At 33.2% G+C, this 144,179-nt stretch overlaps 1 pseudogene; it reads right to left on the bottom strand.

Annotated features, from left to right (window-relative positions):
- Positions 1–140,062: 140,062 nt before the first annotated feature.
- On the bottom strand, positions 140,063–141,340 carry LOC149569190 (monothiol glutaredoxin-S11 pseudogene; annotated as a pseudogene).
- Positions 141,341–144,179: the final 2,839 nt, after the last annotated feature.

Raw genomic sequence — 144,179 nt, forward strand, 5'->3', positions numbered from 1 at the left:
CCATATTTTCTATGTGGGAGTTATTCTATGTGTTCTTGTACCATAATGCACAATAAATAAATGCCTTAAAGATGTGCCTTAAGACATGAAGATGAAGCCATGCACAAGGCCCATGGGTTATTTGGCACCAAGTAAGAAATTTTGAACAATAAACATCAAGACATGGTGTTTCATTGATGATGATATGGTGATCTTAGTAGTAAATTAGAGGCTTCTACATGGCATGTTCTTCAAGGTGTGATCCTAAGCAAGAAGATAAGTGCCTTCATTTTGTGAATTTGCAAGAATATGATGAAATTAACCAAAGATAACATAAAACACAACATGATTCCATGTGTAAAGGTGGTCACAATAGATAGAAATGAAACCAGAGTGAAACGTAGATGAATCATGTATTTTTGCAAGAGTTTTGTCAAAGGTTGTAGAAAAATGAAAAGGAAATATGTGACATCAGTGGGCCTAGTGAGTGTGCAAGTAGAGGTAGTTGAGGTGGCAATAATGTGGTAGATCTAGCAAATGGGAACATGACATGTGGTATATTATCAAGTAGGTGATGACATTAGCTATGTGCAAATGGAAAAATCTCATGATTTTGTAAGAACCTGTAACATCATCATGAAAACACGAGAATATAACACATGTCTATAAGACCCAATCAGATGACTCTAGGGTGCTAATCATGTGTCTAGGTCAACCAATCAGGTGATGACACATGGCATGAAGGTGATGTAGGAGATGGTTACATAGAGACAACTGGATCTGATAGTCCATTCACAAAATGACATGTAATTATAGTTTCAGTGAGGGTTTGATCGGATGATAAAATTGGAGGAAAATCCAAAGTTTGAGATAAATATTCCTCCAAAGGTGTAGGTTTAATTTATTAATTCCCAAGAAAGTTGAATTCTCAGTATGAAGCAAAGACATATTAAGGAGAGGTGTGTCCCAAAAGAAATGTAACTAATGAAAAATAAGAGTTTTCTCCACCAATAAAAGCACATGTGTAAACCTATCATCACTTTCTTGAAGGGAAATGAAATTTAAATTTTTTATAATTCATACTATACAATAAATTGAAGATATTTTAGTAAGAAGGGCCTAAACACAATTTTAAGTCTTCTTGACTTTCTGGGGAGGATTCCTACTACAAAGCTTGAGAAAATATATGAGTATCATTTAAAGTCAAAAATCTCTCAAGACCAAATTTTCATTTTTTTTCTTATAAAAAAAGTGTAGGTCTCAATGGTAAAAACATATTCTTAGGTTTCTTTAGTAAGGGTTTTCTACAACTATTCTTCTTCTACAATTTTTTTGACTCACTAATGGCAATAGGAGACATCCTTTTAAAAATTGTCATCTTGATTGTCCCAAAATTTGGAGAGGAAAGTGACAACACCATTATTTTTTGGTTGTAAAAATTTGGTGGGGTTTTTAGATTTATTTTTAGAAGCATTTTGATATTCCTCCAAGATGGTTTTTCATCATTTTGGAGATATTTTTTCAAGTTTGTTGCAACAATGATGAAGATCATATTGGGTTTTTAGTTTAGGAGAGAGGAGAGAGTATTTTCTTCAGTAAATGGTGATGAATGAGAACACATGGCATCATCATATCAAATTTTATATTATCTTCTTCTATTTTTCTTTTTCTCTTCTCTCATTCTCTTGGGTTGGTTCCATCTTGTTGTGAAATTTTCCATAGCTTGGTTTTCCACCATTCTTTACCATTTTCTTGTTTTGAACAACACAAGTATTTTTCCTTGAGAAAAATAATAAAGAAATCATTACATTATTAATTTTATTTTTATTTCTTTGAGTTTTCATATGCATCTTGATGTATGTAGTTTCAAAGAAATGAATATCAAGCAACTATTAGAGTGTTTTCATCTTGAATCTTGTCTCCTATCTTTAAATTATACAATTTTATGTGTTATGTGGACAAAGAGCACATATCATAGTTGAAACATGTTTTTATTTGTATTCCATGGTGTGTTTTGTTGTTAATTCAAAGAGTTAAGTAAATTCTTGACATACATTGATAAAATTGTATATCTCATGGAAGCATTGTTATGAGTAGAGGATTCATTGTGAGAGTTGATGCCTCATTTACAAAGAGGATTCATTGTGAGATTTGATGTCTCATTTACAAATGAATGAATATAAGGGTCATGGTGTATGTTTTGGCTTACTGAACACCCAATGGATAGGGCACAAAAAATAGATGTGGGATTTACATTTTCTTATTGTGTGGTTCATGATTCATGTTGAAATCTTAAAATAATCAAAATGAATTTTCCCTTTTTCTTTAAGGAGCTAAAAAGAAAACCCCCACTTAGCTTGTGAAACATTATATTATGCGATTATATATTGCATCCCATTTTTTTTTTATCAAAAGTAAAGAAGATTCAAGGGCCATATCTTCTTTGTTTGGATTCTAGTACATGTTTTAGCACTAATGTTTATGTGAATCCAAGATTTACTCACTTAGGTTTTGTAGAGCCCGAATTGTAGGAGGAATTATTCCCTTTTAATTAGTTGGCCTAGGTTCTATTCAAATGCATTCATCATATGAATTATCTACCTGTAGATGTATTTTTATTTATCTTCCTAGTTATTTAAACATTGTTAAATTAGGAGGCAACAATAGGTTTCCATGAATATGTATGAATTTTTGTTTGAAGTTGATGGGGACACAACCCAAGCACAGAATGGACACAACAGAAAAGAGGAAATTGTATTAACTGGAAAAATAAGCTAGTACATACAGTACAGAGAAAATAAACTTCAAAACATGCCCTAAGGGCTTACAATAGCATAAATCTGGAGATAATTTCTCCTTTCAGTACCTCCTCTCAAACTCCACTCCGAACTGCCTTTTACAATGCTAGAAATCTCCTTAAATAGACCCCGGAGGGTTAAGGACTAGGAATACATTCTTGAAAGTGCTAGTAGGCATCCACCGACCAAATAGAAGGCTCCACAAGCTATGTTAGAAGTCGACACAAATCTAGAAGAATCTAGAAATAGTAACCGAACTTCCAAGAGGCATAATTTTTGAACCATAGCTCTGATTGACTAACCGTTTACATTTCGAGAAAGCTCTTGAAGCGCTCTATAGCCCTATGGACCAACTTCACTCGTCCTCCATTTTTCGGCCCTTTTTGAGGTCATTTAATGTCCCTAACCTGACTTTGAAGAATTCTTAGGAGGTCTCCAAAACTCAAAAAACTGCAATAACTTTCAAACCGTGGGGCCTTTTGACTTGATTCCTTTTCTGCAATGCTCTAAATTACAATTACATTCATCTAGCCAATTTACACCTTCTAGTTTACCAAAATGATGGCCCAATTACATACTCCTATTTTTTTGACATTTACACGTATCCCAAGGTGTTCAAATACTCTATCCTAGAACACTAATAGTGGAACTGTGAGAGTTGGAACCTTTATTTGACCCAAATGGGTATCCAAAAATGAAAACACATGAAATAGAAACTAAGTCTAAGTACATTTTTTTGGGTGACACAGGATTGCCCTTATACCTCTGGATGCTCCTGCATCAGAAGTCTATCATACATCTAATCATGGAATTTCCCAATTGTGTCTTCTATAAAGTATCATACAATTCATTATATTATTTTAGTTGAGTTAATTTTCCCTTTTTTATAATCATCTAATCAATTCTTCATATTTCAAGATTTTAACTCTTATTTGTCTTATCACTACCTTGTTCTTGTTGTGGTTCTTGCTATGGTGGAGAGATTTGACCTCTCATATTCTTCATTAGCTTCTCTTCATCTTCTTTTTCTTTACTCTTCTTACCAACATATGTAGCTAGTAGTTTTGGCTTCCTCCTAGGTCTAGGTCTAGTTAACATTTCCTTAAACCTTTTAGATATTTTAGGAATTTGTTCATGTTTCTCTTGTTTGACTATGACCTTAGATGGGGTGATTTTTGGTGATATCCTTGTAGATATCCTTGTCGAAGGTGTGGATAGAACATAAAAATTATAACTTCTTCATCTTCTATAAGTTGATATGTTATGGTTATGGGTGCTATAGGTATAATTTATGTGGAATAACTATTGAGGAATTTGATTCTTGTGCGGAAAAACTATTGAGTGAAAATGATGATGAAAGTTATGAAATAGGATTTGGTGCTATTAAGGAAGAAAGCCTTGGAAAAGAAGAACTTAGAAAAGAAACAAAATTAGTATCACAAGTTGAAAAGAAGAAATCAAATTGGATTATTGGCAATGGTTGTTCTCATATTATGACTAGAGATAACAAATTTAGCGAATTCAATAGCTATGATGGTGGAATAGTTAGAGTTGGAAATAATGTAGCATGTCACATTAAGAGAAAGGATCTATTACTCTTGATGGAAAGACTAACACTAATAAAGTTTACCTTTTTAATGGTTTAGAACATAATATTTTGAGTTTTGGACATCTATTTGACAAGGGATATCAATTGAAATTTATAGAGAATACATGCATTATCGAATATAAATATGGTAAGTTGATTGGTATACGTAAAAGAATGAGAGGTTATGTTTTTCAATTGAATCCTACTAAGATGACATGTTTAGTTGATAATATTGATGACATTTGGTTATGGCATAAAATATTTTTTCATACAAATGTTGATAAGATTGTGATGATTAGTACTACACTTGTTGTTAGAGATTTTCCTAAAATTGTGAATCCTACTAACATAGTATGTAAGGAATGTGTTATGGAAAAGAAGAAGAAAAGTTAATTTCCAAGAAAGAAGTTTACTACTTCTACAAAGTTGGAGATTATTCAAAAATATTTGAGTGGTTCTACAAAGACAAGAGTTTTCTATGTTGAAAGGTATTTCATGATTCTTGTTTATAATTTTACTACAATGATGTGGGTAGCATTTGTTCAAGATAAGTTTGAATTATTTGAGAAATTTAAGATATCAAAGAATAGAGTTGAAAATGAATGTGGATGAAATATTAAATATTTGAGATCTGGTAGAGGATGAGAGTTTACTTCAAATGAGTTTAGCATTTTTTATGAAGAAAATGGAATTAAGAGCAAGTTTCAGCACTTAAGACACCTAGGGAAAATGGTATAACAGGAAGGAGAAACATATTTGTAACAAAGGCAACAAGAGCTATGATATTTGAGAATAATGTAGAAAATATATTTTAGAGAGAAGTTAGTCAATACAATAGTATACACTATGAATAGAGTACAAATCAAACAAGGAAGTGGTAAGACCCCCTATGAACTTTGGTTTGGAAATGCACCATTAGTTAAGTATTTCAAAATATTTGAAACTAATTGTTAAATTAAAGGGGATGATGACATTGGAAATTTTGGTTCAAGGAGTGATGAAACTTTATTTTTGTTTACTCATTGAAAAAAAAAGCTTATAAATGCTTTAACCTGAGATCTAAGACTATTGTTGAGAGTGCAAATGTTAGAGTGGATGAGGAATTTAGAATATAGGAAAGAATAATATATTATAATATTGATGAAGAGACTAATACAAAGACTAACCAAGAGGATATTGAGTTATTTTATGAAACTGAGACTAATTTGCAGAATGAGATACAAGTTGTGGAACAAAGGGAATAACCAAGAAATGAACCTAGAGAAGAAGTTAACGATAAACTAGTAGTACCTAATAAGAATTTGATAAAGAACCACCCTATTAATCATATTATTTGAAGAAAGGAAAAATGAGTTATGACCAGGAATAAGGTACATGAATAACTATGTTTGGTTTGACAAGTTGAACCTAAAAGTGTTGATGGAGCTAGTAAAGATGAATTTGCAATTTAAGTTATGAGAGAAGAACAAGATCAGATTAAAAAGGATAAGACTTGGGAATTAGTTCCTAGACCTAAGGATAATAATGTTATTGGAACTAAGTTTAGAAACAATATTAATGAACAAGGTGAGGTTGTGAGAATTAAAGAAAGACTAGTATGTAAAGGTTATTTATGGCAAGAAGGTATTGTGTGTGATGAAACATTTACACTTATTTTTTATTAGATAAATAGGTTTTTCAAGGACCCTGAATCCCAAGAGGTAAAAGATAAACAAGGCTGATAATAAGCATTAAAAGCCTAGCCAAAATAGAACAAGTTTAAAGGCTGATAATAAGCACTAGGCCCAGCCGAATCCACAAAGGCCAAAGGAAAAGTCAAACAATTATATTAAACAACAAAATAGGAAAAAGCTAGGACAAAAATCTAGAGAAAAAGGAATAGATAGAACCATAGAAAAGAGCTAATCTGCATTCTTTCTTTCGAGCTCTTGCATGTTTTGGGCAGCCTCGTAGGCCATCTAGTTCTCCTCAACCTCTTGCTGATGAGTCATGTGTACATCCTAGTCTAGATTAGTGTAAGTGATACCTATGGAAATTTCATCATCAAATATAGCTTTTCCCTTGTCTTTTCCTTCCTCATCCCCCTACATACATCTATCTTTAAGCCAATCAGTTAATGACAAAATGTTGTCATTAATCAAGTTGAGTAGTGCAATCATCTAGCTCGACAGATTGTGATTGTAATTTTCTAGGTTGTGGATCCTCCTTTTCGCTAGGCTAATTCTATCATCCTCATCTATCCCCTTCTCAAGACCCGTTGAATTCCTAGCTCCATCCATTTGACCCACTTTCCCCTTGACCTCCTCCAGCTCATGAAAAAGCCACTTGATTGACATAAAATTGTCAATCATATTGTTGCAGGTGTTGTTCATGTTGGAATTATAGATGGAGTAACTGAGAGGGGGAGAGGGTGAATAAGTTACCACAAAAACAATTCATAGATCCCTTAGATGTCTTAATATTAATTTACTGCTGATACTCAGTAAACAATGCAAGAATATTGTAGCTCAGTAGATTAACTAGTTACTAATCATCTAGCATTCATAATTATTAATATGCATACAAAAAGTAAAATGAACACAAGAGACACCAGATTTAATGTGGAAACTCAATATGGGAAAAACCACCAAGTAACTAGCTACCATTTTTTCACTCTTCTGAAGTGAGCCCTATTAGGAACCAACCCTATTAAAGGTTACAATACACACTATTAAGTGTGACCCTATTAGAAGATTTAATCACCCTATTAGGAGTGGCCTTGCTAGAGGTCTTTAGAACAATTCAACTAAACTATCACCTTATTAGAGGATTTACAAAATGGTTATTAAACCAACTCTGTTGAGAGATTTGAAATCACTGCTACAATTGTTAGAAAGCAACAATGAATTAACTTGAACAAGATGCAACTGAATTTGCTAATAATAGGTCTTTTTTCTATGCCATTAAATCCTTCTTGATCAAATATGGCTTTGCTATTCCTCAATGATCTCTGATCATCCTTTAAATTTGCTTCCACAATAATTAGTCCTCATATCACATTAATTCTATACTTCTATCTCGCACGCACATTTAGAATTCGCAACTTGACCTCTTAATTATACCATTTAGATTGTCAAGTCAACTCAGTCACATGTTACATTTACCAATAAACCATACATCAGTCGGCTAAAAATATTACTCCAAACAAATAAATGTTATTTTATAAAACTATGAAATCCTTTACTAGCTGATCTTGCTCGGTAAATACTACTTCCAAAAATTTTCTATGTTAACCATCTTGACTCGGTTAACATTGCAATATCTATAAAATCAGTTGGCTGCCAAGTTTACTTGGTAAGAATTGAATTCCTTCATGAGAGCTTGATAAGAACTGCTTCTACCATATTTCCTTTGATGACCGAGTGAGCTTGGTAAAGATTAAATTTATTTAATTACCCTGAAAGCTCAGTAACAATTGTTTACTTGGTAGATACTGTAAGTTTTCTTTTACTAACCTTCTAAGCTCAATAGATTCTATCCTTTGCTTTGCTAACCTTCTGAGCTCAATAGACTCTATTCTTTGCCTTGCTAACCTTCTAAGCTCGGTAGACACTATTCTTTTCCTTGCTGACCTTTTGAGCTCAGTACACTCTGTCTAATGACTGATATGACATTTTTGTGACATCAAAGACAAAACACAATTGAAAATTTGTATCCAATAGTTCAAAAGGTTCATCTCAATTTCTCTAGTATTATTAGAGATTGTCACAATCGCAGGGTTAATTAACTCTTCAAGCCGCAACTCCTCCTAGTTGTCCACCAGAATCTGGGGATTCATCACTTCTCTAAAAATATCCATTTTTGTTGTCCTCACATTAAAATTCCTCCAGGATTTCCTCTTGTCTTTGGCCAACACTCCCCCCCCCCCCCCATCTCTAATATTGTCCTTTATCTGCTCATCTGGATGGGCTTGAGGATGGATAAGAGAGAGAGGCAGTGAAGATATATCTGGTTTCCACTAGGACCTCTCATCCTCCATCCCCACCCACTTGCATTCCTTCCCACCCTGATCTTCCTATTTTTCCTCTTGCTCCTCCTTATCCTCATCTTCAGTCTCCATGTCCTCCTCTTCATCACTATAGTCCTTCTCCTCATTCCCAAGCATCTTCTGACCATGACCCCTAGGGCTTTTTCTACTAGGGGTAATGGGAGATGACAACTTCTTATCATGATGTGTAACATTTTTACCAGAGAAAGTTAACCCCCCTTCCTCAGAGCTAATGCTCTAAATTTCATCTGAGTTAGAGGAGTAGCTTGAGCTTCCATTTTCTTCTTTCCCAACCTATGAGGGGATGTTACTTATTGTCTGATTCTTAAAGTGCTCATAGATAAGCAATAACAACCCCTCATGTAGAGAGGGGTTAGCAATGGGATTCTTTTTGAAGCTAGACACTGCCTTGCTCATGGAAGTCAATAGATAGAAAGGAAAAGAAACTTTACCATCATGCCAAAAATGATTCAAAAGAACAAAATGGTGGGTGTGAAAATGATCAAACCTAGGGTCAAGAGTAATGTACTCGATGACAGCGCGCAGAACATACCTCCATAGTTTCATTATAGAATTTGGATCATAGAACGTATCACTCTTTTTTAGGGCATTCAGCTACTTAGTGTTGTCCACAAAGTCCACTACATTGGACGAGATCTTTTTTTCCCTAAAGAACTTAAAACCCTCCATCTGAATCTCAATAATAGCCAAAATCACCTCCTTCGTTATCATAAATGAAACCCCATTCACCTTGACTCTACCGTCCTTCCATGAGCTGACCATGCTATTTGTCACATTTTGATAAAAACCATGTAGCTTCATGATAGATCTTGTAATCCCACCCTGTTCCAACTTCTCCCACACTTTTTCCCTACTTCTCCATTTTTCCATCTTTCCCACCGGTTCTTTTCTGCACCTTTCACCCACCATTTTAGCACTTTGCACTCCCACAATTCTCATAAGCACAACCCTCTATAACTTCACCACCTAGTGGAAATCTCTATGTTAAAGAATAAAGCCAAAGAAATTAACCTTATTGTTGCACAAGTTGCATATGCAAAAAATGACCCATAATGTGTGCCGAATAAACTATAGTAAATTCCACCTCTTGCACTTTCCAATACAACCTTTATGAATCATAACCTTTCCACAAAAGCCTTTCCTAGTCATAATTGCAAATTGATCTCCTCTATACTCCCTTGGATCTTATCTAGCTCGATCAAGCTCTTAACATTGACCGAAAAACTTTTTCTCAGTTGCCAGGTTACCTTTTGGTCAGATTTGACTCCTTTACTTGCGAACCAATATGCCATCGGGTTTGCTTCCCATAAAACATGAGTGACATGGACTCTATTAAATTTAGCAAGAGCCTCATGAGTCTCTTCAATTAGATTTGCAATCATCCACAAATAATGAGAGTTTCCATTTATATATTTAATAATGTTATTCAAGTCCCCTTCAAGCTAGAGATTAGTAACTCCAACTTCAAAAGCTAGTTTCACTACATGGCAAGCCGCACTTGCTTCCACAAAGTGATTAGTTTGGAAGCCAAGTGGAAGAGAGAAGGCTGCTACTCCCTCCCCAAATTCATTCCTTATTATGCCTCTACATCCTAAGGAGCCAGGGTCTCCCTTGGAGGCCCCATCAAAATTGGCTTTATGCCATCCTTCTAGGGGGAGAAGCCACTTGGCTTCCTATCTTTTTAACATTCTTTCTTTTTCCTTCTTGATTTTTCTACCACCTGCTTTGATATCCCCCCCTTCCTTACTAGGTAGTTTTCCTTTATATTTTTATAAATCTTCTTCTCGAACACTACTATTGGCTCCTCTCTATCTCTAAAGATTCTATTGTTCCTCTCCTTCCATATGCACAAGCAGTAGTGAGGTAAGATCTAGATACTTAATTCCTACAAGATAGACAAATTGGACAAATTTTTCCATCAGCTGAAAAAATCCAGGAGATTATCCAGCATGCACCAACAAATCCCTAAGTCTTGGGTAAGGAAATCAAAGCTCAAAGCGTACACTAGAAAGTTCTGAATGGTGGATTTAACCAATTGGCAGTTTTCTACTTGACTAAGAGTAGCTCCTTTCCAGCCAACTAATTTTTTGCTAAACCTATCCATAATACTGTTCTAGAAGGAGTCAAGAGGAATCGGTCCCAAAGGAAGCCCAAGGTAAGTAGAGGGAAACTTTCCCACTCCACAACCCAGAGTCCTAGAAATTTTTCTCTATCTGTCCTCTAGGATATTAATAAAGTAGAAAAAACTCTTATCCCAGTTAATAAGTTGACCCAAACCTCTAGAGTAGATATCCAGGACATCCTTCATAGCTTTTAGAGGAAGGTTTTATCCATTTGATTCTACCTTCCTTCTTCTTTCTCTCAATAAGCCTTCCTATATATTCAGCTAGGATAATGAAGAGAATAGGTGAGAGAGGATCCCCCTAACAAAGAACTCTTGAGGGTTTGGAAAAATTTGAAGGAGATCCATTAACCAACACAGCTAGAGAGGAAGTAGAGACAAGCTGAGATATCAACTTACAAACTTTTAAATCAAACCCAAAAGCCTTAAGCACCATATTAAGAAAAGACCAGTCTACTCAGTCATATGCTTTAGAGACATCCAGTTTAAGAAACATCCCTTCCCATTTTCCAACTTCCATGGAGTGGATCACTTCGTGCACCATCATGATCGAGTCTAAAATCTGTCTACCTCGGGCAAAACCTGTTTGTTGCTAAGAAATGATCAAAGGGAGGAGCTTCAACAACCTAGATGTAAGCAACTTCAAAATAATCTTGTAAAAGGAATTGCATAAACTAATAGGTCTAAACTTGTCCAAAGAATTAGCCCCAGGCACTTTAGGAATGAGAACAAAAAAAGTGGAGTTAATCTCCTTAAGAATGCTCCTGGCTCCAAAGAATTCTTGAATAGCCTTGACCACATCTTCTATCACCACCTACCAATACATCTAAAAAATGAAGGTAAACCATAAAGTCCTAGAGATTTATCCGCAAGCAAAGAAAAGAGAGCTTCATGAACTTCAAAAGCTATAGGAATAGCTTGAAGCATTAAATTATGGTGGGGTTGGATGATTTGAGGAATGCAAGCAACCATGTCTTCTTGATCCACCTTAGATAGTAGAGGGTCCCAAGACAAGAGAGAGGAGAAGAAGGAAATAGCTTTAGCTGATATTTTATTCTCCTTAGTCAAAAAATCATGCCCTTTCATGATACCAACAATTTTTTTATTAGCTCCATGCGTGAGAGTGGTTAGATGATAGAACTTCGAATTCTGATATCCATCTTTAAGCCAATTAACCCTAGATCTTTGTCTCTAGAAACTCTCCTCTTTGTTGATGATATTATGTAAGTCTGAAAACATTTACACTTGTTACTAGAATAGAAGCAATAAAAATATTTTTGGCATATGAAACTAATAAGAAATTTAAAGTGTATTAGATGGATGTCAAATCAACATTTCTTAATGACAAATTAGAAAAAGAGGTTTATATTAGACAACCTAAAGGTTTTCCTTTAACTGAGGAAGGACATATGGTTTGTAAGTTGAAGAAAGTATTGTATGGATTGATACAAGTACCTAGAGAATTTTATGTGAGATTGGACAAGTGTTTGGCAAAATTGGGATTTGCTAAAGGTACTGTAGATAGTAATTTGTATTTGAATAAAACTAAAGTTGGTTTACTAATTGTTGAAGTGTTTGTGAATGATATAATCTTTGGAGATGATGATAAATCATGTGAAGCATTTGCAATAGAAATGAAAATGAGCATGATTAATGAGATAAAATATTTCTTGGGATTGCAGATTGTGTAGAACAATGATGGCATTTTTGTATCACAAACTAAGTATTTGACAAATTTCTTGAAAATATTTGGTTGAGAGAGTTACAAAACTGTTGGAAGACCTATGGTACTAGTTACAAGTTATCTATACAAAATGAAATTCCCACTATTGAACAAAAGAAGTATAGGTCTATGATTAGAGGATTATGATATCTAACTCACACTAGACTAGATATAGCCAATGTAGTTGGTATTGTTGCAATATTTCAAGATAATCCTAAATAATTACATTATGCAATAGTAAAAATAATTTTCAAATACTTAAAGGGTACATCTAATTTTTTATTATGGTATGAAATCAAATGATTTTACCCTATATACATACACTGATGTAGATTTGGAAAGAAATTTGGATGAAAAAAAAAAATAAGTGGTGGATCATTCTTCTTGGGAGGAAGATTGGTTTCTTGGCTAAGCAAGAAATAGGATTGCATTTCACATAGCATAGCAAAAGTACAGTATGTAGTAATAGAGAATGATTGTAATATGATCATTTGAATGAAACAAATATTGAAATATATTGGAATTTATTTTATAGAGCCTCTTATCATACATTGTGATCACACAAGTACAAGAGTATGTCTAAGAATCTTGTTTTACATTCAAAGACAAAGAATATATCAATAAAGTGTCACTTTTTTAGAGAGAAACTTGTAGAGAAGGATATCAAACTAGAGTATGTAAGTACAAAGGACCAAATAGAAGAATATTTACAAAGCCTTTTCCAAAGGATAATTTTGAGTACTTGAGAGGTATGCTTGGAGTTATGTCCTTGCCTACTTTTGAGTAGTTGATATAGAGATTGTATCATTCTCGTAGTAGTAGAGTAGTATTCTAGAATGGATACTTGATGCTTCCTCTATGGGGGAGTATATATGTTTGAGTTGAGTGATGAAGAACTCTTGGTAACTAGTACTTAATAGTGTCTCTGGACACGTGAACTTATTTCATATCTTATGTATTTGTATTGACATAATGATGTCATGTCATTGATGTCAATGGGAGAGAAATAGCACATGAATAACATATTTTGCATATGTTTGGGAAAGATATATATGTTTGAGGGAGAGTAGAAGATATCTTATGGGGAGAGTAATACATGATATATATATATATATACATATATATATATATATACATACATATATATATATACATATATATATATACATACATATATATATATACATATATATATATACATATACATATATATATATATATATACATATATATATATATACATACATACATATATATACATATACATATATATATATACATACATATATATATATACATATATACATATATATATGTATATATATATATATATATGTATATATATATATGTATGTATGTATGTATATATATATATATATGTATGTATGTATATATATATATATATATCAATGGGAAAAATGTCAATTGGGGAGATTGATATTCTTGTGAGAGAAAGATTTTATTGATAAAGAGGATTTAAAAAGTTGGTTATACTAAAGTGGACATTCATGGGCAACATGAATGGGGGAGAAAATGCAACAAACATAGTTGGTATTCATGGAGGGGCAAACCCACAATACTGGGTACCACTTTTGGGGGATGAAGGAAATCGCAAAATGAGGAAAAATTCAAATATTGAATTTTTTGTATGTTCACGCGAATGCGCTCACAATGTTTGCATGAACATAAAACAATTATATGTTCGCGCGAACATATTTTTAACAAAAATTTTGCAATTAAAATTCCATTTTTTCATTTGAGTTCTTGATAAATTTGGTTCTTTTGTATGTTCATGCAAACACGAATTATTTTACATGTTCGAGCAAACATGTTAACTTAAATTTCTGACCACTAGAATATTTTTTCTCATATGTTCATGCGAACATGTGTTTGCACGAACATGTGAAATATGTTCATGAAAACATTATGTTCAGGAGAACATGTGTAATATGTTCGCGTGAACATTATGTTCGGGTGAACATGTCAAATTACAAATTTTTGGTGTTTTTTCTAGAAAAAAAAAGAAATTGGCTCTTTTGGCCCCTAAAATTGAGATTGAATGATCTCCTATTGTAAAATTAAAAATGCCAATTTGTGTTGCTTAGAGCAAGCTTTCCAACAACTATAATTATAATACATATTATATTCATTAAGACTTTCAAATATGTGTTTAACTCATTATAGGTTCATTACCAATTGAACATCAACTAACTTTGACACTTCAAGAAAATTAGTAAATTAGGTCAAAAAAATTTTGAAAAATATCTAGGAAATAGGTTATTGAGATAGCTTTCTATTCAAAAAAAAAAAAAAAGATTTATGATAAATTAAGTTCAAGTTGTTTGTGTCAAAATGAACATATGTCTAAATTACAGTTAGTGTCACTTCAAAACTTCATAAACTATACAATATTCAACCGAATTGAATCAAACCAAATGCATCCTCTAGATATTTATGTTAAAAATCCAATGGAAAAAGAATTACCTAATTATATTTTTTTAGAAAAAAAGTTATGTGTGTCAAACAGACTATGAATCTTTAAAAATATTGAATTTTAACATGTACCACTTTTCGGAGGAGAAGAAAAAATTGACATAAATAATTTTTTTTTAAAAATTAAAAATTATGGTTACAAAGTAGGAATAGAGTACTGAAAATCACTAGTTTATGTCATCTTGAAATTATTCATATTTTTAAGGATATAGTCACTCAAATGTGAGGTTTGTTTCAAAAATATTGATTTCAGTGTCAAAATTGGTCAAAAAGTGGAACCCATTACTGTGGGATTACCCGGAGATTAGATGGTTTTTATCTATGTTGTCATCAATGCCAGAGTGGTAGATCATTATCATGAAAGCTAATGATATTCCTATGGGGGAGTATCCTAAAATTGTTGCAGAACTTTTATAGTGATCATATGTTGCATTCATGGTAATATTTTTCATTGATGTCAACATAGATGTCATTTTGTGAGATTGACAGAGAAGCAAATAAAGATTGAGATCATGTAGTTCAAATATCAAAGATGAAGCTATGCACAATTTGGGATGTGTTATATAGAATGTCATGATGATTTGGTTAAGTACACATATGGAAATATGAAGACAATGGATAGTTATTCAACATTTATTGAAGATAGTGATTAGATAGAATCTATGTGTAGAAGTTACTAATGTTTTGATTTTATCTCCTAGTAGAGATGGAATTTGGCTAACAAAGGTTGTACAATGATATAAGACAAGCTGAAGATGATGTGTTTAATTTATAAAAGTCAAAGGTTACACATGCAAATAATTATGAAGTTTGTGAGTTAACAGTTTGGTTATGATTGTGTAAAGATGCAATATTGTAATGTAACATGTAAATATAATATTTTAAGATGGACTAATATTATTATCGTAAATTGAGAAAGCCCCAAGGTTGACTCAGTAACTTATTCTAGGACTTAGTATAAAGGAAATTGTATTTCCTTGTGGTATAATTTGATTTAAGTAATGAGATTGTGTAAAGTGAGTATGTGAACTTGTATGTGAGATCTAGTGAACTTGATATTGAATATCTTTTGATTACATAAGTGTTTGGTGTTTGGTGTAGTTTAGGTAGGATGAGATGAAAAAGAGAGTTTATTTGAAAAATAAGTTGTTATGAATAGTTGGTTATGTTGTTTAGTGTGGAGCCTAATCAGACCCCAAGTGGGAGATTGTTAGATTGTAGCGACTTATCAAGGAAGTATTATACATACTCCATAATTCCTTGGCGAGGTTCAAGGGCAGAAGCCACCCATATAGTCAAGGTCATTAGGCCATGGTTGTCTGGGGGTTTGGGGGTGGAGCCCCCGAAAAAAAAATGGGCCCTATTTTATCAAGATTTTGGGCCGACATGTAATTATTAATTATAACCCTAAAGTAATAAAAATACTTCTATAAAATGGCTTAGGGTTAGGGATTGTTTCAGTGTGGTGTTGCAAAAATTGGTTGTTGTGGTGGTATTGAGTTGTAAGAGATTATAGATTGTAATTAAGTTGTAATCATTGGATTGTAATAATATCAGACTTGTTGTTTGGTAGACATAGCCCAAGGATTGGGTGAACCACATTAAATCTTGGTGTCTTGTGTGGAAGAAATAATATAATCATTTCCACATAACCCATAATAGATCTGAAATAAATATGCAATTGAAATTCACATGCAAGAGAATAGACTACATACCAACAAAAATGTGACACAAGATATACCCTAGGAAACCCGCATTGAGGGATAAACATAGCCTCTAAAAGCATCCATCATCATGTATTATTTAGCAAAAAATACCATTGCAATACAACCATAGAAGCCTTTAAAGCCATAGTCACAACTAAGCAATCCATGTGAACAAGTATGAATCCACACATCCCATGTTATGCTTCCAACCTTCACAAAAATGCTCCCTTGGCTAACTTGTCAAGCCTTGTCCCACTCGACTCTTTCCCTTTTTGCCTTCTATCTTTCTCACCCTTCTCACATAAAACAACTACCCTTGTGGCTGCTTGTCTAGTAGCAAGTCCCACAAAACTACTAAATGGTATTACATAAACCATGTGCTAAAACCATGTGCTACCTAACCCATTGACCCCACCTTTAATATTGGAATTGTCATTCTTTTCCCCAATATTAAATTATTACATAAAATATTATCACAATGTTGCAATAAAACTCATCAAGTATATCCCATGGGAATCTTTACATGTTGCACATCCATGTAGGTGCTCTTAGATACAACATTACATAATAAAATAAATTAATATAATATAACAATATTATGCAATGTGTGCAACACCCATTATCTCAACAATCTCCCACTTGTTGTATACATTGCATAGGGTCAATCTATAGCCACATAAATAAATAAGGGAATAATCTCACCTAGCACATTCACCATCATGGATCAAAGTACACGAAGTGCTCCATCCTGGTACCCACAACAAAATCAAAGTATCCAACATCTCAAACATGAATGATCTCACCTCCTATTATGCCACTACCACTGGACATGCATACAAGCCATCCAAAGAGAAAGCCACCCAACGTGTCACATTAGAAGATCATAAAATCTTGTGCCAATTGAAATGACAAGCACAAAAAACCTAATCCAAAGGTAATCCCATGTATCTGTAGTTGTCAAATGTCTATAGCTGAAATAGAAGCCACGGCAAGTGCCAAACCTATCCAACTATCCATACCTCCAAAGGTATACCAAGTGTATCTCACAATCATCAATATATCCAATCTATAACTTGCATCACAAGCCTCAAGAGAAATACCTACCATATATATACCAAGAATTTGCCACTACAAAAGATAATGTCAAATATATAACCAATCCACTCACAACATCTCAAAGAAGTGAATCCATGTAGTATCAAGGACATCCACAACATATAAACCAATAACTTGCAAGAACAACTCTCATTACAAATCTTGAATACTCTCCCAAGTTCTCCACAACCAAAAAAGGAAAGAGATAAAGGAATAACCATGTCATCTCTCACATGATATACATGAGCACAAACTAGTGATCACAATCTCTTAACCAATCTCAAATCAAATGTAAGCAAAATTGAACATCCAAAAAGATAACCAAGACCAAAGAGAAAGTCATGCAAATCATAACCTGTATCATGTCTTTCAACACACACCTCTAGATGTAAACTATGTAAGTAGGATCTACTCCATAAAACCCCAACAAGAAGTTGCAATAACACCCAAATAATACCATATAACTAGTCATAGATGTAAGCCTCTCACAAGAAGATCAAACTCATAAACCATTTCTAATCCAAGGAATATGCCCAAAATAAAACCATCTCCTAATCTAAACCAGCATAACAACATATGAAAAATGGAGATAACCAATGCTAAACCATCTCTCAAATGAACCCTCCAAAACTAACATATGTACTATAGCTCAAGACCCATATCCATGAAAGACAAGAATAAATGTAATGCACCTAAGAGAAATAATGGGCTATACCTCTCAAGTAGCAAACCGTCAAGTAGACCAAAAGTGGGTAATGAGAATGCTTATCAAGATATCCAAGTCTCCAACCAAGACTCATCTAAGAACAATCTCCTCTCAAGTCCATATCAAGTGAATGCCCCTTAGTCTTCTTGTTGAAACCATCAACTATCCCAACAAATACTTCTCTATTCATAAGAGAAATCAACATCACCACTATCTCTAAGTATCCATGAGCACCTATAACCAATCAATCCATGCCAACTCCAAATGAAACATAGCAATATCATGAAGTATCCAACTTATGATCAATGTACTCAATACGGAGAAACTATACCAAGATCAATGTAAAATTTCCAACCATGGCCTCAAGAACATAAACATGATAACATGATATAAACCATCTCAACCAATGAGATAACATGCTCCATATGAACATACTATAACATTTCAAAACTCTAAATGCATATCAAGTGTATACCATGACATAAGAATGAAACCATCCTCACACCAAGGATAACCTATTAAATGAAAGCATAAACCACACCTTTACCAAGAACCTTAGGAGTCCTCAAGATGCAACATCTCCACACACCACCAAGAAAACCATCTTGACATACCATGAAGAACCATCTCCACACACCATGAAGATAACCAAGAACCCTAGGAATCCTCAAGATCTAACCATCTTCACACACTATGAAGAATACAAGTGCACCATGCAAATGGCAAAGATGCTTCTGTAGCAATAGGATCTAAGACAAATCTCCAACATCTGCAAACACTCAATAAATATATCAATGCCAAAAAATCCCACTCAACCATGGTACCAAGGCATCATAAAATCCATCTTCTACATGAAGATCCTCCAAGTCTACACTCACACAACCAAAGTGTCAACACCAAGTGAAACCAAGATCTCCAAACCCAAGAAGGTACAAACCAAACTAGGAACTAATCCTACATTGTCACCTCATCACTATCACAAGCTCCCACTAAACTGTGTATCCAATTTATCCATGACATCATGGTGAAAAAATCCATCCTCTAACCATGAGAATCAACCAAGGCATCAAACCATCAAAGAACTCAAAGTGCACATCATGAGCTCATCAAAAGAAACCAAATAACCATGATCCTCAACCAAGAAGATATACCTATTTATTCAATCATGTCATGCCAAAATCCATGGCACCATGATGACATCCATGAACCGAGCAACTAACTCACAATGTGTCCAACCTATGAGCATAAAATAGTCAACCACAATCCTTTACCATGATTGTACCTAGTAACAACATTTCATTCCTTCCACATGAAGAAAAAATTAGAAAATCATGTGACTTAAGGCATAGACAACTCAAACCCAAGACATCAATTTGAATATGCATTAATAATGAAATATCAATGGGCAAATACAATCCATAACCAACCCATAAATTCAATTTATAAATATAGACCGCTTACAACACTGCACAACTTGTAGACCCAACAAGTCATCATAAATATCCAACTAAATACGAATAATCATATCATCATGAGACCAATCTAAAATATAAACTGAGTATATAATGACATCAAATCCAAATCTCCCAAATATACAATGCCATTAACTCACAATGTTACCATCATCAATATATATTATAAACTGTTCAGATCAATATATCACTAAATAAATCATGCCAAACCTACACCAAATCTAAACCAATGTGTAGAGCTCTCCAAGAGCTTTTTGTTGACTATTCGAAGTCCAAAATCTGACTCTATATGCCCAAGTTATGCCTTAATATGTACTCAAAATAAACAAAATCTGACTTTCATGCTCTTAGAACCTAAAAAAAGGTCAAAATCATAGAACCAAACTTACACCATATTGTAGTGCTCTAAATTAGCTTTCCAATGCATGTAAGAAGTCTAAAATCCAATATCCTGAGAGAAGGTTATGGCCATTTTACTAAGTCTTTTTACCATTTTCACTGGAGAAAAAAAAGTGACAAAAGTTCCAATGGGATTAAATTTGACAACCATCATGGGCTGAAACTAAAAAACTCTTTCATTTTCTCTGAACATGGCCAAACTAGGGCATATTATATATCAAAATTTATGGAAACATTAACCCGAATCCAATGGTGAGGTCTATTTCTACTTGGGAGGTCATTTATGCAAGCTCCCCCTAAAACCCTCATTTAAACCAAACATCTAAAAAATCCTTTTGTCAAACAATTTTGCATGCCCAAAATCTACCAACATCATAACAACAAATCCAAAAGCCTCAAATTTGCAATAAACAACTCATATATATTGCCCTTTTTTTTATCCTATCATGCATTCCCATGGATTCAATCTAGGGTTACAATAATAAAACCAAGGCATAATCGAATGCTTCCAAGTGTCTTTCTATCCAAAAGATTCCAGTTGTCTTTTGACATAGATCCCTGATTCTTGGTTTTGCTTTCCAACAGCTTACATAAATTCTTCTGATAAAGATAGTCTTCCATTTTCATCTTCCATAACTGAAAGTTTTGCCCATTAAATTTGTCTACCCTCAGCTTACCCTCATTTATCATCACTCCCACTCAACCATGAAACTTTCCTACACAGAATAACTGAGAAAAAAAAAACTCTCTCTAATACCACTTGTTAGGACTAAACCTCAGACAGAAATAACAATTACATGCAAATATACCCAATATCATAAAATAATAGATCACATAGAAAAGAACACAAGACACCAAGATTTAACATGGTTCACCCCCTAGGCTACATCCACCAAACAAAATTTCTAATATTATTACAACTGAAAAACAACCTCTCTCTAATACCACTTGTTAGGACTAAATCTCAGATAGAAATAACAATTACATGCAAATATAACCAATATCAAAAAATAATAGAGCACACAGAAAAGAACACATGACACCAAGATTTAATGTGGTTCACCCAATCTCTGGGCTACGTCCACCAAACAAAAAGTCCTATATTATTACAATCCAGTGATTAGAACTTGATTACAATTTGTAATCCCTTATAGCTCAATATCACTACAAGAACTAATTTTTGCATCACTACACTGAAACAATCCCTAACCCTAAGCCCTTTTATACAAGTATTTTTACCACTTTAGGGTTATAATTAATAATTACATGTCAGATCAAAATCTTGATAAAATAGGGCCCAAAAAAATCTTGGGGGCTCCGCCCCCAAACTGTTGTTCAGGGCCCAGCCCAGCCCCGAACCCCACCAAGGAATTATGGAGTATGTATAGTACTTCCCTGATCAATCACAACAATCTAACAATCTCCCACTTAGGGATTGATCGGGATCCACATTAAACCCTTGGTAGGGTTCAAGGTCGGGTCTGGCCCCGAGCGGGGGTTTGGGGGTGGCATCCCCCATATAGCCAAGGTTGTTAGGCTGCAGCTGTCTAAGGGTTCCCCTCGTGAAAAAAAATTTTGGGTCCTATTTTATTAGGATTTTAGGTTGACATGTAATTATTAATTATAACCCTAAAGTGATAAAAATATTTGTATAAAAGGGGTTAGGGTTAGGGATTTTTTCAATGTGGTGATGCAAAAATTGGTTCTTGAGGTGGTATTGAGCTATAAGGGATTATGAATTGTAATCAAGTTGTAATCATTGGATTGTAATAATATCAGATTTTATGTTTGGTGGAGGTAGCCTAGGGATTGGGTGAACCATGTCAAATCTTGGTGTCTTTTGTTCTTTTATGTTGATCTATTATTTTATGATATTGGTTATATTTGCATGTAATTGTTATTTCTGTCTAAGGTTTAGTCCTATCAAGTGGTATTAGAGAGAGGTTGTTTTTCAGTTGTAATAATATTAGACTTGTTGTTTGGTGGACGTAGCCCAAGGATTGGGTGAACCACATTAAATCTTGGTGTCTTGTGTTCTTTTCTATGTGATCTATTATTTTCTAATATTGGTTATATTTACATGTAATTGTTATTTCTATCTGAGGTTTAGTCCTAAGAAGTGGTATTAGAGAGAGGTTGTTTTTCAGTTGTAATAATATCGGACTTGTTGTTTGGTGGATGTAGCCCAAGGATTAGATGAACCACGTTAAATCTTGGTGTCTCGTGTTATTTTCTATGTGATCTATTATTTTTTGATATTGGTTATATTTACATGTAATTGTTATTTCTGTCTAAGGTTTAGTCCTAATAGGTTATTGGTATGATTTTGAAAAGGATAGTACTAAGGTCAGGTGGGTAATGAGTTCAGTGGTCTTTACCCAGAATTTTTTTGGATAGTGGGTCCTTCTACCTTCCACAACTCCTAACAAAGTTGGAATCTCCTAATAGGGATTCAAACTCTCCTAACAGGGACCGATATGTGCTATATGTATTTATGTTGGCAATATGGCCAAGTAAGGCAAATTAATACAGTAATGAAGTTTCCATTTATGGAAAATATATCTTATGTCAAGAAGAAAAAATGTACATATAAAGATTTCACAGCTAGACATAGAAAATTATCGAAGTATCAGATAGTTTTACTAGCAGTATAGAGTTAGTTTTGGTATGTGTAGTCTACATAGACATTTTGGGTACATGTGCACTCTGATATAGATAGAATGGAGTTTCATGATGACGTGTTCAAGAGTGTAATATAGTATGGATAGCACGACATCAAATATAATAGTTTTGTCAATAAGACAGTGTACAACACAAAATAGAGAATAATAGAAAAGAATGTATTATGGGTTAAGGAATTCTTTCGGATACAAAATAATTACTTAATTAGGGATGACATCCTAGATGTTAACCCTAAGAGAGAAAAGTTAATTTTATATATTTTTAATTGTGTAAAGCAATAAAGGCGGACTAGACAAAGTTTTGTAAAGTGTAAAGGTAGAAAGGAAAGATCATAGAATGCAAAGTTGTAAAACAAATTTTTTTTAAATGATATGCAAACTTTTGCAAGGACTGTATATGTGTTATGAAAACTTTATGTGATATGAAATCCAATGTATGATCAAAGGTGTACAAAGAACAATAAAGGAAAGATCAGATGTTGGAGATATAAGCATTGTGAAAGAGATTTTTGTATCTATCTCTTTTTGTATCACATAACTATATTGTATATTGCATGTTTGGGCAGTGGACTCATCTTGCATACATTGTAATTGTAATACCGACTCCTAATAGGGTTGAGGCTTTTAACAGGGCCTAGTCTTCTAACAAGGACCAATACATTATATGTATTGAATAGACTCCTAACAAGGTCAATATTCTTAACTAGATGCTTTTTTTTTAGTGGATCCTTTGTGGCTACCATACCCACTAGGTTTTCCCTAGTTAACAAAATATGGTGTTATGAGTTCTCTTTGTGTCTGGTTATCATTATTGTCTAGCATTATCAATTTATTTTCTTGTACATGTTATAAGGCAATTAATAATATCTAGTTTTGGGCTAAAGTGTATAGAATATTGATTCACTTGCCCCCACCCCGCTCCCAATATTTTTTATTTCTAACAATTTCATTGACTTCTAATAGGGTCCATCCTCTTACAAGGAGTTTATATATTAGTACATAATTTTTTGGGTACTTTCCGCACTAGGGTTTTCTCTTTGATCAAGGGTTTCCCTAGTTAAAAAATCTAGTGTTATTATGTATGGTAATATTTCAATGCTTGTTGCATCAATTGTTTACATGTTATGGATTTAATAAGGATATTGAGAGTCATTTTAATCAAATAACTGATTCACTCCCCCCCTCCCCCCCCCCCCCCTCCAATTATCTTGGTGTACTTTACTTTCTAACATATCCTTATAGATTTTATTGCAAACTCCTAACTGATTAATTCATCAGAAGTGACAAACCATTGTAGCCCTAACAATGCACCCTCTTACTATAGTAGTGATGGATTTATGGGTACCACCCCCATTGCAAGTTTCCCTCTAATTAGGGATTTTTATGATACCAAATGAATGTGTTATGTGTTATGTTTCATGAGCTTATTTATATTAGTTGATGAATGTCGAATTAGTTATGTTATTTTCATTTTAAAAGTATTGTGATAAAATATTTGTGATTACTATGTTGTAGAAGGGAAAAGGAAAAGTTTTAAATATTTTTTAAAGGTAATTTTTAGGATACTTATTCACCGCCCGTTTCCCCCCCCCCCCCCCCAAAAGCATCCTATCTCTCCTTATTGTTCCAACAAGCTATTTTTTTATTCTACAAAATCTTATTTTATGGTCCAAATTATTGCAAATCTAACATGTTATAGCTATCTTCCATATCTAGGTCCAAATTTATTAGTCTATAGTCTACAATCCCTAACAATATGCCCAAAATTGTTTAACTTATGAAACATATCTCCATTTCTTATGACATTTATTCTTGTCAATGGTTTACAAGTTGCATGGTTAGTACTCTCATACATTCTATTATCATTATTATATCTAGTTTTCCTACATTCATTACATTTATGTTCATAAGAAAAGAGGTTATAGAAATAATTAGAAAGGGTTTAGTATACTTACCTATGGAGTCCTTCATGTTTTCAAGCTGATTACATGTAATGCATCTCCTATTGAATTGTTTCTTTACTTCTTCAAGTTATTCAAGTTGATTAGGTACTTCTTTGTTCATATATTCTTATTGCTTAGGTTGTTGGCTCACTAGATCTTGTTCCTTAGTACCTTCAAATCCAATAGATGATTCTCTGTCAACATATGAAATTCTTGTTTTGTCTCCAACGGATCTTTGTGCCATAATTTTCTAATCAAGTCTATCAGTTCTTGAATATAAATTCTAAAGATGTTTCTTTGTTTGTGTAAGTTCTCCTTTTACAATTGTATTGTACTTATCAAGTTTTGTATACTATAACTTTTTAGTCTCAAGTTTAGATATCACTTTGGTAAGTTTGGATTGAAGATATGCATTCTTTGATCTCAAATATAATTGACTTTTCTTTTCATCTTCCATCATGCTCATCTTCAAAATTTTAATTCCAAGCTCATGTTTTAGAATTTTATTTTCTTTTGTAAGTCTTGAAATTGCTTCATTATCCTTGATCTGACCATGTGACTCTTTATTTTCTAATTTAGATGATCCAATCTTCTCTTGAAATTTTTTAATAAAGTCTTCTGCATCTATATGTTTGATTTTCAATTTATTTATGTACTTTGTAACTATACCAAGTTCCTTAAGAGATTCCTCAACATTATTTTACAATTGATCCATATTCATATATATCTAACTTAAGATGCTAAACCTCCTTTGAATAATTGTTCTATAATACCAATTGTTAGAAATAAGGAATATTGAGAGGCGGGTGAATCAATGTTCTATAAACTATTTCCCAACTATTGATATTATTAACAATCTTTAAACTTGCATATATAATCAAACTAAAAATTAAACATAACCATAACATAATGAAACTCGTTACATCATTATTTGTTAACAAAGGAAACCCTCACCAAGGGAAAACCCTGGTGGGGATGGTACCCACAAAATGATCTACTAATCAAAAGTATCTTGTGAAAGATGTTGACCCTAGTAGGAGTCGGTTACATCTGTATGGTGTATCTATCCTTATTAGAGGACTAGTTCATTGTTAGAAACCTCAACCCTATTAAGAGTTGTTAAACAATATAAAAATATGCAATATGAGATGACTACTCAAAAAAGCAAGTACAACTTTACAATGCTATCAATAGATATAGATAGCAAAACCTTTATATAGTAGATATCTTCAATATTTGATATGTATTTTGGTTCCTTCTTCAAAACTAATCGTACAACCATACTCCTCTATACTAGCATCGAATTCACATCTATATTGATCATAGAAAGTGTACATTCAAACATTATATCATTACAATACAATGTCATAATTTGCTAAACCAAAATGTTCTTCCTTTATACAAATTTTTTTGATATGTTAGCCTTGTTGCTTGATACTTTTGTAATTTTTTTGTATTATCTTTTTCCACATGTGATTTAACATCTAGGATGTCATCCCATCATTGTCAAGTAATTATTTTGGTAAACCAAAAGACCTTTATTCTACCTTTAACTATGTTCTATCTTTTTTACCTATACCTAGAAAAGTTGCAATAACTCCTATACATATCCAAACTTTAAGCTATTTTACCCACACATCATACACATCATGTCCTTCCTTTCTATAAGTGTGAATAAGCCCAAGTGCCTCTAGTTAATTGTGCTAAACAAAATAGGTTGACTGTACACTATTTTGTTGATATGTACTTAGATAATACTCTAAATACATATGATTCAAACTTATCCTTTCATTTTTCCTTCTCAAAATAAGCTATATGTTTCTATAAATGAAAACCTTAATATATATCTTTATCCAAATTGCCAACAGATTTGAGTGGGATAATTTTAGGATTTTGATACCTAGATCAGATGAGTAGATTTAAGGACACTTGAACTTCATTTTAAAGATGTTGGTGCTAATTTTATGATTAGATATTTGTGGAAGGTAGACAGAAGTAGAAACAACTAAGAACTAATATCAAATTGGTGCTTATCCATGAGAAAGAAGTATTCAAAAGATGTCGTTCACTAGAAAAGTCAGGCTAGAGGAAGGAGATTACATAATCTTCGTGGAGTATCATAGTGGACTATAAGGAAAGTTTTTTCACATCTTTATATCTAATATTTAGTTTTATTTGTTAACATTAAAACTATATGAAGCCTTTAACAAGGAAGACTTATAATAAGTCTTTGAAAAATGCTCACATGGTATCTCTCCAAAGGGATCAAAATCCTCTAACAAGGTAACTTGAATAGAATGTTGTAATCTTAATAGATTATGTCCATTCCTAATTAGATGAGTTCTCAAAAGGAACATATATAAGCCTTTAATAGGAACCGTTAGTATCAAGTAGTGAACAAGGTTGTTCTCAAAATGGGTAAAGTGGTACTAATTCACCCCCCTCTCAGTACCAATTGGGAAAAATAATTGGTATCAAAGCACATACCCTAAAAGTAACAAGCCTTATAGCTTTAGGAAAGATCAAATTATAGCCGCTAGACTTTAGAGACAGCTTGATGATGCTTGAGATAATATTGAAGCCTTAAAATACAAGTTGAGAGAACCCCTAGTAAAAAGAATGAAACTGGTGAAGAAGATAGGTGAAAGCCAAGTACTAATAAAGAAACTTGAAGAGCAAAGTGGTTATGAATAATTGGAGGACGCAATCTCAAAAATCATGGCTAAGCATGGAAAGTTATCAAGAAATATTAGGACAATTAAAAAGGAACGAAAACATTCAACGGTAAGAATGAGTGAAGCACGGTATGAGAAAGGAATGGCATCCTTGCAAGAGAAAAAAGATTATGAAGAATTAGAAATAGCTCAAGAAGAGAAGTAATAAGCTAAAGAACTACTAAAAGAAAAAGAAGAAGAAATATCCATGATGGAAGAATAACATTGATATAGAAAACAAGAACATAGCATTCTTACAAGAACACTTTCATGAAAAACAATTAGTTAGAAGTTCTAAATGAAGAAGGGAAGTAGGTGGAAAAGTAAATACATCAACTAATGGATGAGGTGAAGAACATCAAAGAGGGGGGGAAAAGTGATGAAATCCAATGAAAGCACAAGGAAACTAGAAGAGAAACTTAAATCTCAAGGGTAAATCGCAACCTCAACTAGTCTAGGATTTGAAGGAATCAGCACAACAGAGAAAGGAGATATTTTAGGAATAAAAGACTCAAACACAATAAATAATAAGAAGAAACCAAACAAAGATATTTCATTCAGAAAACCTACTTTTTTTATTGTGGTAAAGTTGAACACATTTTAAAATTCTATTGGCATGGGAAAATAGTACCAAGTATTCAACATACCTATATAGGCTACTACAATCTTTGTCATTAGGACAATGAAAAGGGAACAAGAAAATTCAGTGGTAAGAATGAGTGAAGCACATGATGAGAAAGGAATGACATCCTTGCAAGAGACCAAGCCTATGAAGAACTAAAATAGCTCAAGAAGTGAAGCAAAAAGTTGAAGATTTAGTGAAAGCAAAAGAAGAAGAAATATCCATGATGAAAGAAGAACACTGATATATCAAGAAAGAAAATGGTGTCTTACAAGAATACTGTCATGAAAAAATTGAATAGTTATAAATTTTGAATGAAGAAGGGAAGTGGGTGGAAAAGTACATTCATCAACTAATGGATGAGTTAAAGAACATCAAAGAGGAAAAAAAGGAGTAGTAAAATCCAATGAAAGCATAAGGAAATTGGGAGAGCAACTTAAATCTCAAGGAAAATTGCAAGCTCAACTAGTCTAGGATTCGAAGGAATCAACACAAAAGAGAAATGAGAGATTTTAGGAATAAAAGACTAAAACACAATAAATAATAAGAAGACACAAAAGAAAGATATTTCATTAAAAAGACCTACTTTTTATTATTGTGGTAAAGTATAACGCATGTCAAAAATTTGTTGGCACAAGCAAACAATACCCAATATTCAACATACCTATAGAGGCTACTACAATATTTGTCATCAGTGTGGACATCGTGCACATGAGTGCATAGATCTTGTAAATGATGCAAGAGAGGAAGGTTACTATCACCATTGTAATAGGTATGGTCATAAATCCAAGGACTGTGGATTAAAAAATATTGAATGAAATTGTCATCTCCCAAGATGGGGAGAAAAAGTAAAAATAACAAGTGTGTATGATAGGTTATCTCTACCTATACAAATGATGGTCACTATGCATCCCACTAAAATCTAAGGATGGGCTATAGGAACAACACTAGACCATGGAAAAATACAGTCATGTCATAATACATATGTCATAAGATTGGTCAAATTGCAAAATATTGTTGGACCAATAACATAAAAGTGAGGAATGAAAGGAAAAAAATCATTTTATTGCAAAATTCAGCAAGGAATTTGTGAAGGTTTGGACCAAGATGAAAGAGGAAGGAGCTGAGGTCAAACCTAGAGAGGTTGTGAACTCATTGGTGAATGGTGAGACTTCCCAATCAGATTAAACTTGAAAGTTTTAAAGGGTTGCATGAGAAAATTAAGTCTTGTACCGATCCTCACATGCAAACTAGTAGGTTACAATGAGTGGTGTCTTAGAATAATGCAAGGTGGTCTTGCTTTTCCTGTGCAGACAAGGCATCAAATGTGTGGTCAGAAAAGCTTTTTTTGAACAAAGGTAGAGGTAGGTAAGAATTGTGGTTACCTTTAAAATCTCAACATTACTTAGACAAGAAAAGAATAACACTAAAACTTGACTGTTGGATGCATGTGTAACGCCTCGCTCGGGAACCCAAGAGAATTAAACCTAACATGTTACAATGTTTACTAAACTATTTTTTTTTGAAGTTTAAACAACATCAAGATAACATTAATGCAGAAGCAACATGAACATACACATAATCAATTACAGATATAGTTTTAATTCCTCAAGAGTTCCTTTACATTGAGTCACATTTAATGATTTTAAATTAATAAGTTTAAGTTCCAAGTACAATGTCTCAAGATCATAAAGAAATAACAAATACATAATCACATAAGCAAATGCATAAGTATAAACAATACAATGAAAGTACATCCAATTAATAACATCCACTGCACATGTCGCAGGGTATGTGAGAATAGATTCAATACATCAAAATACATGATAACATATATACATCATCTAAAAAGAAGTCTCTAAGATATGAAATAAGAATGATAAAGGTACATCTTCTGCAACAAACATCCAACAACTGGCAATGTGAAGGGGAACCCAAATGGTAAGAAGACACTACCTCTTGACCACGTGGTTACCTAGTCAGGCTTCCACTCCCACCGTGCAGGGAAGATAATGAACGATCCACATACAACTATCAAACATAAAACATTCCTAGGCAAGGTACCCCTAATAGCCAAAACTACCTCAAAGGTAACACATGCTACTCAAGAAGATAAGATAATCCAAAAAGAAAGAACACTCACTCAAATACTGACACCACATAATCAAACATCATACACAAACCAAGTATAAACCAAATACCAAGATCATAAGATAAAGTCAATAAAAGATAATCATCTCAAGTCAAAAGCCACATGTCAAAAGTACAACATCATGAATCACCAATCATCATCAATGAAAGCAAATAACCATAATAAACACATCCGACAATAGATACACCACCAACAATAAGTACGCCACATCCAACAATAAGTACACCACTAGAGATACACAAATCTATAGAGGAGACTCAGGCTACATACTAGGGAGTGTCATCACATGGCTGCTTGAGTTACCTTGGACTGATCTCTTAATAGACCCTGGACCCTCAAGCGTTGAGTTACCCTAGACTTGTTACTCTGAACCCCGGACCCTCAACATCACACATATGGAAAACTAGAAAGCCCTCTCAAGAAGACGAGGCACTCATCTCATTCCCATCCTTAGTCTATACAAGCACTAAAGGCATGGGTAGATCAAAAATCTCTAACTTATCTTTTTAGTGTGTTCCCCCCCCCCCATAAATTTTAATTACTAGATTATCACTTATTACATAACTTGCATTAGGTTACCCTGGTACTGACCACTTTGGGTCCCGGATCCCTATGCAAGCCACTCCCAAGTCACGTACCTAGACAACCTCTCCTAAGCACATAAATCCACAGTTGTGTTCCATACCGCAACACCCATAAAGATCAAACTCGGTTCCTTAACAAGCAACCTGATAACAAGATGGTTCTCCCATCCAAGTACACATAATTTCTCCACAAGATAAACCTCATAAATATAATCCCCAATATGAATCACAAAACACATCACAACATCTAGTACCATAAATAGTATACAAGAAATCTCACAAAACCTCTGGTGTACATCCTAGATTGGTCAACACCTACTCGACTCCCAAAATTCGAATGCATAGATATTACAAACAAACAATACAGTTCATAGTTGGGTTTGATTTGAAAAGACATAATAGAGTCAAAAATAACATTTTCAATTTGCATTTCAATGAATGTTTAAGTGTATAAGATTCTCAGTTTATCCCACCCAATAACCCATTCAACTATTCGACTCAAATATATAAAGTTATGCTCATGATAAAAGTCAATTTTCTTAAAAGAATAGTCTGAGTGTGCCCATTTATTTCTTCAAGTTATAAAAGTAACACTTTACTAATTTTAATCAAGTCATAATCATTAACAATAATAGATAAATTTACACATTCATAAATAACTCTTGATATTAATAATTCTTAATTAAATCAAATCTAATTAAGTTAATTAATAATCTTTTTAACCCTATTTCATTCTTTAATAACTAATTTAGTTATTAATAAAAAAATTTAATAATAATATAATTTTAAAATTTAATAATTAAAATTTTGTGTAATTTACATTTAATAATTTAAAAGTTTAATACTATTAAAATTTAATAAACCCAATGTATAATAAAAATACAATATAAAATAAAAATTAAAAAATATATATATTAAAAACGTTTTAAGCCCGCCGACTTTTAACACCGACCGCAGCCCTTTTAAATCTGCGGCAGCTTCTGCCGTAGCAGACTGCTGCTATTGCAGCAGTCTCTGTTGTGACAGCGGCTGACCACTGTACAATGGAGGACACAGGGGTAGGGGGTGGGTAAAACCTACCCCTCCCCATATTTATTATATATATTTTTTTTAAATAATATTAAATCGCCCTCGTCCACGTCCAGTACATTAGTAATTTTTTTCTTTTTTCAAAAATTATTATATTAGAAATTTAAGAACTATTTTATGATTTGATAAATTTTTATTTTATTAAAAATTTATGATATCCATTCAATTTCTAATTAAAAATTTTCTTTTTATTTCAAACCTTTTTCTCAAATGAATATTCGTTCTTAAAATCTATAGAAAGAGGACGTTTATCTTTTAAATCTCAAGCTCGATTTCAATATCCAAATAGAATCCCATATTTGTTTGATTTCTTATTTGGTCTTATGCATATTAAAATATAATTCTCTAAAATATACTCAACAAAGCATCCATCTAAGCCATGAACAGATATTTCTCAAACAAGAACAATATTGCATACCAGAAAAACAACACATGCAAAAGACACGGAGCAAACAGAAATTTGAAAAGTGAAAATTACTATACAATTTAAACGACGAGATCCTACCTGGATCTAATGCTAACCTTTGACAACTAGATACAAATTCCTATCGCAAGCAAAATCTTTCAAGCCATGTAAAATTCTTTTCTTTCCAAACCCTTTGAGTTGCTCTCCATAAACCTATTTGTGCCTTGAAAACTTGAAACTTGTGTCCCTAATAATGACCTAAAAACCCTCTAATATAGAATCTAATCACCTTTTTGGGTTTCTGTCTCCACAACTCTAAATTAGAATAATTATTTAATTTAATTAATTCTTTCATGCACAATTGATTTCCTTTTTTAATTAAGATATTCTTTTATTATTCCTTTCATGCATGTTAAGTGAGTCATTAAATTACTTTATTTAGCTTTCCACTTGACTTCACTTTTAAATTAATTTATAACTTTAATCTCATGCGCACTTTATTAAAATATCTTAATCATGTGCACATATTTTATCTTTTAATTAATTTCTATATTTTAAACTCATTCATGCAAACTTAAATCATTTTCATAATTTAATATCTTTCAACTTCTTAATTTATTTTTGAATGTTTTAATTTGATAAATATTTATTAACTTAAATAACAATAATATTTAGCATTTATCTAAAAATGAACTCTAAATATATTATTATTAAATTAAATAAATATTATCTCGTTCTAAATTTATTCTTAAAACTTTTATCTTCAATTTAATTCTTTATATTTAATTAATTTCTCAATTAATTAAGTATAATTAAATATTCATAATATCATAATAATTTTCCATTAAATTAAATTATTAATTAGACTTAATTAATAGAAATTCATCAAAAACTCACAAAACAACATACACACAAAATGCTCACGGGTTTAAAAAGGGTAGATAGTCTGTTACGAGTCCTCCTTGCAGGACAAGTATTATAGGCTTATGGCTAGGATTGGACCTGATCACTATCTTCCCATTCTCACCATTTGAGTATTTGTAATAGGGCACGCTCATCTTGGCAATTCAGGGAAGTCGATGCCCGGTACCTGCATCCTGAATAAAAGACAAGCATGTACATGTATATAATATATCTAAACTAAACAGATAATGGCAGGGAATGGTTCATCGTGTAGATCCCGACTAGTAGGTGACTACGACTCCCTCCCTTCATCACATCAAACATGTCAGACAGAAAGATAAAATAAACACGCACACCATACACATGCAAGTATGGGGTAAGTATCATAAAAATCACAAGTCTAACATCAAATGTGTACATATAATAATTGCATCTCTATCAATACAACATAATCATCATTAAAGACATCATGTTAACATTTTTATGAAAGAAACCACATTTACTAACTAGGAATCATTAAAATATCATTAACAACACATGAATGAAATCAACTAAGCAACAATAACTGATACATTTGTGATCAAAGTCATGAAATAATATCATAATATTACAAATCTAGTATCTCTAAAACTAATCAATGCATAAAATCAACCTAAAGCAAATTGACAATGATAACAGAAATGCGAACTAGGGGCAGACACTACAGCATGGTCAAAAAGAATTTTTTGCACAGAGGAAGAGGTAGGTAAGAGTTGTGGTTACCATTAAAATCTCAATGTTACTTTTTATGTTGGATCTATAAATGGGCACATTGAATAGTAAATATTACTTTGCAAATGTGAGAACTTGAGAGCTTTTTATATTTTCAAAATCTTAGCTATCAAAAGTGTGACTTTCATGCAAATCTAAGCAAGAGAGTGATCAGCAAAATTACAACCAAATAAGTGTAGTCGAGTGTGTAAAAGGAATCATATTAGTGTGTATCAATTCAACAATGGAAAAGGAACAATATTCCAAAGTATATGATGTTGAACTAGTATATGGAAAAGAGAATATATGTTAGGTTATGAACCATTAATTAAGAGTGCAGATGATAAAGGTATGATAGGATCCCTATCCTCACTCTTAAATAGTGTATTAATAGTTGAATATGTAAGTGACTATCTAAAGGAAAGGATAGTCGAGTTGGGGGAAGTATAAGGAGTTTTGTCATGACACAATAAAACTAGGTTCTAAAGATCTAGAAGACACAACCCTAGCTCATGTAGTGGACATCCCAAATTGTTTCAAGGATTAGTGGGTCAGGTTTGATCTCAAAAGGGTGCACAGTGAGTAGATGTGACTTAAATACCCTACAACATCACAAAGTTTAGCAAAACCAAAACATATTTGACCATCAAGAGATAGAAGCCATTTGAAGTGGAAAAATTGATTAGATGTCATCATAAGGATAGGATGTGTTCATTGAAAGACATCACAAATGTAAAGGTTAAATTTGCAACAATGGTGATTTCTCACTAGCTATATCAATCAAGTTGGATCAATGACATTCCAAGTGGAGCGATGTATGGGGTGCACCAAATAATCACTAAAAACACTTCACTTAACCTAAGTGGGTGCTTATACATGCAGATGATGGAGGATCAGAAAAAGATTAAGAGGGAGAGTAGTGCACACATTCAAATATGGTGACATATTAGTTTGTATATTCTTTTATTTCAAAATTGAATTTCTTGGATTTGTAAAATTTTAGTGGAAGTCAAAGAATGACATTGCATCACAAAACACTAATATGTATGTAGTAGGTTGGCCAATGATACCTCTAATCAACTTGAAATGTAAATCAAGAAGTTTTTGTAAGAAATGTATAGAAGAAGGACAATACCCTTAAACTTGATTATGGATTATAGAAGAGAAATTTATTTCTTGGAAAGCATAGGCATGTGTATATTACAAATGGTTCAACCACAAACTCATTGGTTGACCAAATTGTGTTATTAGGTTGATGAAGAATAAAAAAGGAAGCATATTGATCGACTACTGACAACACCAATTAACTAGGAATAATAAAGCTTTGGCATATCTGAGAAGAAAATAAAGGAGCTAAATGAGCAACAAGAAGCAATTGCAAAGGAGAAGAGGTAGAAGAAAAAGAAGAGCATGAGTCAAACAATGAAACAAATCAAAGAAGACATATTGGAATAAGGTGATGAAACTCATAGAGGATATTCTTCACCAAAGCTAGAACTAGAGAAGAAAGCCACCAAGATGAAGATCCCCGCTACTATAAAATATCCAATGGCAAAAATGTACAAGACGAAAGCCTCAAAGAAGGACAAGAAGAAACCTCCAACTTCACTAAAGGAAGAAGAATTTGAAGAGGAAATAGAGATAGAGAGTCTCAAATCACCGAAAGATGGTAAGAAACTTGCATTTAAGAATATTATTGATGATATGGAGAATAATGACAATTATAATGCATTGAAAATTAGTTTTTTTAAGTTCACCGAAGAAAATAAGAATAAAATTGCAAATAATGCATTAGTAAGTTTAAGAGTGTTCAATAGAACACCAAAGTCCATCGAAACACTAGTGTCCAGTGAAGTTTATGCAATGATAGGATAAATATGGTCAAAAGGAATACTTGAGTGAAAGAATATGCTAGATGATGCTCTGGCTAAAATAAGAACTAACTTAGATGATGATGAGAGAGTCGCATTATTGAACTCATGCAAAAAGGGTTTTTACATGTTTGTTCTGATTATGGAAAAATGGGTTTTGAAAGGACTTGAAACCTTGTACATCAAATCTAAAGATATAACAATATAAGGCCCAAATACAACAGTGTGAGTCACCAAACAAAGATGGGGAACAACCAACAAATTCTGACCACAACAGGCAACAATCCTCAACAAGGGAGCTTAAGATTTAGATTTTTGCATGTTTGTTAATGTAGTACTAATAACAATAGGTATGAAGAAAGAAGCATTTTAGAATGCAAAGAAGTTTTTGGTCAAAAGTCTATGCTAAAAAGGAAAAAATCTTGATGATGAATAATGACCAAAAATAACTGACATGGGAGAAGCCAAAGGAGAAAAAGTCAAAAAGAAAACAAAACTAAAGGGTTCACAAAAGCAATCAATAGAATAGGATGCTGCACAAAATAAGAGGACTTAGATGAGTCAAGATTTGAACATGGAACCCAAGGAGAGTGGAGAAGTTCAATGGGGACAATCCAACACAACACAACTAGAGATGAATTAACAACAAAAATATGACATACATACTGATGAAATTCATCCAAAGATTTTTAATGTCTTGATGATGGACTTAAGTTCAAAGGACATTGAAAAGAAGAAAGGTCAAATTGTGACCATTATTTCAGATAAGGTACATAGAGATAAAAAGGAAGGAGAAAAGACCAAAGAAAATAGTCAAAAGATGGGTGTTGTAGATGAAGAACAAAAAGTGCATGTAATGGAGACCCCAAAAGATACAACGAGACAGGCCACCCAAGAAGAAGAAATACAAAATAAAGATATTGTCTAGCAAGAGACATGAAAGGGAGAGAACAATGGTCAAGTCTGAGGACATAGTTCAATAGAATGCACCTGAATCCTAATTCAAGAAAGAATATGATTTGATAAGTCAAGTCAAGATAAAAATAGGTCTTTGAATAAATGGTTCTAATGAAAATCTTGTCAAAATAAATAAGTCTTGTTGAAGACATGAAAGGGGAACTAATATCATTGAAATACAAAATGTCAGGTGCATTAAAAGATATAATCCATGTATTAAAAGTCCATGCACATCATACACCTTAACTAGGGATCATGAGAAGATAAGAAAGAAAGCTCAATAGGATCTTGATGAATCCAATCAATCTGAAAATCCTTTTATAGGATCAGCCTCATAGAAAACAACAAATATTTAGTATACCATGTTTTTGGTACATCAACTGAGAGAAAAAGAAGAAAAGATACTTTTTCAATTGATGGAATTTCAATGTTCCTTATCTCCACTGATAGGGATCATTAGTGAACATCTAACGGATGCAGAAGCTCAATTAGCCAAGCCATTGATAAAGACAAAAAAGGAGCAATTGATCGAAAATTGGTCGAGCTCAGGAGTGTAATACTCACTTCTACTCACTTGAAGGAGTCATGGGAGACTCAATTGAACACAACAAGAAATTGATACAAGGAAATATTTGAGAATCTATAAGCCACTACAACCTCCATACTCTTTGTTAGGATAATGTACCAAAGGTAGGGAGAATTTAAATTTACCACTAATGTGACAAGACTACAGAGAGTATGATAGCGATGTGACATGCATACAAAGAGAAGTAGCAGAAGTGATAGAAGGCAAGGACACAAATCTAGAAGTAGACTTATAGGTGGGAAGATTGGCCTGTGTAAATAGGAAGCTATGAATAGGTAGTCATAGGTATTTTGTGACTAGGATCACTTATGTATTTTAAATTTTGAATGGATGATTTGAGAGATAATTTTATAGTTTTGACACCTATATTGGATGAGTGGATTTAAGAACACTTGAACTTAATTTTGGTGAGGTTAGTGCTAATTTTATTATCAAACATTTGTGGGAGGCAAATGAAAATAGAAAGAATTGAGAGCCAATAGAAGATTGGTGCTTATGCACAAGAAAGTAGTGAACAGAGCTTGTTCACTAAACAGAGCTAGATTAGAGGAAGTAGATTAGAGAATCTTCGTAGTGTATCATAGTGGATCTACAAGGAAAGTTGTGCCACATATTTAGATCTAATGTTTTTATTTTCTTTCTTACCATTGAAACTATTGTAAGCCTATAACAAGGTAGACCTTGTAAGGAGTCTTTGAAATCCTCTAACTCAGTGTCTCTTAGAAAATGATCAAAATCCATTAACGAGGTAGCGTTAACAAGTTGTTGTAATCTTAATGGATTATGTTCCTTCCTAACAAGGTGAATTGTCCAAATGAACAGATGTAATCCTTTATCAGAGAACCCTTTTACTTGCAAGGAAAGGCTAGTGGGTATATAACTCCCACTGTTATTTTCATCCTTACATTGGAGGTTTTCACATAACACTATTTGTGTCATTAATGCATGCTTCTCCATGTGATCTTGTATGGTTTTACTATTTTATATTCGTTATTATTTTGATTATAAAAGAACTAGTATCAAGTAGTGTGAATAAGGTTGCTATCAAAACCAATAGAATAAGTCATATTGAATAAGATTACATGGATTAGCCAATTGGAAGTGTAAAACTTGTCAAAATTCCTAAACGTCCAATCCTTTCCACTAGGGAACCTCCTGGATTTAATTGGGTTTAGCCAGAGATGGTATCCAACATTCACTTCCTTCTTAGGTAGTGTAATATTATAAAAAATAACAATGGCCAATAGCTCAAATCCTTTTACAAAAAAGATAATCTAAATATTTTATCCTCCATAGACTTTTTAGTAACCAAAAAGTGTATAAATTCATCCTTCCTAACGTTAAAAATCCTAGGAAATCCAAGAAAATATCTCAAGGTTCATCGTTAGTAGCTAGTACTTGCATTAAGGAAGATGAAGATACGGATGAGGACCTTACTATATAGTCCATCACCCTAAAGCATAGAAGGATTTTACTTTGGTCAAAATTTCTTTCATACTCTAAAGATCGATATTATTAGCTATATTTTTTGGTATTTTAATATATTCCCTTCATCAGAGATTCTGACCTTTATTAAATATATCTTTTGGCTATAATTAGTTTTTTGTAAACATATTGTACTTGATAGATCTCTAAGTATGATTAATATGATTATACTTTCTATGGTTTTTAAATTTAACTTATACCAAATGGTTTACTTCAACATTTTTGATGTGATATCCCAATGCCGAAAGAGAAAGCCCCAAGAATTTCGCATATATGACCGCGAATGTGACAATGAGTCAAACCCATGAAGCCTACCGCCTAGCTCTGAAATTAGACCCCCGGCACGGGGATTTGTATGAGAGAACGTCCTTGGAAAGGTGTATTGTTATGCTGGAGGATTCTCTGTCTGCCATAAAGCTCTTGCTAGCAGAGGGGCTCCAGCCCTCAAATGGGCGCCAGATTGCGAAGCTTCAATTATGGCTCTATGAAGTTGTGAAGAACCACGACACCTGTTAGGAGTGGCTTCAAGATTTTGGCAGTGCACGAACTGTTCCGCTACAGAAAAGATCTCGGCACTTGTCCAATTCCATAACCAATGCGATGTACCTCCTCAATCTCTCCTTTCCCTTAACCACCCAGGAGGCCGAAACATTTTATGTCCCGTATCAGGAAACCAGTAAGCAAGTGTTTGTGCAATCTCACAGGCGGCACCCACAGGAAGTAGCGAAACAGGGTATTCAGGAAAGACTTCCGGAGTGGATTAAAGATTCTGGTGCTCTACTAAAGAATGTGAATGTGACCGTGGCCCAAGATGGAAGTGGGCATTACAAGACTATCACAGAGGCTCTCCATAATGCGCCATCCTACAGCAGGGAACCTTATGTTATCTTTGTGAAGCAGGGGATTTACAACGAGAATGTCAATGCGGGGCTTTGCAAAGAAAAGATTAATGTGGTGCTGATTGTAGAGCGAAAGACCAAGACCACCATTGCCGCGGATACTCTCCCTTGTGCAACTTTAATTGGTATGATCTTGTCTCTTTTTTTCAACTCAATTATGCGAATTACGAAAAAGAAGTGGTTGCAATTATATGCTTTAATGTAGAGGGAGGAGATTTCTCGTCATCTCTGCTCCTTCGGCCTCCCTGCCTTTCCTTGCACATAATTCTATTTCTTTGGCGACCCTAAGATTCTTTATATCTTCTTTAACCAGGAAAATTCTGACTAGCTGCTATTTGCTATATATCAGAAAGATTGCTGTGTCTTCTTTTAAATTCTATTTTGCATTATTTCATAGTTACTCGAAGGCTTAGTACCGTACTGTTTCAGCTTCATTCCAATTTTGACAGTATGGATTTTCAAATGATAGGCCATTTCTTTCTATTGAACTATGATGAAACAAATGGAAATACTCCAGATTTCTCTTATCTGCTCTATCAAACAGTGAATTGATAAGTAGGAGATGATTTCCACAGCTAGTCAAATTGTGATGTGAATATCAGGATTTAACTGTGTGATTTTGAGTCAAACTCGAAGACTCATGTTTCATGAGTAGTGATTCAACATGAATCCATCTCTCATGAGAATAAACGGAACACTTAGCACTCATTAGATCTAGGTGATGCTAACAGTGAATTTCTTACAAACTTTATTGCGGTAAAGAAACTCTCAACTTTTCTTTAACAAGTGTTCGTCTTCTCCACTTGTTTCGGACAGATCAGAAAATCGTCCCAATCTTGTTAATATTTTGTTTCTTTTAAATTGAAAAGGCAATTCGTTTTCCATTCTCTCCTCTTCCTTATTTCCAATGTCCATATCTTGTTGCAAAAATAAATCTAATCCGCTATATTCTGCTGCCTCCATAGCACGTTTTAATTAGTGAGAAAGATTTCAAACCTGCCTTTCGTTTCACAAATTCTTTTCCTCTGTATTTTGTGGAGTCACGTTCAATTTAATGAAGACGCACAAGTGTTTATTTATTTCGAAAATGAAGAATAACTAGTAATCCGTTCTTTAAGGTTATTTCAAATTGGACAGTGTAGATTTTAAATTGAAAAGGCAATCCACCCTTCTAACTAGATTTATTGTTTCCAATGGAGATATTTCAGGTCTAATCTCACATTCCGCTGCATCGTGATTTAGATGAGAGAGACTTAAAACCTGCGAAATTGTTCATATGATTTAAATGAGAGAGACTTCAAACCTGCAAAATTATTCATAATTTTTTTTCTTTTTGTAAAAGAATTCCGTTATCTTGTTATCGGTTGCTCCTCCATTCTGGTTTAACTCGTTTATTTTGAAGTTAGAATAATAAAATATGCATGGACATATTGTTCTCATATATAATACTAGCATCTGTTTCTGGAGATTTTCAAGATAACTGTTTCTCTTCTTTCAAGGGTTATTTGATTCGCTATCGCCACGCTACAATCATATTTTTGTAAAAGAATTCTGTTATTTTGTTATTGGTTGCTCCTCCATTCTGGGCTACAATCATATTTTTGTAAAAGAATTCCGTTATCTTGTTATTGGGTGCTCGTCCATTCTGGTTTAACTCGTTTATTTTGAAGTTGGAATAATAAAATATGCACATGGATGTATTGTTCTCATATATAATATATAATACTAGCAATCACACCCTAAGGTGCAATGGGTTTACCGGAGTCAAGTTTAGCGGGTCGTTTTATAAATGTGCTGAGTTATTTTGGTGGTTCGAAATGAGCATAAATACTGAAGATTTATTGCTGTCGATTGTAAAAGTATAAATAATTAATTATTCAACTCTGATGTTTTGAGAGCAATAGATTAGTTGATTTGTTCCCTCACATAGGGTGGTAAATCAATGCAGAACATGCCGTAAAGTTTGGCCTCAGCAGAAGCATTTTCATGTGAATCCTCATTCTAAAATAACAACGATTCAAGCGTAGAAACCAAAGAGCTCCAAAATGAACCACAAATACACCTTTTAAGCTGTGAAACTTAAATGACTAACAACTTGGATCCTCAATTAGTCATAGTAGCACAAGAACTATACCTCTAAATTCTGCAGAGCACATTAACTTCTATATAGTTCCAGATTGGTTTTCAAGAACATCATTACTTGCTTGTTCCAGATTGGTTTTCAAAAACCACGACAGTCCCATTCCCAAAAAGATAAACGGCTAATGATATAAGACTTAGTGGATTTGAAATGCGGAACAGTTTGTTTTGTCCAGACCCCAAGGACTGTTGCAATTGACTTTGAAGCAGACATGACTTGGACTTCCAAAGAGCGTTTCTGAAACTGAGGAATTTGTGAAGGCTCAATTAACACTGGTTATTCTCCAATTGCACTGTGTTCTATTGATGGACTGTGGCATGGATCTCCCCTTTTGGTGTCCATTTCAACAGGTTCCTCCAACTATTGCGGTGTCCATTCCAACTCCAAATAGCAATATGAGAATGTAATGACCTTAGCTATAAAGGTCACTAAATCCTAATATTGTACTGTGGCAATTCGTCAAATAATTTGCAAGCACTGAAATAACCCCGACCAAAATACTAAACTTCAAGGGTTTGAAAGACCTTCTAAGGTAACCCTCGCTAATTAAATCACACCTTTACTAACATTGAATCTGTGCTACTCTGATCTTGAAGGCGAAACACATAGAATGGGCAGGCTAAAATATTTCCTTCATTTATTAGTAAATATGAGACACTGATGTTACAATAGCAAAAACATATAAGAAAGTGTTTGGAACCTGAATAGAGATGAAACACCAAGAAGTTTCTTCAAACCTTGTTTTGCTACCAATTATCATGGCCGATTTGGTCTTCAGTAGATGGCCAAGATCGGAGTAAATATCAAGTCCCTGGATATATGCTTGAATTGCCCAGTTGGGTTGCCGTTCACAGGCTGCTGTCACCATTTAATCGGTGCGGAATCATCCCATATTTATCGAATGAGCAAATCAGATGGTATCGCGGTTATTTCCAACTGTTCAATAAAACGCCCTATCGGCACCCGTGTCAAATCAAGCCTGCGACCTCCACCAAGAATACTACCGCCGGCTCCCTTATTCGTACACAAATATCATCGGTCTGAGATTGCCAAGTGATGGACGCTGATGGTCGAAATAGAGTCTCAGATATTCGACTGCCAATTTCCGCAAGTCTTGCGCAGATCTTTGGTTGCTATATTTCCATCTCTGCCCTAAACTCGCCTTTGACCTTCCGCAAAGAACCAATACATACACCTTTTTAAATCCCTGCGATAGTCTCTGACCTTCGATCAATGACTGAAGTGTATGAGAAGTAAGGCCCCTGAATTATACATAGCAAGAATGCTCTTCCGCCCGTTTTCTCTCAATCCCGTGTGATGCAGATTGATGGATACGAGTTACCTCTATCTGCTACTTTTCCCAAGACCGTCCTCTAGCGTTGATACCTATTGCCGACTGTAGGAGATAACTTAATCCAAGTCTGCTGTAGTCAGAGCCGCGACTGTGACCTCCACCAATATCAACAATTCATATAATTCGGCTTAAAGCCACAGATCGCCCCGGATGAAATGATTGAATGCCACCTCCAATCTTGTCCTGTTGTTCTGGATCGAATTCCTGATTTGAAGTTAATTCCTCCTGAAGTCTCTCTAATTTCTGCAACAATTCATGGAACGATGACGAACTCTATCCTTGCTGCTTCCTAAATGAACAGTGATGCGTAAACCCTAAATTTGGCCTTAAGCCACCAATAATTGCCCTGATGAAATGACTGAATATCACCTCCAATCTGCAATAATTCAGATGATATTTCACACCCTCAAAATTGCGCACCAATTAAGAGTTATCGTTCTCAATGGCCAGTTGTGACAATTGTAGAAACCCTAGGTTCCACAATGCACCTGTGATTGAATCACAATCTGAAAAATCAAGAGAGATAATCAACTGCCTGATTCGAATGGAGCCCCAGGGTGCCTATTTATTCTTTTCCCTCCATCCTCTCCAGAGACTTCTAGAACCTTTTTGATCTTATCCCTCAAGTGACTTTATTAAATATTTTCCAAGTCACTTTATTAAATACAAGGTTATCTTTTAATATTATTTATTTAATTAAAATAATTAATTAGTCGTCCTTGGACAACCAGATTAATTAAATTAATTAAATCGAACTATCACCAGAAAATTGGGGACATGACAGAGAAATCCAATAGTTCAATAAGCAGCTGGAATCACAAGACAAATTATTCAAAATATATGAGTGACATGCTTTGCTTGGAATTGATCAGCAGCGGAAAAGATACATTAAAAAAGTTCTAGAACCCAAAAGATTGCTCGATTCCAGAACATAAGAAAAATAAATCATCCAACTCCCAAGCAGAAGACACTAACAATTTTAAATCAAAATAAGAGATACATAATATTTTTCAACAAGCATGAACCCTGATTGCTGTGTGATATAAAGTGAATGAATGCACTCGGTTCTTAGCTAGATATATCATGCCCTAAAGATAATGACAATCACACAGTAATAGGAAATTAATGACAATCACGTGCTTTCTTAAGGAATGCTTGCTCAGATCATCAGAGGATTATAATTAAGTCTTTTATATCACATACGGATTTATATAAATGTTGGAATGCTTGCTCAGATTGTCAGAGGATTATAATGAAGTCTTTTATATCACATTCAGATTTATATAAATGTTGCGAGTTGCACATTATAGAAGATATTGCTCTTATCATAGACACAACCCTAGCTACAGATGTTGCAAGGAATTTTCAACACAACGGCTTACTATAATTACATCACAAGAAAATACTTATCTATGAGAAGTGACAAGCAGACATCAAAGAGCAGTTTGTAAAGTTTGAACTGGGTTCAATGTGCATATGATGATAAAATTAAATGTAATTATCCATCACTAACTGTATGATGAATCAAAAATCTGTCTTATGGCCACATAAGGTATCCAATTATAAAAGCTTAGATTTGTGGACACAGTATAACATTGGATTACACACGATGGAAATCAGCTTGTTAAGGTAATTACGCAAAAACTCACTCTAGTTTGTTATGCTTAATAATAAGGATGATCTAAGTTAAAAGATGCTAATCCATATTTTGTGGAGAAATGACCTCAAATTCCACATCAGAACTATCCAGTTCATGTAAATTGTCAAACATGAATTTTGCCTGTATAGTTGTGGTCCAGTAGTAGTAAAAATTATAATGAGATGCCTATCACAATTTTATACTATTTTGAAAACACAGTAAGGCACTTGCCATCATAAAATAAGAAGAATATCATCAGAAATTGTGTGGGAAATTGAATGGGCTTAGTAAAAATTATAATGAGACGCCTATCACAATTTTATACTATTTTGAAAACACAGTGGGGCACTTGCCATCATAAAATAAGAAGAATATTATCAAAAATTGTGTGGGAAATTGAACGGGCTTATCGTGGGCACATTAAACATTCTACATTCCACTTATCAATAAAATAACCATATTTCAAATCATGGTGGGCTGTTGTGCATATGCAAGTAGGTAAGAATTCACCACTACATATATTAAAAATTAAGATAGTCTTTACCATGCCCACATTCTAAATCAATTATATCAAAATTGCCTTGTATTTATAGGAATCCTTCGATAACTAACTATATTTGGGTTGGTAGCTAACTCATTTTTGCGCAGTTAGAACAAAGTTATGAACCTCACAAATTCTGTGCAAAAAAGGTCAGTATCTTAACTTTGACCAAAACTGATAATGGTCACTAATCACAAAAAGAAATTTGAAACCCATAATGCAAATTAGAAAGAAGATATTGGCTTTGCTAAAACAATTTTGCATCTTCATCTCCTTGATTTTTGATGCTTTTGCTGTCTTTTGATGCAACTAATTTTCCACCTAGCCATATAAGCTTGGATCCTTGTTCATCTTGAACCTCATACCCTTTTATCCTTTAACTGTTGTCACATGTGTTATTAATATTATGCCATGTGCAAAAAGGTGAGCTCAGAGCTTGAATATGCTCTATGCAAATTTACATCTAGAAGCACAGGCAAATCATGTAACTTGGAAATGAGATATCTTGAAAATGGACTGTCATCTACACCACTACTATATTCTACCACTTTGCTTGGATTGATACATATAATATGAACATGAGGCAAATCATCATGTTATATAGTAAGTGCCTAAATCAATAGAGTCCATGGGTGTACTTTAAAAGCTAATAGACTTAATAAATTCGACAAACTTTGTGCCAAATGCCCCTTTCTTTTGTAAAAGTGCTTAGGCTTAATAATTTAAAGAATACAAAAAAATTATAATTCAACCATACCAAGTCTTTCTCTAAAGTGATCTATCTTCACTCGAGAGAGAAGTTTGGTAAGAATATCTACTGTCTGATCTGCAGCACAAATGTATTCTAATTTTACAGTATTCCTATCTACCATATCTCTAACATAATGGTAAGTAATCTCAATATGCTTCGACCTATCATGGAAAACTGGATTCAAAGAAAGCTTGATGGAACTCTGATAATCACAATGAATAATCGTAGGATTCATGACTTGACCAAATAGTCTAACAAGTGACTTTCTAAGCCAAATAGCTTCCCGAGAGGCCATAGTTGTAGCAATGTATTCCGCTTATGTGGAACTTTGTGCTACTGAAGACTGTTTTCTACATATACATGATATCATTGTTGACCCTACACTGAAACAACATCCTAAAGTACTTTTTCTATGCTTAACACTTCCACCCCAATCTCAATCTGTAAATCCATGTAAATCTAAGTCAACTTTCTCATATTTGAGCCCAAGGTTAAGAGTGTCTTGTATCTCATAATGTGTTTGACTGCAACTAGGTGAATCTCCTTTGGCTCACACATAAACTAACTTAAAGTGTTAACAGCATAGCAAATATCAGGTCTTATATTTACCAAATACATAAAGGGACCCAATCATCTGTCTATCTAAAGTAGAATCTATGGAAGGTGATTCTGTTGTTGGTTCTTTAAGTTTATGTAGATTAGTCTCCATTGGAGAAAACATAGGCTTGCAGTTCCACATTCCAAATCTCTTCAAGATATCTAATGTATACTTCCTTGATTAAGTATAATGCTATCAGAATTTCGCCTTACTTCTAGTCCTAGGAAGTAATAAAGAGTCTCAAATCTTTCATCTCAAATTCTCTAATTAGATCTTTCTTGCATTGATCTATGAGATGATCATCACATGTTATTAGTAAATCATCAACATACAATATCTAGCTTTATATTTTTCAAGGCCACCGTCAACAACATGCTTTATTTTAAATATCCACTTGGAAGAAACGATAGATTTTCTTTCAGGTCTATGAACAATTTTTCAAACATCATTTTTCATAATGGATTGGTATTCTTCCAACATAGCATCCTTCCAAGTTGTATGTTTAATAGCATCTGAAACATTGGTTGGTTTTGATTTAGACAAATCATTTATGTTTGTTGTATAACTAGAAAATCTTTTGGTTCTTTTGCTTTCTCTAATTGTTCTAGATGGTGCAGCGAAGTCTTGTGCTTCCTCTACTATGGTATTGGCCCAAAGTGGTATTTTCTTAGAATTTTGAGTTTCTTCGGGATTGAGATTTTGAATTTCATCTTCAATTTCTTCAATGTTCTCCCTTTGAGGCTTAGATTTAGTATTTAGTTTAGAACTAGGTAAAGGAGAGGGATCTTCAAAACTTAGGGCTCTTTTGAATGCTAAATCTTCTTCAAAAATTACATCCCTACTAAGTTCACTATTTTTCTGACCAGGTATGAAAATCCTATATGCTTTAGATGTTACCCTACAAAAATACCTTTCCTCCTGGAGGGTTCTAACTTAGTTCTCTTTTCTTTTGAAACATGTATGTATACAGGGCACCTAAAAATCGTAAGGTGACTTATATTGGGTTTAACCTTAGTAAAGACTTCTTGAGGATTTTTATCTTTAAGGTAGGAGCAAAGACTTCTATTTTGAATATGATCTTTTCTTAGAATTTTGAGTTTCTTCAGGATTGAGATTTTGAATTCCATCTTCAATTTCTTCAATGTTCTCCCTTTGAGGCTTAGATTCAATATTTAGTTCAGAACTAGGTAAAGGAGAGGGATCTTCAAAACTTAGGGCTCTTTTGAATGCTAAATCTTCTTCAAAAATTACATCCCTACTAAGTTCAATATTTTTCTAACCAAGTATGAAAATCTTATATGCTTTAAATGTTACCTTACAAAAATACCTTTCCTCTTGGAGGGTTCTAACTTAGTTCTCTTTTCTTTTAGAACATATATGTATACAAGTCACCCAAAAATCATAAGGTGACTTATATTGGATTTAACCTTACTAAAGACTTCTTCAGGAGTTTTATCTTTAAGGTAGGAGTGAGGACTTCTATTTTGAATATAGACAGCAGTACAAGAGGCTTCTGCCCAAAGATAATATTCTAAATTTTGATCAAATATCATAGCTCTTGCAGCTTTTATAATTGTTCTATTCTTCTTTTTTGCTACCCCATTTTGTTGTGGGTTATAAGGAACGATATACTCCCTTTTAATTCCTATTCCTTTACAAAATTCTTTAAACAAATCTAAGGTATATTCCCCTCCTTTATCGATCTTAAGAGTCTTAATTTTATGTCCTGAAAAGTTTTCAGTTAAGATTTTAAATTCTTTAAATCTCTTCAAGATTCCTTCTGATTCTTTGCATTTTAAGAAGTAAATCCAAGTTTTTCTAGAGAAAAGTTATCTATAAAAAGTATATAGTACCAGAATCTTCCAAGAGAAGGAACAAACATAGGTCCACATAAATCTGAGTGGATTAATTCCAAAGCATTGTTAGTTTTTCTAGTGCTATCATGAAATGGACTTCTGGTGTTCTTACCCAAAGTGCGTCCTTTGCATATACTTGAGTGATCTTTATTCAATTTAGGTAAACCAGTAACCATCTTCTCCATAGTTGATAAGGTTTTGAAATTTAGATGTCCAAATCTTCTATGCCATATTTTGTTTATATCAACAGCTTCATGAATTAAGGCTTGAATAGGTCAACTATAAGCTTAGTTAGAGTGTTCGCCTTACTTTGCGTATGAAGTTTAAAGTTCGGAAAATTAGTATAAAATTTTAAAAAATTGTTCAAGTTCATGCTTAAATTCGTACGACACAGTCTGTGAGCTTTTCTGTTTGGAAATAAAAGAACACCAATGCTCATTATATTGATAAAGTAAGTGAGCACATTCAAGATCCGAAAATGACAACAGATATGTTCAGGTTACGATTTAATTTTTCCCAGAAAAAATTTAAATAAGTTACAAGACAACTTTTGGGAGAGCCAATTATTGGGCAGCGGAGAATAGTGAGGGCAAAAGTGAAGTCCACAGGAAATTTTGTCAAGCATGACGAGAACTTTCATTGTGCCGTAGACCTGAACATGAGAGCACAGCTTTTATATTGACTATACTTATATTACATTGTTTTTCAATTTATTGTTATGCATCCAAATTAATAATGTTGTTTTATTTTTTATAGTTTTAATTTTAGAAGTGAAAATATATATTTATATTTGTTTATAATTAATATAGTAATATTTTGTTCTAATAAATAATACATTTGACTATTTAATTTTATAATATAATATAATTTCAAATTAACATTTTAAAATTATTTTGACATTTTAATGTTTTCATAGTTTATATATTTTTAATATAGAAATATTTGTTTTAATAAATAATACATTTGACTATTTAATTTTATAATATAATATAATTTCAAATTAACATTTTAAAATTATTTTGAAATTTTAATGTTTTCATTATTTACATATATATATATATATATATATATATATATGGCTAATTTAATGTCGAATTTTTTCCAATTTTTTTCCCTTGTCAAACTTAATTTGAATTTCATTGTTGTCGAACTCAAACTCGAACTCGAACCTTGTGACATAGACTATAAGTACCATTTTCTTTGACCAATCAATTTTGCTTTCTTAAATGAGGAGTTCTTAGCCCAGGTTATTACTTTACTATCCATGACTGCAATATTATGTTTATCATCTTCGAGTGTTGTAACCAAAATTAGATTCCTTTTTATTCCTAGTACACAGAGTACTTCTTTGAGAAGAAGAGAATTACCCAACTTTAGTTTCAAGGTGCAATTTCCAATTCCTTTGACGAAATGTATTGAATTGTGACCGATGGTGACTTTTCCATTAACCTTTTCTAATATAGAGTCTAGTGCTTCTTCGTATCATGTAATATGTCGAGACAATCCATTATCAATCACCCATGCTTTACTTGAGACTTCATTTGATAGTGACGAATACAATACACAATTCTCAGAATCATAGTTATCTTCTTCCCAAGTAATGTTTGTACAGTTCACTTGTTGTTTAGAATTCTTAGGGCAATTAGATCTGCAGTGTCCAAACTTTTCGCATCTGAAGCATTTTATTTTGGAAAGATCTTTCTTAGGTTTGTCATTCTTTTGATTACTCTTTTTCTTCTTGAAGTGCTTCTTCTTGCCTTTATAGGAATTTGTATTAAGAACATTTAGTTCTTCATCTTTCGTTTTCAATTTTTCTCCTTTCCTAAGTTTTCTGGATTCTTCCTGAAGACAAATATTTCTTAAGTCTATTGAAGTCAAAACGATTATCTCTAGCACTTACTCCTTGTGCGAATGTTTCTCATGACTCTAGCAATCCATCTATAGCCATTAGTGTTAATTTTGTGTCATTAATAATAGTTCCTATACTTGTAAGTTCTTCTCTTAAACTAGCAACCCTTAGGAAGTATGAATTCATCGATTCTCCCTTCTTTATTTGTATATGATTTAGTTACTTTTTTAGTGCTCGAACTCTAGTTGCTTTGTTAACCTCATATGCATTTAGTAATGCATTCATCATATCAAATGTTGTTTGATGTTTCGTTAGCATGGGTACTATATCATTTTTAACCCCATCTAATATGGTCTGTATGGTTTTCCTGTTTCCTTTACTCCAAATAGTTTTATGAGGTTCAATAGTAGGTTGTTTGGATGTTGAATCAACAAATAGTTTTACATCATTTTCTTCAAGAATCATCATGATTCTAAATTTCCAAGCATCAAAGTGTTCTTTCCCATCAAACCTGTCCTCAGGTGTAATTGTGTATGCCATTCGAAGATAGTAGAATGATGCTAGATATATATTAAGTCTGATTATTTAATTTGTCGAGCCTAGGTTTGACTACCAGAGCTCTAATACTATGTAAAGTTTCTACGAAGTCTATTATTAAATCATACTTAAATAATACCTTCTATCCTTGTTGTAGATGATGTTTTTTTATCTTCTGAATGTAGGAAGTGTTATCAGAATATTAAATGTTGTTCTGAAATTTGTTTTATCTCTACAATAAATTCGTACAGGCAGAATTGCTTAAAGGAGCAGACTTATTCTTCTTGTGTGTCCTTTAACTACAATCACAACTTGTATAAATACTTTAACCAAAGGGCATGTCCCTTGAAGGGACATGACCCTATCTAGGTCGGCCCAAGCAATGCATTGTCAGAATCGACACCCAAGGAGATAATGTTTAGCAAACAAGAATAACTAAAATTAGTTAAGGTAAATGCTAACACACACTCATCTATGAAATTGTCGATCATGCCTATTCGAGGAGCAATGCATATAAAGGCCATCATAAGGTAATATACCAAGATAAGGTCTATGTGATCTGCACAGTCAGATCTGTATGATGATCGAAGTTATAGTTTTAACAAAATGTGCATTTGTGTTTCTGGAAAGATTGTGTTCAAATTTTTGACATCAATTTTTCGGATCATACTCTGTGATCCATCATTACGATGAGAATTTTTTTTGCCATGAGTACTCTCGTCTTGATGATGGATTGTAAAATATGATTTGAAAGATTGGTGTCAAAAAATTTGAACACAATCTTTTCAGAAACATAAATGCAAATAGATAGTGTGCCAAGTGCCAACTAGTACAATATTTAATAAAACAAATTTATGTGTTGTGCACTTTAGGCATGAGCAATTTGTCAAATGGTTGGTGTGCTATTCCGCATTTGTCATTTTGTTACAGACATCAAAGCTAATAGCAAGATATTCAAGGCTCTTTGTTTCATATCCTGAGTACCCATGTATACTATCTATTGCGCAACATGCTCCCAATGATTCTTGGCATGGCACAGGTCTCAACAAGAACGGCAGAAATAGATTATGAAGCTTTCAGCACATCTGTTTTATGAAAACTCTTGCACTTATGGCATTTCTTGTGACATCGCTGCTTTAATAGCTTTTGGTGGGTCGATCTCTCTATGAGGCATTTAGTCAAATAGTTGCAGTATAATCTATGTTTCCACAATTTGCATGCATGTCCATTGCGGCCATTTCCTCATGAGGCACTCTTGGCAATCAATTAAACATTCGCAACCTTCTTGAAGACATTATGTCAAACAATTAGCTGCTCACCTATTTTGTTCGTAGCTCCACATTCATATAAAGTTATTGTTAATGAAACTCAATATCTTCAAATTTAATAAGGGGAAATTGATGAACCGGCATGAGTGTTTCTATATCTGCATTCCGAACAGCAAGGATATTAGTAAAGATCTGCCAAGTGCTTTTGTTTGATCACAGCGATGGAAATCAATATTTATTCCAACCAATCCATACTGTGCATCCTGTTCTGGCAACATCTCCAAGTTTTTCCTAAAACTTCACCTCAACCCATTGCATATCGTGAATCATATTCAAGAACCCTCTAACATTTTCACCATCTAGTTAAAAAGAATTAATAATTGTTTCTTGGAATAAGGTTTGATTGTAAAGTTCAAAATGCTCCACTTGGGACCTTTTGGAGCCACAACCCGAGTTGACTTATGTCTGCTTGGATTTTGAAAAATAACAACTTAACTGGTTATGAGTTTGACCATATGGAGCATAAAGGTTTTGATTTTGACCTTTTTGAGCAGTTTAAAGAAATAATTTGAAATGTACAATTTTTGAGCATTTAAAACTACTATGCTATGCATGTTCAATTTTTGAGCGCACAGAATCTTATAAATTGTTTTGATTTTGAAATTCTCAAATGCCTTAGAAAAATTGGTTGTGAATGCTTGCTTTTCAAGCATTAAGAACTATTAAGTGCCATGGATCTCTCGTTGTGGTGTCCATTTCAATAGGCTCTCCAACTATTGCGTTGTCCATTCCAACTCCAGGTAGCAGTATGAGAAATCCAATAGTTTATTAAGCCAGCTGGAATCAGAAGACAAAGTATTCAAAATATACGAGTGACATGCTTCAGTCGGTTTTGATCAGCAGCAGGAAAAAAATCTAGAATCCGAAAGATTACTTGATTTCAGTACAGAAGAAAAATAAATCATCCAACTCCCAAGCAGAAGACACTAACAATTTTAAATTTAAAAAAAGAGATACAAAATATTTCTAACAAGCATGAAACCTGATCATTGTGTGATATAAAGTGAATGAATGCCCTCATTTCTTAGCTAGATTTACCATGCCCTAAAGATAATAATGCTCTAAACAGTAATACTAAGTTGCTGATTCCGGTTCAGGGATGGATTCGGGTTGGAGGTTCAGGTTTGTGGGTTTGGGCTAAATTTGTTTTCCCCATTTGAGTTTGTGTGTTTATACACACACACGAGAGAAAAAATACACACATACACAAGAGAAACATTTATAGTTACAAAACGAAGTCATTTCACATTATGAATAATTGTTGCTTGATCATTGATCAATGCCAAATGTCAACAACAAACATTAAATACTCACTCATTAATCTATCTTCATGATTGTAAAGAAAATCATACATTGAATTACTAGATTGCAAAACATAGACCTAGTTCATCAAATAATAAAGTTTTGAAACATAATGATAGATGACAAGTGTTTAGTAGTTTATCAATGATCATGGTATCAAATGCCCTTTGAGGGTCAAATGGATCATCATAAAATGAGGGATCAATGGCTTCATCTTCGACTGCAACTATATCTCGATCCTCATCAGTGGAAACCAAATTCATTCCACTAGTCCCATATGCTGCTATATGATCATCCTCCTCAACATAAGAGATTAGATGAGTGAAATGTTTTTATTAGGTTTCTTTTAGAGTTGCATAAAAAATTAATTAAAAAACACTCTTTAAAGTTGTTTTATTTCACATTTTGGACCCTACTATCACGAGTTCACCGTGGATTCGCTGGGTGTTCACTCGGGTTCGCTCCAGCAAGGACCCGGACGAACCCGCAGTCCAAACTAAGGACCATACCTGGACCCACAGCAAACCTAGGAGCAAATCTGGACCCGGACCCAATTCGGGGCAGCAGGGGACAAATCCAGCTTCTTAGCAGTAACAGGAAGTTAATGACAATTGCATGCTTTCTTAAGTAATGCTTGCTCAGATCGTCAGAGGATTATAATGAAGTCTTTTATATCACATGCAGATTTATATAAATGTGGGAAGTTACAGATTATAGAAGATATTGCTCTTGCCATAGACACAACCCTAGCTACGGATGTTGCAAGAAATTTTCAATTTAACTGCTCACCTATAATTACATCACAAGTAATTACTAATCTAATCTATAAGAAGTGACAAGAAGAACATCAAAGAACAGTTTGTAAAAGCTTGAATCGGGTTCAATGTGCAAATGATGATGAAATTCAAACCTCTAGTTATATAGAGGGTCCAACAAATGTTAACATTGGAATTGACAATCCATAGAAATGATGATGAACATCTCTTGAAACACATTCAAATTACAAGCCCTTTACTATTCATTTTGGCATATAATCCAAAACTGGCATTTGAAGCAGTAGTACTGACATGGATCAACCTAGGCAGAATCTAAATACATAAATTAAATGTAGGAATCCATAACTAACTATATGATGAATCAAAAATATGTCTCATGGCCACATAAGGTATCCAATTATAAAAGCTTAGATTTGTGGACACAGTAAAACATTAGATTACACATGGTAGAAATCAGCTTGTTAAGGAGGTAAACAAGCAAAATGTCAATCTAGTCATCACAAGGATGATCTAAGTTGAAAGATACCAATCCAGATTTTGTGGAGGAAGTATGACCTCAAATTCCACATCAGAACTACCCAATTCATGTAAATTCTCAAACATAAAGTTAGCATGTATGATTGTGGTCTAGTAAAAATTAAAATGGATCACGTATTACAATGTCATACTATTATGAAAACACAGTGGGGCATTTGCCATCATAAAATAAGAAGAATATCAATGTGTGGGAAATTGAATAGGCTTATCATGGGCACATGAAACTTTCAACCAAACTTTCAACCTTATTCACCTAGATTTTGTGCTCATAAACGAGAACAAATTCTACATTGTGATATTCATGTGGTGTATGTACTATGTATGAATCCAAATCCAAATATATGATAAACTGGAAAAACAATCTTATGACCACATTAAGTACACATGTATATCATGTTTAGCGTAAACCCTATGGACATGCTATTGATTTAATTCCACAATGTAGGAATTCCCTAGCACAGCTAAACAATTAAACACCAACGTACTCTGTTAGTCTGTACTCTATCAGTAATATAGTCCACTTGTTTCAAATCATGGTGGGCTGCTGTGCATATACAAGTAGGTAAGAATTCACCACTACATATATGAAAAATTTAGATGTCTTTACCATGCCCACATTATTCTAAGTCAATTATATCAAGCTAGATTCCATGGGCACGCTATGCAAGTGAATCTCACATTGTGGAATTGCCCAGTTCGGGTAGGCTTTAAAACCTATATGCAATCTGTTGGGTTATGGTAAAGGAGAAAGAGGGTTGCCTATTAAATGAGAATCCATAGTATAAATATTAGTAGGGACAAGCAAAAATAACATAAGAATCCTTCACTATAAATGAGAAGATAAGGCAGTTAGAATCCTTCACCAAACAAAATGAGAAATTGAAAGCCTTACTTATGGCTAGATGACTTATCACTCCGTTTAGTTACGACTATGGATTTTCATCATTTTTGCAATATTTATATGAAAATGGAGTTTTATATTAGATGAATGAATAAATTGTACATCAAGAAGAGCATTGCATCACAGGATTTTCTTTTCCATCCTAATCAATAAAGGAAGATGTTTACGATATCAGAATCTTTTATATGCTTTGCAAGTATTGTGAGTACAATTGTCGTGCATATATGTTGCCATGGCTGTCAGCTAGACATCAAAACGTTATAGGATAATATAAGATGACAAAAGGAGTGATTCGTCTTTGAGATTTTAACAACATTTTTGACAAACTACAGCTAACTCTAGAAATCACCCACAAAGTCTTGGAACATTTTAACATAAATATTCAATTTTGCAGGAAACAAGGCCAAATATGTTGGGCAATATTGAATTACAGACACTTAATCATTAGAAGTAGCTATGGATGCAACTAGGACAATTCGATTTGCCATAGAAGCCAAACTTTCTCCTGGGCCACCAATACCAAGCCTTCACGGTCATGGTGACAATGATCATTGGCATGATGCATTTTCAACCATCTTAGATAGGGAAAACTATGCATATTCCCCCCAATGCCCTAATGTGTTCTCCTGTATGCATTTTCAAATATTTGCAACATGTTAGTCATAAAAGAATGGAATTGGTCTCAAGCCATTCCATGTCACATCCTTCGTCAACTTAATATGTGTAATCATTTAGACTTTGACCCGTGGTCCATTAGACTAATTAGTCTCATGGATGTCATTAAAAATCTTCATTCATTCATTCATTTATCATTTTCTATCTACAACTATAGCTTTTTACTGGAAATCTCTAATGTTTGCCACTTGAAGTCTCCATCATTTGTGACAAATATAGTTCTAGTGTTTTTCTGATCATGTGTTAGAAGAAATTAGCATGACTTATGCAGCTATGATAAATAGAGGTGATGATGATGTTGGTTGTGATTGCAAGAATGCCCACCCTTCCTTATCTTTTTGCAAATGACTTTGTTGAAGTCCTAAAGAAAAAACATGCTTCTGGCACATTTAAAGAAATGGTGAGGAAATACAACCACTTAAGAAATCCAAGACTATTCTTTTTTTCTCTTAAATTTTAATAAACTAACATTTTTCTCTTTTACAACTAGTAGTAGATAAGTTTGTATTACTACTGTCAGTTTTATGATTATCCTACATAGGCTGGTCAATCACTCTAAAAACAAGCTGAGATATCTCTTAGGAGTCTTATATGTTAGGATAAACCACAGACAGAAATAAAAACTATATGCAAATATAATCAATAATAGAAAATAATAGATCACACAGAAATGAACACAAGGCACCAAGATTTAACGTGGTTCACCCAATCCCTGGGCTACATCCACCAAACAACAAGTCCAATCTATTACAATCCAGTGATTACAACTGATTACAATCTGTAATCCCTTATAGCTCAATACCGCCGCAAGAAACAATTTTGCATCACAACATAATGAAATTACCTAACCCTAAACCCTTTTATACAAGTATTTTATTCATTTTAGGGTTACAACATGTCGGCCATAATACGTCAGCTACCATGTCGGCCACGGCCCCGAACCCCACTATTTATGAAGTATGTACAGTACTTTCCTGATCAGTCACCATAATCTAACATTATATATCTCTAATTTTGTCTCCATTTCTAGTTGATCTTATTGCCTTGGATACAAGGTTGATTGGGAAATATCTAATTCTACTTTATGATTGAAAATGCATGTAGAAAATACCATTATGTGTATGGTACTAGACTAGATTCAGTAGCTAAGGTCAAGGGACTCGTAAAGTTTGATCTTCAAGAAAAACCTGAGGTGGGAAAGTTTTAGATTGAAGTTGGAGGCAATGTGCTAGGGGTTTTTGACTTTGGACGTAGAAGATATGGTTCTAAGGCAATATTTATACCCAGGGATTCTAGGTTAGATTTAGAGGTGGATGATAGTTACTTGATATGTTTTGTTCATGATGAGAACACTGGGTATGGTTCTAGCTCACACTCAAGTTTTTTGAGTCCCAAGTTATCTTATATTTTTCTCTAGAGATGATAAGAAGAAAGTTATATTTATGTAAAGGCTATTGTCTCTCAAATACATGATGAATAGGTTGTCTAGTACATGCCACTATTTTCAGAGATATAGTCTTTAACAAAATGGCTTAGAATAATAACAATACCATAGCCAATACTAAAACTAGGATCAGGATAAATCATAGTTTTACTATTAATCACTATATTAGTAGGTGACATGTCAGGAAAAAAATGATTACGTTAGAGAAATTAGTATTTATGAGATGATCAATTAAGAGGAAACAGTTGAGAGCTTAGAGTGATACAATTTCCAGATGATCATATGAAATGAAATGGGTGTGTGAGTAGAAAGAAACTAGAAAGACATTGTGTATAGATGAAGGCATGAAATGGATGGTTTTGGAGCACTCAACGCAGACACTCAACATTCAGTACATATAATCATTCGAGATCAAATGTGCGTGTGGGATTATACACACAGTGAACAATAAAGGAGGGAATTGAACCCTTCCTGAGGCTCACACTTGTTGAGGTTCACTTCAACAATGGCCCTTCCTATGAAATTGCTGTCTAAAACCTTTCTAATGAGATAAAGGTTTTAGACAACAATTTCACAAGAAGGGCCATTGCTGAAGTGGACCTCAACAAGTGTGAGCCTTAGGAAGGGTTCAATTCCCTCCTTTATTGTTCACTGTGTGTATAATCCCACACACCCATTTGATCTCAAATGATGATACTGAATGCTGAGTGTCTATGTTGAGTGCTCCAAAACCATCCATTTCATGCCTTCATCTGTACACAATGTCTTTCTAGTTTCTTTCTACTCACACGCCCATTTCATTTCATATACTCATTTGAAAATTGTGTCACTCTAAGCTCTCAACTATTTCCTCTTGATTGATCATCTCATAACTACTGATTTCTCTATATACAAAATTGACCAAGCATTGGTCGATTGAAATTTTGACCAATGCTTGGCAAAAATTGTGCCAACAATTTTGAAAGTTTTTGACCAACGTATTGGTCAAAATTTTGACCAGCTAGTAAGTTGGTTGAAATTTCAACAAGAAAAATTTCAACCAATTGGTTGGTCCAAATTTTGAACAACTTGGGTCAAAATTTTGATTGATAATGGTCAAAAAATGAGCCCAAATGTACTAGTGATTATACCCTATATCAACTTAGAAATTTCTTAAGTGTGTTGACACTCAATTGTCAAAACTAATCTGAGACCAACACAAACTTCCTCGCATCTTGTGACAACTGAGGCTAAAAATAATGCTCACTAAAAATAGAAATGGTCTTATCTCGAGTAAAGTGTTTTGTCATCCCTCCACTATGTTTCTCCTTGATCATGTTCTCTCTCATGGAACTCCTTGGAATACACACTTGAATTCCCTTGAACAATGTACCATCTTGGATCATTTAATCCAACCATCTGGTCCTATCTATAATAATAGGTTCTTTACAAGCCTTCCAAGCCTTTCCAAAGTCAAGATCCTTAGGGTACATATTCTCGAGTTCATTAAACCTAACCACTTCAAGCTACATTTCTATCAACAACAATTTTCTCCTAATTAATGCATCTACAACCCTATTAGATCTTCCACTTCTATATTTCAATACAAATGTATAGCTCTACAAGAACTCTACCCATTTTAAACATCTTTTATTCAATTTACCTTTTCTGTTTAGGTACTACAATTTGTAATGATTAGTATGCCTCCATTTCTTTAAGGCCAAAACTATCAAGCATAGAATTCCTAATGATAAACAAAATACTTCTTTGCATCATTCAATTTTTCACTAAAATAGGCAACAAGCTTACCTTCTTGGCTCAACATAGCCCCAATAACACTATCACTAGCATCACAATCCACCTCAAATACTTTGTTAAAATCAGGGAGTTTCAATACAAATTCCTTTGTTACATTCTTCTTCAGCAACTCAAAACTCTTTGCAGCTCATGTAGTCCACTTGAACTCTTTTCTATCCCCCTTCATTTTTTCAGTTAGGGGTTCACATATACTACTAAAATTCCTAATGAACTTCCTGTAAAAACTAGCTAAACCATGGAATGATCTCTCCTGAGTGTCAGACCTTGGAGTAGGTCATTCTAGGATGACCTTCACCTTCTTTGGTTCCATTTTGAGACCCTCAACTAATATAACAAACCAAAAATAGACTAACTCCTTTTTGACAAAGTTACACTTCTTCAAATTAATTAAAAACTTCTCTTCCCTCAACCTTTCAAGGACACTAAAAATGTGCAACAAATGTTCATCGAGAGACTTACTAAAAATCAAAATGTCATCCAAATACACAATAATAAAACTTCCCTAAAATTTTTTTAGTACCTCATTTATAAGTCACATGAAGGTGCTCATCGCATTGGTCAATCCAAAGGGCATTACTAACCACTCATATAGAACCTTCTTGGTCTTGAATGCAATCTTCCACTCATCTCCCTCTCTTATCCATATCTGATGATAGCCACTCTTGAAATTTATCTTTGTGAAGTATTGATCTCCACTCAAACAGTCCATAAGATCATCTATTCTTGGCAAAGGAAACTGATACTTGATGGCTATCTTGTTTATAGCCCCAGTGTTGGTACACATCCTCCACTCTCCATCATTTTGTAGTTCTAGTATTATAGGTGTTGCACATGGCCCCAGGCTCTCCCAAATTAGACCTTTCCTCAATAGCTCCTAAACTTGTCTATTCAACTCCTTAATCTCAATCGGTATCATCCTATGAGCAACCTTCTTAGGAAAACTAGCTCCAAGGACTAAATATATTTAATAACTAATTTTCCTTTCTAGCAGCAACCCTTCTAGGACATTATCATATATGATATCTCCATGCTCACTTAATAGACCTAAGACTTCAACTAGAACTTTAGTACTATTTTCCTTATCCTTTCTAGGAATTAAAGCATAACACGTGCTAATGTTTCATGTTATCCAATAAAATTCTTCCATCAAGAAGACATACCCTAGCACTACTACATACCTTTTCATCTCCCTTTATCAAAGTCTTCATCTCCCTTTATGTTTTCTAAAATAAATAAAATTGGAATAGGAATACGTATTCCAATTTGACCTACTTAGGTGGAATAGAATTTGGTCATTTTTGGACCAAAATTGGAATACACAGAGAATTCAAATTTTAAGAATTTACATATGCCTATTCCACTTGTATTCTCGGTGCCAAACAAACCTTATTTTGTGTGTTTGGGTTTTTAGTATCAATAACTCAAATTAGTAACCAATTTGATTTTCTTGAGCATAGGTTATTGTTTTGAGTATTTCAAGAACCTTAAACTTATCGTGGTTGTGAATGCTGGATTTTTGAGCATTTCTAGTTACTCTTTATATTAGAATTTGTAATAATTCAAACATTTTATACTTTTAAAAACCTTTTAGTTCAAATTTGTGATTTTTTGAACAAATGACTATAACTTGGACAATTTAAATCCATTTTTGAAGGTAAAAATGAGTAGAACAATAAAATAACTATAACTACATTGAGAAATAATTTTAACTATTTATTTTTATAAAATTTGAATCATATTGATTGAAAATTTGATCCAATATTTTTTTTTTTAAAATGGCTAAACAAGAAAAATATCTTAATCTCAACTATTTTCAAAATCAATTAGTAATATATAAACTAGATTAATCATAGTAATGCTCTTATAATCTAATCAATCTCAAAATGTTAAGTTTAACTAGTCTTAGCAATGGATTGACTTTGACTTTGTTCAATTTTTTGAGTTTTCCACTATTTGATGACATGATATAGTTGTGAGGATTTTTGTCTTCATAATATATCAATATGGTCAATTGACTTTGTCTTTTCTAAACAAGAATCTTTTAATTGAATATCCATATAATCCAATTTAAATTTTGAAAAAAAAATGACTAGCATTTTCATTCTAATAAAATGCAATGGTTATACAAAAAATAAAAGTTTACTCATTTTTCTCCTTCATCTTTTTTTCTTGAGGTATTGATCAATATATTAATTCTCACTTAGGCTTTTCGTTTAATTTTTCATAATAACATATTAGATTAAAGTTAGGCAAGAGCCTACAACACAATGGTAAATTGTGAGCCTCTTATAAGAGGTCTTGGGTTTGAATTTACTCGTGGTTAATAAAATAATAATTAATAATAATACATAATAATTAATTTTGACTTCGGCCTCTTACCGATAAAAAAATAAAAATAAAATAAAATATTAGATTAAAGTCAAATTGTAATTTATTTTTTCAAAATAGAAAGCAAATATGCTAAAGTGTATATGGATAAATTTCTAATATTATATGAATAATTGATATAATATAGACATATAAATTGAAAACTATATTTTAGTTTAAAAATTTATAAATATTATATCTATTTTTTTAAACAATATTTATAAATTATACAATAATCATTCCATAAGTTTAAATATTTGTATAATTGATTGAGATTTTATATTGTAACATTATTTATCATAATTATACTATAATAAGAAAAATGTTATTTTAACTTTATTTGTATAATGCATTATACATTTAATATTTAATGTAATTTATAATATTTATGTTAATATATTACACATATTTTTTATTTAATCTATTATTTTGTTAATTTATTATAGTAATTATCATATATATATATATATATATAAAAGAGTATAATTTTTTATAATGTAAAATGTAAAATAAATTTTTTTTTTAAAGTAAATTAAAATTAATAATTTTAAATAGCATGATCTTTAGATCTACAATTTGCTACCATTTAATATTATTTTATTTATTTAACATTAATTACTTTGCTTCTTGCTATACAACTTTTTTCTCACTTGAAACAACAAAGACCAAAGAAAATAAATAAGAACTCTAAATAAGTTCTAAACCATTTAAATTATTTATTTATTGTAATAAGTTACACATATTTTTCAAGATTTGATTGATACATATAAATATTAAACTTAATAAAGTGAGTTTGCATTTTCTTCCAATTAAATGTCAAATTTTTGAGTAAAATTGAAGAACTCTAAAATTAAATTTAATGTTCCCAACCTTAAATGATAAAATCAAAGAAATAAAATTTATTATTTTGTAAAAGTAAATATATAGAATAATATGTACATATTATTAATAAGGTTGTTTATAAAAGATACATGAAATCAAATTTAATATGCACGAGTTGTATTTTTCATACATATAAATAGTAAATTAAATAAATTATTTATATATTTTATTATACTAGATTTTTATATTTATGTGCATATTAAGTAGAAAGATAACGCATGTAATATATATATATATATATATAATTCGAAAAAAAAAGTTCCAACTAAAGTTATAAAAGAAATAAAAGTGAAGAAAGTAAAATGCACATAGAATAAATTTATATAAAAAATAAACAAAAGTATTTATATATAATTAGGGTAAATTTTTATGTTTATTAGAATCTGTGCATGTTAGAAAATAATAGTATACTAAGTAAAATTAAAGGAAAAATTAAAGTCAAGTCAAGAAAATAAATATAAATACCAAGACACGGGGGATAATTTAGAGCACATATCACAGAGATTATGGTGGGGAAGAATTTTCTGAAGGCTTGACAAAGATACAAAGATTCAGTACGACTTTCGATTATTTTATCCAGGTTCTTCAATAAATTTCTATAATCTGATCTTGCGATTATATATTCAGGTTCTTCAATGAAATTCTATAATGTGATTTTGCCATTATTTGATCCACATTCTTCAATAAAATTCTATAATGTTATTTTGTATGAAGATCGTTCTCATTTACAAGATTGCTTCTACTGTTAATATCTTTGATCCTCTTCTTGGTGCCTTTATAAAAGCCTTTTTTTTGGTCCCAAATATTTGCAGACACTAGACCTAATAGTGCATTCACAGTTTGCTTTCATTAGTTGACTTTACATGTTGATTTTGATTTTGTATTATTTATTTTCTAAAGAAAGTTTTCCATTCAAACTGGATTCTAGTATTGGTAGAATTGAGTCAGAGTGAGAGTGTAATTGTGTAAAAATATTAACATGATTTTAGAGTGGGTGTGAATATTTTGAGCTTTTATTATGCATATACAGATGGAATCGTTGAGCGATGAAATGGGAATGGGAGCGGAGGAGATTTTAGACCCTGCGCAACTGCGTAAGGACATAGTTAATGCTTTTGTAACTGCGCAACTTCATGCATATATGACTTTGTTTTTCATTATGCCAAAAGCCGATAAGGATTGGGACAAGGATCTCTTCTCTTATTACATGTATTTCGGTGGAAATTCATGGTCGAGTTACAGTAAAAGATTTTGGTTGAGTTACAGTGTCAGCATGCTTTCAATCGTGGCGTTGTTTATAGATAGAAATCCAGATAATATTCAGTTTTATCGCGGGCTACTCGTACACAGCACATCAATGCTGGCAATGTTGAGTTTCATCGGATCAGTTAGTTTGCGGATGCTGCCCCAACATCAACATAAATGGCTTGCAATCCTACCACCTCTTGTCTGTCCTCTTTCTGACTATGTTATTGCACTCTCCTGACTCTCTTCTTCTCCCATTCAATCAAAATAATAATAATTATTGTTATTACTAGCACTTGCTAATTATATATGAAGATGTAGAGTCAATTGTATCTACCGTCCTCATTCACCAAATTTTGTTTTAAGTCATATTGCTTCTTGTAAATGGATGCATATTTCCAAACTAAAAATTAAAAAATAAATAAATCTGTTTGAATAGAGCATAGACAATGGTAAACAAGTCTAGCTCTGGTTAAATCAAGTCGTGACTGGATTCGAAGTGTTTCCTACGGAAAATCGAGTCCACCAAAATCACGAGTTTCTGTCTGTAGAATGCGCGTTTCCAGTTATAAAGAGCGATCAACCCTACTTATCATGAATCAAGCACGTCTATCATGAATGCAAATCAGTGTAAAAAGATAACGACATTCTGTTTGGTAATTACGAAAAACAGTGGATGAGCCAATTTGCAACAGTAAATATTCTTATTTATCCTGAAACCTCCACAATTCTTAGTTTGTCTGAAACTGGCATGCGTTATCTTATCCACGACTTCAAACTCACTTGTTTGACCCGGAACATCGCCTCTACCGCTATTTTTAATCCTATTAAAAAGTAAACTTATATAAAAAATAATTTAAAATAATAATAAAACTAAAACAGGCAAGAGCCTATTACACAACAGCGAGTCTCTTATCAAAGAGGTCTTGGGTTCGAATCTACTTGTGCTTAATAAAATAATAATTAATAATAATACATAATAAGTAATCTTGGCTTGGGCTTCTTACTAATCAAAATAAATAAATAAATATAAAAATAATAATAAAACTAAAACCTAAAACAATTAAAAAAATTAAATAGAGATCACAAGATAAGTTAAGTTAATATGAAAATCACAAGTAATTATTTTTTAAATAAATAAGAAAAGAAAAGAAAATAAGAAAAGAAAAATAATAGTTAAAAGTAGATATTTAAAAACAAATTAGATTATTAATATTTTTAAATTTAAACAAAAATAAATATTTAAATAGAAAATTAAACTAATATAAAAATAAGATAAAATAATTTAAACCTAAAATCTAAATCAATTTTAAAAATCAAAAGTTAAATGATCCTAACATGAGCTAATGTGGAGATAACTAATAAATAGGAAGAAAAAAAAAAGTTAAAAGTGAAGATAACCACTAATAAATATTAAGACAAGTAAAAAGTGGAGTGAGATTAAAAGCTTACAAATGGGGTTGCAAGCTTTGGGTTTAACCATGGAGGAAACTCTGTAGTTAAGCGCACTCAGGCTGGAGTAGTACTGGGATGAGTGACCTCCTGGGAAGTCCCGGTGCTTCACCCCTGTGAGCATCACCTAGATCCAATGAGTGCCAAGTGTTCCATTTATTTCCATGAGAGATGGATTCATGTTGAATCACTACTCATAAAATATGGGTCAATGAGTTTGACTCAAAATCACACAGTTAAATCCTAATAGCAATATCACAATTTTCAATTTTCCAACCAAACTGACGACTTTCCCAACCAACTAATAAATTTTGCATCAAAAATTTAATTTCTGTGAACAAAGTTCCCACAAATAGCCTATCGGCTAAAATATGTTAAAATGAACAAAATTTTTTTTTTATAAGAACAAGGACTTTATAAATATAATATCAATACTATATTATACAAAATAAAATATTATTCAAATACTAAGAGAAGATATTAATCTATATATTATTTTTAGTAGTAAACAACTATTTAGTTTGAATTTTAAATGCTAAAATAAATTATTATTAATTTATAAAAATTAAGCTCTCCTTATAAATTACTACAGTAAAACTTCGAATTGCCTAGGAAAAAATAGCGGTACTTTAGTAAACTTTGAATCACCTAAGACAAATTACTGGTGCAAGTGCAGGGAAAACTGTAGTGAACTTGTTAGCAAATAGGCTATTATAAGTGGGGATCTCAACCTATATATATTATGCAATGGTGCAAATTGGTGAAAACCAATCTGCTTGTGCAAGGAAGCTTCATTGGTAACTGTATATCGTATAATGTATTAACATTTTTGGTTCTTAGGCTCCCATCATCTTTCAACTACCCACGTTGGGCTTTTTGCTGTGAATGCACGATTATCATTCCTTCCATTTTTTGTTCCAACTGTATTTCAATTTCTTCATTTGAGAAGTTGTGCATCTCTTACACACCTTCCGAAAACAATATTCACTGTTGAATCCTCTCACTGCTTGATCTTGGCTTTTGCACGTCATTTCAACCGTTCCATCATCGTTCCTAATGAAAAAAATTAAAGTTTCTCAACTTTGTGGATACACATCTTTAACCCGTTTGCCAAAATCTACTGACTTGGTAAAGTAAGTAAGTGGGTTTTATAGTCCACGACACTATGCCATAGTTTTTGGGTTTACATACGGTGACAATGATATGGGACGACCTCGTACTCTTTTTTGAGAGGCGCTTGGCACTACAAACGAGGCGTACATACCCTACCCACCAGTGGGATTTGAACTTGTGACCTCTCTTTCAAGAGTACAAGTTCTCCACCACTAGGCCAACTCAGGTTGTACATTAGTTGGAAACATATATAGGAACACATTATGTATTTGTTTGTTATTATAAAGTGGATGTACCTTGGTTAGTTCATTTGATATTTTTATTTGGTTGAAAGACCTTGTATTTATTATTATTATTATAATATATTATATTGGTCTATGTTTCTTATATACGAATAAATAAAAATTAAATATAGTATCTTATTTTAAATTAAAATAAATTGTCTACAATTTCTTTTTATTATAAATATTGCAAAGTTAAATAAATTTGAATTTGTGCTCTACTTTTCACAATAGGGATATTTTGCATTGCCTCCAATTAAGAGTATACTCTCTCACATCTTAATAATGGCTCAAGGCACAATCCAAAACATTGATACTAAATATATAAAACATTGTCAAAACTAGAGGCTCAAGATTGCACTAAATAGTGACAACTTCAACCTAAGAGGACCATTGTAGATGACCATAATATTTTTTTAATAGTTCTCCTAAAAATAAACAAGGGATAGTTAAAACCTTAATGATAAATGGGAAAGGAAATTAATGCAAACAGAGTGTAAAGGGAAACATAATTTTTGGTTTGTAAATCAAATGAAAATACAAATTAAAAATATGACCATCAACAATGAAGTAGTTTGGAAACTCCTTGACAAATTTTATGGTTGTATGATCGATTACATTAAAGAAGAAACTACCTTGGTCATCCACTAAACATGTTTTATTGTATTTCCTCAACGAAAATACTTGTCAACTCAATATAACACATACATGCAAATCATGGCGAGAAATCTAACAATAAATCCATTCCTTTTTGTCAAAGATAGGAAAGACTTCTAAAATAGTATAAAAATCACCAAATATAGTATAAGCTGGGTTTTCCTACAATATATTTAAGGGATTTTCTAGAAAAGGGTATAGAGGTACTCTACAAAAGGAGCATATGTAGGTGATTGTCTACATATGATAATCGGGTGGTGATCTAATATTAATTTTATAGAAAACTCATCTAGACTTGCACCTTTACCTAGGTGCATTCCAAACACAACCTCTTCCAAGTTAGACAAAGAAATTGAGCGCATAAAAGACACATTCATCATATTGTTGTGTAAATTTCACTCACATGCTTTACCAACAATAGATAATATAGCAATGTTTATGGTTCTTAAAGTATGTACTGAAAAACAATTAAAATATATCCATGTTCTAGTTGCATAATGTCTTTGGTCTTTTTTATGTTTTCATATTTTGTTTTACTTAAAGGTATTTCCATTTGACTTCTTCTCTTCCTTTTGAGTACATTACAAAAGGTTTAGATTTCACTTACAACATACTTTCTTAAATTATTTTGAGTAATTTGTAAATAGTTTTCTACTATACACCATCAACCATTTATTTCAAATATCTATGAATGAATTGTAATTTATAGTTATGGTACTCTTTATATATGTCCCTCCACATGTCAATAAAATTCCTTCTAGTGTTCTCGAAAGTGTCAATGAAACCTACTTTTGTAGAATAGCCTCGCTTCTCAAGTTTCCTCTTGTAATTTCTTGGCTCTCCTCTATAGTCCACATGTTGTTTAGAAACTCATTGATACTCATGGATCTAAAATTCTTTCTTGGCTTGAACCTAGTATTTTAAAACTCTCCTGAGGTCAATGAATAGATATTTAAGTATACCTTGCCAAAAATACTACATGTCTTTCTTCCTCTTGGAAGGAGAGAATTAACAATGCCTCCTCCTAATACACTAGAATTCTAAGGGAACTCATTGAGTTTATAAATACTCTTTGAAAACACAAGAAGATCACATCTAAAAAGTTACAAAATCAGGAATAGAGGAGAAACCCAATTATGGGCTCTGCTTAATGCAAGCCTTTACCATTTGATATAGAGAAAATTATACATTAAATTCTCTAAAATCCACATACCAAAGTTAGATGCAATATTAATGGTATGTGAAACATGAAAAGTGTGGTCAAATTGGTGGCTAGGTCAGTGGGAAGAGTTTGTTTGTACCAACTCTTAAAATGATAATTAATCACCTTAAGCACAAACAAAAACCAAACCTTTAAGCCCTTCAAGCTTACCATATAATGCTAATTTCATAAAAACTTTGATATCAGTAAAATCTTGTAGGCACCTTGCCTCAAAATCTAAGAAAACCACATCTAAAGCTTCTCAACTTTCTCTTTAATTTCCATTGAGTGGCCTAAATTTAATTTGTCATAAATAAATTGGAAATAGACCACTTCTCAAATTCAAATTCCTACTAGGAAAACCTAATATAGAAAACTCTCAAATATCATAATATAGGTTACATGTCTTGAATTTGTTTTTATTCCTCTCAAATACAAAGAGATTGAACATAAGGAAACATTATAAAGAAATCATATATGAGTCCAAACAATCTTTTCACAAGCCTTAGATGTACAAGAAATAATTTTTAGAAGATGCAAACAAAGAGCAACTCTCCTTGATAATGCAATGGCTTTGTGCAAATTGAATTTCAATATATCAAATTGCATTTGTTTAAAAAAAATTCAAGTTTTTCACATTTCAATACATCTCTTGTTTCGGTTGCATACCTTATAAAATGCATGCCCTTATTAAAAAAACATTTTGGGCATTTTCCCATTCATTTCATTCTTAGAATTCATTTCTTTTAGATAGTTTACAAACATTTTTGTATTGTACGATATATCTCTTGTTTGAGGTGCATGGTCAAATTGGTGGCTAGGTTGGTAGGAAGAGTCTGTTAGTATCAACTCTTGAAATGATAATTAATTTACTTTCTAACAAAAAGATCTTCATGGTTGGTGTATATTGTAGAGTTTATAACCATTTGGTACTAGTCCCCTCACAAATGAAAAAGCACATCTTTAAGCCCTTCAAGCTTAACATATAATGTTCAATTCATAAAAACTTTGATGTCAATAAAAGATTGTAGGTATCCCCCCTCAAAATATACCAAAACCACATCTAAAATTTCTCAACTTTCTCTTGTTTCAAGAACATACCTTATAAAATGCATGCTCTCCTTAACAAAGCCATGTTGTGAATTTTTCCTATCATTGCATTCCATTGGATGACATTTCTTTCAGACACTTTGCAAACAATTCATATGCATTGTTTATACATTTACATTTAGCATAGATTATTTTTTGCATAGGCAACAATCACCATAGTTATTAAAGTCTTTTGTTAGTAAGTAGGAGATATTTTTCGCAAGTTAAATTGTAAAATTGCTATATGAATTTGAACTCATTGTCCCTTATTTAATGAGAAGGAATTCATAGGGATCAATCTCTCATGAGAATGAATGGAACACTCAACACTTGTTGCATCTAAGCGATGCTTACAAAGGTGATATAGTGGAGCTTCCTGAGAGGACACCCATTCTAGTACCACTCATACTCAAGTGCACTTAAGTATGGTATTTACTCCAAGGTTCCCACTCTACTTGCAATTCCACGTGCAAAACCTTTAGAAAGTACTACATGCCCTAAGAACCATTCATTATTAAACCCCTTGAGCTCATCAATACTCTCTATTAAATTTAAGGACACAAAAAATTGTATTGTACGACAGAACATTTGCAATTGACCAAGATGAATAAAGGGCTTCGAAGATTGAGAAACATGAAAAAAGGTCCAAATATAAGATTTTTGAAAGTCTTGTTATACTGTACTAGACCATTGCTTTGTAATACATACATTATATTAAACTTACAAACAAAAATGTGTGTAAATGCTTCTAATTATTTTCTTTGAACGTATTAGTTTACTTGTAGGAATAAACATATACCAATTTACCTTTTTTATTTTTTATTTTTCTCTTCTACATTTTATTTCGTTTTATAATAAATGTATATGAATGTAGTTAAAAACTATGTATGTGAACCAACCATTCATTGAATTCATTTCCTCAATTAAATTTACTAATCACATTAAACAATTAAATAATCTTCAAATATTTATATTTTATATGATTATACAAATCTCAATTTTCTAGAATCCTATTGGGCTATACTATATTTTGGTAGGAAGTAAAATTAATTTTCTCAACAAAAAATACATATTTTTAACAATTCTAATCAAAATTTATGAACCTCATTTTTTGTACCTTATAATTAGTCGAAGTCAAAGTTAAAAGTTTCCATATTTTTGTATACTCTATTTAGAGATTATACTATTTGATAAAATTTGATCATTTGTCATTACATTCTATCATTGTATTTCATAATATTTTGATTACAATTATTTCAAATCTTCATGAATGCAACAAATATAATACATTCAAATTTTAAAAATAACTTAATTATATTTTTACTCCTCTTCCTCATTTTTTATTTCAATTTCTATTAATTCCTTCCTCTAACTAATTGGCAAGAACTTTGATGCAATCTTTTTATTTAACTACTTCAATTTAAGTATGTTTTTTTTTGTTTCCCTTTTTTTATGCGTCATGTTATTTTAAATTTTTGAGAAAAAAAAAATGTGGACAACCATCTTACATAGACTTGCACCTTTTGTCACTACCGGTGTACCCCTTGCTCCTTTGGGTGCAAGTGCTAGTTGTTATTTATTTTATTTTATTTTAAACTTACCAAAACTAGAGTAACTATCGCAGTTATGACAATATGTATCCCAACCTTTTGTTTAAATAAATAAATAAATATTTCTTCACCATCTACCTTTGCACGTCTCCTTCTGACAAGGATTTTAACAACACATGTGATTCTATAATTATGAAGTTCATAAATTTTGTATTTAAGAAATGATTTTTTCTATTTTAAGAAATTAATAATTCAATTTGAAATTAGAAATAGTAAGTCAATCTTAGTTTCAATATTTTTCATTTTTCATTTTTTTAATTTTATTTTTTCAATTGAAACATTGATTTCATATTTCTAGAATTTATTTAGTCATATTTGTAGTAAAATGTAAAATGTTTGGTTTCTATTTTTTTTAATTTGAAATTTTAATATATTTTCTATTTATTTTTCACAATAGATTTATTTTCTAAATGGTCATTTTAATAATATATCATAAATAGAATATAAATAAAATAATATTTATTTAAATTTAAATTTTATTTTAATTAAAAACTATTTATAACATCTTGGAGCACCTACCAACTTATTATTGCAAGTACAAAAATATGCACCTACTAATTTTCAATCAACAATGATTTGGTTAACTTTTCATACCATAAAATTTTATAAGTTTATTTTTATGATGCAAGGATTCAAAGTTGGTGAAGGAGCTCTCACATGGTCATTAAAATGAGTATCGGACTTGGGTATATTCTTTGTCAACCCCATCATGTATGATCCTAAGAATTTCCCTCCAAATTTTGGCATTTTGTCATAAGACAAGTGTCTTTATTTGTTTGGTTGCATTTGGGAGTCATTAAATAATAAGTTATAACCATTGGGCATGTTTTTGCTTCATTATTGCATTGTTTGTTCATTGGTCAACAAGAGTCAACAAATAATCAGGGTTGAATTTGGGCATGTGATGTAATAGAATTGATATTGGCATGTTTTATGGTCATTTGGTAATGTTAATAGGAGTCACATATTGTCTTGGTGAAAATTTGTCAAAAAATTGCAACATTGCAAAAAATGTTACAAATTTGCAAAAGGAAACTTTTACATTTTTGTATAAGCTGAAAGGTCATTTTGATTCGAGGACATGTGAATATTTTTGGGAAGCTATAAGGCCATCTCCCATAGTGGTATAAGTGGTATGGAAGACAATTGTTGAAGTTTTTAATGAACAAGTGCTTTGATTTGGTGCACAATTTCAAGATTGTGATAATGTTGCAACACAAGATAGGTGTATCCCCAAAGGAGATGACCCAGCCCCCAACAAATAACCACATAGTGGAAGAATAAAAATAAAATAGAGATTTAGATCCAAAACATTGTCAATTCTAATAATATCTAATCATAATATTTTTATTCAACATGCCCAATTGTAAGGTATTCAAGGTTATGGCCAAATATATCAAAAAATTACCATAGCAGTTTTGCAAGACCTCACAAAATCCAACCACTAGCTAGCCCATATTCATAATCTGGTAGAAAACCCCAAGAAGAATCTAAACTTATGCTCGCAAGCCACCAAGAAACCTTCTTGTTTATCAAGCCCACACTTAGCTAAAATGTTCTCCTCTCAGCTACTCCATGCTAAACTGAATGCTCCATGGTGACTCAAGACAAGACAAGGCCCTCTACTTATACTAAACTAAGCCATAAGTTAGCCTAGCAAAAAATATTAAATAAACACTCAAAGTAAATAAACCATCAAGCTACGAGTCGACTTGGCAACAAACATTAAATACATGAAATACCAAATACTTAGGACAAGCCCCAAGTTTACAATGCATAACTAACTCATAAGACCAAATGAGAGTACATACTCTTAGCCATAGATCCACATATCATCCAAGTGCACATACGCCAAATCCCTCAGATCAAATCTCATAATTACAATCTCCAAGGTCTTCATGTAAACTAGGAATGTGTTACCAACAACCACTAGTCAAAAAGCCTCTAACTCCAAAAGGATTACTCCAAAATTTATGCACACTTAGGACAAGGTTCCTCAATATGCCTCAAACACATCCCCAGTTGTACAAAGCACAAATCCACAAAGTCAAGTACAAATCTTCTACATACAGGATTACTGACTACCTTAGGATGTTCTTGTATCAGACACCCCATGTGTGAGAAAAAGATATTATCAATTGCTGGAAAAACATATTTCACAGTTCAACACATAAATCCTAAACTAGTTCTTCACATACATGTTCTCCACATTATCAACTCATACAGTTTTTCCTTCATTCCACTTCTGCAAATCCTTTCCTACAACTATCATTTGCACATATTTCTTTGGTGTGCAATAGGTCTATTTTCCATGTTGATCTCTAACCCTTTGAGAATTCTACAACTCAACTCAACTACTAAAACTTAGGTTCCTCCTACCAATTTTTGCATTTTCCAAAGGAATTAGGGAATTCTTCCTTTCACCCTTCTCAACAGTAAAGACATTTTTGACATATTATGCACTTCTCTACAATCATACTTACAAGGTTTAACAAGTAATATGTGACAACTAATCATGTCCACAATATCACACAACACTTGATCAACATATTGTCCAATCTAAATATTAACAAGACATTGCTCCCTTTAAAATAATTTTCATCTTGCTGGCAACTAATCCTATAGGGACAAGGATGTCTCATTATTTTCAAATAAACTTTATGAACCATCTCTTCAAAAACTAGGTTATCTATACTACCACCATCCACAATCACATTCCAATATTTACCTCTAGAATCCCAATGAGTCTTGCAAAAATTCCTTGTCTAACAAGGTTCCAACATCTCACCAAGAAACACACTTTGAACTAGCAAGATCTCATCCACCTCAAGTTCATTTGCTGAATCCAAATTCCCCAACAACAATTGTTTTATCACTAGCCTTTTGGGAACATTCAAAAGCTTTATGTCCTTCACCACATTTGAAAAAAAGTACCTTTAAATTCACCTATGCCTATTTTTCTCTTTTTCTCAACATGTTTTCGTTCATCTTCAACAATTTGTTTGTTCTTCATCAAGTGGTCTTACTTCTCTTTCCCTAAGGAATTACCTTGATGTCTTCTTTTCAACTTATCTTCTACCCTTAGATCATACTAATAAGCATCCTCTACTAAATCAATCTTTATCATACAAGTCTCATCTTGAATATTGAATCTCAGACTATTGATATATCTAGCCACCTTTTCTTTATAAAGTTCTCTCTGTCTAGACCAAATAGTTAACTTGTAGAACCCCTAAGTGTAAGCCTTTGTAGTCATATCCTTCTGCTTCATATTTTACAATCCCTTAAACAACTCAAGTTCACAACCAACAAGAAAGAACTTAGCCTTCAATTTAAAAACCATCAATATCCACTAAGTGATCTTCCTTTCACCTTCTTCTTCTCTATTTCTTTGCAATTATTTCCAACATAAAGAAACATGTTCTTTCAACTTAGTTTGTTACACCCTTAGATTGAAAAGATCTCCAATATTGTCCAACTCAAAGTAGTCTCCAATTCACCAATTCAATCAATTAGGTCTTTAGAGTGCTTGAGAAACTAGAAATATCCATCTTATGCTTCAACTTCAACTAAGTTCTAGATCTATACAATTGAAAAACTCTATCTTCCACAGATTTCTCCATGGGATCAATTTTATCTCCACTAGATTCAACAACCTCAAAGTCTTCAACAACTTCCACATAGCGCCATCTTTAGTACCCATATTCCTAGGTACACCAACTATACCTCTCATGAGCTCAGTGATCATATCATTCTCGAATCTACTCCATCTCAAATTTTAAATATGATCTAATCTTCTCTATTATCCTCAACTCCATAGCATCATAGAGATTTTCAATTTTCCTAGGGTTCAATCTTCTCAGAGGCATCTTCCAAGATCTTTGCGAACCCAAAGAAACAAATCCACAAGATTAACTAGCTCTTATTCCACTTGGTGCAATACAAGGTAGGTGTATCCCCAAAGGAGATGACCTAGCCCCCAATAAGAAACCACACAAAAGAAGAAGAATAATAACACTAAGATTTGGATCCAAAACATTATCAATTTTCATAATAGAATCATAATATTTTTCATCCAACATGCCTAAGTAAAAGATCTTCTAGGTTATGGAAAAATACATTAGAAAATTACTATAATAGTTTTTCAAGACCTTGTAAGATCCAACTAATAGATAGCTCAAATCCAAAATCTTATAGAAAACCCCAAAAAGAATCTAAACTTGTGTTCATAAGCCACTAAGCAACTTTTTTTATTTCCCAAGCTCACACTTAGCTACTAGCTCTGCTAAATTTTTCTCCCCTCAGCTACTCCATGCTAAATTTAATTCTCCATGATGAATCAAGAAAAGAAAAGACCCTCTACTTATAGTAAACTAAGCCACAAGTCAACTTGACAACAAACATTAAATACATGATATACCAAATACTTAGGGCAAGCCCCACGTTTACAATGCATAACTAACTCATAAGATCAAATGAGAGCATGCAATCTTAGTCATAGGTCCCCATGCCATCCAACTATCCAAATCCAAGAGTGCACATGCCAAATCCCTCAGATTGAAGCTCACAAATACAATCACCAAGGTATGCCTGTAATCAGGAACATGATACCAACAACCGCAAAAAAGTTTCTAACTCCAATCTATGATTATTCCAAAACTTATGTGTACTTAGGAAAAGGTTTCCTAATGTGCCTCAAACACACCCCAAATACACAAAGCATAACTCCACAAATGTGAGCCAAAGCTCTTGCATACACGATTGTTGACTACCTCCTACATTAGATAAATAATGAGTATTACTTTGCTTGATATTTCCAACTTTATCTAAATAATTAATCCTAATTTAATGAATTGAGAATGTGGCTAGTTTATTTCATTCAAGTTTTATAGTTTAGTAAGTTGTGATAGTTGAATTTAAAGGATTAAACAAACTATTTTGGCTCCTTGGCCCTCTTTTGGCTTGTACCTAGGGTTTCATCTTGAATAGCCTATTTCTCTCATTACCACCAATGAGAAAATGTAATTATTTTCCATGAGAGAGGTATTCAATTATAAATCATTATTTTAATTTTAATTTTTTTTATTCATGAAGCCCTAACATAAATAAGTCCTTTTGAGGCTTGGTATAAGAATGTGACCAACTTGCTAAACATAATAGTACATAGAAACAATGGACAATTGAGATGTATAATGATATTGAAGGTTAGAATAAATGAAATTGATGTTTCCTCTAAGTGTTCGTGAAGTTGGTTTGATTTGGTTACCTTTGAATCATTAAGTTTGGGAAAACCCTAGTTGAATAGGCTTCAAACCCTCATTATTTATGAAATTTTTGGAATTGCACCTTAGAAGTAACCTAAGAACTTGAAATCATGGCATTTTTTGGAGATGACAACTGGTATCCAACTATCAATTTTTCTTGGTAGGTTTTTGGAGAAAATTAACTTTATTTTCCAAGAACTAGAATTAGAGGCCTAATTGTATTAGGTCTTTTAGGCCTTGCGAACAATTTCTCGTTGTGAAAAATGGAGTTCAAGCCTAGATCTTTAGGAATAGATAGAAACATGTTCAAAAAGATGTCTAATTCCATTATATTTCTCCTTGGTTTCTTGTAATGGTTGAAGGAAGGTAAGGAGTCAAATTGGAGTTAGATAGAGTTGTGGATGTGGGAGTACAAACAAGGGGTTGGAGAGTGTTAGGTAGAAGATATGAGATTTCCACAATCCATGAAGTATGGAGTTGTCTTTTTGGGCCAACATTGTGTATAAATTTCTAAGCATCAAAATGAGAGTGTTAGGTAGATTGGAGAGAGAGAGAGAGAGAGAGAGAGAGAGAGAGAGAGAGAGAGAGAGAGAGAGAGAGAGAGAGAGAGAGTTCATTACCCATTACCTTGTGACATAACCCATATTGTGGAGTGACTTTTTCCTTGGAACCTACCTAGACTACTTTGGACTTTTTCTAGTCCTAATTCATTCTTACTTGCATCAAATTGGTGTCAGGGCCATACAAAGTTATTTTTATTTAGTTTGTTAGATTGAAGAGGAAACATGCCTCATTAAGGGGTTATGCTATTTGAAAATATAGTTGAAAAAATGGAGAAAAGGATGGAAAAGAAATAGGAAATGAGATTGAAAAAGATGATGGATAAGATAAAGGCCAAGGAGAACAATTTTGATAATGAGTAAGAATGGTACGAATACAGAGAAAAAGGGGAACATGACCAAGGACCTAAATCTTTAGATGATAGGGTTGAAGATGAGGCAAGAAAAAATCAACAATATTCTCTTGATGCTTTAAGAGATTCCAATAAAGAGGATTTGAAGGTTAAAGTGCCTATTTTTAGTAGAAAAATGGATGGTGAAGAATTGACTAGTTGGATAGTAGCATTGGATACTTACTTTGACTTGAATGATGTAGATGAGGAAAATAAGGTCAAATATATTAGAACTGATCTCAAGGATTTTTCCATTATTTAGTGGAATTAGACTCAAAATAAAGGAGAATTGAATGGTAAGAAGTCCATTACCAAGTGGAACAAGATGATTGATATGATGAAGAGAATGTTTATTCTAGAAGATTTAGAAGTACACATGACCAAGAATTTTCATAACCATAGGTAGAGAGACCACCATTTTTCAATCTATAGTAAAGAATTCCATAGGCTAAGAATGAGGGCACATCATAATGAAGACTATAAGGAGATGGTAGCCAGGTATATGAATAAATTAAAACATAACTTTAAGGATGAAATTAGTTTACTTCTACTTCAAAATATGGATGAGTGTTTTCAACTAGCCACCAAGGATGAGGATAAAATCAAAAGAAAAGGAGAGTATGGGAATTTAGGTAGAGGAGGTAGGAATGTCAGTAGGAGAAGAGGTAACTTTGGTAGAGGACAAAGGAGTAGGAGTGATGAAAATCAAAACATTGAGTTCAGGAGTGAGAATAGTAATAGAGATGAAAAAAATAGGGGACAGAGAAGGCCATTTAATATAGGTAGAGGTCATTATGGAGGATAAAGTAGAGGGAATGCATACTTCATAGGTAAATTCTTCAATTATTTTTAGTTTGGTCCTACATAGAATCAATTACCTAGAGGACCTACTTCATTTGTAGGTAGAAATGGAATAAACCAACTCATTGTAGAGGATGAGGGAATTGGAAATAGTGTTAATTCTCTTGTTGGAAGTTTCACACAATTTATTTGTTGTGAGAATATGTGATCATTATAATAAAGTGGCCATAACAACTATATTATTGATCTAGAATTGATCATTGAAAATTCATCTTTCCATTGTTCTGATAACTACCCATTTTGTGTTAGGAGGCCCTAGAACTAGCTTTAAAAATTGACAAAATCACCTGATTAGGCCCTAAAACTTTGCATTCACGTTCTCTAGTGCAAATTATTTCAATCCACAAAATCTCACCTCATGAAAACACTCGGATCAAAAGATATTAAGCACCAAAATTGTTTACCCCAAAATGTTCTACAAACAACCATGTTAGAAACAATAAATTGCAGTCAGTTTTGACTTTGAAAAAAGGTCAGATCACTCTTGGGGGCCTAAAATCTATGACATTAGTCTATTATCACATGGAGAACATGAAAATGTACTTTGGGGTATAACAAAAAACTAGACAAATTTGGCAGATGTTCAAAGTTGGGCATTTGGAACTGTGAAATAGGAAATACTAGCAGAATAAGAATTTTTTGCAAATGGAATGGACCTGGGAAAGCAAAGTGTTGAAAATCAGAACAATGAGTTTAGGGGTGAGAAGATTAATAGAGATGGAAAAAAAATTAGGGGACAAAGAGGACATTCAATATAGGTAGAGGGCATTAGGGAGGATCAAATAGCGAGAATGCATACTTCATAGGTAATTCTTCAATTATTTTTAGCTTGGCCCTACATAAAATCAATTTCCTAGAAGACCTTCTTCATCTATAGGTAGAGATGGAATAAATTGACTCATAGTAGAGGATGAAAGAAGTAGAAATAGCTCTAATTCTATCATTTGAAGTTTTGCACCAATTATTTTTTGTGAGAATATGATAATCAAAATGACTCTTTTGAAAGTTCTAGTAAAGTAGGATCTTGCATATTGATTTCTGGGAAAGATTGTGTATGAGTTTTTTCATCAATGTTTTGGATCATACTACATGATCCATCATCAGGATGCTAAAGAATCAATGAGAGCAAAGAATTTTTTTTTGCTCTCATTGATTCTTTGGCATCTTGATGATGGATCATGTAGTATGATCCAAAACATTGATGAAAAAATTCTTACACAATCTTCCCCAGAAATCAATATGCAATATTCATGGATTGTGGAAATTTGATAGCTTTGAAGTAGGATCTTCCTCAAAGGAAATATCTATTTAGAACCTGAGGGAAATAATATGACAATATATGCAAGATCATTATGGATTCAAGATCAAATAAGAATGTAGTATTTATAGAGATGGTGGAGAAGCGAAATCTTAGAAGGATACCCCATACAACACCACGTAAGATCTCTTAGCTCAACGAAAATGAGAGCTATACTATGGAAGAGAAGGCATGGGTGGAGTTTGAAATAGGTGAGTATATAGATATGATTATTTTTTAGATAATTCAAATGGATTCTTTTCATTTAATACTAGAAAGGACTTAGCAATTTTATGTTTAGGCTCAATATTATGGAGAAAAAAACACCTTTCTGATCACCAAGAATGGTATGAAGTTAATATGGATCCTCTTCCTAAATGATATTACAAGGAGAAAGGTGAATCTTCGTTAATGCTAGTAGGGGTTAAGGAATTATTGAGTGTGACAAAGGAGAATTATTTAAAATGGTATGCAGTGGTTGTCAAGCCTAAGGAGGATGTGAAGAATTAGGGTCCATTACCAAAGGAGATAGATAGTTTTCTCAAACAATTTCCTAGTATTGTTGTAAAGGAGCAACTTGAATCATTGCCACTAATTAGAATAATGTCATCACATTTACTTTATACCATGATCTAAATTTCCTAATAAGGTTTTGTAAAAGTTAATGCATCAACAAAATATAGTGTTAAGTAAGCTAGTGCAAGAATTACTAGATAAGGGATTGATAAGGAAAGACCTAAGTCCTTATGTAGTGCCATCAATTTTAGCCCCTAGAAAGGATGGAAAGTGGAGGTTTTGTGTCGACTCAAGAGCCATAAAAAAATCACCATAAGATATAGGTTCCTAGTACCAAGGATAGAAGTCCTATCAGATTACTTGGGTGAATCATGTTACTATCAAAGATTGACCTCAAATCTGGTTACCGTTAGATAAGAATTAGACACTAGGATGAATGGAAGATAACATTGAAAACCAATGCAGGGTCATATGATGACTTTTCATGTCCTTTGGGTTGAGAAATTCTCCAAGTACCTTTATGAGATTGATAAAGTAGGTCTTAATTCAATTTACTGATTAATTTTTCATTGTATATCTTGATGATATATTGGTGTTTAGCATGTCAAAGGATGAGCTTCTTGAGAATTTGAGGTTGGTGACGCATAAGCTTAAAGAGGAAAATTTGAAGATAAACTTGGAAAAATGTAAATTTTTAAAGAATGAGCTTATTTATTTGTATAGTAAGCCTCCTCTTAAACATGTAATAAAACCCTTATTTTGAATGGACCGTTGTTAGAGGATAGTGTACCATCTTAAAATGGACACACTTGCATTTTAATACCTTTTAGCACCATTTTCCATAGTTTCTTTCTCATACCATGGATGGGTATGTGATCAATGCCTCTTTTTCTCTTCTCCTCTTCCATTTCACTCTTCTTTGTTGTCTCTCACTCTCCAACATGACCTTCTATGTGTCATTTTGATACCCTTTTGATCATATCTCCTAACCAGTCTGTCATCTTCTGACTTCTACAACAGTATCACCTTTTGGAGTTTTTAATGACCTTTATGACCTATCAAATAGGACTAGGTTGACCTAGACTAGGTTTACCCAAGTTGACCTAGTCCCAAGTGATTACGGGGTTCGGGGCCCAAAATTTCTTGAGTTTTCCAATTAAATAATTTTTGTCCTCCATCATCTTGAGTTGTTTTCTCACTCACAAAAATAGTATATAAGGAGGCTTGGGGGCTTCATTTTTATATATTATATCAATATCATCTCATTCATGACATCTCATTCTCAATACATTCAATTATTCAAGACAAGGAGTTCAAATATTCAAGTGTTCAAGGATATTTTCTTAACATTTCCTTTTCAAGATCTAGCATGTTGTTGGCCATCAAAGGAGGAGATCTACATAAAGGAATTCATTATCTTATTCATTGATGCACATTTGAATCCATGGCTCCATGGTGTAGTTATGGTAGATCCATTATAATTGTTGAGATATCCTACATCTTTCATACCTAATTAAGATCTACAACATACATCATGACAATTCCTAGTTGAGGGTTTCTCCAAGTAAGGTGAATATTTATATTTATCTTGTTGCCTTTACATTTAAATTTATCAATTATCATTAATTCCTTAACCTAGGTCTTAACCAAGGGACTCTATCTCCCCCCCACCCTCAAGAAAAAAAGAAAAAAAGAACCCCAAAACCTATTTTTCCTATGTTAATTTACAGCATATCAACAAAAGGTTTGTAGATTTGGAGCCTATGTTTCTGGAGCTTCCTAGAGAAGTTAGTTTTAGGTCACTTCACTACATCAAACTTGTTATATGATGCATTCCCAAGTCAGCCTATTCCTCAAATCTCTATTTTTGGGGATATTTCTAGGTTTTTTCCCTCCTGTCATTTTACTCTTAGATCTACAGGAAGAGGTTCAATAATAGTTTAAATCTACAAGTTTTGGAGCTAAAATACATCTTCCCCTACGCATTTCAAGGAGGATCCTTCATATTTTATTTCCTTTCATATATTAACCTTTTATTTACATCTTAATTGTGCTAATGGTGCATACATAACATCTAGATTTACATTATTCAAGAAATTAGTTCAATTTCACATTATCCTATCAAGGGCCAAAGAGAGTACATTTCCTTGTATAGGATTCTCCTTTATATTTTGAATTCAATATTAGCATACTTCTTCCTTTGGGTTCTAGCTAATATATTTTGGATCATAAGTGGAGTCATATTTGGAAATTCCCCACTTTCTCTCACATACATATTTGAATGGTTTGATGCCCATTAAAGTGGAGGTCAACACCTTATTAAAGTGCTTCTATTTTAACACTAAACATTTTATTCAACTTGACTAGTTATCCTCTTTGCTTATTGGATTTAGAATGTTTACATTAGGTGTTTACCTTCTTTTAGGTGAACTTGATAACTTTTTCTCTTGTATTGCATTTTTGGAGTTAGATTTATTAAGCTAGTATGTTTTATCTCTTCTTTTAATCCTCTTTTTCATTAAATGTTTAGATCTAACTTGTGTGCATTTCACTCATGTTCCAAAATATTTTTAGATTATTTTTTAACCATTCCTCTATCCTCTTTTCCATAAAACAACACCATCCTTTTAGATAAAATTTACCTAAAAAGAATCAATATAGGGCATGTTATGTTGCCTTGTCCTCTCTTATGTTACATTATAAGAAACCATTAGAGTAAGATTATGATTTTTATGTAGTGCCTGCCCCTAGTCTACATTTTTCTAGTTTACATTTTTGCTATTATTGCCAAACTCTTTTAGGCCAGTTTTATGTTTGATAATTAGTAGCATTATCTTGAGATTATTAGATATTGTTTCAGACTCAGTTGATATATGATGAGATTACTTGGTACTCTATACTTCAGGTGTGCATGATGATTAATTATTACAATGTTGTTAAATTATTGATGATGTTTAGTTGGATTATCCTATGTGTTTTCTTATGGATACTTACCCCATACTGCATGTGTATGGTGTGCATGTTTTTTTTCTTTATGTATGGTGTTTATGATGTGGTTAAGGAAGGGAGTTGTAGTCACCTGCTAGTCGAGATCTACACGATGCACCACTTCTTGTCATTGTTTGTTTAGCTTAGTATATATTGTGTATGTACATGTGTGGATTTTATGCAAGTTGCAAGTATCGGGTATCAACTTCCTTGAATTGCCAGGATGAGTGTACCCTATCACATTATCTCAATGGTAAGAGAGGGGAGATAAATTCTTAAGTCCAAATCCTAAACCTTTGAGCCATTCATTCTAATTGACAATTATGACAAGTATCTGAGTCATGTACCTTTCGAATGCATCGGATGACATTAATTCATGATTTTAAAACCCTTAGTTGATTTTGTATGTGTTTTACTAGATGGGTTTTTGTTATTTTACTTTATGAGTTTTTGGTGAATTTTTTGTTAATTAAGTCTAATTAAAAAGATTTAATTTAATGAAAAATTATATGTTATGTTAATATTTTATTTAATTAATTGAGAAATTAATTATATAAAAGAGTCAAATAAAAGAATTAAATTTGAAAATAAATCTATAAGTTGAAATTTGAACGTGATAATATTTAGTTAATTTAATAACAATATGTATATTTGGAGTGCACTTTTAAATAAATGCTAAATGATATTATTATTTAAATTAATAAATAGTTATCAAAATTTTTGTTAAAAAATAAATCTAGAAGTGGGAAAAGAAATTAATTTATTAAAAGTTTTATGATTGCATAATACGTGCATGGGACTAAATTAAATAAATCAATTTAAAAGAGGTCAAGTAAAAATTAAATAAATTAATTTAATGGATTATCGTATGTGCATGGAAAAGATAAAAGAAAGATAAATAAAAGTTAATAAAGAGTTAAAAAGGTGTGAGCAAAGAGTTCTCTAAGGTGAATGCACAATTAGTACCCCGATTTTAGGGAGAGAACTCCTTTTTCACAAATTGGGGGTTCATTTTTCAAAAGGCTGGGAATTTTGGAGGAGAAGAAGGAAATTTTCAAAGAAGGAGAAAGTTCTGAAAGGGGAAATTGTTCTCTACAGATTTCCGGAGCGCAGCAAATTAGCATCAGTGTCCAGGTCGACGCTTGTAAAAATTTGCATAATTTAAATACGTTCTTTTAATTCTTGTCTTCTTTGTGTTTGCTAGATGATTGTTTGGATAATTCTGGTAAAGAATATATATCATGTTGTGAATTCTGGATATTGGGAAATTATTCTGTACATGGAATGTTTTAATTGTTCAATATAAATTCTCTCCAGTAGATTTTAGATTGAGAAAATTTATCGGGAAGGGTTTGAAATTTTAAGAAGGGTACGTGGAATTTATCCATTAGATTAATTTTGAGTTTTGAATTTAAAAAAAAAAGAAGTTGTGTGTGTGTGTGTGTGTTACGTGTTTACCTAAAATTATTTTATTAAAATTTTGGTTGGATACAGAATTGTAATAAAAAAAAATTTTAGTAATAATAATAATAATAATAGATTATTATTATTAGGGGGGGGGCGGATTTTGTTTGTTGTGTAAAAAGGAAATTTAAAAAAAAATAATAATGAAAAAGGAGGGGGAGGGGATTACCCCGTACCCCCCTCTTGTCACAGCTCTGCAACCAGTGCACTATGTCACAGGTACTATGGCACAAAGGCCGTAGCCTTTAATATAGCCGACGGGCTTTAAACATTTCAATTTTTTTTTTTAAATTTAAAAAAAATGATTAAACTTAATTCATTTAAAAGTTTAATTATTATTTATAAAAATTTTATATTATAATTTATTAATAGAATTTATTAATCAATTAATTTTTTTAAATAATTAATTAAATGATATTTTAGTTTAATTAAATTAAATTAGATTTGATTATTTAATAATTTTTTAAAAAATTGTTATAAGGTTAGGGATGTATTTTTAATTTATGGAAAATATTGAAATTCGAAGAGAAATATTTTAATTGATTCTTTAAAGGAAAATATAACTATTCCCTAGAATATTTTAGGTAATTGACTTAAAATAAAATGGGGTAATTCTATATTTAAAATGATTAAAAGAGGAGTTAAACTATAGGGTAATTGAAGAATCTTTTTACTTAAAACATACACTGAAATGGAGACTGAAACCCTACATTTAACTCAATCATGTGTTTTCAAAATCAAACCAAAACGTGAAACTTACACCTTGTTTCTATATGCTATCTATGTTTGGGGTTGACTAGATTGTTGACCAGTTATAGGATGTCTACTAGAGGCTTGGGGGTTTTGTGAGTGTGGTATCATGTTGACTCGATCTTGATCATTATTGCTCAACCATGTATGTGATGGTATGTTTATGATGAGTATGTTTGTTTTGTTGGTTACTATGTTTTCAGTGTCTTTGTGAAATAGTGGGATGTATGCTATGAAATACCTGAATAACCATTATGAGTCATTGATCAGTATTATTGGATTACATCCAGTTGCTCATTGAGAACCGATGGATATTTTGATTTATCTTGTTGCTTTCCAGTTGCTCGTAGAGAACTGATGCGATTACTATGATTATCTTTATGATGCTTTCTAGTCACTTGTATAGGACTGAGGTGATTTTTCTATGATTATTTGATTTGTGATTTCATGAGCTTAGGGTAGGTTATCTTTATGTAGTGTCGGGAAGTGGCTTGCAATGGGGGCCGGGGACCCTAAGTGGTCCTGGGGGTAACCCATTGTAAGTTGTTTAATAAGTGATAACTTTACACTTAATACTAACTTAAATGAACCTAATAAGAGATAATTGTATGTTCTCGCCCATGTCATGAGTGCTAATACATACTAGGATGGGAGTAGAGAGAACACTTGGTTATGACCTTGCATTCCGTAGTATGTGATGGGGACACAACCCAAGCACAAAATGGACACAACAGAAAAGGGGAAATTGTATTAACTGGGAAAAATAAGCTAGTACATACATTATAGAGAAAATAAACTTCAAGACATGCCCTAAGGGCTTACAATAGCATAAATCTAGAGATAATTTTTACTTTCAGTACCTCCTCTCAAACTCTACTCCGAATTGCCTTTTACAATGCCAGAAATCTCCTTAAATAGACCCCGAAGGGTTAAGGACTAGGAATACATTCTAGAAAGTGCTAGTAGGCATCCACCGACCAAATAGAAGGCTCTAGAAGCTGCGTTAGAAGTCAACAAAAATCTAGAAGAATCCAGAAACAGTAACCGAACTTTCGGGAGGCATAACTTTTGAACCGTAGCTCTGATTGATGAACCGTTTACATTTCTAAAAAGCTCTCGAAGCACTCTATAGCCTAATAGACCAGCTTCACTCGTCCCCCTTTTTTGGCCCTTTTCGAGGTCATTTAATGACCCTAACCTGACTTTGAAGCATTCTTAGAAGGTCTCCAAAACTCAAAAAATTGCAATAACTTTCAAACCGTGGGGCCTTTTGACCTGATTCTTTTCTTGGAATGCTCTAAATTACAATTACATTCATCTGGCCAATTTAAACCTTCTAGTTTACCAAAATGATGGCCCAATTACATACCCCTATTTTTTTTGGCATTTACATGTATCCCAAGGTGTTCAAATACTCTATCCTAGAACACTGATAGTGGAACTGTGAGAGTTGGAACCTTTATTTGACCCAAATGGGTATCCAAAAATGAAAACACATGAAACAGAAACTAAGTCTAAGTATATTTTTTTGGGTGACACAAGATTGCCCTTATACCTCTAGATGCTCCTGCATTAGACACCTAGGGTAGATTGAAAAGTGACCCTGTCACTTTATGAATGGTAGAGGAAATCCCAAATGGGAAACCTTAGCTGCTGAAATCCAAGTTGAGTCCTCTATCGATCGTCCTTTCCACTTGACCAAATACTCTTCATACTACCTATTTCTGGTACTCCTACCCACACAATGATCTAGAATGTCTTCTATCTCCTCCTTCTTAGAAGCAAGAATTGGACATGGCTCTAACACCAGCTCCTCATCTGCACCATCATCATGATACTCTGTTAAATCTGCAATGTTGAAAATAGGAGAAATGTGAATACCATCTGGCAGCTCCACCTCATATGCATTTCCTGAGTCATGTTTCTTCAGAATTTTGTAGGGGCCAAATTTCTTCATTTTCAACTTGTTGTAAGTACCCACTGGAAATTGTTCTTTTTGTAAGTGTACCATGACTAGATCCCCTGCTTGGAATTCCTTATGTCTTCTCCTTTGATTAGCCCTAGTTTTATACTCTTGATTCATCTTGGTAATGTGTGCTTGAACCTCCTCATGTAGATGCTTGATATGTTTAGCAAATTCTTTAGCTTCAACACTTATCCTCTCCCCTTGTTCTATCTTCCTCAATTCTAGTGTAGTCCTTGGGCTACTTCCATATACAATTTGGAATGGTGATTTTCCAGTACTCCTATTTACAGAGTTATTATAAGAAAACTTTGCCTGTGGTAGAATCAAATCCCATCCCTTGGGCTTATCCCCAACTAAACATCTCAGCAAATTGCCCAGACTTCTGTTTACCACTTCTGTTTGGCCGTCAGTCTGTGGGTGATGTGTGGAACTAAATTTCAAGTCTGTTTTCAATTTCTTCCACAATGTCCTTCAGAAATACCCCACAAATTTAGTATCTCTATCAGAAACTATACTCCTTGGGAGACCATGTAGTCTTACCACCTCTCTGAAAAACAAGTCTGCAATATGGATAGCATCATGAGTTTTGTGGCATGGAATGAAATGTGCCATTTTGGAGAACCTATCAACCACCACAAATACTGAGTCATTACCCCTTTGTGTCCTCGGAAACCCCAAAACAAAATCCATACTTATGTCCTCCCATGGCTTTGATGGAATAGGCAATGGCTGATATAGTCCAGTATTGTAGCTAAATCCCTTGGCAACTTGACAAACCTGGAAACCCTGTACCAACTTCTTCACATCTTGTGAAATTTGAGGCCAAAAATAATGTTTTCTAAGAATGGCAATGGTCTTATCTCGACCAAAATGTCCTGCCATCCCTCCACTATGTTTCTCTTTAATCAGATTTTCCCTCATGGAACTCCTTGGAATGCACAATTGACTGCCCTTGAATAACATACCATCCTGAATCAAATAGTCTAACCACTTAGTTCTATCTACAACAACAGGCTCTTTACAAGCTTTGCATGCTTCAGCAAAATCAGGATCATCAAGGTACAGATTCTTGAGTTCATCAAACCCAACTACTTCAACTTGCATTACTGTAAGCAACAACTGTCTCCTGCTTAGTGCATCTGCAACCCTGTTAGATTTTCCACTTCTATGCTTCAACACAAATGTATAGCTCTACAAGAACTCTACCCACTTCATATGCCTCTAATTCAATTTACCTTTGCTATTTAGGTATTGTAATGCCTGATGATCAGTATACAAAAAAAATTCCTTTGGCAATAAATAATGCCTCCATTTCTTTAAGGCCTGAACTATTGCATAGAACTCTTGATCATAAACAGAATACTTCTTCTTTGCATCATTCAATTTTTCACTAAAATATGCACTAGGCTTACCTTCTTGGCTTAATACAACCCCAATAGCGCTGCCACTAGCATCACAATCCACCTGGAACACTTTTCTAAAATCTAGAAGTGCCAACACAGGCTATTCTATCACCTTCTTCTTCAGCAATTCAAAACTTCTCGCAGCTGTTGCAGTCCATTTGAACTCTTTTCTATCCCCTCTTATTGTATCAGTTAGGGGTGCACATATGCCACTAAAATTCTTAATAAACTTCCTATAAAAACTTACCAGACCATGAAATGATCTTACCTCAATAGCAGACCTTGGAGTAGGCCATTCCAAGATGGCTTTTACCTTCTCTGGATCCATTTTGAGACCTTCAGGTGATATAACAAACCCCAAATAGACCAACTCCCTTTTTGCAAAGATACACTTCTTCAAATTAATTAATAGTTTCTCTTCCCTTAGCCTTTCAAGGGCACTACAAATATGCAATAAATTTTCTTCCAAAGTCTTGCTGAAAATTAAAATATCATCCAAATAGACAATAACAAATTTTCCCAAGAACTTCTTAAGCACCTCATTCATAAACCGCATGAAGGTGCTCGGGGCGTTCGTCAATCCAAAGGGCATTACTAACCACTCATAAAGACCCCCCTTGGTCTTGAAGGCTATCTTCCACTCATCTCCTTCTCGTATCCATATCTGATGATAGCCACTCTTGAGATTTATCTTTGTGAAGTACTGAGCTCCACTCAAGCAGTCCATAAGATCATCCATTCTTGGCAAAGGAAATCGATACTTGATGGTTATCCTATTTATAGCTCGAGAGTCTGTACACATCTTCCACTCTCCATCCTTCTTTGGTGTGAGTACTGCAGGTACTACACATGGACTCAGGCTCTTCCGAATCAAGCCCTTCCTCAATAGCTCCTGAACCTGTCTATTTAGCTCCTCTGTTTTAGTAGGAGTCATCCTGTGAGCAACCTTGTTAGGCAAACTAGCTCCTGGAATCAGATCTATCTGATGAATAATTTGCCTTACTGGTGGCAATCCTTTTGGAACATTATCAGAGATAATATCTCCAAACTCCCCTAGTAAATATAAAACTTCAAGTGGTATTTCACTACTACCTTCTTTATCTTTCCTAGGAATCAAAGCATAACACATACATTGATGTTTCATGCCATCTAAAAAATTCCTTGCATCAACAAGACAAATTCTAGCACCGCTACATACCTTTTCACCTTCCTTTTTCATGGGCTTCAATTTGTGGCAAACTCCATCCTATGTCACAAAGTATGTGTTTGCATGTCCATCATGTACTACATGTCTATCAAACTGCCATGGTCTACCCAACAATAGATGAAAAACATCCATCGGAATAACATCACAGAGAACTTCATCATGGTAACTCCCAATTTTGAATTTTACTAAACATTGTTCACTTACCAAGACCTTATGATCATCTTTCACCCAAGCAATCCGATAGCGCTAGGGATGTCTCTCCCTCTTGAGCTTTAGCTTAGAGACCATCTCCTCTGATACCAAGTTATTTGTGCTACCACCATCAATGATCATGTCACAACATTTATCCTCACACTTGCATCTAGTATAGAACAAACTCCTCCATTTTCCTGGTTCAATCTCACCACTTAGTAGGACTCTTTCATTTACCAAGGTCTCTCCTCTTTCTACATCCTCATCCACATGAGCAACCCTAGCTTGACCCTCAGCTCTCCTATCTATCCTTCCTTGTCGTTGAGGGCATTCAAAGGCACGATGACCTTCTTCATTGCAATGAAAATAGGTACCATAGAAGCCTCCTCTTCCTTGTCCATGTCCTCTACCTCTTCCTCTCTGATTTCCAAAGTCTTGATCATGGGAGCGGTTGAAACCCTCATTCCTCTGGTTCCTGCTAGTACCCACATCTTCATTTTTCTTTTGGGTTTCATTTTGGCCTCCAGATGACCTACCACTTCCCCTTCCCCCTTGACCACACCCTCTTTGTCTCCCTTCAAACCTTTTATTCAGCTTCTCTTCGACTCATAGGGCAAACTGGTATGCCTCTTCAATGCTGGTCATTCTTACCAGACTTAATTCCTCCTGGATGCTAGGTTGCAACCCACTAATATAACGAGCAACCTTCTCCTTATTTGCTTCTACATGCCCTGCTCTAATCAAGAGTTTGTAAAACTCCTCTTTATATTCTTGGACTGATCTTCCTGCTTGCTTTAACCCATGCATCTTCTTAAACAAATCAAGCTCATAGTCCACGGGAATGAACTGCTTCTTTAATTTGTCCACCATGTGATCCCATCTTGTGATCTTCTCCTTTCCTCTTCTATTTCTTTCCAATTAAACCTCTTGCCACCAAATTTTGGCATGGCCTTTCAGTTTGGCCTTTGCAAACTTAACCCTATCTGGGTCCCTGATATCCTCATACTCAAAGTATTCTTCCATTTCATTCATCCAATCGATCAATTCATCTAGTTTTAAATTTCTTGAAAATACACCCACTTCAATTGTAGGTCTTTTCCCAAACTTAGTAATGGCCCTAAAAAGCCTTTCTTCTGCCTAATTCAGAACTTCCTTGTCAAATTCCCCTTCTGGTCCAATTTCTTCTTCTTCATTGTCATCCTCACTATCGTCACTTGCGGCAACATTTGTTCCTCTACGGAGCTCCTCTTGCAATGCTTGTACCTGCCTTTGGAGGGCTCTAACCTCCTTAGGATTAATAGCTTTGGCCCTTCCACCATGCTCTCTTCGTGGAGGCATCTTTTGACTCGAACCCACAACCACACAGTCCTGGTGTAAACTACCTCACCGTCGGCGCTCTGTCTACACACTCAGAAAAAACCTGCTCTAATACCACTTGATGGGGACACAACCCAAGCATAGAATGGACACAACAGAAAAGGGGAAATTGTATTAACTGGGAAAAATAAGCTAGTACATACAGTACAGAGAAAATAAACTTCAAAACATTCCCTAAGGGCTTACAATAGCATAAATCTGGTGATAATTTCTCCTTTCAGTACCTCCTCTCAAACTCCACTCCGAACTGCCTTTTACAATGCCAGAAATCTCCTTAAATAGACCCCAGAGGGTTAAGGACTAGGAATACATTCTAGAAAGTGATAGTATGCATCCACCGACCAAATAGAAGGCTCCAGAAGCTGCGTTAGAAGTCAACGAAAATCTAGAAGAATCTAGAAATGGTAACCGAAGTTCCGGGAGGCATAACTTTTGAACTGTAGCTCTGATTGACGAACCGTTTACATTTTCGGAAAGCTCTCAAAGTGCTGTATAGCCCTATGGACAGCTTCACTCATCCCCCATTTTTTGGCCCTTTTTGAGGTCATTTAATGCCCCTAACCTGACTTTGAAGCATTCTTAGGAGGTCTCCAAAACCCAAAAAATTGCAATAACTTTCAAACCGTGGGGCCTTTTGATCTGATTCTTTTTTAGGAATGCTCTAAATTACAATTACATTCATCTAGCCAATTTACACCTTCTAGTTTACCAAAATGATGGCCCAATTACATACTCCTATTTTTTGAACATTTACACGTATCCCAAGGTGTTCAAATACTCTATCCTAGAACATTGATAGTGGAACTGTGAGAGTTGGAACCTTTATTTGACGTAAATGGGTATCCAAAAATGAAAACACATGAAACATAAACTAAGTCTAAGTACATTTTTTTGGGTGACACAAGATTGCCCTTATACCTCTGGATCCTCCTGCATCAGTATGCCTTGTTAATGTGAGAGGACACTAGTGACCGCAGGGATCACTAGGGACCTGAGAGTCCTAAGGGACTGCTCAAGTAACTCTGAACATGATTTTTGTGATGACACTTTCTCGCTTACATAGTAGATACTTATGTGTCTTTGTAGTGCCTCTAGGTTTAGATGTCGATCTATTTTAGGAACCTTTGAGTTAGCATACTTTTAGGATTTCCTGGACTTAGAGAGTATCTATGTTATGTGATTTGTTATCCTATTTAGGACTTGAGACTATCTCCTCAACGCGGTGGGAGTGGACCATTTAGGTTCACGCGGTCGAGTGGTAGTGCTTTTTACTCTTACCATTGAGATCCGCCCGAGACACCGTGCTTGGAGTATTCTTGTTGGCATATACCTTCATTCTGTTCATGGATCATTATGATAGATGGTTATATTATATGTTGGATGTTGTATTATTTTATGATGGATGTTATAACTTTTGATGTATGGATGTATTATGTATGGTGGATGATTTCATTTATTTTATTGCACATGTATCATGGATCCAAAGAGGATGATTTATATCTATTTTTATTTATGTATATTCTTTTATGCCTTTCATACCCTGTGACTTGTACAGTGGATGAATGAGCATTCTGAATTAATTTGCCAAGAGGCATTTGAAACAAATGTATATTAACTGGACGTTGGACTTTTCATTATTCTTTCATATGGATGTTGTAATTGATGGACTTAGTTTTAGATTAGATTTAAATGTGATTCAATGTCATGGGATCTTTAAGGAATGCAACCTATTATGTATGTTATTGCTTCCGCTATTATGTGTTTGATGTGAGTGGTGTATCTTTCATGTGTCAAAAAAAAAAATGCTATCAAACTTAGTCAAACTTTAGGTTATTTCTTTTAGATCCCATGGTGGGGTGTTACATTTTACCTCTCTCTTAATACTCTTTCTATTTATGAGGGAAAGTTAGAGATTTATGTTAATGTTTCTCCTAATATAGACCTTATCTATGAGGACACTTTTGGTAGGGCTGATTTTCTACCTCCTTTCAATTCCTCTCCTTTTTCTTGCATGATATGCTTTCCTAACAGTGATATCCTTCCCTATGATGATTATCCTATTTGGGATGAATCATTGGATGATGACATGGACCACTCTCTTCCTCATTAAAGAACCTTACTTCTAAATAATGATATCATTGATGAAATCTCTTCTATCTCATTTCCACATGACATAGTTGACATTTTTCTTTCTCCTAAAAAATACCTTTCTCTTAGGTATATTTTAGCGCAAGATTAGGACATTATAAATAATTTCATCAATATTACCTTTCCTTCATTTGATGATCCTATTAGAGATTAATCATAAATGCATATTTACAATCCCTATCCTAAAGATTCTTTAGGGAAAAAATGGATACCAACAATATCCTTAATTCTTTCTCTTCTAGTGATGCATCTGCTAAGGGGGGAAATGACACCAATGATAAAAAATGCAAATAAGACTAAGAAATTTGAACAATTTCTCCTTGAGCCATTCAATGTAAGATTGAGGGGCTTCTAAGAATAAATCTTGATAAACCCTAAACTTTATTAGAAAAACTCCAAAGAGGATAAAGGGATACCAATACAAAATCTAGAAACTCATCAAGGAAGTATGCTAGCAAGTTCTTTTTCATGAAATTTAAACAAGAGATATGACAAATATAGATTAGAAATACACACAAATAGCCCAATACAAATATGAAAGTAGATGTATTCTAAGAGGGAAAATAAACGATAAGGTACTCACCTCAAAATGCAAAGATGAAGATGTAATTTTTCTTCAAAAATCCATAGATATGATCTATTTCTAAACTTTCAACTATGAAGGCTAAAGTAATCTAACCATCTTTGAGATCCCTTCACAATTCCATATTCGATATATTCTCCTTTGAATTCTTGAAGAATAATTGCCTCACTTGTAATGAATAATAAGAAATTAGACCTTGCTTTCACCTTGCAATTTCCCTAAGTCATATTGGGATGTCCACGAGTGCTTTCTCCTTTCTCCTCTCATACTATGTCATGTCATGTTATGTTTACATGAGGCATTGAATGCCTTTTTTATAAGAGATTTTATGAAATTACTCTGCAAGATCTAATTGCACAAGTAATATTTTAACTCAAGTTTTAAACATCTCAAAGGCCTTAATCAATAGAAACCTCAAGACTAGGCCAACCTAGGTTAACCTAGTCCAAAAGTTTGACCTTTAGTGTCTTCCTGTCTAGATTCTAGACTAGTATGGATCAGAGATAGAATATGATGTATCAAAATGCCATCTAGAGATCCAATCTAGGATTTTGAGGTCCTAGAAAGAGAGGATACTCACAGATTAGGTCCTAGTGTAGTGATTATGTGAACAAAGAGGGAAATCAAGGAGGATTTTTTAGGTCCTACCTCAATTTCACCTAGAAGATGGGGGAGAAAAGAAGTGAAGTGTGTGTTTAAGGTGTGGATATGAAATGCAAACACTTAAAGACGAGCTAAAAGGTCTTAAATCAAATTGCATTCAATTTAAGATGGTACATCATCTATGGAGAATGAATCTCTTAATCAAGTTAAATTATTTTACCTCTTCTCACTCTCAAGGGTTACCCTTCATCAAATAGACCTCTCATCACCCTTAAGGATCTTCCTTCCATAACTCTTAAGGGGGAGTAGAGTAAATCTAAATATTATCATATGGTGTCTCACACCTATCATACAATAAATAATCCTCAGCCTACTACTTCTTTTCCACATTCTCAACCTATTCTTCCCCCTCTACCTTATCTTTCTCAAAATCTTGGGTTGGATTATGATTTTCTTTCACAATTACATAATACCCCTAACAATTTTTCTTTGGGAACTTCTTCAAGCATCTTCAACATATCATGATGACCTTGTGTTTACTCATGATGAACTTCTTGTGTTTACTCATGATGACCTTCCTCCTAAAGAGATTCAAGATTGCTATGGAACTCTTATGGTATATGTGTGAGTCAATGGTAGCCTTATTCATCAAAATCTAGTTAATAATGGATATATAATTAATATTTGTAGTATGGATATTCTCAAACAAATTAATGTTGATCTTTCAAATATCAAACTCCATAGCACCTCTATTCATGGATTTGATAATTTTTTCTATGAAAACTTTAGGCGCCATCACTTTACTGATCAAAGTAGTTCTAGTTATTATGAATGCATATACTCATGTTATGCCTGAGTCTCTAAATTAAAATATTCTTTTGGGTAGACCTTGGTTACATGCTATGCATGTTGTTCCTTCAACTCTTCATCAAAAAGTCATCTTTTTCTGTAATAATGTGATGTACACTCTTCATGTGGTACTAAGCCAAATAGTGGTCTAAATGTTGAGGAACAAAAAAATCAAGAATGTAATGATGATCCTGTTAGGATTTAACCACAGATAGAAATAAAAATTACATGCAAATATAAACACTATCAGAAAATAATAGATCACACAGAAAAGAACACAAGATACCAAGATTTAACATGGTTCACCCAATCCTTGGGCTATGTCCACCAAATAGAAAGTTCAATATTATTATAATCCAGTTATTACAACCTAATTATAATCCATAATCCCTTATAGCTCAATACCACCACTAGAAGAAATTTTTGCATCACCCACAATGAAAGTCCTTAACCCTAAGCCTTTTTATACAAGTATTTTTGCCACTTTAGGGTTAAAATTAGTTACAACATGTCAGCCATAAAATGCCAATAAAATAGCGCCAAAAATAAATAAATTCTTGGGGCCTCCACCCTTGATCCCTTAGATACCCATGGCCTAATAGCCCCAGTTGTATTGGGAGTTATCGCCCTCATACTGCCACATAGGGCTCACCCTGGCCCCAAACCCCACCAAGGAATTATGGAGTATGTATAGTACTTCCTTGATCAGTCACCACAATCTAAAAATATCCCACTTGGGGACTAATTAGTCTCCACACTAAACAAGAATCTCCACTTGGAGACTAATCTTGCAGCTATGCTGCTACTCCATGAGGCTCCCACTAGATCAAACTATCCTAGACTCTGTTGTTCTATTATTCATGTTCAGTCTGGAAGACTGACTAAAGCTAAAGAGTTTAACTTCTCCCTTGTTACTACCTTGGTAAACATATCTGTTGTATTGTCATTTGTATGTATCTTATCCAACTTTAACTATCCATCATCCAAAATTGACCAAATGAAGTGGTGTTGTAATCTAAATGTGTTTTGTCTTTAAATGCAGAGCTAAATTCTTTGCAAGATGAATGGTACTTTGGCTATCTATAAACACATAATTATCCTTTTGAGGGTGTCCCAATTCTTCCAAGAAGAACTAAAGCCATATCATCTCCTTGTCTACCTTTGTAGCAACAACATACTCTGCCTTTGAAGTGGATAAAGCATTAACCTTCTGTAACCTAGAAACATTTCTCATGACTACCCCACCAATAGTAAATACATAACTTATAGTACTCCACCTAATATCAATATCCCCTTCCAAATTTGAGTCAACATAGCCTTGTAAGTCAGTAGTGGAGCCCCCAAAGTGTAAACACTTACTATATGTTCCTCTCAAATATCTAAGAATCCATTTGACTGCATTCCAATGCTCAATTCCTGGATGACTCATATACCTAGTAATGACTCCCACTATGTTGACAATTGGCTAATTGTGATATGTAATTATTGTCATTCATGGTAACACATGATGTACATGTTGATAGGAAACCTCAAAAATAAAGATACTTAGTGTTTGGTAATCAGAAAATTGTCTAAGTATAGAATTTGGTTTACAACAATGTATTGTTTTGTTTATATCATGTTGCAGATGGCATATTATGACTAGTGAAGTTACATGGAGAAAGTATACATGTTGGTGATGATGTGTATAACCTCAAAAGTTTTTACAAACTGTACAAAACATAGATAATCATGTTTTGATGATGTAGGACAACGAAATTAAGGGAAATAATTGTTTGTTTACAAAACAATTACTTGTCCAATTAGGAATGACATCCTAGATGTTTACTCTAACTTGGAAAAGTGAATTGTGGTTTTAGCCAACCCAATATTATTTGTGTAAAGGCATGGTATTTATGCAAAGGATTTCTTGTGATAACAAGAGTGCTATCTTGGTGTATTAAGTGAACTTAGTGCATGTGTGAATTGTGAATTTTGAGTATATGTGAAAGTAATATATGAAAAATTATTTGGTGATCTGAGATTGAGCTAAAGATCAAAGATCAGTCATGGAAAGAAGAAAATAATAGCAAACTATTCTTTTAAGAAATGAGCTCTTCTTGTAGTTGAAATTTCATGTTTGCGCAGTGGGCTCTTCTTGCATACATTGTACTACAACTCCTAATAGGGTTTTCACAACTCCTAACAGGGTTGGAATCTCCTATAAGGGATTGCTTATATTAAATTTTTTCATTGACTCCTAATAAGGTCCGTCTTCTAACAAGGAACTTATATATCAATATATTATCTAGTGGGTATCATCCCCACTAGGGTTTTCCCTTGGCCAAGATTTTCTTAGTCAAGAAAATATGGTGTTATGAGTTATCTTTGTGCATTTCCATTGTTACTATTCAACATTACTTTATTGCTTTGTTATGCATGGTTTAAAGTAAGTAATAATATCTAGTTGGCAAGTAAAGTTTGTAGATTATTGATTCACTCCCCCCCCCCTTAGTAATCCCTATTTCAAACAATTGGTATCAGAGCACAGTTACTTTGAAGAGGCTTAAAAACTTAAGTAAGATCCCTATAGATATGGAACTATTGATGAAGAACCTCAAAGAAGCTCTTGAACAAATTAATCTCCTTATTGAAGAAAGAGATAAGTTGAAGGACATATATGAAGACTCCAAAGTATACATCAGTCAGTTGAAGGAAAAGATTGAACATCTAAAATCTAAGCCTGAATCTACTAAATCTAGAACTAGTGATGATGACTATTCAAAGTTGAAGAAAGAGTACAAGGTCTTGAAGCATGAATTGAAGGTAACAAATCTGAAGTTAACTTTCAGAAATGATCTTAGTAAAACTGAATCTGTTTTGAAGACTAAAAATATAGATTTGAGAGAAAGTCTAGGAAAGAAAACATCTAAACTTGAAACATTGAAAGATCATGAAGAACTCCTTCATTACAATACTATTGTGAAAGGTGAATTGACACAGTGTAAATAGTAGCTTGAGAAATTTTATTCTAGCAGAGAAAATCTTGATGATTCAATGTCTATACAGAGACCTTATGATAAAACTAGTCTTGGCTATCTAAATAACATGTCTAGAAAGAAACCTAAGATTAGATCAGATCTGAAAGAAAAAGACAAATCTAATGACAAGATTGAATCCAGTCAATCTTCTGGAAAACCTAAAGAAGTTGACCAAAAAAAGGAAGTTGAAATCTTGGATGAACCAAAGCAAGTAGAAACTCCTAAGAAAACCAGGTATGAATTTAAAGGTAAGTTTTTTTTTAATGTAATGAAATAGGTCATATGAAAAGAGATTATACTAATAAGTCATTCAATCATGTTAAGGACTTTCATTGTCATAATTGTTATGGTATGGGTCATAATGCAATTAATTGTAGTAAACCTGAGTATGATAATGATAGGAGAAATAGTAGAATGTCTAGATATACTAACCCTAAAAATAGAAGAAGATCTTATGAAGATAGAAGACAAATCATGTGTTATAAGTGCAACAACTTAGGACACATCACTCAAAATTGTCATGCACCTGATGATCAACAAAATCCTAGAAGTAGGACACCTGTATGTCAGTTATGCAAAAAATTTGAACACACAAAAAAGTACTACAGAATGGAAATTTTTTTTAGCTATAGAATAAAAAATGGAAGAAACTTTAGGAATAGAAGGAATTATAGAAGGAACTGTTGCCATTTTTTGTCTCCCGCCAAAAATTCAAATTTGTATGCCCAGCCTGTCCAATGGTCACTTCCTAGTTTAATATTATTTTAAACATCCTAGGGATATTGAAAAAACCTTATGATATTTCTTTCCTTGCGCATTTTAGTGTTTCGGCGGGCCTGCAGGTCCTCATCATCGGATGAAGTTCGATCAATGGTTGGTGTTATCGCACTATGGGAAGTTGTACATTGATTACCCATAGGTCCACAATTCCCAGATGAAAAGTTATCCAGTGGGCAACAAAGAGATGACACCAGAGGGCGCTATGGCACTATCGGAAAATTCGTTCTTCTCGCCATTAGCGACATAGTGCCCAGCCAGTAAAAGAGTGCAGTGGGTCCCTCCTTCTTCCTTGATTATTTTTCGATGCCAATTTTTGGCAATCCCTCTGGGGGTGCTATGGCGCTATCGTAAAATCTATGCTTCTCACCGTTAGCAACATAGTGCCCAGATGGAAAGTGATCCTGTGGTGGCATCAGAAAGAAGGTTCGTGGGTCCCAGCAATGCCTTGTCAGATATCAATATGAAATTTGGTACACATTGGTAGTTGGTCATTTTTTCATTGGCTAAGGTATGACTATGTGGAATGTGGGTCCTACTTCCCTCGGTGGGCCACAAACAAGGACTTGTCAGATAGGTTGGCACGTGGCCAGTTCTCATTGGTTGGTACACTGATAGGTTAGATACATCTTGCTCACTACTAGATTAAGGAACATCTATGGTAGGCATTATCATGCTATGGGAAGTTACACATTATATACCCATAGCGACATAACGCCTCGATAACGCGTAGCACATATGACATCATGGGCCTTCCCTTCTCCAAGTGACATTACGGCTCATCCTCGGTGGCAGTTGTCAGGTGGATCATGGTAAAAATGGTGGAATTTCATTGGTCCACCCAGCCAACTCAGTGTGCAGTAGTGCAATTTTGTTGATCATCGTGAAATCTAAGGAAGATCCACGGTGGGTGCTATCTCGCTATGGAAAGCTGCGAGGATTTTACCCATAGCAACATAGCGCCATTGTGCCATGTGGATGAGTGGGGCCAGTTCATGCCAAGATTGAGATGCCAGGTTGTGCCAGGTGGTTTCCAAGTGTTTTTGTGGGCCCAAAACTTTGAGGAGATAGTGCAGGAAATGGTGAGTCTTCACGATCATCAGATCTATCTGAATCAACGATGGGTGCTATCTCGATATGGAAAGTTGCAAGGATGATACACATAGCGACATAGTGCCTAGGTGACATGTGTCCTTGTGGGCCCGGGCAGGGTATGAGCAGTTAAGGCATTAACGGTTAGCAGCCGACGATTAGTATAATGTCACGATCAAGGTTACAGGATGGCATAGTTAGTTTTAAAAGGGGCAGTCAACTCAAAAAGACCTCACAAGGTGGCAAAAAGAAAGAGGTTCATTGACCCACATGGCTCATCCTGCTTATGAGTCTCATTTGACTTGTTGATTGTGTTGAGTCTCAGTCCAAAAATAGGGAAAATCAAGAGTTTTACATGAATCTGATCTTCATGATCGATTCCAGCTACTAGAACTGAATGTGAAACATACAGGAACACTCTACCACCCCGACCTATCTATCTACCTGGTCAGAGTGATTCAATGGTGCCATTTCTATCCTCTCAAGGCATGTTTTGGCAAAAAAGATCTGATTTTATTCAGATCCCCATGATTGTTCCCTGCAGGACTTAATGGCAGGTAGTTGTGAGGTAACTACAGTTAGAGGACATCTCAGTTATGCCTGCACTATAAAGGAAAATTTTGTAGATTTTGTTAGGGTTGGCCTTTCTCTATTTTCTCTGTTGCTGCTCTATAGATTCTCAGTGTGAATTCCCCTGTGCCTCTGAACCACATGATTTTCTGCCTTATCTCTTTCAGCCATTGGTATGAAAGTGCAAGAACTCTTTGCCTTCGCCAGTGCTTTGTGGAAGTCTGTAACCTACATGACTGTATCTCTTATCGGCCAATGAATAATAATATAAGTGAATCTCTCTTCCTTGTTTCATTCATTCTAGTTTTTTGATCTGCATGTGATCATTAGACTAAAGCAAGTCTGAATGTGTATATCCTTAGTTTCATTTTGGTTCAATAGTGTATATATGGGCAGAGATTGGTCTGAACACTCTATTTTGGTGCATCACCTCTTTAGATTAGATTAGGTAGATTTGATTTCATGCTCTCCTTCTCCCTTTTCCTCTCCAAGAGTAGTTAGGTGCATCCTAATAGTAAGAGGAAGCCGGCCTTCTTTGGAGACTCAACCTCACAGTTCAAGTCCCACAGCTTGGAGGTTGTTTCCATGTTTCACTAGGTTGTCCTCATGCATAGGCTTTGGATAGGGGTGCAAACCTAAGTGACAACAGGAACCATAAAAGGAACTTTGAAACTAGCAAAGACAATGAAGAAAAAGAAACATTGTGAGTGAAATTCAAGAAGAACTTAATGAAGCATTCATGAAAGGAACAAATATTTCAAAAGAAAAGTTAGATGGTGATGAGATAGGGAGATCAAAGTCAATTGTTGAGTTTGATTCAATTCAGTTGAATTAAGCTTTTTCACAACATCAAAATTTGAGAACTTCAGTCAAAAACCAAATTAGAAATAGTGAGGTTGAGAAAAGGTGTATCTTGTTATGTTTAGATGGTACCTAAGCTTGCTTGTGATTTAGAGCTCATCCAAAGAAGTTATGATGAAATTCAAAGTTACTGGTATTACAGTAAAGATTAATTCAGTACTAGAAGATAAAAAAATATACTTTTGCAAAAAAATTCATGATTCAAAGTTTTGACGATGTTTGTCATGATGGAAGGAGGATATAGTAAACCTTAGGTGACATCTGAAGATCAGATAGATGATCTTGAGTAGTTAACTGATTGTAGAATGAAAGTAACAACTTTTTCATATTTGTGAAGTACATAATTAATGCAAGTTCAAGTTGAGCGATAAATGGAGTACAAATTTGATTTTACTTCATTGCAAACACATTCAAAGTAAAGAGCATTTAGAAGCGACTTGTCAGAGTGATTTCAAAGAAAACCCTATTTTCAAAAAGAGGTATTTTATCATTTTTTTGCAAATTTGCTCCGTAAAAGTTCATATTGATAAAGATCATGGATATGCCATTAGTATATAGTATTGAGAATGAGGATAGACCTAGGTTTAAGATAGTTTATGTAAAACATAATGAAGGAAACCCTAACTCTGCATTGTCTATCACTTCGAGCAACATAGTTTACCTTGAAGACATAGAATGTTATTTGAATTGCAAGTTTGAGTCAATTGGAAAATAATATATGAATAAGGATATGGAACTAGTCTTTAACCTCAACATGACTATGAAGCCCAGATTTGAACACTTAAAGGAACTTGACTTGTTTAAGTATCATTTCAGCTGTGAGCTAGATATAGATGAATGGACTCAAATTATATTGAGTAGGATACATGATGGAAAACCATTGATGCAAGATAATGTAGTAGACATCTCTTCTGACCTTACACATGAGGTAACTAGTCTTAGAAAACAAGGCAGTGTACCCATAGGTGAGAAGATGGTTAAAAAGAAAGTGGAAAGTTATACTAAGGCAATATACAATGGGAAGGAGATGGTAATCAGATCCATCAAGCAAGATGATGTGAGATTTATCAGTAGAACTACTGCTTATTTAGTTTGTGCAAGTTCTAAGATAGATGAAATTTTAACAAGATTCATATATACAGCTTATAAGATATGTATTGAGAAGAAGCAAGTATATCTTAGTGAAATACTGAGGATGCAACTCTTAGAAAACCTTGAAAATATTGAGAGAACTAAGAATGGTTTGTTTAGACTCCAATCATTGATAAATCAAATATTCTTCCATGTATTGAAGATATTTCCCTACTTGTCAGTCACAAACATAATGAGTAGTGATAGATGTACTATGGAGAAGATCACATAAGTATGCAAAAGGCACTTTGCAGACAAGATATTGGACAACAAAAACCTAATTATGAGGACTTTTCAAAATGTGATGAAACAAAGATTTAGGATTTCACTAGCAATTGTAGATAGATTCAAGGAGGATATATGTATTCTAGTTGATATAGATCATACTTATATTCAAGTAATGGAACCTTGGGAGACATTTTTAGATCCTTTGAGCTATGAATTGAATGATGGTGTTGCAGTTGGTTACATTGATTTTTTGTTAAATTCAAAAAAAGACAAAGAAGAATATGGATTTGGCATCTATGATGAGATCACATAGCATGCTCATCAAGAAACATTGGAAAAGACATCTCACAAGAAGGTTGAATCTATTATGAAGAAGGCATTATCAAATGCTAGAATGACATAGAGTGAATCTCAGGTTATGAGAAAAACATTGAAGCAAGGTATATTGAACATACAACCCTTGTTAGTATTAGTTGCTAAGACAAATTTGGAGTAGAGAATACCATATGCAACAGTATTCGATGTTCATCCCAGTGAGTAGAAAAGAAAATCAGAGAGTTTAGTGGAAGCAATATCCTCAAAGACTAAGAGAGTCAAACAGCGAGCCATCGAACTGGGTAAGAGGTAGAAAACATTATTGACAATTGAGTCTAGTGATGAAGAAGAGGAGGAACATGAAACCAAATAAACTAAAAAGGTGACTCCACCTAAGAAAGCAACAGGAAAAGCTTGACAACCTTGGAAGCTAAAGATTGAGAAGATTAACACAATGGTTGCCAATGAGGGGAACTTTGTTCAAATGAATAAGTTTTATGACTTATATAATAATGTTGAGAAGGATCATATTGATATATGTTTTGTAAGATATGTCATAGCAAATGATCTAAGTCTAAAAGATATTGAAGGAGTAGTGAACAAGAAAGTCTGTGAGAGGCTTATAAATAAGAAGACTCATGTAAGAGAAGAAGAACTTGAACTTCAAAAGTCTATGCAGAGGACTATCTGCAAGACTAATGATGAAGATGAAATAAAAGGACTATTGAATAACCTTGCACCATATCTAAGGAATAAGTTGAGGCCATTTTTATTTATGGTTGGAGAAAAGGATAAGTTGAGAAAGGAGACTACAAAAACTATCAGTAATATGTTGACAAAGTCACAGGAAACATCTCCTCCAGTTCCTAGAACCTTGGAAGTGTCAGTAAGTGGTGACACTATGTAGATCGATCAAACCAATGTTACTATTAACATAGATGACACCAATCCATTTGGTGGTTTTGAACCAAATATACCAGATACTGAAGATATTGAAGAAAAGATGAAAAATTTGAGAAAGAAAAGAAGCTACTAGAAGTAGAAAAGTAGAAGATAGAAGAAGCTAAGAAAAAACTACTTGAGGAAGAAAGGAAAAGAAAGGAAGATGAAGAAAAGAAAAGGAAAATAGAGGAAGAAGAGAAGAAAATATTAGAAGAGAAGAGAGAAAGAGAAGAAAGGGAAAGGAAGGAAAAGGAAGAGAGAAGAGAATAAGAAGCAACAAAGAAACAAAGGGAGGATGAAAGTAAAGCATCTAGTTCATCTACTCTTCTCTCTCTTGCAAGTTTGGATATTGATGATGATGATCAAACTGATCTAATCTCATCTTTATCTAAACTTATACAAAAGAATAAAACTATGAAAAGTTTGCAAAAAACTTTAATGGAAGTAATAGATAGATTGCATAGCACCTTGATAGCTTAGCATACCGAGTCAGATCATGAACAAAGAGCACAAGCAGTGCTAAAATCCTTTGATGAAGACTTTATTAATTTGTTGAATTTGATAGAGGTGAAGGCTCAAATTTCCCATTATGCTAACCTATTTAGCACCATCTGCCAAACTATCAAGAATGACGTAGTCAACCTTGATACATGCATAAAATAACTTTGAAAATGTCAGCAAGAAGGGAAAACTCTGTAGGTTAAGTGTACCTTATCATACAAGCTTACTAAAGACTTAGACAGTTAGAGAGAGTCAAGGATGAGTGAGCTAGAGGCTCTATGCAACCAAATCAAACATCCATCCAACAAAGTAAATGATTTTGGGGGCAAGTTTCCAGTGTTCACAGTGACATCAAGAAATTGGAACTTTGGAAAGAGCATATTTTGAAGAGAACATATGATTTTAGAGAATCCATTGCTCTGAAGTTATCTTTTGTTGAGAAGAACCTAGAGGAATGTGTCAAGACCAAGGATACATATACAAAAAATTTGTATTCAGATATCAATGCAACTAAGATTCCATCCTATGCTTTATGTGCAATTCTCACATCAGCTAAATCTACCAAGGAGACATGGAAAAAAGGTATGGACAATCTAAAGACTATTTTTTATGATTGCATGAAGATTATTTTAGCATAAAGAAGGACTACAATTTTAACAATTTTTGGACAAAATCTTGACAATTTGACCTTTGTCATTGATGTCAAAGGGGGAAAGATGTGAAAATTGTATACATAACAAAAGGAGAGATTGCTGGGAGAGATATAATGGGGAGAAATACATGTAAAGATTGTAAAAGTATAAAGTATATTGTAAGGGGGAGCATATATGTAAAGTTGAACAAGTTGTAATAGATGCAATGTTTATATGTTGTTTATGTAAGTTTTTGTCACTTAGCCATTTTTTCATATTTAGTTGCCATCAATGCCAAAGGGGGAGATTGTTGATAATTGTGATATGTAATTGTTATCATTAATGGCAACACATAATGTACATGCTAACAGGAAACCTCAGAAATAAAAATACTTAGTGTTTGGTAATCAAAAAATTGTCTACTTAAAATGTGAGCACACTTCTATGAGTCATTATATCCAAGATTGCTCAAGAATGAGGTCTCAAATGGTTGCTCATAGCTCTCTATTCATGGAGTGCAAGGGTTTGTAATGAGGGCCCTCAGTTTTGATTTAGTTTGTGCCCATGCAAGTACACCATAAAATGAGAGATTCAAAGATCCAATATGCATGTGAATGGAGATGAAAGTTAATATATATGATAACAATGTAAAAAAATGCAAAATCTAATATATCAATGCAAGATCTAATCTATTAAAGCAAGATATAAGCTAATGTGAAAATGCATGGATGAGAAATGATAATGTAAGCCATGGATGCATGAGAGAAGAAAACTAGAAGATAAAAGTTCTCCATAAAAAGCTTTAGTATTCAAACCCCTTCTTCAAAGATTGCTCTCCAAACATACATCATATCAATAGCATACAATGTGTGTATGTAAAATGAGGAGAGGGATCTCCCTTATAAAGAAGATTGGATGATCAAGACTGAGAGGTAACATGATTTAATAAAGGGTGGAGAAATAATGATCCGTGTGAAATAAAGATCCATCGATGAGAAAATAGGAAAAGAATTAAATCAAGTCCCACTTAGAAATATGTGCATTTAAGTGTAGAGGAATTTTTAATTATTATTTATTTTATTTCCTCTTTAAGCGAGGATTTTTTTAATTAAAAGGGAGCAAGTTGTTTTAATTAAATAGAAAATATTTAATTAAATTAAAAGAGGGGTTTTTCTCTTAATTAATTAAATGTGGACGAATTGTTTAATTAAAAGAGAGGTTTTCTTTTAATTAAATAGGGACTTATTTTATTTAATTAAAAGGGAGATTTTATTTTAATTAAGTAAGACTTAGGATAAAATGATCAACCTTAGAAAATATTGAAATAATCAAATTTGATCAAGGAAATTGATTTGAATTGATTTAATAAAATATTGCAAACCATTGAATCAAAAAATTGATAAATTGATAAATTGAATAATGGGGGCCCATAGTCTAGGTGACCATTCTAGGATGCATACAGTTGCCCTTCTTTGACTAATGTGTGATCGATTTGAGAACACATGTAGTCAAAGAAAGAAACTGAAGCATGAGGTTGATTTAGGACCACAAAACAACCCAAATGTGTGGTCAATTCAGGAACACATCAAGACAAAGAATAAAAATAAATCTTGACTTGAAAAAGTCGAGAATAAAATTGATAAAACTAAATCAAGGATTGAAGTTTGATAAGTACTACCCCCTTGTGATTGAAATTGAAATGAGATAGAGGAGAAATAGAAAATTGATAAAATCAATAAAATCAAACTAAAGATAAGGTTCTTGATGTAAGATGAAAGATATAAGAATAAAAAAACCAAGGTAGATCATCAAGCATGAAATATTATGCCCTAAAGTTGAATTAGAAGAAAAGATGTGGGGTGAAAGTAAATGGAAGATAGAAATTTGGAAGAGATGGAAAGAAGAAAGAGAATTTGCTTAAGAAAGAGAATGCTCCAAAATCAATCAACTGTTTAAGATAAAAAATTTCAATTGAGATCATGAAAGAAGATAAGGAAATGAAGATCAAAACATGACCACAGTTGATTAGAAGTCCACAAGAAAGATGAAGGGAAAACCCCTCTCAAACTCATAATGCAACCTAAAAATGAAAACTAACATGAAGCCTAATAATGCAAGCTACATATAAATGCAAAGCTGTACTTGCAATAGAACAATTGTAACATAGGATTTTGTGTTCATCATTCATTAGAGAATGTAAAGGAACTTATTTTCATCATTGGGTCATTATTGACGGACATCATAAAATCACACAATCATCACTAGTCACAAGCACAACTATGAAGATATAAATGTGATTTATATTGGATTGGAATGTGGAAAGAGTCTAATATAAGCATCAAAGACATAAAGGTCAAGATGATTTCAATGTTATCTTACCCAATTTAATGCAGCAAATAAAGCATATGCTCATGCCCCAAGTCCTCTAGCTATGCATCTCGAAGAGACTTAGGAACAATGACACTCAACAAAAATCAATAATAGTTAGCACACAAAGAAAAGATCATGACATAGTGCAAACATTAAGTCTTTATGTTTAAATATTTAAGTGTGTTAATTGATATCGAGTTTTGAGGATAAGGATCGAATGCTTGCAAATAGGAAAGATTACATGACAAAACTAGGTAAGACCAAGCCAATACATGTTGAAAAACACTGGATGTCAGGCGTTGTATTGAGAAATACAATTGGGGTGGTGTTGAAAAATATCATTTGTGAGGTGTCCTAAAGACTAACGCATCCAAGAGACTGAAGCTAACACAACTATGCCCTCTAGACAAAGATGAATTCCAAACCAAGGCAACAAGAATAAGACATGATGGAGAAATACTAAGTGTCGAGGAAGCACGCTAAGAAATAGGGGTGCAAAGGCCTCAAGTAGTTCCTATTTCCAAGTTTTCACCACTTGGGTTTGTTTGTTATTTTAAAAAAATTTCAGGACTTTTTATAATTTTTTAATATATTTTTGCTACCAAGGTACCTGTTCCCAGGTTTTCACTAAGGAATTTTTTCTATTTTTTTTTGAATTTTTAATTTTTTTGTATTTTTTGAAAATATAATTTGTTTTGGAGATACATCAAAGTGCCTATTGCTAGGTTTTCACTAAGATGATCATTTTTTTCAGGACACTTTCCAATTTTTAGAATTTTCACAATGTATCATTTTTTTTGGATTTTTGAAATATATGATTGTTTTTTTTGTATTTTTTCAGGATCAATAAATATATACAATGCCCTTAGACAAAAACAAGGACCAAACTCTCAAGCAAGATCACATCATGAAATCCCAATGTCTAGCAAGGTGGAGGACAAGAGTGATTAGCAAGTTGGTGGAAGAAATGAAAAACAAGAGAATGAAGGAGAATAAAGAGAAGAAATCCTCAAGGGAAAACTCCTCAACAATATCTAAGCTAGGAAAAAATTGTCATGTAAAGCATATTTGGACAAGAAATGAAAAGCCAGCATAGGATAATTCAAAAATACATAATGTAAAAGTGGGAAAGATGCAATCCAAAGGAGTAGACATTTCAAGAGGCTTCATAGTATTGTATTTTACTCTTTTTTATTAGATCAAGACCAAAGGGGTAAATAGAAAAAGGATAGCACAAGACTAGAATTAATGGAGGAAAATAGATATGAAGGCTAAATGTGAAAGGAATGAAAACAAGATCATCATAAGATAGCTCACAAGATAGCCAAATGTTTGTGTATAGGTCAACATTGTTAAGATCAAAGAGAAAAGACGGAATGGATGAAAGATATAAAAGAAGTAGGCATGATGTCTAATCATGTTTTCATCATGGTACTTAGCCAAGGTGCCAAAAGGGAGTGGTTTTAACCATAGGAAAATTTTATTTCTCTTTACTTTTGCTACCAAGGTACTTGATTACCTAGTTTTCACCAAGGCACATTTTCAAAATTTCCATTTTTTTCATTCTTTTTTTCAATTTTTTTCATTTTTTATTTTATTTTTTGGAAGAAGTCAAGCTTGTTAGATAATTCTTCTTGAAAGTTAAACCATGAAATTCAAAGGAGTTGAAATGATATGCTCAAAGATATTGATAGGGAAAGGAAGATGGAAGACAAAAATGGAGGATATGGCTTTGTGCAAAGCAAGTGAGATTGGAAGATGGAAATGAAGGCAAGATCAATTTCAACACACACCTTGAAGGGTGGCAAGAGAATGAAGAAAACATGAATGAAGGAATACATGAGGGAATATGGTGAGTGGATAGAAAAGGTTGTGGCATAGGTGCATGGAATGGAAGAATGCTTTTGGAAGAAGATGAAGTGGAATTCTTTGGAAGCTTGAATGTCAACTTCAATTGTTGTTCAACATTAGACTCTCTCAAGAGAGACTTTGGAATCCATATAGTTGTAGGCCTCTTTTCATTTATTTTTGATGATTTAGAGATAATATCTTCAATGATGGATTTTGGAACCCATACTTGTCTTATAATTTTTTTCTTAGATATCTCTTTGACTTTATGCCCCCATGTTGATTAGAGGAGAAATTGTGGTCTTCTTTTTTATATGGATTCTTGAATTGCTTCTTTTTCTTGTATTGAACATTCAGGTTACTTCCAAAAGACTTGGGACTTGTGGAAGAAGCAGGATGATATGACTGGTTTAGGTGAATGGGTGGATGAAAAGGATTCAAGGATATGCATCTATGTTGATTTTGAGGAAAGATAGGAGAGGGAGGGACGTGAGGACCCAAGATGGATGATGAATTAGGAGAGTTGGGAGGGGAAAGTGAAGGGACAAAAGGATCCAAGATGGAAGGAAAGTATGAAGCATTTAGTATTGGTGGGGGAGGTCCAAGGATGGATGTGGAAGATGCAAAAGTGTAATCAATAAGTTTATCAACATCTATATGACAATAAAGGACATCAACATCTTTAGAGTGAGCATTAGGATTTTCAATAGGATCATGAACATCTTGAATAGGAGAATTTTTTTTGATAGAAGTACTTGAAGCTTAAGGAGACTTAGAAAGAGTAGAAAGTGGAAGGGAACATGAAGTGGTAGAACAAGAAGATGGAAAACTTGAAAGTCTATTTTTTTGTTTATAACATGTTACAAACATCATATTATGACTAGCGAAGTTACATGGAGATAGTATACATGTTAGTGGTGATGTGTATAATCATGTTTTGATGATGCAAGACAACATAACTAAAGGAAAGAATTGTTTGTTTACAAAACAATTACTTGTCCAATTAGGGCCAACATCCTAGATGTTTACTCTAACTTGGAAAAGTGAATTATGGTCTTAGCTGACCTAGTAGTATTTGTGTAAAGGTACGGTATTTATGTAAAGGACTTCTTGTGATAAGAAGTGTCCTATCTTGGTGTATTAAGTAAGTGAAGTGCAAGTGTGAATTGTGAATTGTGACTATATGTGAAAGCAATTTATACAAAGTTATTTGGTGATCTAAGATTGAGTTAAAGATCAGAAATTAGTCAAGGAAAGAAGAAAATAATAGTAAACTATTTGTTTGAGTAGTGAGCTCTTTTGTAGTTTAAATTGCATGTTTGGGTAGTGGGCTCTTATTGTATACATTGTACTATAACTCCTAACAGGGTTGGAATCTCCTAATAGGGATTCAAAGTCTCATAACAGGGATTGCTTATACTAAATTTTCTCATTGATTCCTAATAGGGTCCATCCTCTAACAAGGAACTTATATATCAGTATATAATCTAGTGGGTATCATCCCCACCAAGGTTTTTCCTTGGCTAGGGTTTCCCTAGTTAACAATATATGGTGTTATGAGTTATTTTTATACATTGCTATTATTACTATTTAGCATTACTTTATTTATTTTTTATGCATGGTTTAAAGTAAGTAATAATATCCAGTTAGTGACTCAATTTTGTCAATTAACGATTCACACCCTCCCCCCCACCCCCCCAAGTAATCCCTATTTCTAACACACTCCATGTGCAGTATCTAGCCTTGTACATACCGCATTATACATCAAGCTTCCTATAGCTAAAGGATAGCATACCTTGGACATCGTATCCTTCTTTGCTTGTGTCTTTGGACACATCTCCTTAGTCAACTTCAAATGACCAAGTAAAGGTGTGTTGACAACTTTAGCATTCTCCATAGAAAAATGTTGCAACACCTTCTCAACATAATCAGCCTGAGATAGCATCAATTTTCTATTCTTCCCATCTTTGCAAATCTTCACACCAAGGATGTTTTTTTCAATGCCCAAATCCTTCATAGAAAATGCATGTACTAACTGGCGTTTTAACTCCTTAATGTGATCCATGTTAGACCCAGCTACAATCATATCATCAACATATAGACATAGAATAACGTAGTTTTCATCATCCAACCTCTTAAAATAAACACAATGATTTGAATGCCACCTATTGTGTCCATCTTCATGCATAAACTTGTCAAATTTTAGATACTATTGTTGAGGTTCTTGTTTCAAGCCATTTAAACTTTTCTTCAATCTGCACACTAAGTTCTCCTTACCTTTGACCTAAAATCCATGTGGTTGTTCCATAATATCTCTTCATCCAAATCACTATGAAGGAAGGCTATTTTAAAATCAAGCTGCTACAAATGCAAATCTTCAGTAGCCACAATACTTAAAATAGTACGAATAGAAGTCATTTTAACAACATGAGAGAATATCTCATCAAATAAATGCCTATTTTTCTATACAAATCCTTTTACAACTAACCTAGCTTTAAATCTTTTCTTACCTCCATCCTCTTCTTTCAACTTGTAAACCCATTTATTCTATTAAGCCCTTTTACCTATAGGCAACTTGCATAAATCTCATGTCTTTTTTTTTTAGCAAAGAGTCCATTTTTTCTTTCATTGTAGACTCCCATTGAATCTTAGTATCCACCTGCATAACTTCATTTAATAACATTCAAGTTCACCAGCATCAGTTAGTAAAATAAAATACAAAGAGGGAGAAAATCTTTCTCGAGGTCTAACTAGCCCTATTGACCATCTAACATTCACTGGTTTGTGTGGTATTTGTTGTTGCGATTATTGCACATCATGAGGAATTTTTGGAACATCATTTTTTGGAGTAACATCCATCACTACATAATCATCTTCTTTCTTCTCATGTTGCTACAATAGATCTTTTTACAACACTTTTTCATTTAAAATGACATCCCTACATCTTACAATTTTACAATTTTTGAAATCCCAAAGCCTATAACCAAATTCATCAATGTCATATTTAAAAAATACACATTTCTTTGACTTAGCTTCTAGTTTGGTGCTATTTTCAGAATCTATATGAGCAAATGCTTCACAACTGAAGGTTTTGAGAAAAGAATAACTCACCTTCTTACCAGTTCGTGCTCCCTCTAGAATACCACAACCCAAAGGAGTAGAGGGACCTCTATTAATCAAATATACAACATTATTGACAGCCTTCACCCACATTTTAAGGGCAACCCTACATGCAACCTCATGCTCCTTGCACGCTCCATTATAGTCATGTTCATGCGTTCAGCCACTCCATTTTCCTATGGAGTCCTTGTAACAATTTTCTATCTATGAATACCATTAGTGGAGCAATAATCTTCAAATTCATGACTGCAATACTCACCACCATTATCAGATCTTAGACATTTTAATTTCTTACCAGTCTCATTTTCAACCAAGTATTTCCATTTCTTAAAATTTTGAAATATATCAAATTTTTGTCTAAGAAAATAAACCCATACTTTTCTAGTTGCATCATCAATAAATGTAACATAATAATGAGAGCCACCAAGGGAAGATACCTAAGTCAATCCCCATACATCTGTATGCACAAGCTTTAATTTCTCCCTTTTATTTTCCTTTCTAGTCTTCACAAAACTCACTCTCTTTTGTTTTCTATACACACGACTTTCACAAAAATACATATTAAAAAATTTCCAACCTGGTAAAAATGTCTTTGAATGAATTAATTTCATACCTTTCCCACTCATGTGCCCAAGTCTGTTGTGCCATAGCATTGTATCAAAATCTACAACAACTATTTGTTCTCCCTACTCAACTACAACAATTGTTCATGAACATTTATTTTTCTTTGAAAAAATCAAAGTAGAAGGAACAATATGACTTGTACAAAGATATAAGGTGCCTAATTTCACACCATTTTCTACTACAAGGGAACCTTTTGAAACCTTCCAATTTTTATCATTAAAAGTAACTACGCAAATTTTATCATTAAAAGTAACTACACAACCCTCATCACTAAGTTGCCCTGCTGAAATTAAATTCTTACTTAGCCTTGGAACATGTCTTACCTCATGTAGTAGCCAATTATTCCTATTCTACAACTTAATCTTAACTTTTCCCTTTCCAACAATATGACAGGGTTCATTATCCCTCAAATAACCAAGCCCAAAATCCCCTTTGACATAATTAGTAAAATAACCTTTATGAGGTGTAGCATGAAATGAAGCACTAGAATCTAAAACCCATGAATCATCAACACTTTCTAAATACATAAGCAAAGCATCTTATTTGGATTTATTACTTACAACATTTTCTTCTTTGTCTTCATCTTGCTTTTCCCCTTCATTTTCTCTCAAGTCCAACAATCTTTCTCCTTATGCCCTGGTTTCCCATAATACCAATAGTTGTTTGGTCCTCTTGATTGAGACCTCTTCCCTTTTGACTTTCCTCTTAATTTCCCACAATTTCTAGAATTACGTCCTCTCTCAGTCATTCTACCTCAACTTTGTGCATTCAAAGCACTTCTTAATGTAGACCCACCTAAAGATTTTCTACGAGTTTTCTCACTCAAAATAACATCAATCACATCATCATATTTTAGAGTATTAGATCCAGAAATGGAATTACTCATAGCCATTACCAAGTTATTCTAACTTTTAGGCAAAGAAACAAAATCAAGAGAGCCCTAATTTCTTCAACAAATTAATACCCACAAAAGATAACTCACTAGTAATAGTATTAAACTTATTTAAAATATCCGCAATAGATCCACCTTCTACCATTTTTATTTTAAATAAATGCTTCATGAGAAATATCATATTTGAAGTAGAGGGCTTTTCATACAATTTCTCTTGTTCCTTACATAGTGGGCAAGGGAATAATGTCCTTATTTTTTACATTCCTATGGATCAATTATTTCCTTTGGTTGAGTATTATTTATTTATCATGCAAAATTCAATCTTACATCATTTGCAATTGGATTTTTATGGTAGATAGATCACTTACATTGGAGTATCATAATAGTGTATCCCCCCTTTTAAGGATTTAACTTATTGGATTGTGTCTTTGTATTTTATCCTTCCATGACCTCATAGGAGTTGTGACCTCTTTGGTTTGGACTGAGTGTTGATTGTGGATACTGTCTTGATGCTAAAATATATTTATCCTTCTTCATCCCTTCCTTAAGATGCCAACACAAGTAATTAGTTTTCCATATTAAGGGGGGCATACATTTGCTAGAATGATTTTCAAATAACTAGGAGAGGGGGCGAGAGGGGTGGGGGTGAATCTATTATCCCCATGTCCTGATGTTCCAAATCAACTTTTAATTATTTTTTACAACTCAGATTTATTCATTAATTCACTCGATCTCTATATTAGGTTCATTGTAACATAAACATGTAGAATGTAAACTAATAAGAAATAAAATACATCTAATAGCATTCATACAAGTATGACAACAAGATTTAACGTAGAAACCCAATTTGTAAAACACTACCAATTTTCACTCTTCTAAAGTGAGCTTAGTTTAGAGCCTACCATGTTAAAGGTTAAAATACACATTATTTTTGATAAAATAAATAGGTTTTATAGGGACCCTAAAACCCAAAAGTAACTACATATCCATGGCTGATAATAAGCAATTAAAGCTAGCCAAAAAAGATAGGTCTCACGGTTGATAATAAGCACAAAGCCTAACCAAAAACAAAGGCCAGTAAAATATCTAGTCAAAAAGCCAGGACAAGAAAAAGCCAACAAAAAATAGCAAACAACGAAACTACAAAAAGATAGAACAAGAGAACTACTCTTCAATCTTCTGCTCGAGCTCCTACATAGTCAGCTTTGTAGGCTTTGTGAGTCTCCTATGTCATCTACTCATGGGTCTTCTATGCATCCTAATCCATACTAGTGAAGGTAATATTAGTAGCCACATCCTCATTAGCTCTGGTTCTACCTTTGTCCTTATCATCATCCTCATCTAGCAAGACTCTAGTTTTTAGCACACCAATCAAGGACAAAATGTTTTCATTGATTGAATTGAGGAGAGAAATCATTTGGTTTGCCAGGTTATGATTGTAGTTTTCTAGATTTTGAATTCTCCTCTGAGCTAGGCTGAATTTGTCCTTTGGTCTACAATACACATTGTTAGTTATGAGTCTGTTAAAGGATTTAATCACCCTATTAGGAGTGGCCTAGATAAAGGGATTAAGAACATCCCATTAGAATGTCACCTTAATTAAAGGATTTACAAATGGCTATTAGGTTAACCTTGACTGAAGGATTTTAATTGATACAATGTCTATAAAGTAACAACTAGTTGATCTAATAAATACAACTCACTTTGCAAATATAGATCATGATGTAGGTCATTTTTTGATTCACTAACTAGCCTCCATTAATATTTCCATCATTGGTTCACTTGGAAATCCTTCAAGAAATCATAGTTTACCTCTACTAAGCTCTTCATAGCCTTCTTCTCAAGTTATGAGAATCAACAATTGTTTAACCTCTTTAGGTTATCCTTTTTCCGCCTTAAATAGCTAGCTTTGATCTTTTTCTGCTTAAACATCACTATTGATCTTAGGGTTAGGTCAGATTCATTCAATCCTTCCATTATTTTGTTTCCTCTTTCTCCTTCTAGATACTTCTCAAAATTTCTTTGTTAATCCATATCTAGGAATGCTCAAACATGGTTTATCATCTATTTAATGCTCCATCTCATTGATACTTATCCTTCGTGCACTTTGACTAATCCTAAAATTCAACTGTGTCAATTGAGAATCTGAATCCCTTCACAAACAATCAAATGTTGTCACTTGGCCAATACTATATTCCTTAGCCTTGATCATAAATCGACAACTCGATCAATACTACTATCTTGCTTAACATACTTTGTCTTCTCTCAGTCTAACTTTTCTAATACCCAATCATTACTAATTCTCAGTCAACACTATATTTTATTGTCTTATACTATTACTTGATTAACAATAGCACAACTAGGCTTCAACTATAACTTTGTTAGCATTATTCACATTGCTTGATTAAGCCTATGTGTTTGATATTCCATTGATCATCTCTACTATACTTTAATTCAACTATTTTTTACTTAGTGTAATGAATAAACAACTCATTATCTTGTCAATGTGTCAACTAATCAAGTGCTCCTTGTAGTTTCACATAACTCAACCTTTTCACTAGGTCTTCTTGTTATCCCTCCTTCTCAAGATTTATTTATCAATCAAATAATATGGCACTCATCTTAGGTAGAAACTACCTCACTAGTAAGGTTTGACATCAATGACAACATAAAAATTGTTCCAATTGCAGTTTCCAACAACATGGTCCTCTTATCTTTTTCATTTTTTTTTTCTCAAAACATCATATAGATTACACTAGCATGACACAATTTTCTACAGCCAGCTACTCTCTCTCTTTTTACATGTCTTGCATTGGTTGAATAGTATGCCACACACACTGGCTAGACCATTTGAAATCTCCTAGTGTATGCACAAACCATTCTCATGATATAGGAGTACTATATCTTGAGAATGTAAGGAAAATTTGTGGGATTGATTATGGGGAATAAAAATCTACTAGATAATTCATGCTCATGTTTTCTTTCCTTTGTAGGATTGACTCTCAAGGAAGAAAACCCATTAGACTAATTGATATTACCTTCTTTTATTTATTTCTCATGGGATTGACCATCAAGCACACAAACCCACTAGACCATTCAATCCTATCCTCCTTTGTGTGAGTCACAATAAGGAATACAAACCTTATTGGGAAATTTGATCGCACCCCCTTCTCTCTTTTCATTTCCTATCAGTAACATCTCCCTTATTGTGATTTGAGGATATGATGAAGACTCAAGTTCCTTAGGAGAAAATACATATGTTGAATATGTCTTAGAGTAATTAGCCTTTCTGACTTGATATGATTCTCAGTTATCTTCAAATATATGCATTATTCTTAGCTTGATGATTTTTTTATTTGCCAATTTGTGATAAAATCATCTTTTTCTTTTGATCTACCTACCATGATTTTGAGGAAACTCATACTCACGCTAAAGTGGAAGCTAAATATATTGTCTTAAAATGGAAGCACTTGCATTTTAAGACCTTTTAACACTCTTTTCCATAAATCCTCTCTTGGATTATGGATAGACCTATGCTAAATGTCTCATTTTCTCTTCTCCTCCTACATTTCACACTTATTCTCTCTCTCTCTCTCTCTCTCTCTCTCTCTCTCTCTCTCTGTGTAGCATTTCTAGATTTCATTTTGATGCCATTTTAACCATATCTCCTAATTAGTCTATCACCTACCAGTTTCAACTATACCACCTTCTAGAGTTTTGCATGGCCTTTCTAACTCATCCACCAAAACTAGGTCAACATGGACTAGGTTGACCCAGGTTGACCTAGTTTAGGACTAGGTTGACCCAAGTTGACCTAGTTCTTAGTGATTGCAAGGTTCATGGCCTAAAAGTTCTTGAGTTTTCTAATTAATAAATTTTGGAGATATCCATTTCAATTGTGGCGATATCCTACATGTTTCATACCAAATTCAATATCTACAACATACATCACAACAAATCCTTATTGACAAGTGTTTTTATAAAAAAGGTGAATATTTAAATTTATCTTATTACTGTTACATTTACATTTAATTAATGATTAGTTATTTAACCTAAGGCTTCACCAAGGCAAGCCCTCCCCCAAAAAAACCCCCCAAAACCCTTCTTTTATGTGTCGATCTGTAGGAGATTAGTGAAAGATTTGCAGATCTGTAATCTACTTTTTTGGAGCTTTCTGGAGAATTTAGTTTCAAGTCACTGGACTACATCAATATAGTTGTAGGAGGTCTTCCAAAGTCAAATTAGTCCTTTAGTCTCTATTTTTGGGGAGATTTATGGATTTTGTTCCTTTCATCATTTATTTCAATATCTATGATCAAAAATTCAAATACATTTCAGATCTATGCATTAATTTGGAGATAAAATACATCTTCCTGTACACATTTCAAGGTGTTTCTTTCATATTTTGTTTCCTGTCACACATTTACCCTAGATTTACTTCTCAATTGGGATAATGGTGCAAACATAATATCTAGATTTCATATTATTCAAGCAATTAGTTCAATTTGACATTCACTTTATCCTATCAAGGACCAATGAGAGTATATTTCCTTATATTGCATTTCCCTTTATAACAAATTCAGCATTAGCACACTTCTTAATTTGGATCATAAGTGGAATCATATTTTTAAATTTCCCTCTTTACTTCACATACATATTTGAATATCTTGGTGCCTAGTAAAGTGGAGGTCTACATCTTATTAAAGTGCATCAATTTTACAACTGAACATATAGAAAGGGTAAGTATATGAAGGTAGGTATTGAATTGGAGAGATAAGTGATGGCCTTCCTTATGAATATTATTGTATAACATAATGTTCCTCCAAATTGAATATTAATTTATTATATTTTTTTGTAGGGATTTTATGAAGGGTTTTATAGGATTTGATTATTGAAACCATGTCAACATAGCTATAGCTATACATATAAGTAAAATAAACTAAATAAATTTGTTTTGATGGTTGTGTACCTTATCTTATTTTGGTATACCTCATGATTTAAATTGGATGATTATTATTACTTTATTGTTTACTAAATTGAACAGTGGATACATAGTGGAGACTAATATTAGTTAGATAATAGACGATGATCAAATTATTGTACATATTTTAAAGTTGAATCATGGATGGATTTGAGCTTACACATTAGGTTTTGAAATTGGAAGTTATATTAGGGGACAATCACACAATGTTTTAAATTTTGAAGTACCTTATATGAAAATTGACTTATGAATTTTTCTTGAGAGGTAAAAGATCATTGGAATATGAATTACACATGAAGTGAACAAATCATGTTTATTTCTTGTTACAATGCTGATAGAAACTATTGTATATGTTTTTAATCTCACTTGATGATTTTTTTGTTGTAAATTAAATTAAGGTTTAGTTGAGATTATTATGTGAATTATATGTCAAGATGAAATTGATGTTGATAAGATGTTATAGACCCACGATATGGAATATGATACTTATAGAGATTTAAAATGGTAGACTACATGATTTGAATTGATGTATGTCATATTGCTTTATTGGTTATATGTATGGTTTCTTGGACTAATGATGTTTGAATTCAGTGTAAACAAAAGAAACCATAGAAATAAATTGGAGAATCAAAGTTAAAATATTGTGAATTGGTTAAGCCAAGGTCTAATCTAATGAAGAGATTCAAATTTCATTTTATTGTATTTTATTTGTAAAAATAATTTGGAAAGGTGTGTTGTTAGATTTAAATTGGATTATGTGATTGGTCATGTCACTTGTACTTGTGAGTGTATTGTGTTGTGTCAATTGACACTTGTAATTTTTTATGAGGTAGTGACATGTCCACTTGGGGTTTGACAAGAGTACCTAACCAAGGGTAGATACCAACACCTTACCAAAGTCAACCACTTGAGTACAATGTCACATGTGAGGTCAAATCAAGTCAAACTCAGAGGTTGTTTTGAAGTGAGATTTTTAAGTGTTAGTGAGACCCTTAGAGGTTGGTTTGGTTAATAATAGCTAGTGTAATGGGTGTACTATGGTTTGGATGTTAATTTTAGGTGATTAGAATGTAGAAATCATATTTATGACCCTCTAAAAGGACCACTTTTCAAAAGTGATGAAAACAAAAAAGGTAAGGTCCCTTTTCCTTTTCTCCACACTCTTAGTCACTTCCCATTTATTAGAGGGGGGAAAAATTTAAGAAGAAGGACTAGTAGTCACATCTTATTAATGATAAGTGGTTATCTAGTAGGTTAGAGGCCTTTTTAGTGGGTCTTGGTGAGACTTAGAGGTTGTTCACCCACTCTCTAATTTTAGAGACTCACATGTGATTTGGAGGCACTTGGAAAAAAATTAGGAGATCACAAGGGGAGCTTAACTTATATTCACCTTTCCCTTACTTGGATTTAAGGTTGGTATTCTTGTCACAGAGAAAGAAATTTGTCCTTGCATTCAAAAAAGTAACTTGAATATTTTATTATTTTGCATGCAATGGGTATTGTGATTTGTATTGTTTCCATTTTGTTTTCCATATATGTTGTTTATGGACTATAAGGAATCATTCAACCTTGGGAGGGAAGTAGTTTCCTTATGGGTGATGGGGTCAGTTGGGACATCCCTTGAGTGTAGAGCCTCTTCACTTTGAGGGAATGGGGGAGAAACATGGAGTATGGGCTCCATATGCTAAATCTTATTTTTACACTTGGGGGTGATAAGGGGAGAATTTGTGAGAATAATTATATGTGCATCTTGAAGCCTTGTGAAGGCATGATATTATTTTTTGTCAATCTTGAAGCCTTGTGATGAAATGATACTTGGTTATTTTTATGGCTTCTTCTTTTGGGTTTGACACAACTTCACCCTCTTTAATGGATTCTTGAGTGACTCTTTTGTGAAAGCCACCAAAAATAAATGGGTGTAAAATGTTGTGTGTGTGTGTGTGTGTGTGTGTGTGTGTGTGTGTGTGTGTGTGTGTGTGTGTGTGTGTGTGTGTGTGTGTGTGTGTGTGTGTGTGTGTGTGTGTGTGTGTGTGTGTGTGTGTGTGTGTGTGAGTGTGTGTGTGTGTGTGTGTGATCCATTCATACTTGATTCTCCTAGATCGGGGGTTGTATCTTTGAGACCTAGGCTGGGAGGTAATTTCTCCATGGTTTCCTTTGAGAATTTTGCAGGTTTTGAAGTTGGATTCAAGACCAGAAAAAATAGGACAACTTGCTAAGAATCCTTGAAAAGTTGTGTTTCTTTTGTAAAAATTATGATTCCTTGTACAATTTACTTTTATAAAGTTTAAGGGAGAAGAATCCCTTGTGTGTAAATGTATTTCTTGGAAGAAAGCCTCCCCAAACCCTTGTTCATGTGAATCTTCATGTAAATTTATAAATGACTTGTTTTTATATGTTCATCTCAGAAGGTTGTGTATTCGTTATGAAATAATGGATAGGGAAACAAAATGAATTTTATTTTGTGCTTATTGTTCAAGTATGGTGTATTGCTTTTAGGTATATTGAAAAGGGGTTCTTTAGCTTCTTGTACAAAGAGAATTTTTTTAATGCAGAATTTGTTATGACATATATAAGGAAAAGCATATAGAAGGAAATGATCTCTCTTTTTGTTTAATGATTGCATTAAATTATATGCCCTTATTCTAATATATGAATAATATATTATCAATGTGGTAGAAGAATGAGAAAAGAGTTGTTTACATATGATGTTTTGTAATATTATTAGGGAGAGAAAGTTTCAGATGTTTATATATATATATATATATATATATATATATATACATACATATATGTATATACATATATATACATATATGTATATACATACATATATACATATACATATATACACATATATGTATATATACATATATGTATATATATATACATGTATGTATATATATATACATGTATGTATATATATATGTATATGTATATATGTATATATGTATATACATATGTATATGTATATATACATATATGTATATATATATATATATCTATGTATGTATGTATGTATGTATGTATGTATGTATGTATGTATGTATGTACGTATGTATGTATGATTTAGTATATTATGAAGTTAACAAAAAATAGTAAAGTAGATATGAAGCTTTGCTACATGGCATTGGTTAATGAGAAGTAGCTATTAAAGTTGTACTTTTCAATGTAACAATGTAAAAACAATAAATAAATAATTTGTGAAGTAGGAGATGATTTCCACAGCTAGTCAAATTGTGATGTGAATATCAGGATTTAACTGTGTGATTTTGAGTCAAACTCGATGACCCATGTTTCATGAGTAGTGATTCAACATGAATCCATCTCTCATGACAATAAATGGAACACTTAGCACTCATTGGATCTAGGTGATGCTCACAGGGGTGAAGCACCGGGACTTCCCGAGAGGTCACCCATCCCAGTACTACTCCAGTCTGAGCGCACTTAACTACGAAGTTTTCTCCACAGTTAAACCCAAAGCTTGCAACCCCATTTGCAAAACCTTCACCAAGTCCCGGTGCTTCACCCCTGTGAGCATCACCTAGATCCAATGAGTGCTAAGTGTTCCATTTATTGTCATGAGAGATGGATTCATGTTGAATCACTACTCATGAAACATGGGTCATCGAGTTTGACTCAAAATCACACAGTTAAATCCTGATATTCACATCACAATTTGACTAGCTATGGAAATCATCTCCTACTTATCAATTGATGAGCTTAAGGGGCTTTCTAATGAATGGTTCATAAGGCAAAACACTTGGTGAAGGTTTTGCAAATGGGGTTGCAAGCTTTGGGTTTAACTGTGGAGGAAACTTCGTAGTTAAGCGCGCTCAGGCTGGAGTAGTACTGGGATGGGTGACCTCCCGGGAAGTCCCGGTGCTTCACCCCTGTTGAGCATCACCTAGATCCAATGAGTGCTAAGTGTTCCATTTATTGTCATGAGAGATGGATTCATGTTGAATCACTACTCATGAAACATGGTTCATCGAGTTTGACTCAAAATCTCACAGTTAAATCCTGATATTCACATCGCAAATAATTTGTGGTTTCAAGGAGAAATCTGGGCATGACAACATGGTATCAGATATAGGTTTTGTAAATCTTGGACAACATTTGGGTTCATAGTTAATTTAGGATTCTTGAATCTGAAAATGTAAACTTACAAGAAAAAATAGATTTAGAAAGAGTTATTTTGTTGATCTTTCCCTTTTATCGACCATTATAAAAAGGAAGTATAGTAATAAACACACATAAGGATATATAAATATTTATGTCCTTAAACCATTTGATATCAATTATCTATCATGTCAATAATTACAAAATTAGATATGAAGTCTCTATTATGTTGTTATGTGGCCTCTCTAACCTATCCTCTAGGACCAAGTCAACCTAGGTCAACCTAGTCCTCCTAGTTGACCTAGTCCTCAGTGAATGTGAGATTTGGGGCCAGAAAATCCTTGAGTTTTCTAATTACTTAATTTTTCTCCCCCATCAACCTAAGTTATCTTCCCACCCAAAAAAAACATAAATAAGAAGGCTTGGGGGCTTCATTTTCTATATTATCTCATTCATGACATCTCATCCTCAATACATTCAAATAAGAAAGGAAAGGAATTCAAGAAAGAAAGCCAAATTTTTTATGCATTCAAGGATTCTTTGTGGGCATTTTCTCTTCAAAAAATAGCATTTTGTTGGCCATAAAGGGAGGAGATCTACATTAATGAATTCATGATATTCTTCATTGAAACACTATTACATCCATGGCTCTATGATGTGGTTATGGTATATCCATTGTAATTTTTTAGATACCCTACATTCCTCATACCTAATTCAAGATCTATGACATACATCAAGACAAATCCTTATTGACAAGGGTTTCTACAAGAAAGGTGAATATTTAAATTTATCTTATCTCCTTTACATTTATATTTCTCCATTATGGTTAATTATGTAACCTAGAGCTTGACCAAGGCAAGACCTCACCAAGGAGAAGTACTAGTCTAAGAAACAACTACAAGGTGCTAAAGGTTAAACAATCTGAGATTCCATTTCATTTGATAAATGTATATGGACCTACATCAATACAAGACAAGAAGAAACTATAATATGTTGATCTTAGGTTAGTTTTGACAAGTGAGTGTCAACACACTTAAGCCATTGACTTAGTTCATATTGAACTAGTATACATGCCGAGCACAACATGTAAATATTAGACCATGCCAAGTTGCAATGAGTGTCAAGTCACTCTAGTGCCAAGCAAATAGACCATGCTGAATGATTCAAGTGTTGAGTAAATAGTGGATGTTGAGTAGTATAGGTCCCAAGTTAGAAGCATAAATATAATGTATGTCGAGCATCAGAGACTTTATATGTCAAGTGACACAATTTGGACATATTTGTTTTTAATGGCACAAACAACTATGTAAACTATTTCTAAGCTAACTTAAGGATAGATTATGATCTTTTAGAGATAAGGACAAATCTATATGTTGATTCCCTATGCAATTACATGCAGCCAATCAAAAAATGAGTAGGTTTAAGTGGAAAAATGGATGGATCTCAACCATAGATTCATTCCTAAACCTAAGCCACCTAAGTCTTCTAAAGGAGGACAAAGCCCTAAATTCTTTACAAGTGTACAAGGGGTGAATGATCAAATTGGAAGAGTGAACAAGACAATTTACAAAGCATTCAAGGTGACTTAGAAGTAAGAGTGGATTGTAGAATCAATTAGAGAATACCAGAGGATAAAGAAGGATACAAAATTGATACATTAGATTGTGAAGGATCAATCAGACATTTGTAGAGGTGATTTGTTATTAGGCAAGAAAATTCCAACTGCAGGATTTCTGCTGAGACATTTTAGCAAGTGATTTTAGTTAAATCTCTTAATAGAGTAGTCCTAATAGGCGGTATGAAATCCTTTAATAGGGTACTTACTTAATTGTAAGTTGAATTCCTCTAACTAGGTACACTTCTAATAGGGTGTTGAAATCCTCTAACAAGGTGGGACTTAACAGTCTTTGTAAGCCTTTAACAGGGCAGGCCTTTCACAAGGCAGACCATTATTCATGGTCAAACCATTGTAACCTTAATTGGATACACTTTATTGCTGCAATAGTAAAGATTTTTGGGTGTCATCCCCACCCCAATTTTACTTTCTTACTTGGAGGGTTTTTGGGTAATCATATCTAGTGTTATGTCTATGTTTGATTACATGTTTACATGATTGATTCATATGCTTTACATGTTATTTCAGTATATTAATGCATGTGATGTATGAATGGTGAAAGTTTTATGGGTCCAAGTGTAAACTCCTGATTCACTCCAACCCCCCTTAGAATTTTACTCTCTTCCCACTTGTAATTCAAACATAATATACTTTAACCCAAAATATACAAGTGCACTCAGATTTCAATTTTATTCTAGTTGAAGATTTCAATGTCATAGGAAATGCTTCAAAAAAAATAGAGGAATTCATCCTCTAATCATAACTATGTAAAAATTATCTTCTTTCATTGTGGATAATAATTTAATGTGTAACTCCAAGCAATGATTTTTGCACATGGACAAATACAAGATTTGGATTCTATCCTTGAACATCTTGATAGATTCTTAATATCTCAAGAATGGAAGCTAGAACAAGTCACATTCTCTTCCAAGGTTCTAACTCATGCAAATTTAGACCACTTCCCAATCTTTTTGAATGTCATGAATACTTCATCCCTTACTAGTCACAATAATATGCCCTTAGATAAATTTGAAAGGATGCGGTTTAATTATCTACACTTTCTCCCATTACTCAAGCAGTGGTGGGTAAGTACACTAAAACTCAAACATGTAAAATAAAATATAGAGCTCTAGAATAGTACAATCTTTAACTTTGATTTTTAGTAGAAATAATTGGTCAAAAAAGAGTTGTATAATTTAAATGAGAAGACTATCCTACATGGCATGGATCAAAATGCATATAAAGCAGAAAATGTTACAAAATGATTGGGAGGAGTTGTGTAAAATAGAAGAATAATATTGGAGTAAAAAATCATGGGAGTTGTGGCTCAAGGAAGGTGATCAAAATGCAAAATTCTTAAATGCTTAAGAAAAGAAAAGAAAAGGAGAACATCAAGTACAATCTTTTCCACTAAGGACTCAGATTTAGGGAATATCATAAATGATACTAAAGGAATTCAAGAGGGTGTAAAATATTTTAAAACTTTGTTTTTTCCCACTTCTCTATCAACCCTAAGTCACCCCCGCAATAATGAACTATTTGAGATTATCCCTAAATTAATAACAAATTAAGATAATCAACTTTTAATGGTCCCTTTTATCATATCTTAGCTCCATAAGGTGGTTTTTTCACTTCCCCCAAATAAATATCTAGGTCTAGATGGCTTCACAACAAATTTTTATCAAGAATATTGGGATGTACTATGTTGGAAATTCTTGCAACTATTGAAGAGTCAAGAACTCAAATATTTCAACACCACAAACGTTGCTTTTATCCCAAAAATAAAATAACCACAAACATTTGATGACTTCTAGCCCATTACCTTACGCAATATGATATACAAGATTTTCACCAAAGCTATCTATATGAGGTTGCATGATTTGGTCCCTAATAGCATATGACAAGGGCAAGGTGGTTTTTTCCTAGGTAGAGGGACCATGGATGGTGCTTTTGTGGCACATGAAGTCTTTCATTCCATAAATTCAAATCTGATTTTTTATTTTGTTATAAAATTAGATATGATGAAGGCTTATGATAGACTATGTTTTGATTTTCTTTTCAAATTCCTTACTAAATTTGGTTTCTCAAAATAATGTGTACTTGGATCAAAGCATGTATCTTTGGGGCTTGGTTCTCTAACATTATTAATGGGGTTTTAGCTAGTTTTTTCTCTTCTACACAAGAGGTTAGACAAGGGAATCCCCTTTCAACAATTTTATTTATCCTAATGGCTGAAGCATTTAGTATATTCATCACATTTTAGCATTGTCAAGTTATTTGGAATGGAGTCCAAATCATAGAAACTGATATCTATGTTACTTATTTTCTTTTTGTTGATGACACCCTTCTTTTTGGGGCCTCTTTAGTCAACAAAGTTTGATAGATTAAATCCACACTTTATATATACACATCTTCTTTAGGTCAAAAAGTAAATTCCCATAAGTCCAAGGTTTAATGCTAATTAGATTGTGTCTAATAGAATTTTTTATATCTTTGGATTCTTGGTAGAAAGTATTCCTTCAACATATTCAGATCTGATACTTTTTTACTGAAACAAATAAAAATCTACTACTGGAAAACTATTATTAATAGGATTAAGAATAGAATTTTAACATGGAAGGAAATATGGCTCTCTTTTTTGAGTTAGTTATTGCTCATTAAAATAGTGCTTTCATCTATTCCAAATAATTTTATATCTACACTCAAAGAACCATCTTCAATTGTGAAAAAAATTGAGAAATTAATTAGAGAATTTCTTTCAAAAGGGAACTTATCTAATGAAAAGAAAATCCCACTCATTTCACTCAAAGAAACCTCTGATATCAGGTCACTTGGTGGTTTTGGATTACACGATTCATCAAAAAGGAACAAGGCTTTTGGCAGGAAACTAGCATGGAAAATGTATTATGTTGGTGAATTTTTTTTATCTCTATATTAATGACTCTTTATTGACCCTATTTTCCTCTCTATATTGAAGACAAAAAAAAGTTCAATAAAAATTGCACAAGTTTAGTAGCCACCTCCCCTTTAATTTATTATGAGGTACAATTTCCCTATTTGATATTCAATGGATCATTAAAACTAAACACACAATCTTGTTTTTAACCAAAAAATAATTAAAGACAAATTAACTCATTCTTAGATGAGTAATCTATTAGAATATATAGTCCACCAATATAACTAAGAGGGGTAGGGAGTGTAGATTAGTTATCCAACTATTATCAAAATTATCAACCTTAAACAAACTTAACCATATAAGCAATATAATCAAAAACCATAGCAAGATACTCATACACAATAATATTAGATATGTTAACTAGGGAAACCCTTGATTAGAGGGAAAACCTTGCCGGGGATGGTACACACAAGATGATGTACTAATATAAATGTTCCTTGTTAGAGGATGGACTCAGTTAGGAGTCTATGAATACATTCAGTACATATGAGTCCCTATTAGGAGACTTTGAATCCCTGTTAGGAGATTCCAACCCTATTAGGAGTTGTGCTAACTCTGTTAGGAGTTATGAAAGATAACTTGACCCACTACCCAAATAGCTTCAAGGATAAGACCAATGAACCCACTATCCAAATGATATCTATAATATTCCTTATAGAATAATAAAATTTAATTGTACTTCCTTCCTCTTCTTCTGTCATGTCAAACAGACTTCTACTCCTTCAAATCTTGTAACTAGATCACAAATCTCACATCCAATAATCCCTTGGATTTCTTAGTCACATTCATCAACACTCTGCTCCTTTTTGAACATTATGCTTCATACAACAATGGGTACTTTACAAACAAGGAAAATATCTTTCCTTTATACCATATCTTCAAAATAATTCCTTGATTCAGCCTTGAGGCTTTTCTAATTAATTATAATAAGATAATTAATTAATTACAATTACAATAGCACTTTTAGCTCACAGTCTATACAAAACTTCACACATGCAATTCTAGGGCTTGCACACTGCTTGACATCACCAACAGACCATCCTCTATCACTATCTAAATGTGCATCTTCTCATTACATCTCAGATGAAAGGTAGTTAATAAACATCAAGAACTGCTTTCCTAATGCTTTGTTTTTGTACTATTCTCTATAAATCAAGTACAACATTTGTATGTCTTTGACTTAGACTATGTGTAGTGAACCACATCATCAAGACATATTATATAACATGTCCATGGATGTGCATCACCAAAAAATTAAACCATTGTCCATATGACTAAAATCTTTATTTGCTACTCAACTAGTCTTTACAAAAGCCATACTCTGTTGAAATCAATGATAGACACAGTCATGAATGCAACATATCAATACTTTCTAATGTTTAGGATGCTTCCCAAAGTAGTATCATCAACATTCATGCTAACGATATCTCCTTTTGGCATTGATGTAAATATAGATGATAACATATCTAAGTTCCAAGAATACCAAAACCATACTTTACTATTGATATTCTCATCTTCTCATATCCTCTTCATTAATTAAGTTTGAAATCCTCTTTGAAACTTCTAGGATTATCATCAATTAAAAATGTTAGGTAAAAATTTCTCTTCATCCTTAGGAGTCCTTCTCCCTCATTTCTTAGGATATGTTTTTCATGCATATTATCCCCCATTGACGTCAATTTCAAAGGCCTCAATATGATAGTATACCAATTGTTAGTAAACTACTCCAAGTCTTCAACTAGCTCGAGTGTCCAAAGACACTATTCAAAACCAAATACTAGGAGTCTTTAATGACTCAGATTATCATAGATACTCCCCCATATGGGAAGCATCAATATTCAGTCTAGTCTAACAATAGTGCTCTATACGACTAGACTAATGCACTTACTTCATTGTCTACTTAGAAGTAGGCAGGGGCATAACCCTAAACATACCTCTCAAGTACTCAAATGTATCTTTAGGTAAGGGCTTTGTAAAGATATCTATAATATGATCTTTAGTACTCACATACTCCAATATGGTCTCCATTTTTGTTGCTTTCTCTCTTAGCACATGGTACTGAATAGATATATGCTTAGTCTTAGAATGCAATACGTGCTTCTTAGACATACTCACTATACCTGTATTATCATAGTATGTAATGATAGGTTCTTCAAACTCAATCCTGATATCCTTCAATATTTTCTTTATCCACATAACTTGATTACATTTATTTTCTATTGCGACATACTATGCCTCGGCTATATTATGAGAAATACAATCTTATTTCTTTCTTAGCCAAGAAACCAATCTTCCTCCAAGAAAATAATGCTCCACCACTGGTGCTCTTTTTTTCATCCATACTGCCTACCCAATCCACATTAGTCTATGCACATAGAGTGAAATCACTCAATCTATCATACCAAATTCCATAGTCATATGTTCCTATCAAATATTTGAATATCCTCTTTACTGCTACATAATGATACTCCTTAGGATCAACTTGAAATCTAGCTACAATCCTAACTACATTTGTTATATCTAGTCTACTATGAGTCACATATTGCAAACCTACAATCATGGATCTGTACTTTTTCTCTACTACAGGTGTCTCATCTTTGCTGGATAACTTGTGACCAATTATCATAGGTGTACCAATGGGTTTACAACTTTCTAATTGAAACCTTTTCAAGAAGTCTTTCAGGTACTTAGTTTTTGAAATGAAAATTCCATCACTATTCTACACAATCTGCAATCCTAGGAAAAACTTCATTTCTCCTATCATGCTCATTTCAAACTCATTCTTCATTTCTTCAGAAAACTTATCACTTGCTTCATCATTACCTCCAAATATGATATCATCAACAAATATTATTATTATCAGCAAACCATTCTCAACTTCTTTCAAACACAAGTGACTATCTATCGTACCTTTAGCAAATCCAAGTTTTGTCAAATAGTTGTCCAACCTTGTATACTAGGTTCTAGGTTCTTGCTTCAGACCATATAGAGATTTCTTTAATCTGCATACCATGTCATTGTCTTCTATTAGAGGGAATCCTTTAGGCTTCTCAATGTATACCTCTTCTTCAAGTTCTCTATTTAGGGAAGTTGATTTAACATCCATCTGATAAACCTTAAACTTCTTTTTTGCTGCATAATCCAAGAAAATTCTTAGTAATTCCATTCTAGCTATAGGTACATATGTCTCCTCATAGTCTATGCCTTAGTGCTATGAATATCCCTTGCATACAAGTCTAGCCTTGTTCCTCACAACTTCACCTTTCTCATTCATCTTGTTTTAGAATACCCATTTGGTTCCTATCACACTCTTAACTTTAGGTCTAGGAACTAACTCCCATGTTTTATTCTTCACAATCTAATCTAATTCTTCCTTCATTTCTTGAATCTAATGATCATCTAAGTTACATGCTTCATCTGTGCTCTTAGGTTCAACTTGAGAAATCAAACATATTTCTTCATTAACTCTATTTCTTGTCATCACACCTTTATCTTTGCTTCCAATTATTTTCTCTAGAGGGTGATTCTTTGTTAGATTCTTGTTAGAAGTAGGAGTTGACATCTCAACTCTTATCTCATCTCTAGGTTTAGATCTATGCTCTCCTCTTTGCTAAACAATTAACATATCATTTTGCAGATCATTGTTAGTCTCAAAGAAAACTTTAATATTTTGTATAACAATTCTATAATTATCTTCTTTTTCATTAGAGTTATAATCTACCATCTCTTCCATAGTTCCAAAATTTTCATCAATCCTTACATTTGTGCATTCAGCTATTGTCTTAGTTCTATAGTTAAAACATATGTATGCCTTGATTTTCAATGAATAACCAAGAAACATACCTTCATCACTTCTTGGATCAAACTCACCAATTTCATCATCTCTCTTAATGTAACATTTGCTTCCAAATATTTTAAAATACTTGACCGATGATGAGTGACCAAAGCATTATTCACAGGGTGTCTTGTTCATACCTTTTTTGATCTGTACTATGCTCAGAGTGCATACTGATGTATTGACTACTTCTCTCCAAAATGTCTTAGAAACATCATTTTCAAACAAAATCGCTCTTGCTACCTCTACTACTGATTTATTTCTTCTTTCAACAATCCCATTTTTCTCAGGTTTTCTAGATGAGGACATCTATCTTTTGATTCCATTCTCTTCAAAAAATATGTTAAACTCTCTAGAGGTGAACTCTCCTCCTCTATCTAATCTTAAACACTTTATCTTAACACTAGATTCATTCTCTACTCTATTCTTACTTATCTTAAACTTCTCAAAAGCTTCATATTTCTCTTTAAGAAATGTTACCCACATCATTCTAGTTAAATCATCATAAAAAATCATAAAGTACATTTCACCATAGAATCCTCTTGTTCTTGAAGGACCACTCAGATATGTGTGACCGATCTCTAACTTCTCTTTGGTAGTGAAATTTTTTCTTGGAAATGATACTTTCTTTTGTTTAGCCAAAATACATTCTTTACAAACAACATTAGTAGGCTTTGTTATCTTAGGCATTTCTTTGACTAGAAATGTACTACTAACCTTTACAATATTATCAAAGTTTATGTGATAAAATCTTCTATGCCATAACCAACTGTTGTCCACTTTATCTACCAAACATATCATTTCAATAGGATTCAATTGAAATACATTACTTCTGGATCTTGTGCCTATTCCAATCAATTTACCATCTCTATCTTTGATAATGTAGGTCTTCTTAGTGAATCACAATTTATAACACTTGTCCACTAACTATACAACACTAAAAAAATTATGATTCAATGCATCAACAAAATAAACATAATTAGTGTTAGTCTTACCATCAAGAGTAATGGATCTAATTCCTATTAAATGATAGGTTGCATTGTTACCAACTCTAACAATTCCTCCATCATGATTCCTGAATTTAACAAACTTGTTCATATCACAAGTCATGTGATGTTAACATCCACTATCAATTATCCAATCAAATTTCTTTTCAACTTGGGAAACTAGAGCTCTTTCTACTCTAATTTCTCTATCAAGATCATCTTCCTTGATAGCTACAAATCCCAATTCATCATCACTTTCACTTTGATCTCTCACATGATATTCTTCATCTTCATTTGCATACAAACAATTTCTGCCTCTCTTAGGCTTAAAATTTCCCTTATACTTTTTCTCTCTTTAGGACATTTAGATGCATAATGACCAAATTCATCACAAGTCCAATATATAAAGATTTTCTTACCATCTTTTCACTAGTACATTTGAACTTGTTTTTCTACCAAAATTTTTGACGAAAGTTATGATTCCTTCTTCTACTTTTTTCATTCCCGTCTTGGTCAAAAATAAAAATTCTATGCCCAATTAGGTCATTATTTCAACCAAGCTATGTTTTCCCAAGTTGAATTTTGACCAACTCAATGTTATAAAAAAAAAGGAAAATGTTTCATTCATTCGTGGGTAAAATAGAAAAAAAATCATTCATTTGCGGGTAATAAAGGTATGAGCGTGGGCAGTAGCATAATTGGGATTCATTCGCGTGTGAGGTGGGCTTTTCTTATTTTGGCTTTGTACATATCTAGCTACATACACTAAGTCTGGGTGTGGTTTTAGGTTCTTTAGCTTCTCTAGAGATTCTCTTGCAAATTGCATACAAATCGTTTGATATGCTTATATAATATGCACAGTGATGATTTGTTGGAAGCCTCTTTGAGAATGAATATATGTGAGTGACTATTCAATGTCATGAGGATCCACTTTCAAAACACATTTTCCTATTATTAAGGTAGAAAGAGTCAAGCTTGGATGATGCAATAAAAACTAGAGAATGTTTCTCTAAAACATTTTATGGCTTTCAACCACCTCCATTACCCACAACTATGAGCTCATTCTTCTGGCATTGACACCAATAGTTTAGAGTGAGCAATATCCCTTCTAGTATGTTCAACATCATTTTATTCATTGGATAATCTTTGTTCATGGTCCCTATGTTTGTAGGTTTTCATTGTCTCTTCAAGTAGAATAAAAAAGATTTAGATTAATTTGATCATTTCTTTGATTCATTTCTTACTATTAATTTTTGTGGGGGTTTCAAATAGGTAGATCTATGTCTAATATGAATCATAGATTCAGCCAAAGTGTTTAATTTAAATTATGGATTGTATTGTACCAGTTTCTTCTCTTTCAGTCATGGGATACTTGCAAGAAGTTGGTTGTGAAAGTTATCCTCTGAATAATTCATCTCCATCTTCCCCTACATATCACTATTGAAATAGTAAGGGAAAAATTGAGTTCCTAGTTAAAATTTTATAGCTTTTCATAAACTAAATTGAATATCCAAATCTTGTTATAATCATCACACTAATTCTCTCACCCACTCTTGGGTTCCATATAATCACATAAGTTTGATCAGTTCATCAAAACTATGAAGTAGATTTGTCATTATTACTCAATGGTTATGCACATTTAATTTTAATGGGCATTAGTTCAAGTTTTATAGCCTTACATATCTTGCCAATGTTTCTTGAATCCTAAAAATGGTTGGACAAATTCCTAAGATTTTTCTACCAAATTTATTTAGCAAAATACAATATGAGACTTATGTTTCTACTCAAGTGTATAACTTATCATTTAGTTCCCATTAATCTAAATTCCCCAACATCCATTCTCTTGAAAATACACCCTTACCCTACACTAATGTTTGACAAAGTTCTTAAAAATAAAAAATTCCATACAATTATTGAAGAGTCACAAAAGTAATAGGCTAAAAATGTAATGCGATGGACGAGCAAACAAGTCTTCTATCCAATAAGAGTTGAGTCATATACCTGATCTATTTTAATCACTTCCCCAATGAAAGAATCATGAAAGTTATCTTTAACATATTGCATAATAATTTCCAATAGAAGGTACTAATAAACAAATAGGTTTAGAGCTATTTTTGAATTATGAGTTTGTATTTTCCTTGAAATAGGTAGTAGTAGACATCCACTTCTGTAAGAGGAGGACACGTGTGATAGTCCATTAAGATGATTCTCATGTCTACTCATGTGACATTATACTCTATGTCTACTTCAATAGGTTCTTTTGAGATTAGTCTTGAAATATTCTTGAAGGTTTACATAGCAGTAATACATATGCTTTGCTTTAATAGAACTAAAAATAAATTAGAAATCCTTTTCCATTATTATGCCGATGCAAGATCAAGTTAAAATATGAACACTAAATTGTCCTTCTAAGCCCAGCAGTCCCTTCATACAAACATTAAATCAACAGAAATAATAAATCTAGGCATTGCAGTGAGAGGCAAGTGATGATCATAAGTGTTTAAAAGTGTTAATGGGTAGAAGAAAAGGAGGCATAATTAGTTTCCTGGTAATAGAGTAAGGAAAATCTCAGCAACAATTAATGGATAATTTAGAGATAGAATTTCTTAGAAAGAAATGAATAATTCATGATAAAATCTTTGAAAAAGAAATGAATAATTCTTGTTATTATGAACAAGACAACAATTTTAATGAATGTCTGCCTAAAGAATTCAGACGTACCTAATAATTGAGAATGTTTTGTTAGCCTTATAAGAAGAATCTTCTCCCTAGGTGTTCATCTTCCACGTAATTGTTTCTCTTTTTATGATTACTTTTTTTTTAAATTCTGGTTTTGTGACAGTGTGCTCTTTCAGTAGAATATGTTTATATTATTGATTTCAAGATGCATGATAAGGTGAAAACATATTATTTATTAACTACATCTTTTATAATCTATCCACTCTCTTTGATTGGATCATGGGAAAATTGTATTGTGTACAAATCTTTTGCAAATATTTTCATCACATTAAACAAAACTATTTTCCTTCATTATCTTGAGTCAAGGCCTTTTCAAATTCTCATCCATTTTTTTGAGTGGGGCATATCAAGTAAGATATCTTGTCTCTTTTTATGTGTAATTTTGTTGCTCAACATGCACTTGAAGATTTCATTTATAACTTGATTATTTTCTTGAATATCAGAAATGGTCATTCATGGAGCATCTATAGGTGTTGTATCGAGCCTTGTTGCATCTAGTTGCAAGTTTGATCTACTTTTAACGAACTATTTTGTCAAATTTGATGTCTCTTCTAGTTCAATTCTATTAGTAGATTACTAGTATTGGACGTGTTGAGCATCTTTCCATTATTTTTAGAAACATGGTAGTTTTTGAGAATTATGAAACTCTCAAAAAATTTAAATCATTGATCTTCTGAATCTAAATTAAGATTTACTAAATTATTTGAGCCTTTCAAACTATATAATTCTATTGAACTTTGTGAACCTTGGTTCAACAGTGGCTTCAAATGTTGCCCTTTATAAAAAAACTCATCTTTACAAAACTATTCCCATATTATGATAGCATGCCCAAAAAATCAATGGGATCTAAAACATAATGCATTAGAAATAACTTATTTTAGAAAACATATGGGTTACACTAATACAAAAATGATATTAGATGGAAAGTCCTTTGGATCTGACTATATTAGTGATAGTATTTGGGTATGTGAATAGGTAAGTGCAATGGCTATTGAAATATAATCAATGTATTGAAATATTTCACTAATACATTTGCACTTGTTTTTGTACCAAAATTTTCAACCAAAGCTATGATTTTTAAAATTTTCTTTTTTCAATTTTCATCCTCATGTTGGTTGAAAATGTTCTAAGTTTTCCCAAGTTGGTCAAAATTTTGACCAACTCAGGTCATAAAAAAGGAAAGGTATGTTATTATTATATATTTGTGTGTTATGTAGGTTGGGCTTCATTCCCTCGTAGGTTGAAAATCACAGGTAATAGGCTTGGTTGAAAATCATGGGTACTAGGCTTGCAGGTTGCCTTCCCCTCCTTCTTGACCCCAATATACAATTATTAGTCTATGTTGGCTTACTCCATTCTTGGGTTGGACTTGCTTGGTGGGTTGGCTTACTGCGTTACTAGGTTGGACTTGCTCAGTTCAAGTGAATCTGACCTCCCCATCTCTGTTCTTGGTTTGGACTTTCTCTGTGAGTTGGCTTACTCCATTACTGGGCTGGAATTGCTCGATTCATGTGAATTTGACCTCCCCATCTCCTTTCTTGGCTCCCTTGTTTGTGAAGTACATTTGCTCATTGTATGGGTAATGATTCGGGTATCATGTTGTTAAAGGACTACCTTAGGATTTCAACCACCTCTTTGTAAATCATTTTTGAAGGATCAAATAAATATGTGGAAAAGGAAAAATATGTGGTAGTAAGCCATATGAATGATGATCAAAACCCTAATCTCAAAGGACAAGGTAAGCCCTCTTTAGCTACTCTTCTTGTTGTTCCTAATGAAGTCTTGTCCACTTATGTTTGAAAGGGATAGACTTAGGGATGTGGCTATGTTTCTTGTGATTCTTAATAATTCCAAACTTCCTTCTCATATTTTATGAAGAATTGGTTGCAAAATGTGTGGGATAAGAAATTAGAGCCATCACTTTCTTCAAACATGCTATCACAAAAATATGTCATAGAATAGAATTGTGGAATATCAGTCATGCTTGTTTCCGGGCTATTGGGTGGACTCTTAAAGCCATTATTAATGATATTGTGACATTTTCATATCTTGGGTGGGTTCACTGTTGGGATGGATAGAGAGGTAGCTAAACCAATAGAAAGATTGCACATTGCTGGAAGGATGGGAACTTAATCCTGCATTATTGATCTAACACTTTGCATCAAACCTATGTGCCCTAACCCCCTACCATTTATCACGGGTATAGTTTTGTAAGGCTTATACAATTTTGTAAGGATCATTTTGTAGTGATAAAATGGATGGAGGAAGAATCTGCCTATTCTTGCAATGTCCCACAGGGTTTTTGCAATTGATCTTCTTAGGTATTGGTCAATACTTAGAAAAGCCAAATCTTTTTGACAAGGTATTAGTTATAATGTCATTTTAGCCTTTTGTGTATTCAATATTGAATTAAAATTCTTGCAAGTTATTCATCAATTTTTGCCATCTACTATTTAAGTCATAGACTTTTTTTTCTTAGGAAGAATTTTGACTATTGTGGTCAATCTTTACTATGAATTTCTTGCAATCAACTATTGTCTAAACTTTGCAAGGGAACACATAATTAGTAACATCTTACCATTGATCATGTTCTTTCTATGTCCTGTGTTTTCTACTCTCAAAGGCTATGGAAAGATCAACAAGAATTAAATATTATTCTATTGTCAAATGGAAAGGCTCTAACACTATAGATAATATTGGATCATATGGGCCCAACAATTTTTTGTGAAATGGATATCTCTATCTTAACACTAAACCAAATGAGCTTGATTATTCATCCTCTTGGGATTTGAGCTCCCAACACCAACAGATTACAACATAATTTACAATGGTTATCCTCTTGACCAAAAAAATTGTTCTACTTGTAGTTGTAGAATATTAATGTTTGACTAGTTAAAATGCTATTCAACAGAGCCCATATTTTAATATATTTTAAGTATTTTTGTGGGCATTTTAAATATTTTTCATTCCTGTCAACATTCTTATAGCACAATCTTTGGCATTCACATCTACCCTCATATTGTAGTCTTCATATAGTCTTAGAACTAGGTGTGCTTGATTGATTTTAGTGCAAGTCACATATCTTGTAGTGTGTCCAAAATAATAAGCATCAAACTAACCAAATCTATTCAATGTCTTTGTCACATAGTGGGCATGCAATAAACAATAGTGTAGTTTAATACCATTTCAATTTCACTTGTTCATGCAAAAAATTGTCTTCCTTTAATTACTGTAGTAAATATTGGACCAGGTAGAAACACATATGGCAGAATGCTCCTCTCCATTTAATTCCAAGGAAAGAAACACTCACAAACACAAGTATCAATAGTTCCAAGCTCAAAAATAAGAAGACATGAGACAATATATTAATAAAACTTGCATGTTAATTGCTCAAGAATCCCCATAATAGCATTTTCCATATTAGCCATGAAATATGAAAATCAATATTGAAAGGAGACCCAATTAATAGAAGAAAAGAAACTAAAAAGATACTCAATCAAAAATAAGCTCTGATGAGTCAAAATGTAAAGAAAACAAAATTAATGTCTTCATTTGCACCTAAATTACCAATTTTTAACATTATAGATACAAAAAAGAGTTAAAAAAGTTGTTGAAGTGAGTTAAACAATATACACTTCCTTTAACAATTCAAAAACTTGAGTCACCATTCATAGAATCCTACTCTCTCTGGAAAACCTAGTAAAGGATGAAGCCATACAATAGTACCAAAAAGACAAAAGTCAACAACTAGATAAGCTTGAGTTTAGAATCTTTATCCCATTTTACATATTAGTTCTATTCTATCAAGGATGACTTTAGCTCTCTTGTCTTGTGCATTTCCAAAACAATGTCACATCCCCCAGTAAGCTCACCTTTGTGATATAACTATGGAAATGATGGCCAATTAGAATAAGTCTTTAGTCCTTCCTTGACTTCTTCATCACTCAAAATGTTAAAATAACCAAAGTTTAAACCCTCTTCATTCAAAGCACTTACAACCTTTGAGCTGAAACCACATCGAGTGGCATCAAGTGTGTCTTTCATAAAGAGCATGAGAGGAGAAGAATTAACTATTTTTTTTCAATAGATCATCAAGTGACTCTATGGGTAGTACTCCTTTTTTCGAGGCAATGTTTTTCAACTCTCCACTTTTGTACATTTCTATCATAATATTTGATCCACCAATAAGCTCACCTTTTATGTACAACTGTGGATAACTAGACTAGTTAGAATATGTTTTAAGACCTTGCCTTACCTCTTCATTAGTCAGAATGTTGAAGCTCCCAAATTCTAGACCTTCCTCTCTATGTATTTCAACAAACTTTCAACTAAAACCACAACATGGCTCTTCAAGAGTGCCCTTTATAAATAGCATGATTGGGTTGGAATTAATGATGTTCACTAGTCAAGAACTTAATGGTTCACTTATACTAGTTGAGTCCACTATACCACCATTGTCAAAACTTTGAGATAGTAGTATCAGGTTTGGATTTAGCAGAAGTAGCTTTTGCAATTAATTCACCAGACTCATGAGCAATTTAGAACAAGCCATGGTCTTTAAATATTTGTTTCAATTCCCCACTTTCACATCATTTAAGGGTGATATCATAGCCTCCAAGAGACTCACCCTTACAATAGAGTTGTGGAAAGGTCAGCCAGTTAAATAATGCCTTCAAGCCCTGCCACACTTGTTCATCACTTAGAATATCAAAGCTTCCATACTCCACACCCTCTATTTTCAAAACATCCACAACCTTTCTGCTAAATCCATGTCATGGCTGCTCAGGTGTCCCTTTCATAAACAACATGATTAGTTTGGAATTCACAAGTTCTTGTAGTTTTCTCTTAACTACATCACCAAACTCTATATCAGTTTTAGCAGTCTGAGGTGACTTATATATTTCTTTCACTATCTTAATAACAGTTGAACTAGTAGACATTCCAAGACTAGCACGACTAGTTGCTTCGGCAATGTCTATGTAACTAGACAGCTTGGCCACTTTTTTGGCCAATTATAATGGATTTGCACCCTCCAATGTATCTACAACCTTCCCATCTTGCAAATTGTAGCATGTATTAAGGTGCTAAAACTCCAAAAAAACACTCATAACTTGATAAATGGGAAAGAAAATTAGAGATAAACCAAACATGCAACCACAGTGGTGAAGGCCTAATTTTTCTGAGCACCATTTTCTAACATAGGAATATTACTATGGATTTATTATCAGTGATGTCATAGTAAAAAAAATTGTCTTACCAATTCTACATGTAGACTAGAAACCTTGGCAAAAATGCATCTAAAAAAGGTTTCACATCGTCTCATACATATATAGTGTGAAATGGTCTTGTTGTGGATATGAATGTAGAAAAAATTAAATAAGCAATTTATATCAACAAAAAAATCATGATGAAATTTTATTTATACAGGAGAGAAGTGCTGATTTTTTAATCTCTTTTTAAAATAATTTCCCCACATTTTAATTTAGTTTGCAATCCACATTTTAACTGAAATGCACATACAAAATTCCAATAAAGCATATAACAATAGATGTTGAAATATAATTATGCAACCCTCAATTCAATGCCAATTTTTATAGCCTGCTGGCTCTAAAATAAATATATATCAAACAAATTGAATTTGCTTAAATGTCCCTATTATCAAATACATGTTTCACTAATTAAAAAATTAAGATTGATTTTTAACAATATCAATGTGGAAAACCTAAGGTATAAATCTCTATAACCAAAAAATATTGACTAAAACCAAGCTCTAGATGGCAAAAATTGGCTCGTTTCGCTCATTGAAATTCTAGTAAGAAGATCTCAAAAAGCATAACTGAATTTGACTTTTTTTCCATTGGTAATTTCCCCTTTCACAGAGTCCTTGGGATGAGGTACCATAACCAAGTGGTAACCTTGCATCAGATCCACATGAGATGCAAGACTTGCACCTCATTTCACCCATCGAGTTCCACAACACCCATAATTGCTTTACAACACCCAGAATTGGATGGTGTAATTTGCAATATGAATATATAAAATGTTCCTTGTGGATTTGAATATGGGTTTTCAGTATGAAAGGTTTGACAATTTTCTACTCATGCTTAACCCACTTTAATACCATATTTTTGTTACCAACCCTAACTAATTGCTATTAGCTCTAAATTAAGTGATGCATAATAATGAGACTTACATTCACATTTTTGGAATAGTTGTGAAGAATAAAAATTATCAACTGGCAAGAAAGTATCTTCACTTAAGGATGGTTTTTAAAATTGAATTTTTATGGGGCTGCCAAAGGCACCCCTAAACCATAGGGAGAGGGAATGGTTATTCACTATCCTTTAGGCTCCTTCATAAAAGGAGGATCATAATTTTTTGGCACCAAGTTCAATAATGAGGACAAAGTTATTAGTTCTACTAGAATGATTTAAAATGAAAAAAATTGTGAGTAGAAAGGGATTGGAAGTCAAAGATGGTTGTATTGTAAATTATTCAGGATCACATTAAAGAAAATGGCAAAGACTGGAAACTAGAGAGCTGAATGGATGGTGTGGAAGGATTTGGGTTGTAAGACAACAAATCTAATAATGCAATATTTTCTCTACAAATTGGTGGTTGCAAATATTCTTTCTTATTGAAATCATATTGGATATTATAGAATAATGTTCTAACATTCATTTGGTATGGTTTGAAGTTCATTTAAACCATTATGTTCAATTCACCTTAGTTGTTCCTGTAGACTGTTATATCTAACAATTTCTTCATAGTTTGAGGGCTATCATGTGGATATGATGCATTCCACTTTATGTGACAATTTTTCCTTATGTAATGGGTCTAGAATTGTGTATTATAGGATTTTATAACACTAGGAGTGCAAAGGAGATCATGGAGATTACATGTTAATTCCCTAAAGTAGAGGGTTAAAAGGGAACTTGTGCATTCTTAGTGCCATGTATTGGTCTGAGTGAGATCATTGAATGAGAGGGTAATTTTATGAATGATTATGTTTGTACAAATGCAATACAAGGTGTTCAAGATACTTGGAGTCATTAGATTTAGAAAGCCCTAATTTTGTAATCTTAAAAGGGATGGTTTTGTGGTTAGGTGTGAAGATGGGCATGACATCACTCGATACCTAGGAAATCTAAGGTTTGGCATTGTAACAAGATTGTTTGTGGGTGTAAAGATTTAGAGACAAGTATTTTGAGGGTTCACTTTGTAAAAATGGCCTGATGCGCTAGTTGTAAAGGCTGCAAGCAATTGGTTCTAGGCGATCGTTCAAAGTACCTATATCCATGTTCTAGATATATTCAATATCTTTGAAAAGGGTATTTGAAACTGTAGTTTGTTTGCCAAGTGTTTTGTAAGGTTTGTGAGTGGATGAAATACCTATTTAGGAGGCCTAATAGGGAAATATCTTTCATCAGATAATTTGCAATATTTATAGCAATACATTATTTTAGTTGCAATATGGTCCCTCTTGTTAAATCTCTATTTGGTTTTTATCTAAAATGAATTTCCAAGGTGATTACATGGTACTTCCTATTTTATTTTCCGTACTAATTACATTTAGACATCTTTGTTTTACTATAAACATTCTATTGCAATACATGAAGGTGAGTCAATCAATGGTGTTTCTAATTACCTTTCTCTTTCTTTTTGCACATCAGATTTGTATATCAAATTTGAATGATTTTGTTAAAAAATGAAAGATAGTAAATCTTTAGGGAATAGAGAATAGATGAGATAAAACCATATGCTCATTTTCAAACTCACCTCAGAGTAAAGTACAAAAAGAATTATTCTCTTCAAAAGGATTCATCTATATCTTTTATAGTGTAGGATTTACTTTTTATAGGCATTCATGTTGTTAGGGCTCAAGCTTTTTTTTGAAGATTAAGGTAACTGA

This window comes from Cupressus sempervirens, chromosome 3, assembly GCF_028749045.1.
Source record: "Cupressus sempervirens isolate cs-2001-9-10 chromosome 3, ASM2874904v1, whole genome shotgun sequence".
Classification (NCBI taxonomy): domain Eukaryota; kingdom Viridiplantae; phylum Streptophyta; class Pinopsida; order Cupressales; family Cupressaceae; genus Cupressus; species Cupressus sempervirens.